The 121896-nt window shown below is 47.9% G+C and overlaps 1 protein-coding gene across 1 annotated transcript; it reads left to right on the forward strand.

Annotated features, from left to right (window-relative positions):
• Positions 1–21763: 21763 nt before the first annotated feature.
• Positions 21764–119039, forward strand: PGBD5 (piggyBac transposable element derived 5). The gene is made up of 7 exons (XM_052641459.1): positions 21764–22097; positions 76877–77304; positions 82370–82504; positions 102028–102208; positions 105084–105281; positions 117399–117504; positions 118844–119039. The coding sequence occupies exons 1-7, from the start codon at positions 21764–21766 to the stop codon at positions 119037–119039; spliced, it is 1578 nt and encodes a 525-aa protein (XP_052497419.1).
• Positions 119040–121896: the final 2857 nt, after the last annotated feature.

Here is a 121896-nt window from a genome sequence, read left to right on the forward strand (position 1 = left end):
TCATTGGGATTCTTCAGGCAAGAACACTGGAGTGGGTTGCCATTTACTTCTCCAATGCATGAAAGTGAAAGTGAAGTTGCTCAGTCATGTCCGACTCTGTGACCCCATGGACTGTAGTGTCCATGGGGTTTTCCAAGCAAGAATACTGGAGTGGGGTGCCACTGCCTTCTCCTTATTTTTTCCTAGATTTGGCTCTTGTAAGTGTTTGATAGTATGTTAACTTAGAGTTCATAAAACTTTAAAGCAATTCAGTTCAGTTCAGTTCAGTTCAGTCGCTCATTCATGTCAGACTTTTTGAGACCCCATGAATCGCAGCACGCCAAGCCTCCCTGTCCATCACCATCTCCCGGAGTTTACTCAAACTCATGTCCATCGAGTCAGTGATGCCATTCAGCCATCTCATCCTCTGTCGTCCCCTTCTCCTCCTGCCCCCAATCCCTCCCAGCATCAGTCTTTTTCAATGAGTCAACACTTCGCATGAGGTGGCCAAACTACTGGAGTTTCAGCTTCAGCATCATTCCTTCCAAAGAACACCCAGGACTGATCTCCTTTAGAATGGACTGGTTGGATCTCCTTGCACTACAAGGGACTCTCAGGAGTCTTCTCCAACACCACAGTGCAAAAGCATCAATTCTTTGGCGCTCAGCTTTCTTCACAGTTCAACTCTCACATCCATACATGACCACTGGAAAAATCATAGCCTTGACTAGACAGACTTTTGTTGGCAAAGTAATGTCTGCTTTTCAATATGCTCTCTAGGTTGGTCATAACTTACCTTCCAAGGAGTAAGCGTCTTTTAATTTCATGGCTGCAATCACAATCTGCAGTGATTTTGGAGCCCCAAAAAATAAAGTCTGACACTGTTTCCACTGTTTCCCCATCTATTTCCCATGAAGTGATGGGACCAGATGCCATGATCTTCGTTTTCTGAATGTTGAGCTTTAAGCCAACTTTTTCATTCTCCTCTTTCACTCTCATCAAGAGGCTTTTTAGTTCCTCTTCACTTTCTGCCATAAGGGTAGCATCATCTGCATATCTGAGGTTATTGAGATTTCTCCCGGCCATCTTGATTCCAGCTTGGGTTTCTTCCAGTCCAGCGTTTCTCATGATATACTCTGCATATAAGTTAAATAAGCAGGGTGACAATAGACAGCCTTGATGTACTCTTTTTCCTATTTGGAACCAGTCTGTTATTCCATGTCCAGTTCTAACTGTTGCTTCCTGACCTGCATATAGGTTTCTCAAGAGGCAGGTGAGGTGGTCTGGTATTCCCATCTCTTTCAGAATTTTCCACACTTTATTGTGATCCACACAGTCAAAGGCTTTGGCATAGTCAATAAAGCAGAAATAGATGTTTTTCTGGAATTCTCTTGCTTTTTTGATGATCCAGCAGTTGTTGGCAATTTGATCTCTGGTTCCTCTGCCTTTTCTAAAACCAGCTTGAACATCTGGAGGTTCACGGTTCATGTATTGCTGAAGCCTGGCTTGGAGAATTTTGAGCATTACTTTACTAGCATGTGAGATGAGTGCAATTGTGTGGTAGTTTGAGCATTCTTTGGCATTGCCTTTCTTTGGGACTGGAATGAAAACTGACCTTTTCCAGTCCTGTGGCCACAGTAACTGCTACAATACAATTAGTGGGCCAAATTATTACCAGATGGTCCACTAATTGTATTATAGCAGTTACTTTCAATGGTATGGAAATTTTGTTGGTCTATAAATTGCCTATTTTTTACATATATTATTACTTCAAATAAGTAATAATTATTACTTCAAATAAGTAATAATACATGTAAAAATAGGCAATTTATAGACCAACAAAATTTCCATACCATTGAGAGTAACTGCTATAATACAATTAGTGAACCATTTGGTAATAATTTCTTATTTTAAGCAATATTTGGGGGCTTATTAATTATAATGAATACTAGCTATTAAGTTATTTGTGTTACAACAAAAATACTTATAGATTTAAATTGGGAACTCAAAATACCATTCTGTTTTTTGCAAACCAATTCTGGAAGCTATGAACAACAAATCAACTTCAAAACATTAAATTTAGCTAGTATCTAATATTAACAGTGTTTTAATGTTACAAAGTAATGTAAAATGACTGAAGGTTGGTTTGTCAGTTTTATTTTGTTGCCAGGAGCCCAAAAACATTTACTTTGATATTGGAAGTACTTACGGCTAAAAGAATTTTGTGATGATATTGATTTTAAGTGAAATAGGTTTAAGCTTTGAGTCGGTGAGTCAGCGGGGAGAGGTCTGGTCAGAGAACTGCAGCTTTGAGACTCTGATGGATGCTGCATCACAGATGGCAGGCCGGGAACTGACTGGCTTCCCTCTACACTCAGCCAGTGTGTTTCTTTAAAAAGCAAGCTCTTTTCAGACTTTCAATATTAAGCCTGGGATTTTATGGTAAAAATGAAGGTGCCCTGTCTCTCTTTTAAAAAGTGTTCTCCAAAGTGAGGTTTGAAAGATAGTCTAGTACGGAGCAGGAAGAAAACATTAGAAGTTTTTTTTTTTTAATTTTGTGCTTCATTTTCATGTTATCCTTTTAAATGTTTATCTTTTATATATTATTTATAATACACATAGTAATTTAGTGCAGCAGTAGAATCCTGGCTCCCTATGTTCATTCTGGAGTCATTTGAGCCCCTTTGCCACCACATTTGTTTCCTGAGACACTCCTGATGCCACATCCAGACCTCATCCCTAACTCAGGCACTCACGGCCAGGGTGTGGGGAAAAGGGTGGCCCTGCTGGTTTGCTGTCCCCCCTTTACACAGGCTCTGGAATTAAAGTGAGTGCAGGTCCCTTGGTAGGGATGTGATTTAGGGAGAATCATGTGACTTCTCCCAGGATTTAGAGTTCATTCTTAGCCTGGAGATGAGAACACTGAAACCATCACTGGGCTGCCATGAAGATGCTGAGACTGTGTGGCTCTGGTGTACCGTATTGCTACTATAGTCATTATTGGGCTTCCCTGCTGGCTCAGCAGTAAAGAATCCACCTGCAATGCAAAAGACATGAGTTCCCTGGGTGGGGATGATCCACTGGAGAAGGAAATGACAACCCACTCCAGTATTCTTGCCTGAAAAATTCCATGGACAGAGGAGCCTGGAGGGCTATAGTCGAAGGAGTCGCAAAAGAGTTGGACATGACTGAGCAACTAAACAAAAACAACAATTACTCATGATAACAAAATATAATTTGAGATGACTTTAAAACAAAGTCTTACTGCCCAGATACCCGAGATGAATATGTTTTAGGATAAATTCAGCCAGTTGTCAGTGGGTTTTTTCCGAATCCTTTCTAAATTTTTCAGGATTTTCCCTGGGAAAAACGTTCTCAAGGAAGACAAAGTAGAGAAATGCTCTCTCTTTAAAAGAGTATGAGGTAGTATGAATCCTTCTATAGATTGAATGCTTGTGTTCCCCTAGAATTCCTAAGTTGAAACCTAACACCCAAGGTAATGGTGTTAGGAGGGGGGACTTTGGGGAGGTGCTTGTGTCATGAGGGTGTAGCCTGCCCACAAAGGATTAGTGTGTCCATAAAAGAGAATCTAGAAATATCCCTCACCTATTCCATCAGCTGAGGTTACAGCAAGGAGATGGCCACTATGAAACAGCCGCGAGCCTTCAGACAGACGTGGAATCTGCTGCTACCTTGATCTTGGACTTCCTGGTCTCCAAAACTACCAGCAGTATATGTGTGTTGTTTAACCTATCCAATCTGAGCTAAGATAAATCTTGTCTCTTATGTTTAAAAAAAACACAAATAGTAAAAAACCACATTGTGACCAATAACATGTCATCCCTCCTCTATGAAGCCAAGAACTTAATTAGGTTTGGACGGCTGAACAGATTTTTATTAAAAACAAACACCAGTGTTTGATTCCTCTTCCTGCTGATTTTCTGCTAGAACAAAAGAAAAGCCCCAGGTCTCTGTTGCCACTGAACAGAAAGAGGCCAAATCCCAAATTAGGAAGCCTCTGGGTCTGTTTCAACTGCAAATGTGTGGAATTACATCAAAGCTCTATTGTTCAATCCAAAGGATGAACCCTGAAAGGCTGCAAATACATCTCAGTCCATCAATCGAGGGGCACAAAAAATATGATTTTGCTTCTTTTTAAAAGTGTAAATTTCTGTTTTAAATCCAGTTTTTCCAGTTGTCATGGGCTCAGCTGTGTCACCCCACTTTCATATGTTTGAAGCCCTAACCCCCAGGAGCTCAGAATGTGACTGCATTTGGAGACAGGGTCTTTAAAGAGGTGATTAATATAAAATGGAGTCATTAGGGTGGGTTCTAATCCAATATGATAAGAAGATATTAGGACACAGACAATATAGTCCACAAGACACTCATCTGATAGCCCAGCGAGAGGATGGCCATGGAATAGCCAAGGAGAGCAACCTCAGAAGAAATCAATCCTACTCACACCTTCATCTTAGAATTCTGGCCTCCAGAACTATGAGAAAATAAATGTCTAAGCCTCCCAGTCTCTGGTCTTTGTTATGGGAGCCAGAGCAAACAAATACAGCTGTGTTTCAGAAATGGTCTCTTTCAGTTTGAGGATTCCCCCTTCCTACCCTAAAGCTTGGCTTCAGTTTTGGGGAGCTTGTGTCAGAGCAGGGGGTTCATGACATTTCCCCACTGTGCCTTTAAAGACACTACACAGTTGTTCCCAAGGCTGACTACATAATTTGCAGACACAGCGCATCATGAAAATATTGGCCCTTTCATTCAAAAGCATAAACCAAGCTTCGTTACAGGTTCAGTTCAGTTCAGTCACTCAGTCGTGTCCAACTCTTTGCGACCCCATGGACTGCAGCATGCCAGGCCTTCCAGCCCATCACCAACTCCCAGAGTCTGCTCAAACACATGTCCATCGAGTTGGTGATGCCATCCAGCCATCTCATCCTCTGTCATCCCCTTCTCCTCCTGCCTTCAGTCTTTCCCAGCATCAGGGTCTTTTCCAGTGAGTCAGTTCTTTGCATCAAGTGGACAAAGTATTGGAGCTTCAGTTTCAGTATCAGTCCTTTCAATGAATATTCAGGACTGATTTCCTTTAGGATGTAATGGTTTCATATCCTTGCAGTCCAAGGGACTCTCAAGAGTCTTCTCCAGCACCACAGTTCAAAAGCATAAATTCTTTGGTGCTCAGCTTTCTTTATGGTCCAACATTCACATCAGGACTACTGGAAAAACCATAGCTTTGACTAGACAGACCTTCGTTGACAAAGTAATGTCTCTTCTTTTTAATATGCTCTCTAGGTTGGTCATAACTTTTCTTCCAAGGAGCAAGCATCTTTTAATTTCATGGCTGCAGTCCCCATCCGAAGTGATTTTGGTTAAAGGTACTACTACTAAAATATAAAGCTCCAGTCCTTCATGGACTCTCCTTGACTTGTTGTGAATGGTGTTTCTTGCTATTTAATGTCATTCTAAATAAATAAAAATTTAATTATTAGCATGAGTTTTACTATTTTTCTTTCTATTGGGTAATACCAGTTTTAAATAATTTGCATGTGGATTTATGGTTCCTATCTCATACCTAGTAGGTGCACAAGTATCTTTTTCTTAGAACTGTAGAAATTCTGGACAAGACTAGCTCCGTTGTTTTCATCTGATACAGCCATCTGCTACCAACCCGCCTACCTTCAACTTGCTGATGAATAAGGAACAGCTAAATGGTCAGAAACAGGGGGTTGCTTTTCTTTTCTTTTCCTACCATGTCCCTGTTTTCAGCTTTAGTGGTTGGTTACCATAGTGGCTACCCACTCCAGTATTTTGGGGGCTTCCCTGCTGACTCAAACGGTAAAGAATATGCCTGCAACATGGGCATCACAGGTTCAAACCCTGGGTCAGAAAGATCCCCTGGAGAAGGGAACGGATACCCATTTCAGTACTCTTGCCTGGGGAACTCCATGGACAGAGGAGCCTAGCAGGCTTGTCCATGGGGTCTCAAAGAGTCTAACATGACTGTGCAGCTAACACAAACACCAGAGGAATATCACTAGTGAGAAGTGTGCTTGGTTGTTCGAAGAAGGCCTTTGTCTCCTTTCTGTGTTTAAAGTTCTGGTTTGCAGGGTAAGGGTAGGGAAAGCATGGGTGTTCATAGATATGACTCACTTTGAGTTTCACTGAGCATCGCATGTCCACTTCAATGCTGTGCTCATGGGCAGGGTGACCACTCTGCACTAATGAGGTAACTGCTGACAAGAACAAGGGCAGTGGCTCACGCATGTGCTCTGCTGTCCCATCCACTTCACTCACAAAATACAAGTTCAAAAATAAAATTACTAAGAACTCCAAGGGACAGCAGAGCACTGAGTCTAGTGTGGGCCCTTTCCAAGGGTGGGCCTTCCAAGGGTGGGGCCTTCTGGGGATAGAGTCTTTGGGAGGTGGGTCCATGTGCAGTTGCAACTATTGTCCACTGTGAATTCTAGGCTGCCTCCTCTCTGCTGCCCATCCCCAAGGGCCTTCAGGCTTTGGAGACTAGAGTCAGAACTAAAGAAATATGTTTTACTGCTTTACTGCTTTGGTGGGTTGGTATTTTTCTAATGTTTTCCTAACGCTTTACTGCTATGGTGGTGTTTTTCCAACACCTTGACTCTCTTCACTCAGCGTTTTCAGCACCCTCCCAACCCCCAGGCTTTCTCCTATAATGTGGTGTAAGTCTGGCTTTCTATTGAGTCGAACTGTTTGGTGAATGACCGCAAAAACCTGCCCCTCTTCCATTGCTCAAGAGGGTAGTGCTGCATCTCAAGGTAAACATAACTATATATATATAACATATTTACATGTTCATTTACATATACACACAGAACTATGGTGTGTGCACGCTCAGTTGTGTCTGACTCTTTGTGACCCCATGGACTGTAACTCACCAGGCTCCCCTGTCCTTGGGATTTTCCAGGTAAGAATACTGAAATGGGTTGCCATTTCCTCCTCCAGGGGATCTTCCCAACCCAGGGATGGAACCCATGCCTCTTGTGTCTCCTGCATTGGCAGACAGATTCTTTACCACTTATGCCACCTGGGAAGCCCCATACATATTTCAGCATTTACATATATAAATACAAAATATAAATATTATTTAAAATATGTGTGTGTTCAGTCATGTCTGACTATTTGTGACCCAATGGACTGTAACCTGCTAGGCTCCTCTCCTGAAGGGATTTTCCAGGCAAGAATACTGAAATGGGTTGCCATTTCCTCCTCCAGAGGATCTTTTCAAGCCAGGGATTGAACCCACATCTCCTGCATCTCCTGAATTGTAGACAGATTCTTTATCGCTTGAGTCATCAGGAAGCTCCATTTAAAATATGATTTTCCCCTCTATTTTGATAAGATGGAATGCACTGCATTCCAGAGATCTTTCTCAACTCCATGATAACAATTTGACATTGTCTTAATTAGTCCTTATACATCCCCACCTTTCAGATGTTACAGTCAAGGTTCAGTGAAGTCCAATCACTTGCCTAACATGATACACTCAGTGTATGGCCTCTTGCCTCAGTCTAGACGTGCAGATGGGTGCTTGGGGGGAGTCTCTGGCCAGGGAGACAAAGCCAGAAGATGAAGGGAGGGGAAGTCTTGACTGGTGTTTCTTCTTGGGCCAAACTTAGGGTCCTTAGAAAGAGTCCTGTTGGTCCCGGCTGGTCAGGAGTCTATGAGCAGAGGTCTCAGCCATGTAGGGTGCAGGCATTCCTGGGGAAAGCTCAAGTTGGTAGGGAGCACTGGGTTTTCCTTCCTGCCAGTGTCTTAGTTGCCCTCCCACCTGATACTGTAACTTGTCACATGTTTGCCCACTTGTCACTCTTACAACAGTATGTTCAGGAAAGGGCCTGAGAAATACATTCAAGCTGCAGAAACACAGCATATGGGCTACCATGTTGATCCATCTTGAGAGCTTTTATTGTGAGTGGCCAAGTGATCTTCAGGCAAATTAATATATTTAAAGAAGCAGCAAAATGACTCCAAGAATACCATAAGGGCTAGTGATCATTTACTTGTCCAGAAATGCTTCTGGGAGTGCTTCTATTAAAAACTAATTTATTTATTTGGCTGTGTAGGGTCTTAGTTGAGGCATGTGGGATCTAGTTTACCAATGAGGGATCGAACCAGGGCCCCCTGCATTGGGATCATGGGGTCTTAGTCACTGGACCACTAAGGTAGCCCCTCTAGTAGTCCTTCCTAACATTCCCCACCTCGCATCACTCCTCTTGTTGACAGTAAACACTATTCAAATTTTCTGAAAGAAATATGGATGACACAGTACACTGTGTGTGACCCTAAAGCTTAATTCATTTCTGAACAATGATACTGATGGTATGGAGGATGGATACTTTCCTAGGCAGAGAAAGGAGCTGAGCAGAACATATGAGGCAGCCCTGGATATAAATAATTGAAGCCAGCAGTCACCCGCTCATGCACAGCCACTGTGGTTTAGATACTTATCCCCAAATGGAAGTGGGGTTCAAGAAGGGGACAGTCAAAAAACTTAGTTTGGCCTGGAATTGGATGGTCTGAGTTCTAATTCTGATTCCATCATAGATAGACTACTTGATGGCTGTAGAATGTGGTCCACTTGAGAAGGGAATGGCAAACCACTTCGGTATTTTTGCCTCGAGAACCCCATGACCAGGATGAAAGGCAAAATGAAAGGATAATGAAAGAGGAACTCCCCAGGTCAGTAGGTGCCCAACACGCTACTGGAGATCAGTGGAGAAATAACTCCAAAGAGAAGGAAGGGATGGAGCCAAAGCAAGAACAATATCCAGTTGTGGATGTGACTGGTGATAGAAGCAAGGTCCAGCTCTAAAGAGCAATATTGCATAGGAACCTGGAACGCCAGGTCCATGAATCAAGGCAAATTGGAAGTGGTCAAACAAGAGATGGCAACAGTGAACATCAACATTCTAGGAATCAGTGAACTAAAATGGACTGGAATGGGTGAATTTAATTCAGATGACCATTATATCTACTACTGCGGGCAGGAATCCCTCAGAAGAAATGGAGTAGCCATCATGCTCAACAAAAGTTTGAAATACAGTACTTGGATGCAATCTCAAAAACAACAGAATGATTTCTGTTCATTTCCAAGGCAAACTATTCAATATCACACAATCCAAGTCTATGCCCCAACCAGTAACGCTGAAGAAGCTGAAGTTGAATGGTTCTATGAAGACCTACAAGACCTTTTAGAAGTAACACCCAAAAAAGATGTCCTTTTCATTATAGGAGACTGAAATGCAAAAGTAGGAAGTCAAGAAACACCTGGAGTAACAGGCAAACTTGGCCTTGGAATGTGGAAAGAAGCAGGGCAAAAACTAATAGAGTTTTGCCAAGAAAATGCACTGGTCATAGCAAACACCCTCTTCCAACAACACAAGAGAAGACTCTACACATGCATATCACCAGATGGTCAACATAGAAATCAGATTGATTATATTCTTTGCAGCCAAAGATGGAGAAGCTCTATAGAGTCAACAAAAACAAGACCAGGAGCTGACTGTGGCTCAGATCATGAACTCCTTATTGCCAAATTCAGACTTAAATTGAAGAAAGTAGGGAAAACCGCTAGACCATTCAGGTATAACCTAAATCAAATCCCTTATGATTACACAGTAGAAGTGAGAAATAGATTTAAGGGTCTACATCTGATAGATAGAGTGCCTGATGAACTATGGAATGAGGTTCCTGACATTGTACAGGAGACAGAGATCAAGACCATCCCCATGGAAAAGAAACGCAAAAATGCAAAATGGCTGTCTGAGGAGGCCTTACAAATAGCTGTGAAAAGAAGAGAGGCGAAAAACAAAGGAGAAAAGGAAAGATATAACCATCTGGATGCAGAGTTCCAAAGAATAGCAAGAAGAGATAAGAAAGCCTTCTTCAGCGATCAGTGCAAAGAAATAGAGGAAAAAAACAGAATGGGAAAGACTAGAGATCTCTTGAAGAATATTAGAGATAACAAGGGGACATTTCATGCAAAGATGGGCTCCACGAAGGACAGAAATGGTATGGACCTAACAGAAGCAGAAGATATTAAGAAGAGGTGGCAAGAATACACAGAAGAACTGTACAAAAAAGATCTTCACGACCCAGATAATCATGATGGTGTGATCACTCACCTAGAGCCAGACATCCTAGAATGTGAAGTCAAGTGGGCCTTAGAAAGCATCACTACGAACAAAGCTACTGGACGTGATGGAATTCCAGTTGAGCTATTTCCAATCCTGGAAGATGATGCTGTGAAAGTGCTGCATTCAATATGCCAACAAATTTGGAAAACTCAGCAGTGGCCACAGGACTGGAAAAGGTCAGTTTTCATTCCAGTCCCAAAGAAAGGCAATGCCAAAGAATGCTCAAACTACCGCACAATTGCACTCATCTTACATGCTAGTAAAGTAATGCTCAAAATTCTCCAAGCCAGACTTTAGCAGTACGTGAACCGTGAACTTCCTGATGTTCAAGGTGGTTTTAGAAAAGGCAGAGGAACCAGAGATCAAATTGCCAACAACTGCTGGATCATGGAAAAAGCAAGAGAGTTCCAGAAAAACATCTATTTCTGCTTTATTGACTATGCCAAAGCCTTTGACTGTGTGGATCACAAAAAACTGTGGAAAATTCTGAAAGAGATGGGAATACCAGACCACCTGATCTGCCTCTTGAGAAACCTATATGCAGGTCAGGAAGCAACAGTTAGAACTGGACATGGAATAACAGACTGGTTCCAAATAGGAAAAGGAGTACATCAAGGCTGTCTATTGTCACCCTGCTTATTTATCTTATATGCAGAGTACATCATGAGAAACGCTGGGCTGGAAGAAGCACAAGCTGGAATCAAGATTGCCGGGAGAAATCTCAATAACCTCAGATATGCAGATGACACCACCCTTATGGCAGAAAGTGAAGAGGAACTTAAAAAAGCCTCTTGATGAAAGTGGAAGTGGAGAGTGAAAAATTTGGCTTAAAGCTCAACATTCAGAAAACGAAGGTCATGGCATCCGGTCCCATCATTTCATGGGAAATGGGGAAACAGTGGAAACAGTGTCAGACTTTATTCTTTTGGGGGCTCCAAAATCACTGCAGACGGTGACTGCAGCCATGAAACTAAAAGTCGCTTACTCCTGGGATGGAAAGTTGTGACCAACCTAGACAGTATATCAAAAGCAGAGACATTACTTTGCCGACTAGGGTCTGTCTAGTCAAGGCTATGGTTTTTCCAGTAGTCAGGTATGGATGTGAGAGTTGGACTGTGAAGAAGGCTGAGCACTGAAGAACTGATGCTTTTGAACTGTAGTGTTGGAGAGGACTCTTGAGAGTCCCTTGGACTGCAAGGAGATCCACCCAGTCCATTCTGAAGGAGCTCAACCCTGGCATTTCTTTGGAAGGAATGATGCTAAGCTGAAACTCCAGTACTTTGGCCACCTCATGCAAAGAGTTGACTCATTGGAAAAGACTCTGATGCTGCGTGGGATTGGGGGCAGGAGGATAAGGGGATGACAGAGAATGAGATGGCTGGATGGCATCACTGACTTGATGGAAGTGAGTCTGAGTGAACTCTGGGAGTTGGTGATGGTTAGGGAGGCCTGGCATGCTGCAGTTCATGGGGTTGCAAACAGTCGGACACGACTGAGTGACTGAACTGAACTGACGGCTGTGGAAAATCATCTCAGCATCAGCTGTGTCTTCCATAGTTATAATATTTTTACTAGAAATTTTAAGAACTATTATCTTGGAAACTTTCAAATATACAATATAGTATTATTAACTATTGTCACCATGGTGTACATCACATCTCCAGAACTTATTTACTTTATAAATGGAAGTTTGCATCTTTTGACCACCTTCCATCTTTACCTGTTTCACCCACTGCCAACTCCGTGCCTCTGTTCTCTGTATCTATAAATTCAAGTGCTACTGTTTTTATTTTTTGCTTTTTTTGTTTGTTGCTTGTTTTTTAGGATTCCACATATAAGTGAGATCATACAGTATTTGTCTTTCTCAGTATGACTTATTTCAGTTAGGACTGTGCCTTCGGGATCCATTCACGTTGTTGCAAATGGGAAGATTTCCTTCTTTTTAAGGTTGAATAATATTCCATTGTATACATTCAATATGTCTTTTCTCTTATAGCAAAAATTATTTTGTGATTCAAAGAAACACTCTGTACTGATATTTTGTAAGAAAAATAGAAATATTGTGCTACTTTAAATATTTCTGAACACCTAAAGAATGTCTCATTTTGTGCTAATAAACTGGAATGTACATATAAATGTACATTAAATGTAGACTAAAGGGTAAACTATTGTTTTTTAATAAAAAATGAAATTAGTGATCTCACAGGGTTTGTCCTGAGGATTACATAAGATCCTCAGGCAAACCCCTTAGCACAGTTCCTGGCTTACAGAAGGCACACATCAGAGTTGATTATCATTTTTATGGACCTCCATTTTCCTTAGCCTTCTAAAAGAACCAAAAGTTATCTCTGAAAAATATCAACGGCTTTGGATGCTATGGGAAAGTGATATCTGTGTTGACCTAATTAGAATGAAGTGAAAAATCCTTTTTGTGTAAAACTTGTTGAAAGTCTAAATTCTGTTAGTTCTTCTGCTTTAGCAATTAGGAGAAATGTTAAAGTGTTTTTGATAATTGAATCATTCACTGTAACCAAGGGCATTACTAATTTCGACATTAATACTTACAAAAGATTACCGCAAATGTAGATAAAGAAGTAATGGGAAGTTGCAGAAAATTCAAAGGGGCCCCTGACAAGAGTGTTTCCCCTTTAATTCTCTTCTTTTTTCTTCTACAATTAGAATGCACCTGACATTCTACTTAGGTTCAGGTCTGCTGAGTGGGTTTCCAGGTGCCTGGCCTTTTACAGACAGCCTCGTAAGAACCATCCTCTGATCCTTCTCACTGTAAGAAGCCTGAGGGACAGAGGTGCTTTAACACCAAGTCTACGACAACATCAGTTCAGTTCAGTCACTCAGTCGTCTCCAACTCTTTGTGACCCCAAGGACTGCAGCATGCCAGGCCTCTTTGTCCATCATCAACTCCCGGAGTTTACTCAAACTCATCTCCATGGAGTCAGTGATGCCATCCAACCATCGCATCTTCTGTCGTCCCCTTCGCCCCCTGCCTTCAATCTTTCCCAGCATCAGGGTCTTTTCCAATGAGTCAGTTCTTCACATCAGGTGGCCAAAGTATTGGAGTTTCAGCTTCAACATCAGTCCTTCCAATGAACACTTAGGACTGATCTCCTTTAGGATGGACTGGTTTGATCTCCTTGCAGTCCAAGGGACTCTCAAGAGTCTTCTCCAACATCACAGTTCAGAAGCATTAATTCTTCAGTGCTCAGTTTTCTTTATAGTCCAACTCTCACATCCATACATGACTACTGGAAAAACCATAGCCTTGACTAGACAGACCTTTGTTGGCAAAGTAATATCTCTGCTTTTTAATATGCTATCTAGGTTGGTCATAGATTTTCTTCCAAGGAGCAAGTGCATCTTTTAATTTCATGGCTGCAGTCACCATCTTCAGAAATTTTGGAGCTCCCCAAAATAAAGTCTTCTACTGTCTCCCCATCTATTTGCCACAGAATGATGGGGCCAGATGCCATGATCTTAGTTTTCTGAATGTTGAGCTTTAAGTCAACTTTTTCACTATCCTCTTTCACTTTCATCAAGAGGCTCTTTAGTCCTTCTTCACTTTCTGCTGTAAGGGTGGTGTCATTTGCACATCTGAGGTTATTGATATTTCTCCCAGAAATCTTGATTCCAGGCACTGGAGCAGCAGAGTGGTGGCTGCCTGGCACTGGAGCGGCCAGCGGTGAACAGGAGATATGCCACGTCCAAGGTCAGAGAAACCCCAATAAGAAGGTAGGCGCTGAGAGAGGGTATCATAGGGCAGACAGCATGAAACCACAATCACAGAAAAGTAATCAATCTAATCACATGGACCACAGCCTTGTCTAACTCAATGAAACTATGAGCCATGCCGTGTAGGGCCACCCAAGACGGATGGGTCATGGTGGACAGTTCTGACAAAATGAGGTTCACTGGAGAAGGGAATGGCAAACCACTTCAGTATTCTTGCCTTGAGAACCCCATGAACAGTATGAAAAGGCAAAAAGATGGGACACTGAAAGATGAACTCCCCAGGTCAGTAGGTGCCCAACATGCTACTGGAGATCAGTGGAGAAATAACTCCAGAGAGAATGAAGAGATGGAGCCAAAGCAAAAACAACACCCAGTTGTGGATGTGACTGGTGATAGAAGCAAGATCCGATGCCATAAAGAGCAATATGGCATAGGAACCTGGAATGTTAGGTCCATGAATCAAGGCAAATTGGAAGTGGTCAAACAGGAGATGGCAAGAGTCAATGTCGACATTTTAGGAATCAGCAAACTAAAATGGACTGGAATGGGTGAATTTAACTCAGATGACCATTATATCTACTACTGTGGGCAAGAATCCATTAGGAGAAATGGAGTAGCCATCATAGTGAACAAAGAGTCCAAAATGCAGTACTTGGATGCAATCTCAAAAATTACAGAATGATCTCTGTTCATTTCCAAGGCAAATCATTCAATATCACAGTAATCCAAGTCTACAACAAAGTATCACTTCAATAATCCAGACAGAATCTGATCCCAAAATCCCAATTTACACTTTGAGTTGCGTCAGTGCCAGCTATAGATTTGTGAATTTAGCAACATTGAGAAGGTCTGCTCTCTTGCAAGGATCATCTTTCCCTCTTTCTCAGCATATCTGAGCTTCTACTGCTAAGTGATCTATTATCTTGTGTTAAACACCAACCTCTCACTAGTTTGTCCTCTAAAAGCAAATGAATTTTAGGCACAGTCTTCATATCAGAGCTCTTTCTTTGGTAGAACAGGTGTGTGTGTTTGGCGAGGTGGGGTGGAGTGTTGGATGTGCTAAGAGGGAAAATGTCACCAAGGGAGAAGGGAAAGGACACTAGACAATAGCACAAAACTGTGGAATGGGCTTCAGACTCAGCCCTGACTTCGTAACCGACACTGTTTTCTAAGAACATGAAAAGTTGATGAGAGAGTCAATTCCTAGGCAGATTGATAAGAAGTCCAGGGTCCCCAAGGAGGAAAAAGGGGTCTGGTGCTCTTGAAGTGGAGATAGGGGTCTGGAATTCTCAAGAAGGAGAAAAGGACAACTTTTTTTTTTTCCTCTGCATTCCTTAGTCTTAGTCAATTATACAACTCAGTTTAAACTCTGTACTAGGGATTATACTGCCTCTCTGGTGGCTCAGATGGTGAAGCGTCTGCCTGCAATGCAGGAGACCTGGGTTCGATTCCTGGGTCAGGAAGATCCCCTGGAGAAAGAAATGGCAATCCACTCCAACACTCTTGCCCTGAAAATCCCATGGATGGAGGAGCCTGATAGGCTACAGCCCATGGGGTCACAAATGGTCAGACAGGACTGAGCAACTTCACTTAAGGAGTTATATATACAACAACAGTGTATCCTGCTTGAGGACAGTTTCTCCTTCCTGAAAACCTGGCTAATCCTGTTATCTTAAAATGTAAATTATGGGAGTGGGTCTAGTAAGATCTTTACAACCTCCAGACATTCTTTTGATTCATTGTAATAACTAATTAAAAGGTATATAACTCCAATGCTAACACTAGCAGGAGGGTACTCTTTCTCCTCTCTTCTGATCTCTATGTCAGAAGCTTTCTCTATCCCTTTTATACTTTAATAAAACTCGATTACACAAAAGCTGTGAGAGATCAAGCCTCATCTCTGGCCCTAGATTGAATTCTTCTCCTCCGGAGGCCAAGAATCCCGGCGTCTTTCGTGGTTCAGCAACAACCTTTCATTAACTTGCAGTGTGTACTTCTTTTTTTCTTTATTCTAAATGTCTCATGTGTTCATTTGATGAAAAAATTTATTTCAAATAAAAGGGAGGTTGAAATACTAATCAGAGTTATTTGTGATGCTTTGCAGGGGTCTAGCTGCCTTGAATTATTTTGTGGAAATATTAATTATCTAAACCACTTAGAAGAGAAAAAATTCCTATAATTAAAAAGCCATTTAACTAACTCCTTTTTAACGTCCTTTAATCTTTCTCCAAATTCTCACTTGAAAGATTCCAGGTCTATCATTAAAATCATTCCCTTCTGCTGTCACCCTTCACTGTACACACCTTGCAAAATCCCACCTGGGTAAAACCCAGTAGTTGTTTGACCCCATGTCTCTCCTTGGCAGCTGAACACAGTTGGAGAAAAATACAACCATGCTGGCAGGTTTCATGTTAAATTCTCCACCACAAATCCAAGTGTATTTCTCTAGTTGGCTGAGTCCCCACTCTTCTAGAAAACTGTTTCACACCTGTTTCCTCAAACCCCTCATTCAGGGATCCTTACCTCTGGCCACACCTTTGAATCACCTGGGAGCCTATAAAATGCACCAGTAGCCATGCCCCACCTCCAGAGATTCTAACTGTGTAGAACAGGGGACCTGGATATGAACGTGCTTTTAAAAATCTCCAGGTGACTCTCACGTACAGTCAGGATTGAGGATCAACTGCTTCCTCAGACACAGCTACTCACCCTTCCGATGACTGCACTGAGAAAATCGAATCAGTAAAGAAAGAACAGCCACAGATTCCCACTGAATCTACCTGCATGGAGCCTTTCCTCCACTTCATTCTGAACTGAGACCAACCCCTCCGCTTCTTCATTCCAGCCCGTCACCATTCAAGCCAACTAGGGCCTTGTTTGTCATTGCCCCCTCTCTCACAAGCATCTCTCTTGGATTCTTTCTGCTGAATCATGCCCACCACTATTCAAACATCTCTTGATTTTAAGAAATCTCTTCTCCAGTCCCCAAAAGCCACCTCTGTCACTCCCCTTTTCTCTGCAGTAAAATTCCTCCTCAAAATTGGTCTTTACTCAATACACAAATTTCTTTCCCCATTTTCTAAAATCCACTCCAATCACAGTTTCACCCTCCCTCCCTCCACCCCATTGTCAAACCCAGTGGTTAATTCTCAGCCTTCATCTTACTAGATCTCTCAGCAGCATTTGGTCATTCTTTCTTCTTTGGAATACATGTTTAGCCTCTAAAGCTTGTCTGTGCCTCAGTTTTCTGAATTTTCAGTCTTTTTTGATGGTTTCTTCTCATTTCCTTCATGTTTAAGTATGAGTGTGCTCTCAGACTTTCTAATCCTTGGGTGATCTCGTCCATCTACCATCTACCCGCTGATGATGCCAACATTTACCTCCAATCCAGACCTGATCCTTGAACTCGATTCCTCTCTTAAACTCCCTGCTTTCCAGATCCACTTAGATATATTAAATCCAACATGTTCACAACCAAGTTCTTATTTTTTTTTTTTTTCCTCTCTAATCCTGGTGCTCTTGCAGTAGCTCAAGCAAAAAAACTATGGAATCATTCTTGACCCATCTTTTTCACTGTCCACTTTTGACTCTCTGTAAAAGCTGTGGGTTCTACCTCTAAAATATATTCTCAACCTGATCAGTTCTCATTACCTCCTTCACCACCATTCTGGTCCAAACACCCCTTTCTCCTGGTCTTTAGGATTCCATTTTTTCTCTGCTCCTTTATTTCCTACTCAGCAGCTAGAGTAATTATCTAAAAGACAAGTCAGATCTTGTTATTTCTTTGCTTTCAGCTCTCCAGTGGCTCCCCACTTCACTCAAAATAAAATCCAGTCTTATAAGATTTAACAGCCAACTTCCTCTCCGATTTCATCTCCTACACTCTGCCTCAGCTGCACCAGCCTCCTTAGTGTTAATTGAGTATAGCTAGTGTGCACCCACCTTGGGAGTTTGCACTTGTATCCTCTTCCTGAATGCACTGGGCTTGCTCTTAAGGATCTGCCCAATGTCTTATCAGAGCAATGTCCTCTGAGCATACACACACGCACCCCACCACACACATACACACACACACACACACACACACACACACACACACACACACACACACACACACCAGTTCCACTGCCATCATCACAATCACCATAATGACTGCCCATCTACTACCCTTTACAACAAGTGATATATTACATGTTTATTTGTTTCTCTTCTCCCCTTCTGTTTGAATGTACAAACTTTTTGGCCAGCCCAATGTGTGTGTGTTGTGTGTGGGTTAGTCTCCCAGTCATGTCTGAGTCTTTGAGACGCCATGGACTGTAGCCCACTAGGCTTCTCTGTTCATGGAATTTTCCAGGCAAGAATACTGGATTATGTGTGTTAGTTGCTCAGCTGTGTCTGACTCTGTAACCACATGGACTGTAGCCCATCAGGCTCCTCTGTCCATGGAATTCTCCAGGCCAGAATACTGGAGTGAGTAGCCTTTCCCTTCTCCAGGGGATCTTCCCAACCCAGGGACTGAACCCAGGTCTCCTGCATTGCAGGCAGACTCTTTACCAGCTGAGCTACAAGGGAAGTCCCTAGAAAGATGAAGTTTTAGGAAAATGCTAGTCAATTATTTTACCATATTTTCATGTGTTCATTAGAGTGATACATGATAGAAATCTGTATTTGTGTTTAGATTTGATAATCTAAACAGTTGTCAACTATTTTTTTCCCAATATGTTTAAATTTAAATTATTAGAGAAAAGGAAACATTGTATCATAGTTTAAAGTGGTAGTATTTTTTTTTTTTGTAGAGATACATACAACAAAAGTGTACTATGCCATGAAAGGAGAAATTATTAGCCCCAGGTACCTAAAAGTATAAACTCCTGGTTTAACAAATCAAATCCTAAGGAATCTATTACACAAATGAATTGCTTTTGCAATTTGGAGCTCATTGAGAAGACTATAAACCAAAAGCTCAGTATTAACCTAAAATTACTTATATTATGAAGCTATATTACTTGGAAGATGTTTTCAAATGACTTAAAATTAAAAGATCTTAGTGTAATATTGGTTTTGTAATTATCCTCACAAATACATTAATTATAAAAGTTAATGATGTGGAATCATCATGGTAGCATCAAGTAGGAAGTTGCCAGGTAGATGGGGAAGCTTTTTTGCCTTTTATTTTCCAGTTGTTTTCCTTCGTTTCCTCTCTTCCCTCCACAATGAGAAGCAGCCACCTGTCTTAAAAGGTTGGAATATTTTTACTTTTCTTGTTTTTTCCTTAACTGGGTTAAACAATGCAATATGCTTAGCAGTGATTCTAAACTGGAATAGTCCTTTAATTTTTATTTGACGAGCTTTGGGGTAGCAATTTGATTTCCCAGTCTTTTGCGACCATATAATCCTCTTCCATTGTTACGTGCTGTGTGAGCTACAGGCACTTTGAGCCTAGGAAGCACAAAGGCTCCCTGGGATTAGTGCCATACAAATGCAGACTAAGGACAGTAGAAGCCTGTGTCCATACTTGTAGCTGTCATTGCTCAGTTTTGTGCTTCCTACGGGCAGCAAAGCAATCTATTGTTTTAAAAACACACAAGTTACCTTAGCTGCTGACTTTTTCATTGTCTCACCTGAAGAAGAGAAGAAACTCTTTCCTATAGAATAAGCCTCTCTGGATCCCATTCAATTATTTTTAACTGTGCTGTGCTTAGTCGCTCAGTCATGTCTGACTGTTTGTGGCCCCATGGACTGTAGCCCACCAGGTTCCACTGTCCATAGGGATTCTCCAGGCAAGAACCCTGGAGTGGGTTGTCATGCCCTCCTTAAGGGGATCTTCTCAACCCAGGGATCGAACCCAGGTCTCCCACACTGCAGGCAGATTCTTAACTGTCTGAGCCATCAGAGAAGCCCTGAAGAAGAGAAGAAACTCTTCCCTTTAGAATCCAACTCTCTGGATCTCATTCTATTATTTTTAACAGATAACATGAAATCTTACAGGAGTCTTAGACAATTTCTAATTTCAGAATTTGCACTTAAGGTATGGAGTCTTATTTTGCTCCCTGTGCCTTCAGTCTATGTTTTACATGACCCTTTGTGGTAAGCATGAGAACCTGTACATATCTTCAAACTTTTTGGCTGGTTGGCACAGTATGTAGATATGCTGGAAATTACTTCTTTTCTGTGGCATAATTCTTCTAATGAAGTTGAAAGAATTAGTCAATCATGTAGCAAACAATGTGATGTGAATCCCCTCCTTTTTAATATATTGTCTTCTGGTGATTATCATGAATTTCTGCCTATACAGTGGCTCTGGCTTGGGAATAGGAATCTTGGGGACTGGGATGAGAGGTCAAAAATGGAATTACCTGCCTGTTGGTGGCAGAATGGTCCCCACATTTTCATTCTTTATGCATGCTTATAAATAGCAACATGCCTTTCCATTTTCGTATAATTATTTAGTTAATACCCAGTTGGATTTGTAAGCCCTCACATTGCCATGGGTTTATTTTATTTCAGAGCAATAGTGACTTTATGGCCCAATTACCATCAATGTGACTTATTGCGCTATTTGTGGGAGGGAGAGGGGAGCAAGAAGATAAGACAGAATGATCATATGTGCCACCATCAACAGGATGACAGCCACACACTCCTGCCAAACGAAAAGGGGCAGTTGGAACGTTTCTGTTCTACTTATCAAAGCATTTAAGTCCAGGTGATTGTGCTATATTTTAACAGATGACAGTGTTTCAAATGTGTGAGTGAAGGAGATACTGAAATACTGTTGTTAGGATAATCAATGTGTTGGTTATTTTGATTTAAAAGATGTCAAATGTGAAGAACGATGACGAATGACTGTCTACCTAACTCCAGATGCTGCCACTGTCAAATTACAGGGGTGTTAAAGGGAGACTGAGTGAGCATCTGATCTCAGAAATGGACCGGTGAGGCTGGCTCCTAATTGGAACAAGGTTCCCTGAAGCCAGAAAGCCCTGTATTTACAGGAGCAAGCGGCGCACCCCACCGTGACCCATGGGCAGCAGCCAGGGAACTGTGACCCTCCGCCTACCTGGAGCGTTTCCGTAGCGCCTGATTCAGAACCAATGGGATGGACAGCTCCCTGGCGCCCGGCTCAGGGCGCGGACTGCGGAAGGGAACAAGAGCGTGGAGGGTCCGCGCACCGTCAGCGGGATTGGGCGGCGGAAGAGCACACTGCGTCTCTCTCCCACCTATTTGGTTCCTCCCTTCCCCTCAGAGGGCAGCGAGAGGCCTGCGGTGGCTGTCCCGGGAGGCGAGTCCCTACAAGCGAGGGGACCGGCCGGAGCCGCAGCCGTCCTCCCCCCGCTCACCGCCTCTGCCCACTAGCAGTGCCAGATCGCAACGCCTCGCCCAGCCCCGCCGGGCGGACGGGTGGGCGTCCCTGGCGCAAGACCCGCCCAGCCCCTCCCGCCTCGCCAGAGCCTGGCCCCCGATTGGCCGGCAGGCTGGAAGTGCGAGGAGGCGGAGCCCGTCTCTGCCGGCTCGCGCCCGGAAAGGTCGGCAGGGGAGCGCGGGGTGCCGCTGGGGGGGCGCGCGGGTACGCGGCGGGCGCCTAGGAGACGCAGCGGCGGTTGGAGCGGCGGCGCTTGGTTCGGGTCGCAACCTCTGCCTCCCGCCGCGGCCCGCAGTCCGCGGCGCCCGAGCTCCGAGGCGTTTTCCCGGGCGCTGGGCCCGCGGCGGCCAAGACGGCGGGCCGGCCGGGCACGGGGCGGCGGGCACTGTGCTGCGGGCTGCGGTGGTGGGGGACGGCGGGCTGCGGCGCGGGCCCGGGGCCCGGCGCGTGCGGCTGGGAGGCGCTGTGGGGGGCTGGCGCGCGGGCGGCGGCCGGGGCCATGGCCGAGGGCGGCGGGGCCGCGCGGAGGAGGGCGCCGGCGCTGCTCGAGGCGGCTCGCGCGCGCTACGAGAGCCTGCACATCTCGGACGACGTGTTTGGCGAATCGGGCCCGGACAGCGGCGGGAATCCCTTCTACAGCACGTCGGCCGCCTCGCGCTCCTCCTCGGCCGCCTCCTCGGACGACGAACCCGAGCGCCTCGGCCCCGCGCGGGGCCCCGGCTCCCCGGCGCCTGGCGCCCCCACCGCGCAGGAGTCGGAGGAGGACGAGGCTGGCGCGGGCTGGAGCTCCACACTGCGGGACCGCCCGCCCCCGCGCTTCGAAGACACTGGCGGTAAGGCGCGGCCCGGGGGAGGCCAGGCTGCCCCGGCGCGAGAATTCCAGATGCTCCGCCCGCCTGCTTGCGGGTGGCAGCTGTGCGTTTCAGGAAACACACGAGGCTGCAGGAGCGGGGCTCTAAAGTGCAAGCGAGGCTGCGTGCGGGGCTCCGCCGACTCTTCGTGGGTGGACAGGAAGAGGCGAGGCCGCGGCAGCACTTTGCGGCTGGCGAGGACGGGGCAGGGGGGTGCTTCCCTCACTTGCTAGAAGTGTCCTCGCGTCCTGCAGCGGAAGCCAATCACACCTGTAGGGTCTCTCCTTAGGGGTGAGTTAGACTTTACTAGTTGAAGGAATACTGGAAACTTGACATGTCTTGGGACTGGGGGAGTCATTTTGTATTGCTGGCTCCAGAGCAAGCTTACCCAGATGCTAGGTGTGGGGCAGGTAGCCGATGGAGCGAGGCTGAAAGGTTATCAGTGGCATCTTCACTGGACTTTAGTTTTCTCCAGTTAATCAGAGAAACTTTCCGTGTCTTGCCATTCAGGATCTCTTGTGAAAAACAGGGAAGAGTGAAAGGATCAGTTTAGCAGCGTTAAGGCGCTTGCTTCAACAGAAGGCGCTTTCACGTGTTTCCTGCTTATTGCTATGGTCATAGACCAGCTGGAGAAGGTCGGAGAAAGGCTGGCAGCTCTGCTGTCTGAGATCCTCTTTGCTGCCTCCTTTTGGGGAGTTGGTTTGTAAATATCTCCACTTTCCCTTCAGAAGCTCAGCAGCCTCTGTCCTCTCTGGGAGGTGGAGGCCCACCGTTCCCACTTGTCCTCTGATGCTTTTGTTCCTTGCTCTGCGGCCTTCTTGGTCTTTTGTGGCAGTCCCTTGTTTCTGCACACTATTTTCATGGATGGACTTGCGTGCAGCTTGTAATGTTGACCTCCAGGGAGTGGCTGCAGTGGGCTTGATGCTGGACCTTATGCAACTTTTCCTACCGCTTTCCCTGATGATTGTTCAACCAATGGGGAACCTAGCACATAGGAGGACAGGCTCGAGGGACTCCTGGCTGGTCCTGGACTGGGATCAGGACATCATGCTGCAGCCTGCTGGTAGGGCTGGCTGGCTTCTCAGCAGGGAGTGGTCTGCAAACCTTAAGCAGGCTGGCTGCAGTGTGAATTTACTAAGCTACAGCTGGCCTTCCAGAGTCCAAGTTAGCTAGACAGTGTTTGGGGTGGATCAGTTTAAAAGCATCTTCTTATTTGGGCTTTGATTAAGAGTTTGGGAGTTTTCAGTCACATCACTCTGTATAATCCTTTTCCACCCCTATAATTTCCAAAATGTCATACGGTCTTCCAGCCCCAGACAATTGATTTCCTGTTGGCTCTTAAGAATTGTACCTGCCCAGAGCCCTGGTTTGGCAGGCCTTAGGCTGTAATGTCTGTGATCCAGTTTTTGATCCCGGAACACCTGAGGTGTATGTCTGCTTGGGCAGATTACAGCATTCTGTATTGGGGAAAATAGGGAAGTTGTGTTAGGTTAAGCCTGGTTATGAATCAGATTTGTGAGGGCTGGTTTGAGAAGGTTAACATTTTTAAAGCAATATTATGTTTCTTAGTAACCTATAAATGGGAGAAATTCTGCAGCAGAGCAGTTACCACTGCAGCAGTTAAATGGTCTTGAAGAGCAGTTGGTGTTAGGTTTAAATTCTGCTTCCTTCAGATGTCTACTGTGTTCACACCTAGATCTGAGAATCACAGTCAAGCACTTTAACCAGACATTAGTGGTTATTTGTGGAGAAGGCGATGGCACCCCACTCCAGTACTCTGGCCTGGAAAATCCCATGGACGGAGGAGCCTGGTAGGCTGCAGTCCATGGGGTCGCACAGAGTCGGACACGACTGAAGTGACTTAGCAGCAGCAGCAGCAGTGGTTATTTGATGCTATTTAGACCTAGTTTTGTTTTCCTATTTTGTGTAGGAGCGCAGCTCTGCTTAAGAATTTTCTTTCTCTTTGCAGCACTGCTCGCTGAGGGAAGTTTGGGTGGTGGTGGAGGGATGAGGTTGATGGTTTATTATGCAAGAATTCAGGTTCCCTATAACAATGGAAATGATTTATGGGGGCTGAAAATAGATGCAGAAATATGCTGCTGGTTAGAAAAAAATCCCTGTATCTTAGTGGTATGGAGACAGATGTGTGCTTAGAGGCTTGAGAGCTGCACCGAGGTCACCCTGAGAGCAAAGAGGGTCAACCTGTGAAGTTTCCCAAGTCCAGTAGATAAGACTCTCCAGCCAGAGTGGGTTCCCCAATTCTAGGAATGCAAGCTGCATTTCCCTGCATCTTTGTTTCCCAGTTTATTGATGGGTCTCACTGGGCTGATCTGGTGGGAAGAGGACCAAGCAAGAAGGTGACATTTTGATTTGTAATCAGTGCTTATCAGAGAAAACCCCTAACAGAAATTGCTGTTGTTGCTAGACTCAGATGAGGAAAGCAAAGGATTCTAGACTCATGGAACAGGTTTCCTGCTTGCCTCCTGCTATAAAAACAAACAAACAAAACAATACATGTATGGAAATAGCATATACGCATGTGATTGTCTTAATTGTAAATGTATATCGCTTGTGCTGAGTGTGGGTGGTTTCTTCTGTCAGAAGGAACTTATGACCGATGTCTCAGGACCCTCTTGATAACCTGGAACCCTTTTCAGAGAGTCCCTGTGTAGAGAGAGACACTGGGCACCATTGTGCTTTTCATCTGCATTCAGAGCTGCCTTTGGCCCCATGGGAGGAGAGCACACAGTAGGGAGACTGAGGTGGCAGAGTGAGGAGGGTTGAGACTCTGACTGCCCTTCAAGCTGTTCTGGTTCCTCAGCCTCCTCCTTCTGTTTTTTACCCAGTGTATTTAGCTTCCTGGATCAGGCTCTCTAGAAGTGCAGCTGGCACTTATAGGAGGGGAGGTCCTCTCCCTCACACCCCCTTCTCTTCTTTCCCCTCTTCCTGGATCCCCTGGGATGATTTAAATACAAGGACATCCATTTGCTGCGCTGGCTGGCTGACAGGCTTTTAACCCCTGTGTGGATGGAAGGTCAGCCTGGGAGCAGAAAGTGGTTACTGGGGGCTCAGGGCCCAGAACTCTATCCTTGCAGGCACCACCACCCGCAGCCCCCCACCAAGACAGTCCCTGTCAAGCTCTCAGCCTCATCTGCCTACTGTGGAAACAACCAACATAGCATGCAAACTCACTCTTTGGAAACAGCGTGAAATTCAGCTGCTTTGGGGCTCCTGCCCTTTCTGAGCAGTCTGGTGATTCATTCTCTTTGACGAGGCAGAGGAACGGGCAGATCCGCAGACACTCAGGACCCTTCTGTTCAGCTTTGTGAGTCCTGTGTTGTGGCAGGCTGGAGTATGAGCTTCCTCTTTCCATAAGAGGTTGGACTTCACAGGAGTCTTCTTCCCGTGTACCATGTCAGCCACCATCAGTCATCATTCAGTAGGGAGGTATGACCTTGAGAAGCTAGGGAGGAACATACTGCCTTGAAAATCAACACTGTGAAATGTCTTATCTCTTGAGTGTATTGTTGGTTTATTTGGTTTAGAATCTTTTTGACTAACAAGGAAGAGAAGCATCTTTTTCTTAAAACCAGAATTATACCAATACCTTCTACTGTAATGGAATTTGTGAGCTAAGATCCTGGACCCCTCTCTCCAATGTCAGGTAAGCAGCTGCTTCCACCTTGAGCTCTGTAGCTCCAGCACGAGCTCAGATCATGGTAAGCTGTGAGATAAATCGCATGCAGTCCTACCTGATACTGAAGTGTGTTCCCAGTCACAGAATTCAGAGAGAGGAGCTTTGTGGGAGAGATATTTTGCTCTTTTTCCAGGAGTCTTTTCCTGTGATGGGGAAGCTTGAGCTCATGATGAGGATAATAACACACAGTGTGCATCTGTAACTTGCTTTATCATGCATTATTGCACTGAATCTTCACAGGTACTTTGTGTGGGAGAAGTTCTCTTCTGCACTTTACATAGAAAGAGGTTGGTTTTTTCTGCCAGAGTCTTGGGGGTAATGAGATTACCTTGGCTAAGTTATCAGCACCATCTAAGTACTCAGACTTGATAATTCAGGAAAGGTAGTGAGTTGTTTTGTTTTTAATTTAGACTTTTTTCCAGTAAAAAATATTTATATTTATTTTAATGTTATGCATGGATGTACTATTTACTTTTTTGGAAGCATATATAGTTCTATGAGGCTTAATGCAGGTATGGATTTGTGTAACCAGTCCCACCATTGAGGAATGAAACAGAAGAGCTAGGATTTTATCTCACTTCTAGTTTAACCCCTGCGCCGCTGAGCACAAGGAGGTCAGAGCTCCTCTGCAGGGAGCAGGGCTTTGGACACACCAGCCCCTGGGAGTGCAGTGTGGTCTACTAAGTCTTAAAGTCTAAAACTCACCCTAATTTTTAAAGAGCTGTGATTGTGTATTTTTTTCTTATTATATGTAATATATGTTCATTTTAGGAAGAAATGAAAAAAAATGATAAAACTTAAAAATCCCATAATCTCCTATTACTCAGAGATAATCACAGTTATCACTTTGAATGTATCCTTCATATATCTTAAGTTATGTGTTATTGGGTGACCTACTTTTTAATTCTAAGTAATATATTGTAAACATTTTCCATTTAAATTATAAAATGTCTTTTTTAAAGAATCTGTTCCCTTTGGGTGGGTATTGGGCTCATTGCCCCCTCTCCCTTGTGCTTACAAATATTTATTTGTATTTTTTATGCTGTTATAAATATTTTTGAAGTTTAAGCTTGTGTGCACATTTTTAATATATTCCTCAGCATAAAATGATCAAAACTGAATTGAATGAGGATTTTGTACATTTTCACTTTTTCTTAATATCTGTGAAACAGCCTTCTGGAAATGCACCTATTTAGACTCTGGTCAGCAGTGTACCAGAAAGTCTGTTAGAAAGTCTGGCTTCTAAGGCAGCAAATCAGTGTGTAATTCCTACTAGCAGTGTGGTCCTGAGTGAGTGGTCCCTGTGATAAACTCAGAGGTGTGATACACACAGTGCTCGAGTCATGCACAGCACGACCGTAAGCCCCCCAGGCCCAGGTGAGGAGAATCCCTCCATGCCTTTCAAAGCAGCACCTCTCTGCCCCGAGGGGAGCCATGCTCTGATTTCTGTCACCATCAATTACTTTTGCCTGTTATTTTGGTCTCGGTCTTAGTTCATCATTACATCTGAGATGTATGTAACAATCTATTTTTATTTTGCTGTATAGCATTCCATTGTATAAATACTACAGTTAGTTATCCATTTTTCGGTATAAAGAGCAATACTGCATAGGAACCTGGAATGTCAGGTTCATGCATCAAGGCAAATTGGAAGTGGTCAAACAAGAGATGGCAAGAGTGAACGTCGACATTCTAGGAATCAGTGAACTAAAATGGACTGGAATGGGTGAATTTAACTCAGATGACCATTATATCTACTACTGCAGGCAGGAATCCCTCAGAAGAAATGGAGTAGCCGTCATGGTCAACAGAAGAGTCCAAAATGCAGTACTTGGATGCAGTCTCAAAAATGACAGAATGATCTCTCATTGTTTCCAAGGCAAACCATTCAGTATTATAGTAATCCAAGTCTATGCCCCAACAAGTAACACTGAAGAAGCTGAAGTTGAACGGTTCTATGAAGACGTACAAGACCTTTTAGAACTAACACCCAAAAAAGATGTCGTTTTCATTATAGGGGACTGGAATGCAAAAGTAGGAAGTCAAGAAACACCTGGAGTAACAGGCAAATTTAGCCTTGGAATGCGGAATGAAGCAGGGCAGAGACTAATAGAGTTTTGCCAAGAAAATGCACTGGTCATAGCAAACACCCTCTTCCAACAACACAAGAGAGGATTCTACACATGGACATCACCAGATGGTCAACACCGAAATCAGATTGATTATATTCTTTGCAGCCAAAGATGGAGAAGCTCTATACAGTCAACAAAAACAAGACCAGGAGCTGACTGTGGCTCAGATCATGAATTCCTTATTACCAAATTCAGACTTAAATTGAAGAAAGTAGGGAAAACGGCTAGACCATTCAGGTATGACCTAAATCAAATCCCTTATGATTATACAGTGGAAGTGAGAAATAGATTTAAGGGCCGAGATCTGAGAGATAGAGTGCCTGATGAACTATGGACTGAGATTCGTGACATTGTACAGGAGACAGGATCAAGACCATCCCCATGGAAAAGAAATGCAAAAAAGCAAAATGGCTGTCTGGGGAGGCCTTACAAATAGCTGTGAGAAGAAGAGAAGTGAAAAGTAAAGGAGAAAAGGAAAGATATAAGCATCTGAATGCAGAGTTCCAAAGACTAGCAAGGAGAGATAAGAAAGTCTTCCTACGTGATCAGTGCAAATAAATAGAGGAAAAGAACAGAATGGGAAAGACTAGAGATCTCTTCAAGAAAATTAGAGATAACAAGGGAACATTTCATGCAAAAATGGGCTCAACAAAGGACAGAAATTGTATGGAGCTAACAGAAGCAGAAGATATTAAGAAGAGGTGGCAAGAATACACAGAAGAACTGTACAAAAAAGAGCTTCACGACCCAGATAATCACGATGGTGTGATCACTCACCTAGAGCTAGACATCCTGGAATGTGAAGTCAAGTGGACCTTAGAAAGCATCACTATGAACAAAGCTAGTGGAGATGATGGAATTCCAGTTGAGCTATTTCCAATCCTGAAAGATGATGCTGAGAAAGTACTGCACTCACTATGCCAGCAAATTTGGAAAACTCAGCAGTGGCCACAGGACTGGAAAAGGTCAGTTTTCATTCCAGTCCCAAAGAAAGGCAATGCCAAAGAATGCTCAAACTACCTCACAGTTGCACTCATCTCACACACTAGTAAAGTAATGCTCAAAATTCTCCGAGCCAGGCTTCAGCAATACATGAACCATGAACTTCCAGATGTTCAAGCTGGTTTTAGAAAAGGTAGAGGAACCAGAGATCAAATTGCCAACATCCGCTGGACCATGGAAAAAGCAAGAGAGTTCCAGAAAATCATCTATTTCTGCTTTTTTAACTATGCCAAAGCCTTTGACTGTGTGGATCACAATAAACTGTGGAAAATTCTTCAAGAGTTGGGAATACCAGACCACCTAACCTGCCTCTTGAGAAATTTGTATGCAGGTCAGGAAGCAACAGTTAGAACTGGACATGGAACAACAGACTGGTTCCAAATAGGAAAAGGAGTACATCAAGGCTGTATATTGACACTTTGCTTATTTAACTTATCTGCAGAGTACATCATGAGAAACACTGGGCTGGAAGAAGCACAAGCTGGAATTAAGATTACCAGAAATATCAATAACCTCAGATATGCAGATGACACCACCCTTATGGCAGAAAGTGAAGAGGAACTAAAAAGCCTCTTGATGAAAGTGAAAGTGGAGAGTGAAAAATTTGGCTTAAAGCTCAACATTTAGAAAACAAAGATCATGGCATCTGGTCCCATCACTTCATGGGAGATAGATGGGGAAACAGTGTCAGACTTTATTTTGGGGGGCTCCAAAATCCCTCCAGATGGTGACTGCAGCCATGAAATTAAAAGACACTTACTTCTTGGGAAAAAAGTAATGACCAACCTAGATAGCATATTGAAAAGCAGAGACATTACTTTGCCATCAAAGGTCTGTCTAGTCAAGGCTATGGTTTTTCCAGTGGTCATGTATGGATGTGAGAGTTGGACTGTGAAGAAATCTGAGCACTGAAGAATTGATGCTTTTGAACTGTGATGTTGGAGAAAACTCTTGAGAGTTCCTTGGACTGCAAGGAGATCCAACCAGTCCATTCTGAAGGAGATCAGCCCTGAGATTTCTTTGGAAGGAATGATGCTAAAGCTGAAACTCCAGTACTTTGGCCACCTCATGCAAAGAGTTAACTCATTGGAAAAGACTCTGATACTGGGAGGGATTGGGGGCAGGAGGAAAAGGGGACAACAGAGGATGAGATGGCTGATGGCATCTCTGACTTGATGGACATGTGTCTGAGTGAACTCTGAGAGTTGGTGATGGACAGGGAGGCCTGGCGTGCTGCGATTCATGGGTTCACAAAGAGTTGGACACGACTGAGTGACTGAACTGAACTTGTTATCTATTATCCTATCTGTGGACTTTTGGACTGTTTTCAGTTTGGGACTTTTATGAATACAGCTGCCACCAGGGTTCTTGTGCTTGTTTTTGATGGACATGTACATGTTTCCCTGAGGTGTACATACCTAAGAGTAGGATTGCTGAGTCATAGAGTAGATGCATGTTTCAGCCTCAGCACTGTGGACACTGTGGGCTGGGGGTCCCTTTGTTGCAGAGGCTGTCTTGTGCATTGAAGTATGTCAGCAGTACTCCTAGCCTCTGCCCATCGAAGGGTAACAGCACACCTTCGTCTAGTCATGACAGATAAACATATCACTGTGCACTGTCAAGTGTCCGGTGGGGAACACAGTCTTCTGCAGTTGAGAACCGCTGCTGTAGTAGATACTGCCAGATGGTTTTCCAGTTTACACACCCACCAGCAGTGTATGAAGTGTGCCATGTATTAATTCAGCAGGCATATCGAACCCTGCTGGGATAAAAGGGTAAGTAAGGCATGTCTCCTGGGGTCCAGTAAGAGAGACAAAGTGAAGAAAATGAGATAAGAGTCTGTGATCAAGGTAAACACGGATTTAGATGGGATTCTAGAGGTGCCTCACCTAATCCAGCTGGGCTGGGGAAGAGGAGGTGCCTCTGGCAGAGGTGATCCCTGAGCTGCATCCTAAAGAATAAAAATGAATCAGGTGAAAAGGAAGGAAAAAGGCATCTTGAACAAGGGAACAACTTGGGCATAGGCTGGGTGGGGAGGGCCATCTTTGCCTAAGGGCAGCCCCATTCTCCCTTCAGCTGAGCAGCCTTCTGACAGTGTCTTGAAATTTAATGTTTGTAACTGTTACCACTGCAAGTAGCTGTAGCTAGAATCTGCATACTAAGCTCAGGCATAGATGCTGGATCCTGTAGGGAGTGGAATTTAGCAGGTTTGGCAAGCAATAAGTGCTCAGAGAGGGCGGAATCTGTGGAGAATCACTGGGGTCTTTTTAAGACAGGAAGAGGGAACATGACAACCAAAGTTACGGTCGTAAAACCTTTACTGGTAAGGGAAGCATAGCATTAGCTTCCAGTGAGGGGGAGATGTCATGCCACAAGAACAGTAGAGAACCTAACATTTCATGTCATATAAAGGCACATGCTGCCTAGATTGGCACATGGTGTAAAGAACTGTCTTCTACTTGTTTGTGAATTCCAAGAATTATTATTACAGAACTATGACTGGCCATGCTTTTTTCAGTTTATTAAATGCCTAGTAAGTATTCGTGTATATTTAATTAATTTATTAAAACAATTAGAAAAAAATCCTTTCACTTCTCATATCTTTGCCGTTGCTTCCAGCTTAGAACTGAGACATCCCACGTCGGTCTGGACGTTGGATCCTCTGTCAGCCGGGGTTCCCAGATTCCAGTCTTGTTGATGCCCTGCCCTCTGCCTCTCTCTCCCTCTCTTCCCATTGTCTGTGGAAGAAGAGTGATCTTTACAAACCTGAGCTTATCCACTCTCTTCTCTGCTTAAAACTTTTCAGTGGCTTCAACTTCAAGTCAAAGGTAATTCCCAAGTCCTGCACAGGGCCTCCTAGCCGCCTTCCTTTCCCACATGCCTTTGGACCCTTGTCCTGCAACACTCTCCAGCCACTCAATCTGCCCATCTTAGAGCCTTTGTGCCTGCCTGACTCTCACCTAGAATGTTCTTCCCCTCAATACTTGAATAGCAACCCTTGCTTGATGGTCTGGTCTTGGTTCAAATGTCACTGCCTCCAAAAATCTGAAATTACCTTCTTCCCTAAGGTGCCTTTTAGTATCCATTTAAGCTAATTTTTCTCCCAGGTCTGGGATGTTGGATGTTTTGGTCACGGTAGTTCCTCAAGTTTTGTTGGATGAACAAAAGAATAGATGGATGCAGAAGTAGATTTTTTTAAATGGCGTGGAAAGTGGTATCAGTGAATAAATGTTCACAAGGACCTGTGCATTTTTTAACATCCAAATTGTGGAAGTGTGGCTAGGTTGACTCACAGGGAGTGGGTTTCTTCCCAGAAAGGCACCAAAGCAAGTCTCGAGTGTGTTTTATAGGGATTTCCATCCAGGATGGAAGACTGGGGAACTCTCCAACCCTTGGGCTTCTACCCCCGGCCCACTTCCTAATTAACCTTCAAGCCAGGACTCTGTTAGGAATTTGTAGGGGAGCCAGCTGCTCGTGCTCCGTTAATTTTTTAACAAACACTTGTGCATCACTTCCTATCTGTCAGATAGTGTCCTGAGTGCTTTCTAGCCTATGTAATCCTCAAAACAACAATGTGAGGTTAGTACTATTATTTTTCCTATCTTTAACTTATGGAAACTGAGTCACAGAGAGGTTAAGTGACATAGGGTGGACTGGTCCTTTTGATTAGGGTATAAGCAAGCATCATATGCAGCATGATTTATGCCAGTCAGATCAACTAACTAAAAAGTCTCTTGTAGGGGGCTCTGAGTTGAAGGGCACTGTCATTCTCCAAATCTGTTTCACCTGTTGACTTTTATCCCAGGCATTGGCTGCACTTAATTTCCCAGCCCCACTGCAGTGAGAGGGGTGGCTGCCTGGGTTCTGGGCAATGGTAGATGAGGCAAAGTGTGGACCCCACTCTCAGGCCTGGTCAGGAGGGAGGCTCCTCTGGGCCTCCCTCTACCATCACCATCATCTTCATTATCATCGTCATCGCCTTCTTCATCACCACCATCATCACTGTACCCACAGAAAACTGTGATGATTTCTTTTGCCCTGCAGGATAGAACAAAGAGCGACTGTTCACCAACTTTGTGCAGGGAGCTAGAAATTGAAGACTAGGATTCTGGACCGGGAAGTGGGTTGGAAAGGGAAGCTGGAGAGTGACCTGTGATGTGTCAGAGATAACTGGGGCTACCAGGTGAAAGAACCTTGTGTCTGAATCACCATTTGGCGCAAAGCCACCCATGAATCAGCCATGTCTGCCATGGACTACATTTATGAAGAAATGAGCTTCTGTCTTGTTTGCTCCGTCATGCATTTGGCAGGGGCTAGGGGAGTGGGTGGTTACAGCAGCCAGCAGAATTCTATTTGCACAGATGCTTAAGGAAAGAGATAGATGGGGAAAAGCAAATTCAAATCAGTAGGGCTCTTATTGATTGTACAAGGATTCATAAGGAGAAATTATGAGAAAACTAGAGGAAAAAAAATGAGTTCTTTGCATTCTCTCAGTGAAGTTCCCATTGTAACTTTGGAACAGATGAAATGATGCAGGTAATCTGCCTGCACTGGACATTCTAGACTCAGTTATTAATTGCACGTTGGTGTTTTGAAGCAGTAGGGGATTGGAAAGAGGCTTGGTGGTCAGCTTCTGGTGGAGAGTGAGCACGCCCAGGGTTAAAGGCCCAGTCTCTGTTGAATGCTCACCCTGCGATCTTGGGCAGGGGGCCCAGTGAAGCCCAGCACTGAGAATCAGTAAAGACACACGGTTGAGCACAAAGCTGGTGCTTCATTCCAGGTAGCCGATTTTCATTCCTTCGAACTCCTTTTTTTCCTGTCCAAAATGGACATGATGAATATTATACTGCTTAGATTTTCAAAACTTTTTAGCAACCAGGAACCTCAGTACAAACCCAGGGGGGCTTCCTTTGAAGCTGGAGTGAGAGGCCCTCAGAACCTGTCCAGCTGGCCCTCCCTGGAAGCCCTGTGTGTGCAGCACCCTGTGAGTGCCCCAGGACCCCTCTATCAAGGGCTTTCAGCTGGGACCCAGGGTGAATGGAGGGAGACTCCCATAGGTGGGTGACAGACATCAGTGGAGAAGCAGTTACTGCTCTCGTATCTACTGGGCTCCATCCTCTCTGAGATGGTGGCTAGGAAGCCAGTAGGTGGAGGCAATATTGATGTTTCAAAAACTCCAAAAGGCTTCTGTGGCAAAGGCAATTAAAAATTTAATGACTTTAGAAGAACCAGAACAGGAGGAGACCTGTTTTCTCAAGTTTAGAAAATAGAATATAAGGGATCGGGATAAAGGATGATTTCCTGGAAGAAAAAAATATTAATAAGTGGAATCATTTCAAGAATGGTTAGTGAAGGGCTTGCTTATTTGAGCTTCTACATTTGGGGAACTGGAGAATCCACATCTTAAATCAGCATCCCTGGGACCCCTGCTGAGTTAGTGAGGTATGCTGAGTAATGGTTCTGAGGTTCTGTGGTGAGCACACCTTCACTTCAGAATTCACATTAAAAAAATCTACACCTTATTCATCTGTCGATAATGATGCCTACTTCCCTGGCCCCCAGCATTTGAGGTAAATAAAAATGGTTCTTTGGTTTGTTCTTAATACTCATGTATTTCAACAAAATCTCCAATCTGATTTCCTTGGCTAGCTGAGGAACTGGACCATAATTATGGCATCCGAGGGGACATGCATTCTGAATTCCCAGTGGACTCTGGAAAAGTATGAAAGTGAAAGTGTTAGTTGCTCAGTCGTGTCTGACTCTGCAACGCCATGTACTGTAGCCCGTCAGGCTCTTCTGTCCATGGAATTCTCCAGGCAAGAATACTGGAGTGGGTTGCCATTTCCCTCTCCAGGGGTTCTCCCCGACCCGGCATCGAACCTGGGTCTCCTGCATTGTAGGCAGGTTCTTCTTTTTTTTTAATTTATTTTATTTTATTTGTGTGTGTGTGTGTGTGCGCTGTTTATTTATTTTTATTTATTTTTTTACTTTACAATACGGTATTGGTTTTGCCATACATTGACATGAATCCGCCACGGGTGTACATGAGGCAGGTTCTTTACTGTCTGAGCCACCAGGGAAGCCCTGGAAAAGTATGCTTAATTGGAAATTGGAGATAACTACAGTGAGAAGTCTTTTAAGATTGAAAGAGGTGAATTTTAGGTAAATATCACCAAGTGTAAATCCACACTGTTACATTTACAGACACTTTTATCTTCAGGAACTTTGGCAGAGAAGAAATAGATTTTGAAAAGATGTAAGTACATTCAGGGAGATGGCAGATTACATGAGGAAAGTTGGAGTGGCTGCCAGGGTACAGCCCAGACTCCTGAGGGTGGTGTGTGGGACGCTTTGTTTTGTTGGGAGGGAGTGGGGACCTGTCCCAACTCGACATTCAAAGCGGTACCTTCCACAGGGCAGCTCCAGGCATCCAATTATGAGATCCTGTCTGGTCTTTGCACTCAGCAAAGTACTCTCCCTGTTATCTTGTTGGGCTCTTGAGAGCAGTTCCCATTGTCCCTGCTGCCAAAGGACCAACCAAAGCCACGTGCCCCTGAGGTGTGCTAACATCCTTTCACTCCAGCAGGTTATTGGCAGCAGGGCTGGAAAATGATTAAGTAAAATTGGCTGGGAATCTAAAGCAGAACAGCCTCCCAAAGAAAAGTTCTTGAGTTCAGATTTCATATCTTCTTTTGGATACAGTTAATTCACCTGGCCTGTGATGGGCCAGGCACTGTGTTAGCAACTGGGGCTTGAGAAGTGGATATAGGGAGCTTGGAGCCCAATGCTGAAAATGGGAGGTGCTCAAATACTTGGGGCCTGAGTAGTAGGTGCTGTTTTAAGAAGGGTGTCTGGTGCTGAGGGAGCAGCCAGGATCAGCACTTCTGCAGAGCTGTAGTAAACGTGACCAGGGAATGGCACCAAGGGAAGGCAGGGGTGCTTTGTTCAGATCCCTGCTCCACAGCGTCTCCCCCAGAGATAGGATCAGGAGCTGGGCAAGAAAGAGTCACTCTGGATAGAAGAGTCATGGCTGTGCCTACGTCCTGACCTGCAGCCAATACATATTTCCATTAAAGAGTCCAGTTGAAGGTGATATTGACAAGAGAGTATCTAAACTTGTTACTGGGAATAAAAAAGGCCAGTGATACTTGTGGAGTTAAAAACAAAAGGAACACTTTATTTTTCTTCTTTTTTCCTTTTTTTTTTTTTTTTAAACTTTACAGTATTGTATTGGTTTTGCCATACGTCAACATGAATCCGCCACGGGTGTACACGTGTTCCCAATCCTGAACCCCCCTCCCACCTCCCTCCCCATACCATCCCTCTGGGTCATCCCAGTGCACCAGCCCCAAGCATCCTGTATCCTGCATCGAACCTAGACTGGCAGTTCGTTTCTTATATGATAGTACACGTGTTTCAATGCCATTCTCCCCAATCATCCCACCCCCGCCCTCTCCCAGAGTCCACACAGGTTTAGAACTGTACAGTCTTTTAAAAACTGTACACGTGAGCTGTCTAATTTTGTTTTAACTGCAATCCTGGCTTACCCCCTTTTTAAAGGATTTTTTAGAAGTCTAAAGTTTTTTTAGAATTACTGCCTGCCTCCGTGCAGTCCATGTTGGCAACTTGTTGCTCATGTGTATGTGCGGATGTTCGGTTGCTTCAGTCGTGACTGTTTGTGACCCTATAGACTGTAGTCTGCCAGGCTCCCCTGTCCACGGGATTTTCCAGGCAAGAATTCTGGAGTGGGTTGCCGTGCAACCCAAGGGATGAGACCCACATCTCCTGCATTGTAGGGAGATTCTTTCCTCACTGAGCCGTCTGGGAAGCCCTTGTTGCTCATACACAAACACATTTGTGAATGTACATCATGTGTGGGAGCTTTAGGGGTCATTGCTTAACAAATACAGGGTCATTCTATATAGCTTTCTCTTAATGCTCTTCTCACTTAAGAATACTTTAATAACTTTCTTCTTTTTTGTGCTTGCTTAATTATAAAAGGAATAGCTGCTAAACTTTTATCCAGTGCCTTTATTTTTATCAAAAAGCATTTATTGGTGTGGTTCTGTTTTTTTTTTTCTTCATATTTAATTTATTGACGAGGTAGATTTCATTGATTTCCCGGTACTGAGAGTCCCTTACTTCCCTGGAATACATCCAGGTTGGTCTCTCTGATAGATGGCTGAATTCTGTTGTTTGCTGGCGTTAGTTCAGAGTTTCTGTAACTAACCAATCCTAAGCCAGATTTATTCATTGGTTCCCCTCTTACCTCTCTCAGGTCTGGGTATTAAAACTATCTGCAGCTTCATAAAATGAATTGGTTTATTGTTTAATTGCTTGCTGCCAGCGGTGTAAATATGTCAGACACAACTCAGCTGTGAACGTGTCTGGTCCTCCTACTTCTGAATTTACCACATCTTGAATCATTTTGATGATTTATGTTTTCCTAGGAAATCATCTATTGTTCCTAGTCTTAAATGCAAAATTCCATGCAGTTTTGCAAAATGGTTCTTTTTGATTTGCCTTTATAATCTGTACTTGCTTTTATGTGTCTGTTCTCAGTCTGGTCTTCTGGGTCTGCACATCCTCTCTCCCCCAGCTCCTCCTCTCCTCCTGCCCTTTCCTTCGGTTTCTCCACCTTTTCTCCCCCCATCACCCATCTTCTCTCTCTTACCCTTAATTGGGCATGTGAGGTGTCTTTCTATATTATTGGTCTTTTCAGAGAATTAGCTTTGAGGGAATTCCCTGGTGGTCCAGGGGTTAGGGCTCTTGTGCTTCCACTGCTTAGGGCCCAAGTTCTATCCTTGGTGGGGGAACTAAGATCCCAAATGCCGCACAGTGTGGAAAAAAAAAAATTAGCTTTTGAGTTGTCCCTGTTATTTTTTTAATTTAAAAATTTACCTTTGTTATAACTTCTTTCTTTTCATTTATTGAACTGTCTTTTTATAATTGGTTTAGGTGGTTTCTTCTCATTTAAACCTCATGGTTTCTTCTCATTTAAAAAAATCTCTAGTGTTGAAGGCATTTGTCACTAAAATCTCTTTAGAGTGTACCTTCTGGTGTATTCTGTAAGTTTTGATATGAAGTATTGTCTTTCTGTTGCTTTCAAGGTTTTTTTCAAGTTCTCCTTTTAATTTCTCTTTGATCTAAGTGTATATTGCTTAATTTATTAGTAGTCAAGATTTTTTGTTACTTGATCATTTAATTCCTTATTGGATTGTGGTCAAAGAACTGTCCTTTAAATCTTTAATTTGAAAGGTTTGTGAAGGTTTTCTTTCTTGCCAAATATCAAATTAATCTTTACAAATGTGGCATACAGAGGTAATAAAAAATGTATGCTTTTTATTTGAGGGAAATAAGGGTGTCTGTCTGTTTCCCTATCATCTGTGTGGTTTTTTTTTTTCCTTGTCAAGTAGATATTCCCATGTGAAGAGCTAAATTTTTACCAGGTGCCTGCATTTTTAAGTCTTCATCTGCCGTGTTATTTGGTGCATGTTTACTTAGCACCTTTCGTATCTCCCCACTAAGCTGTGCCTTTAATAACACCCCCTTCTCTCGCTTTGATTCTGAGTCCAGATCGTTTGCTGTTAGTTTTGTCTTTCCTGCTTTCTCCTCCTTGGCATATTGCCGGCTGTCTTCCTCGCCTGGTGTGTTCTTCCCAACCCCATCTGCCTGTGTTTCATGAACAGCATATAGGTGGACATATATTTTGACACAATATGATAGACTCTTTAGTTGGAGAAATCAGTGTGTACACACTTAAATCATGACACACAAGCATCACTTTCATTCTTTCAATATTATTCAGTCCACTTTTTTCTTTGTCTCTTCCTCGTGTTTGATGTTTTGATGAAGTTGTTTATTTTTTTATGCATTAGATATAGAAATTCTTTCCATTTGGGGGTAAAAGCTTTACTGAGGTAAATTCACAGGTCATACAATTTGCCTGTTTTTATGTGTACAGTTTAGTGGAGCTTCATATGTTCCCAGTTTGTATAAAGAGTCAGTTTTAGAACCTTTGAATCATCCCCAGAGGAAACCGGGCCTTAGGCAACTAGGAATCTGCTCTCTGTCTCTGGGATTTGCCCATTCTGGAAATGCGTGTGGAGGACACCGCACGGTGTGTGTGGCTTGTGACCAGTTCTGTCGATTGGTGCCATGTCCCCCGTGCTCGCTCACCCGCTGGTGGTCATGGGGCTGTCTCCTCTCTTCTGCTGTCAGTTGCTGTGCTGTTATGTTCAGCCGCTTGTTGTGTCTGACTCTCTGCGACCCCATGGTCTGCAGCACACCAGGCTCCCCTGCCTTTCACTGTCTCCTGCCGTACGCTCAGACTCATGTCCACTGAGTCAGTGATGTCATCCAGCCATCTCATCCTCTGTTGCCACCTTCTCCTCTTGCCCTCCATCTTTCCAAGCATCAGGATTTTTTCCAGTGAGCTTGCTGTTTGCATCAGGTGGACAAAGTATTGGAGTTTCAGCTTCAGCATCAGTCCTTTCAATGAATATTCAGGGTTGCTTTCTTTTAGGATTGACTGATTTGATTTCCTTGCTGTCCAAATGAAAGTGCCATGCTTCTCTGTCCATGGAATTCTTCAGGCAAAAGTACTGAAGGTGGGTAGCCATTCCCTTCTCCAGGATATCGTCTCAACCCAGGGCTCGAACCCAAGTCTCCCGCATTGCAGGTGGATTTTTTACCGTCTGAGCCACCACGGAAGCCCTGCTGTCCAAGGAATTCTCAAGAGTCTTCTCAAACACCACAGTTTGAAAGCCTCAGTTCTTCAGTGCTCAGCCTTCTTTATAGTCCAGCTCTCACAGCCCGCATACATACATGACTACTGGAAAAACCATAGCTTTGACTTTATGGACCTTTGTCAGCAAAGTGATGTCTGCTTTTTAATATGCTGTCTAGGTTTGTCATAGCTTTCCTTCCAAGGAGCAAGCGCCTTTTAATTTCATGGCTGCAGTCACCATCCACAGTGATTTTGGAGCCCAAGAAAATAAAGTCTATCACTGTTTCCATTGTTTCCCCATCTATTTGCCATGAAGTGATGGGACCAGATGCCATGGCCCTTGTTTTTGAATGTTGAGTTTTAAGCCAACTTTTTCACTCTCTTTCACATTTATCAAGAGGCTCTTTAGTTCCTCTTGGCTTTCTGCCATTAGGGTGGTGTCATCTGCATATCCCAGCAATCTTGATCCCAGCTTGTGCTTCATCTAGCCCAGCATTTCACATAATGTACTCTGATATAAGTTAAATAAGCAGAGTGACAATATATAGGCTTGACACACTCCTTTCCCAATTTTGAACCAATTCATTGTTCCATATCCAGTTCTGTTGCTTCTTGACTTGTATACAGGTTTCTCAGGAGGCAGATAAGGTGGTCCAGTATTCTCATCTCTTGAAGAATTTTCCACAGATTTTTTGATGCACACAGTCAAAGGCTTTAGTGTAGTCAGTGAAGCAGAAGTAGAAGTTTTTTGGAACTCTCTTGCTTTTTCTGTGATCCAACGGATGTTGGCAATTTTATCTCTGGTTCCTCTGCCTTTTCTAAATCCAGCTTGTACATCTGGAATTTCTCAGTTCACGGACTGTTGAAGCCTCGCTTGCAGGATTTTGAGCATTACCTTGCTAGCATGTGAAGTGAGATCACTTGTGGTAGTAAAGCCAAAACCTTCATGTACAAGTTGTAGTGTGGACATAGTTTTCATTTTTCTTGGGTATGTCTCTAGGAGTGGAATTGCTGGATCCACATGAAAACTCTCTGTTTAGCTTTCTGAGGAACTGACAACATGTTTTACAAGGTGGGTACCTGTTAACAACGTATGTGAGTTTCAATTTCTCCGCATTCTCATCAGCATTTGTTTTTCTGGTTTTTGGTAGTAGCCATGCTAATGAATGGGCAGTGGTGTTTCACTGTGGTTTTGATTTGCTTTTCCCTGATGATTGCTGATGCTGAGCATCTTTTCATGTGCTTACTGCTGTGTATGCATTTGTGTGTTGGAGAAACGTTTGTTCACATTTTTTGCCCATTTTGTCCAAATGGCTAAACATTTGCCTAAGGCAGGGTTGAAGCCAATTGTAGAATGAACTTCTAGGATAAAGATTCAGTCTGAAGTTTTGTTTTTTAAAACAATGCATTTATATTTTGTTTAAAAATTTAGGTGTCAAGATACTGGAGGTTGGCAGTGTAGTACAGGAATAGTAATTTTATATTCTGGGCAGCTCTCCTGTACCTGAAGCTGTGCCCCTGAACACTTGTGAAATGAAGAGATGTTTGCTTCCTGTTGAGCTGGGGAAGTGGCAGAGTGGTTGTGTCTCCAGCACGGGGACTTACGTCATGACAGTGCACCTCCCTTCCTTGTATAAATAGTAGCTCTTGAAGGGAAAGACATGCTACTTTCTTTTCCATCTCCTGGACTTAAGAACTTGGCCAGTCCATGAGACGATGCGATGTCACTGACAAAACCTCATGAGCTAGACCCTTGGTTTGCTGCTTACAGGTGTTCTCTTGAGTATTTTTTAGGAGTAAACTTCAGACTTTGCCTCTCATAATTTTCACTTCTATCATTTCTGACTGTAGTTGCCACTACTTCCAGTGGTCACTTGAGGAAAACTAGGAATGTGGCCGTGGACCAGTGAGGTTTTTTTCATGATAAAATCATTTCCTAATTTCTGTCTGCACTTCAGATTTTGGTGTGTGAGGATGGATGTGAACATGGATTTTGGCATCTTCCTGAAGAAATGATTTGTATCATGAAAGGAACACTTGCCACACATAAATACAGGGGGAAAAATCTCAAGTTTCATATTTTTCAGGAGGAACTTCACAACTGGGATTCATAGTTCTGGATTCAACAGTTCTTTATCTTCTGTTAATAACTACTCAAAATGATAGTTACCCTATAGTAATCATTTCACAGCCACTTTGAGTGTAGCATTAGTTTCCATAGACTTAAAACTGCAAGAAATTGTACTCTTAAATGCCGTTGTTATAAGGTAATTTTAAAACTTGGCTGATAGAAACAAAATTTTTCTGCATCACTTTCTTAATAACTGTATTATTTTTAGTAGATTGAAAGTGATTTATTGTGGATGTTGTCCTGAAAGATTGTGGAATTTTTAATTAAGGATTGTTCCTGAATTTTTAAGCTGGCAGAGTTCACTCTGTGATTTTAATACATCTTTCTTAGGTGAGAAATTCCCGAATAAGAGTTTTCTTGGAATATTCATAGCCTGAATGAAATTGAATGATTCTAAATTTACGTTAAATTCTTAAGGGCTGTTTGCTTTAGTCTTATGAAAGCTAATGCATGAAATAATTCTACAAAAGTTATAATCCAAACTTTTTCTGCCTTCCATCATTACTTCAACTTTATGAGTATTAGTTCTAAAGGATAAAAAATTTTTTCTAAGTTATCAAGACTACCTACTTGTAATATTTGTGTTAACTGTTATTGTGTTCCTTGATTTAAGTATTTAAAAGCTCTTAATCTCACTACATTTTAATTATAAAATAGTCAGCCATTCCGATCTTTAATTATTACAGCACTTTGAAGTGACGTCTCTCAATCGTGCCCGACTCTTTGCGACCCCGTGGACTGTAGTTTACAAGGTTCCTCCGTCCATGGAATTTTCCAGGCAAGAGTACTGGAGTGGGTTGCCATTTCCTTCTCCAGGGGATCTTCCCGACCCAGGGATCGAACCCAGGACTCCCGCATTGCGGGCAGACGCTTTACCGTCTGAGCCACCAGGGAAGCCCTTTACTCTTGTACTAATAATTACAGCACTTTACTCTTGTACTAATAATTTACATTTATACTTTAACTTACAGAATTTCACTGTAGAAAGCACATAAGTTTATATTTTCAATCTGAGTTACATCTAGAATGCTTAATTGTAGTAAAAGTGACTCAGACATTAATAACAAATCTGAATTGCACGTCCTGTGCATGTGACTGAGATGATTACACTGCTTAGACAAGATGAGACTCTACACAACTAAATGACATTGACCACTCATTGCTTCAGAGGCGTCAGAAGGGACACTGAAGCAGGCATCAGCCTTCAGCCTTGCCAAGGCCAAGACCGTTTAGCTCATTAGTCATCAGTTTCCTCTCTTTTTCACTTCATGGAATCTTGGTTCCAGTTGTTAGAACTTTTCCTTCCTTGTACTTCTCTTCTGTGGTATGTGGCACCTGGCAGTGTATGCTCTGAATTCTTGTTTTCAGAGGCCTTTCATTTCATCTCAGTAGCTGAGGAGCCTCTATCTTGATGCCTGGGAGACTGTCTTCAAGCCCTGCGGTGCCCAGACGTGATCCCACCGTCCAGGCTGCTCTGACGTCCACAGCCAGTCTGTGTCCATCTCCGTATTCTGTTTCCTTTTTAGGTACGAGTTTGTTCTGCCCAGAGAATAGTCTTTTTTCTTTTTCTTTATCCTTAGATTCAGAAACTTTGGTAGCATATGGCTCTTGTCTTACGACGTATGTCCAGAGCTGGGTGCCCTATACGGCCTGTCCTTCATCTGTCCTTTTCTCTCTCTCTCTGTCTTAGGATATAGCTTGGCAGTCTTACAGCTTGTCCCCTGTGCTCTTCATTTCTTCCTTCTTATGGTCTCTGCTTTATTTCTTGGACCTGATCTTCTGAATCAGTGACTTGAGAATGATTCAAGAATTATCTGTGATCACCTTCTCTTTGATGAGTTGTTTAGTTGGGAAATCTAGTTTTATAGGAAATCTTTTTTCTCCCCTGTGTGTGTTGCTGTTGCATCTCATTGAGGGCTGTTATTACCATTTTAATTAAAATTCAAGTTGGCGTCTGCACCTTCCAGCAGCCCTGTCTCCCCGGGTGAGTATTCTGTTTATTCTGAACCACTGTACTCCCTGTGCTGAGACCCTTGGAAGCGGGTTGTCTTCCTCTGTGGGCTTGTGGGCCTGGGTGTGTGGATTCCCTGAGGTGCTGGCAGGCCTGGGTGGTGGAGAGAAGGCAGCCCCACCATGTCCACAGCTGATAGCCGTAGTACCTCCTCCTTGTTCTCTCAGGCTCAGGGGCAGGCAGCGTCACCTGCTTTCCAGCTGTTTCTCTGCCTCTGGGGGCTGAGAATCTAGATGAGCACACAGGCAAGGCTGACCTTCCTCCTGCGTCCACAGATGTTCTTAGGCCTCCTGTGCCTGGGACTCTGGGGTGGTCTTTCCAGCTTAAGAAAGAAAAAGGAGGAGGCAGGCTCACCTCCACCAGGAGCCTGTGGTTCTCTGAGGGAGAGGCAGCGTGGGGACAGGTAGGGCAGAGTTGGAGTTACACCATCTCCTTTCAAAGAGAAGCATGGAAGACTATCTCCAGGAAAGGAATGAAAGTTCTCTGGGTAGCCTGTAAATTATTTTCTTACACGCTTGGATAAGTACTGTTATCCCCACTACACAGATGCAGCTGGCTTTGGGAGTTTAGGTTACTTACCCCAGAAGCAGCAGTGCTGGAAGCAGGGTTCCACTCGGCCACTGGGTCTCTTTCCTCGAGCACAGGCCTGGCCCGCGGTGAGCACGCACTGGAACACTGGCTCTTCCTGTCCTGCACTGCTCTGCATCCTCACAGTTATAAACCCGTGGGTGCTTTGGGGGAAACAGTGGAGAGGTGGGTGGTTTCCCATGAGATGCATGTTCAGAGCTTCCATTCCTCAAACTCTTAACAGGTGCTTGGTCTGGTAGTCGCCTGGATGAAGCTAGGAAACCATTATGGGGAGGAGTCTCCCTGAAGAACCTCATAAGTATTGTTCTTGCTGGCATAAAAGGCTTTTAGTTTTGGACTTTTGGGATAGCTTAAAATTATTTTGACCTATTTTCCATACTTTCTACGTGAAGGTTAAAAGATCAGCTCCTCAGAGTCAAGAGGAGGTAGCCACGGTTTTCTGGTCCTGGCTTGGTTGGGTTCAGTGACCTTCGGTCAGCCTGTGAGTCACCATCCGTCACGTGGCTTATCAGATGCCTAAGCAGTTTCTGGTTTAATGTTGGTTGAAGTTTGAAAGTGTAAAGAATTTTTGAGTCAAAATTCCCAAGTTTGCTTTTAGTCCAGCCAAATTTTTGAATTCTCAGACTTCCCACCTCCAGTAAATCACTTGGCAACCTAAATTAATCTGAGCCTCAGTTTTCTAATCTATGACATGGAGACAGAGTAGATCCTTAGGTCCTCCTGGGAAGGGATAACATGTTTGTAAAGAGTCTGTGCCTCACCCTTAGCAAGTCCTCTGGCACTGTTAGTCCCTCCTACCCTCAGCCTCTGTCCCCTGAACCCTTCCTGGGCCTTTCTTAAGGACAAAGAGGAGAGACGCTGGGCCACATGGGCAGCTTCTGTGGGCCCCCCAGGCTCACTTCCTTTGGTGCGACTACTCGTGTGTGCATGTGGATGTCAGTTTCACTTAGAATCAGTTCACCTGGACTGTATTGCTCACAAAAACTGTGATTGTAGAATATATTTAGGAAAATTTGGCACAACCATTTCTTTTTTCAGCAAAGACTGGGAATGTCTGAAGATTCAGAGGTTTTGGCTGAACCCAGAGGCAGACACCCCCACGTCCATTGCTCCTAACACGCGCTCTGGTGGCAGGGGTCCTGCTCTCTTACAGCTCCAGTTCTTGGTCCATTCTTTCCCAGCCCCCTCCGTATCATGCTGCTGTCCAGGTTGCCTCTCTTGCCTCAAGGTGTTAGGCCATTTGCTGCCTGGACACTGCTGCGTGAGCAGCGGGAGTGATGCAAGCACAGCTCTGTGGGTGCCACCCAGGAGCCCAGGCAGCTGGGGCACAGGCGGCGGCTGGAGGAAGGGAGCGCAGCCAGGCACCTCCAGGGCGGGAGACACCGGGCCAGCAGAAACCCGGGATCAGAGGATGCGGAAGCGCGGAACCTGGTTACTCACGCTGGCCTGTTTTCAGTGTTTCTTTAACCCTCAGGAAGTCAGGGAAGAGTGAAAACTTCATAAACGTTTCCTTCTGGGTCTGGCTGTTGTCTCCACATTTAGAAGGAAAATACCCAGTGCCGAATCCGGGCAGCTCCCTGGCATGGCTATGGCAGCCCCCAGCTCCGAGGAGCCTCTCCCACGCCCACGGCCTCTCTCTGCCTTTGATCTCAGCCTGTGGAAGGCCTGCTGCTCTGCCTTCTCTCCCCAGGTCGGGGGCACTGAGGTCCTGCACGTGACCAATCGGGAGTCCCCTGTGGCAAGAGCCACCTCAGTGCCGGCAAGCCATCACTCAGCTCCTACTGCGTTCTGAGGACCTGTGTGCTCTCATGCCCCGCAGGCTGTGAGCAGGGCCATGTCTCATGGGCTTGCCTGCACCCCGCAGTGGGGGAGGGCTAGAGCTGAGGGTGGCCTGTGACCCGGGGGCCTAGGCCAGCATCCCTTGCTCACACCACACAACCTCCCTGTAGGTGGACGTGGCTCATCCCTGCCCAGCAGTCTGAATGGGGCCGTCTGTGCTGGCAAATGTTAGTATCAGGTGGGAGGGCCAGAGTGAGTGCTGAAGGGGACAGTGTGCTTCCCAGGTGCCTGCAGCCAACACACATCTCAGGCGATGATGGAATCGCCTGGCTTCCATGTCTGCAGAACCCCAACCTTATCACTTGGTAGCCAAGTGACCCCTCCATGTATGCAGTGGAGGCCCCTCAGCCTGCCTGGCGTGTACAGCATTTGGAAGGCCCCTTCCATGGTGCCTTGTATGTACAGGGTACCGGGAAATGTTGGCCCTTTCTCTGCTCCTGGTCTCCTGTGGCCATGCAGTGGACGATGAAGTGTTTATTGAGCACATTTCTGCCTCAGTCACTGTTGTAGGCTCTTAGGAATTCTTCATCAGTGAACAAGACAGTTTCCTGTCTGTGTGAGATACACATTCTTGAGGGTACAGATAATTAGCAATAATCAGGACAGATATATAGCATGCTAGAATGAAGGCATTGGGAAAGATAGAGTGGACAGGATTAGGTGACTTGGGGGTGCTGGAGAGGGGCTGGGGTCTGCTGCACAGGGTGGAAAAGAAAGGCCCCACTGAGAAGTTGAGCTCTGAGCAGAGGTGAGGGAGAGGGATACCCTTCCCATGGAGGAGGGGAGTGGCCAGTGTAAGGCCCAAGGTTGAAGTGTGCCTGCAGGGGAGGAAGCCCAGGGGCTGAGAGCAAGTTGGGGGACAGTTCCAGCGGGAGGGAGTGGAGGTGGATCACAGGGGGACTCACTGGCCTTCATAGGGACATGGCTGTAACTGAGAGTGAGACCAGGAGCCTTTGGGGTGTTTTTAGCAGAGTAGCCTGGCCCGGCATTACTTTCAAAGAAATGCTTTGGCGTAGGTGTAGTATCTGGCCACGTGGGAACATGACAAGAAGTGGTAGAGGAGTGGAGGCCACGCGCTATTCAGATTCTGGATGTGTCTGGAAGTTAGAACCGGCTTTGTGCCTTGGTGGATTGAATGATCTGACCTTGGGGGCTGAGTGTTGGAGGAATCGCCGGCAGTGTTGACAGAAGAAAGATCATTCCCCCAAACTTGCCTTGGTGCTGGTGCAGCTGCCATGAGCAGGGTCTCCTGGCGCCCTTCAGTCGTGTCCCCTCTGCCTCCTGTGGGTCATCATTAACGTTGTCGTTACTGGCGACGGCGTTCATAGCAGCCATCTGAGGATCAGAGTACAAGGCCTGGTGTACGTTGGCTGTTATGGATGAGTTTCTAGGTGTCAAGGTGGTGGGCTTAACCGTTTCCTCTATTAGATGAGCCATATGTTCAGCATCGCTGGGCCTATGGGAGGGGCCGTGGGAGAGGGGCCAGAGTGAGGGATTCTCCCTGCTGGGGCCCCTCCTGGGAAGACCGGGCCTCCAGGCATCCCCCGCAGGACCTCCTGCTCTCTGAGTAGTTGGCACCTGAGAACATGCTGAGTGGGCATCAGCAAAGCTGGGAGGACTGTCCTCTTGGAGGAGGATTGCCAGACAGAACACAGGAGGCCAATTCAACTTGAATTTCAGATAAATCGTTGTTCATTTTTTAGTGGCAATTTGCTCCAACTATTGCATGGGCCATACTTGTATGAAAAAATTACTGTGTTTTATCTGAAATTAAAGTGAGCTAGGCATCCTGTATTTAAATTTGTTAAATCTGTCTACCCTGTCTTTGTGTGTCCTTGCTAATTAGTGATATGCACCTCTGTAACCTGTCAGGGTTGCCAAGTAACAGGATTGACTTTGGAAGAGTCATTTAATTTTGTGGGGAGAAGGTTCTGTGTGTTCCTGGGTCGGTCTTTCCCCATCGTCTAGCAGAGAATCAGGCCTCATCTCAAGCTTTCATCAGAGCCCTGTGCAGCCTGCCCTTCCTCTTCTGTTTCTGCAACAGACTGCTTCCCGGAAACTCCCTGGTGCCCCACTGCTGGGGGTTAAATCCTCCTGGATGAGGCTGTGCTCAGGCCTGAGGCATAAGGTCTTCAGCCCCAGGAAGTCCAGGACTGGGAGTCCTGGGAGTGGGATTGGGTGCTGGGGCGCAAAGGCCGTAGGCTGGCTTTGCCCTCTGAGGGCTTGTGGTCTGTTCTCCTGGGAGACATCTGATTCCAGTCCTGTCCTGAGCTCCTGCTCGGCTAGGTCCCACCTCCCTCTGTTATGGGCTGATTATGTTTCCTCTCAAAACTTCTAGTTGAAGTCCTAGTGCCTCAGAATGTGACTGTATTTGGAGACAGAGTCTTTTAAAAAGTGATTTCATTAAAGTGAGATCATTAGACTGGGCCCTCATCCAGTGTGACTGGCGCTTCTGTGAAGAGATCAGGACACAGAGGGAGGCTCCATGGGGACACAGGGGCAAGGCTGCCAGGGGCCAAGGAGAGAGGCCTCAGGAGAAACCACCCCTGCGGACACCTTGACCTTGGACTTTTAGCTCCTACAACTAAGAGACGGTAAATTCCTGTTGTGGAAGGCGCCTGGATGTGGTACTTTGTTTTGTTTGTGTGACCAGATCATCAGCAAGGAGGCGTGAAAGGCAGATGAGAAAGCAAGGCGGGGAGGCTGCGCTCCCAGGGCTGAGATGCAGTGTCTCACTGTGTCCACCCAGCTCTCTGCCAGCTGGGACTGTGCTCGGGGCCTGTGGGGGTCCCTGGGACCAGATGTGCCCTTTCCGGAGTGAAGGTGACTGTGGGAAACAGAGACTCCCTCTCCAGAGCAGCCCTGGCCTCGGGAGGGCTTCGGGGCAGGCACTGGTTTCTGAAGAGGAGCCTAGTCCCTGGGCTGCCCCCAGGACCAGCTCTGTGTTTTCACGTGCTCACAGCCTTAGAGCTGGACCCTTCCTGACAGTGTCTTGTGCTTTAGCTCTGCAGAGGACAGGTCACGTAAGGAAAGTATCACCCAGCTCTGAAGCTAGGAGCCTGTGGCTCTTCCTTGAGGACCCTGAGCTTCTCTGCGTGTCTTAGTTGTCACTCTGTAGCACATAATGGAAGAGCCACGGCTCCACCCAGTAGTTCTCAGTGTGCAGATACCCATGTGTTCTGGAGGAGGTTTTGAAAGAATATTCTCTTAGAGCTATTTTTATGGCAGTGACATCTCTGGGTAATTAAAATTATTTTTAAATCATTATTCTTAGGAGTGAATCTGGTAAATATTCTTTAATCCCCTGTTGCTTAGTTTGCCATTTGAGGATTCATCTTCTTTTGTAAAAATGTCACCTCCAATGTAAAAAACTAAGCCTGGATTAATTTGAGGGAGTAAGAGGAGAACTTCATTGTAAACGGTTGGTTTTGTTTTGCTTTAGAACTTCATGTTGCAAATTTTTAACTTTTTCTATGTAAATGCAGTTGGCAAGTTTTTGCTTAGATTCCACAGTTAGGAAAACAATGTGCTGACCTTAAATTGGAGAAGTTAGCCTGTGAGGTTAGCAACTTGAAAGCTGAGCTTCCCCTCCTTCTCTACAGTTTCCAGAGCTGGGATGGCAGCGGGGCTGAAGGTTTTGTGTGAGTGCACTGGCGTGTATGGGTAGCTGTAGATCTCAGGAGGGTATCTATTCCCAGCTCCTGGAGTTGGGCCACAGAGAGCTGACGATTTGGCCTGAACCAAATGGAGCTCCCTCTTTGTGGCAACAGTGTGCTTCTCAGGTGTCATCTTAGGAAGGACCCCGAGGTGTGACTCCAAACCTCCATGGCCCACAGGTGCGTGATGTTTCACGGCAGCCTTCTGATTTTAAAACTTGAATGATGGTTTTATACGTAGTACCTTATTAATGCTTACACTAACCCTCTGGTCGTCCCATAACCCCACAGGTGGGCTCTCTCCTGGTTTAAAAGGTGGAGGACCAGGTGCACCCAGGGCCTTCCTGTGATGCCCCTCAGCTGTGCTGACCTCAGCATCCATGGGGCTTCCTGGAGTCCGTGTGGAAGTTACCAGTCCAAGAGGAATGGGGCAACTGTGGGGTCTGTTTTCCTGGGGGTGCTCCAAACCTGCCCCTGCTGTGAAGTCATAGCAGCACCCTAAGGCAGACACAGGCCTGCAAGTCACTAGGATAGAGAGCCTGCCGTGAGGAGAGAGGGCCCACCGGGGGTGGGAGCTCAGGGAGCTGGGAGAAGTGAGGTGAGGGTGAGGAGAGCAGAGGTGCTTGGGGAGGGGCAGTGAATGGGAGGGAGGCCTCAGAGGCAGAGGCCCATGGGCAGAAGGCGGGGGAGAGCAGAAGGAATGGCGGGAAGGAGCGTCTCCCTCCCGCCCCCTTGCTAAGAAACACTGCTGCTGAATGCAGGAGCGGGCAGGGTTGGGCTTGGGCCTGTGGAAGTTTTAAGGACAACCACAGCGGAGCTGGTGAGGGCGATGACCTGCCCTGGTTTACAGACAGGAAGGGCACCTCACCTTTGCGCTTTAGGAATAGTCCTGATCAAAGGGTGAGTGGTCTCCAGGGAGATAAAACATAATAGCATGTTTTGTTGAAAACCTGGGTGAAGGATGTGGCCTGGTTCTTTTGGGAGCCATATGTAGGATCTGAATAAGAGAAGTCAGGGATTATGGAGGATCCACAGCCCAGCTGGGGAGACTGAATGAGTGAGAGAGAAAGGAGGCTAGAAGCCTGGGGCTCTGGGTGCCGGTCAGGGTGGGAGCCCACGGCTGGGGGCAGCACACCTGGGTCTCTAAGCAGAGCAGCCTGGGTGGGCCCCTAGAGGGTACCTCCTCTTTTCTGAACTCTGTTCCCAGTCTGTGGCGGATGCTGGGAGCAGACAGTCTGTGCCTATGACCAGACCCTCCTGTGTCCCCTAAGAACCCCGTGAGCATCCTCCTCCTCTGTGACGTTGCCCTTCAGGGCCCCTGTGAGTGCAAGTGACAGAACTCTGTGCTTTCTGACTGACTTTGGAGGGGGAAGGAGCTGCCTGGCATTAAACAACGCTTGAAGCTTTAAGTTGAAATAGGTTCAGATGGCACTGTGTCATCAGAGCCTCCTGCCTCATTGGCTGGGCCGCTCCCACCTTGAGGTCAGGGTGTGGGCGGAGGTGGGAGCCAGCAGGGCTTGCTCTTCAGGGCTGATCCCCGTGGACACCTGCCCTGCCCCCCAACCTGCCTCATGGCAGAGCCAGCGGAATGGGGGTTTGATCAGGGGCCTACGACCAAGTCCAGGGTTTACGTTCCTTTCTGAGTCCTCTCCTTTCTACATCTTGCAGCAGTCAGCAGACACCACAGGAATAGTTTTTCCTACTGATGTAGTTATTTCTAGTGATTCCTTGAGCCCTTTGGTGGGAGACCCTGGCAGTTATAAGTGGCACTTGCCTTCTCCCTGCTTTCAGGACCCAGGGCGGGTGAGGGGAAGCAGGATGTCATTGCAGAAACATCTTTGATGCTGCTGCAGATAGGATTCTCTTTGCTCAAAATTGTCCTCTGTTGATTGACTCTCCGGGGCCAGCTGGGGCCCCACCACATGTTCCCGGGTTCCTATGAAATACAGCTGACTTGGATACAGCCAATGGCAGAGGGGCTGTTGCCTGTGCTGGGCCCAGAGTTAGGTGTTGAGCATTTGTTGTATTAGAAATAAGTGGAAATCCCTCATTTTACAGATAAGAGCACAGAAGCTCAGGGAGGTTAAGCTTTGGGTGAAGAGCTGGGTTTGGCCATGCAGCTCCCTTCAGGACATGTGTGGGTGTGCCCTAACCACCTGGAAGGCTACTCGAGGTGGCAGGAAGCAGGGTCTGTTGCTGACACTGGGGACTCCCAAGTACCAGCTTGCAAACTACTGCTGGTCAGTGGGGAAGTTACCATTGGTCCACAGTGTATAGAGGAAGAATCTATAGGGTAATAATTTCTTGAAGCTAATGTGTCCTTGATTGAGAGTTTATTCTTTGTCCTTTTTCTTTAATGTTAGAATAGTAGAATTTTTTTCTTTTTTTTTTTAGGGGAGAGGGAGCTTATGGCAAAATAAACTTTCAGACTCTATAAGTACCCTCCTGTTTTTCAAATTGTTGCTGATGTGTATGAAATTGAAAAGCCTGTGGGCAGCTGTCCTAGAATCTGGACCAGATCGCCCACCTGGTCCCAGCGGCCAGCGCTTGCCTCCTGCCCCCACTTCTGCACTGAGGCCTGGGGAGGGCCAGCTGCTCCTATGTACTCAGCACCGTGGGAGCTCACCCAGGCACGTTAAAAGAGAAAATTCAAAGCAGGTCAGATTTTCGTTTGGGCTTGAGATCTGGGAATGAAGCTTCACAGTCCCAGGAAGCATCAATCCTGCATTTTCCTGTGAAAAGTTCATTTCATCTTCTGCTTCTTTCTAACCATATCATTAAATGAGCAAATGCCCAGCAGGACACCTGTGTCTAGGTCCCTGCGACCTCTTCCCTGAGGCTGCTGCGGAGCCTGGAAGAAAAAGGCCTGTCATTCGTGACTTCATTTTGTCTAATAGTGTAATGAGATCACTGCCAGGCATTTGGGGCTGCTTAATAATTGTAAAGCCTGTTCTATTTATTGTCTATTAGAAATGGTGTGGATGAGGTTTGTTTCTCTTGAAAATTGCCCCCACAGTCCTGCAGGAGCTGTGTTTTATGGATGACCAAATACTGTCCTTTATCCTCTGAGCATCACACATTTTGGTCCTGGTACAAGGCGAAAAGCATGTTGTGATTTAGCCTGTCAGGTGTTGATGATGGGGAGGAGTTAGTGTTACATTTGTGTAGCATGTTACACTTTTTGCTGATACCAGCATCATATGTCAGTTACTGCATAGTATGTACCATTTTATAATGCTGCCATCTGGGAAGTTCTCTATCTGTAAAATGTCTGTCACATGGGGGAAGGAGAGAGCAAACATATTTTTTCCTGGGGAAGAAATGAAGGGGCAAAATTGGAAAATTACTAAGCTGTAGTACCATGTGCAGTTTCTGAATCCTTCTTAAATGTTTCGATGACTAAATACGTGAGTCTGGATCCTGTCTTGGACCCTCACTTTGAGCTGTGGTAATGAACCGCTTTCTGCTTTGTTCCGGATGTCTCCTGTCAGTGGCTTTGGTAGGTTGGCAGCAGCCCCACCCTCGCCCCCAGTTACACTCTCGGGCAGACTCCATCCTCAGCGATGATGTGCCCCAGGCTTTCCTGATGGATGAGCCCAGTCACCGACCCATCAGTATGAAATGGGAGTGGAGAGACGGGTCCTGAGCCCTGCTACCAGGCACCGGTGAACAGGCCCCTGGTGACTGAGCCGTGAGCCAGCCCAACTTCCTGAACGCAGGGAGGGTGGACAGTGTAGGAACATGCCCACAGTTCTGATGCTGAGCCTCTCTGGGTGGGACACCCAGCCTCAGGCTAGATTGGGCCTCCCATGTCAGAGACCACTGGCAGAGACAGCCAGGAGTGCCATTCGCTAACAAATGTAGGTTGATATCGTTTGCTGCAGAGAGAGAGCTAAAGAGAGTGAGAGAAGGATGAGGCACTGGGAAGGCTCAGCATGGGGTCTGGGCTTCCGCTGGGTGACTCTAAGGCGGATTTAGGACACCAGCCCGTGGCCAGTTCTGAACTAGGGGATGTCCAAACGCATCAGTGATAGAGCATCTTGGTCACCTTTTTGTAGAAGGTGGAAGATTATCGTAGGCTGGGTTGGCAGCATAAAGCAACAGTGGCCTCCATGACGGACGGAGCCAGGGACATTCAGTTGTTTATGGTGCAGACGGTCCCTCTGCATGTCCCGCTTGTCTGTTCTGGGGCCTTGTTTATGTTCAATTGAAAATATCCCAGCCTGGCCATCATTGTGAACTCCAGGGCTGTGCTTGATTTTTTGCAGCAACACCTCCCCTGGAACCCACTATCCTTGTTTATAAAAGAGGTTGGTGATAGCTTCTTGCCCAGGTAAGCTCACTCTGGGACACAGTAGTATTCTCCACGTCACATCACCTGGGAATTCTAAGTGATTATAAGTCGAGTTGGTGTTAACGAATTGACACAAGACCACACTCTGTGGGTCTTAACTAACCATCATTAGTTGGGTTTTTCAGCCCTCCTTCTGTGTTACAGAGTCAGGAAAACCTTTTTCAGGGCTTGAGCATTTCCGCAGCCCTTCTGAAGGTGCTGTGTCTGCAGGGCCCAAGGAAGGAAGCGGCCCGCTTGTCTGCCTGCAGAGATGTGGGACACTGAGCCCACAGGTCCACAGATGGGGTATGGGGAGTCCTTGAACCCTGCACACTTTGTGGAGCATTTTAGGTATAAGTGTGCATGTGTGTATTTATGAGGAGAATCTTCACCACTCTTGTAGAGTCTGCGACGGATTCGCACTGCAGCAGAAAGCCTGGCTGAAGCCCTGGAGCTGTGGCGCTTTCAGTGCCGATGTGTGGGGAGGATCCCAGCTGGAGGACCAGGCCCACACGGTCGCGCTCCCTGCAGCTGTGCCCACACCTCGGGCCCGTGTCCTCCTGGTCTCCCTAGGCGGTGGGGTGCACAGGAGGCCTGGCCGGAGGCCCCCTGCTCGTCTGTCCCGTCTCCAGCTGGGACTCCTCTTGTTCCCGCTTGGGAACCTGACTCACTGACACCTGGGGGAAGCTGCAGCTCCTCCCCGCCGTCCCCTGGGTGGAGAAGGCTGCCACCCTGCACATAGGTGGCCCCGGGACTGCTTTCGAAGGAAAGTCAGCAGATCTCCATGTTGTTATAAATGACTTTGCCGTTCTCTTTTCAAGGACCTGTTCTCCACTGTGTGTCTCACTCCTGAGGTGCCTGCTGAGGGGTTGGCCTGGTGGCATGTGGGGACATATTGTCTGTCTTCATTTCTGCCTGTGGTCTGTCAGCTCCCACCTCGCAGATTCCTTAGGGGACATCTGTCAGCCCCAGAAAATGCCATGCACATCGTGCACACTGTGTTCCCTGAACCTGGTCACTGCAGCTTAAGTCACCTAAACCCCCAAACCTGAATCAGTTCTCCTTTGAATAGAATTGGGGACATGTTTGGTCATTTGCCATCGTTTTAGGCATCAGGTAGAGGTAATTCATGGGGCAGAAGAGCCCTGTTTCCTGTCTGCTCCCTAACCCATGGCCTGGCGCCTCCCAGGCTGGGCACCACCCGGGAGCTGGTTGAAATGCGGGTCCAGACCCCTGACCCGCAGAGTGGCATGTGCCTGAGGTGTCTAGCAGGTTCAAGCTTAGTGGCTGTTCTAAACACATTTCTGTACTCAGTGAAGTAAGGCCATCTGAGGAGCAGAGGAACTTGGGGAAATAGGCACTGCTGTCCGGAATGTCTCCTGGCACTGCTTCAAGATCAGAGAGCAGATATAAAGTAAATGAAGAGCATCTCTCATCTGCTCCACTTCAGGCTGCTGGTGAGGGAAACTGTAACGCTCTGAGATGCCCAGGATAAATTTAGGGGCCAGGTCCCATGTGACCTCAGCCTCTTATAAGCATTGCTTTCCCCTCCTCCTTTCTGCCTGTTAAAAGACATTTAAGAAAGATCTGGTAGGATCTTTATGTCTAATGTTATTGCTAATGACTTCTTTCCCTTCTTGAGCATTTTGAAGTATTAAACATTTTACTTTTTATCAAGACACAAAGGTGTGTCTTCAGCCAAAGCAGTGAAGTCTGAGTGATGGAATCTCAGGATTTTCTACAAGTGAGAGATTTTTCATTGTAATAAAGTAAAGAGAAGAGCTGTGAGTGCCAGGCCCACAGATTACCCGCTGTGAGTGCGTATTCTGCACTGAACAGGCTGTGCTGGTGATGGCTGGTGGAGCTGTGGCTGCTGGGATCTAGCATCCCAACCTCACGAGGTTGGTTCATTCATTTGCTGTCTTGAGGATCACAGGGTGACAAGCCATCCAAGTTTGCATGAGACTGAGGGATTTCCTGGGACCCAGGACTTTTTAACACTAACACTAGGATAATTCTGGGGAAACTGGATGGTTGGTCATCAGAGGAGATGAGCCAGTTTTGAAAGCACATGCAGGGTGGTAAGCGCTCTTTAAGTGCCAGGTGCTGACACTGCTTCACTGCAAGGATGCTGGCCCTTGTATTTAAACTTCCTCTGACTGGAATCTGGGGTGGGGGGTGGCTTTTGGGCCAGTTGTCCTGTGTCATCTGACCATCTCTTGAGAGACCCACATGGGTGAGTTTGAGGGCAACACAGAGCCACTATCCAGGACTGGTCTGCCTTTGAAGGGGCTTGAAGGTTTGCAAGCTCACTGCTCAGAGCCTGGCAGCGTGCACGCTCCTGGCCATTAGCTGGCTTTACCTGGCTTCTTCCTCCGTTTTTGGCTTCCCAGATGAAACACATTTCTGTGGGAGGCACTGGGCGTGCTCCTGCCTTGGGGATCAAAGGCCACGTGGGCTGCCTGGGTGAGCAGTGGTGGGAGCAGAAACCCAGGTGTGAGGACAGCAAGGTTATGATGGCAGGTGATGCTCAGTCCCTGTAATTTTAGGAACAAGCAACAGTGGTGATGTAACCTGGGAAATGCTGGCATCCTTGTCCATCCAGGCAAAAATACTTGCATGTCCAGTCAAGCTGTTGAAAAACTTCTCGACTTAGAAGAAACCAGTTTGCTGTGTGGACAGGAATGTTCCTGATTTTAGGCGGTAATGCTTTTTCGAAAGAGGATCTGGGAAATGCAAATGACAGTTGGAGAAACGTTGAATCATTCAACCATTTATATTCAGTTTGAGATTATTATTGAATATCAGTAATGAAACAAGAAAACAAAGTAATCAAAGAGGGAACGTGTGTTAGTACTTTTGATATTTGACTGAATTATTTGGTGAGATGTAGGTTTCACAAGAGGTGTGGGAGACTGGGAGGGAGAGGGGGTTTGAGGGATGTATATTTTGGAAACTAGGCTCAGTACAGTGAGACTGTGTGTAGGGATTCTGAGGAGAGAAGGACTGGGTTCATATCCGCCCTCTGGCATGTAGGGCTGGAGTCCTGGGCCAAGTGTAAACCCTCCTGCTAGCGCTTTCCATCTGCTGAGCACCCACCGTGTCCTGGGCACTCTGCTAGAAAATTGCCATATGTGCCCTCAATTCAGCTTCACAAAAATGGGAGGCAGTTTTATTATCCACATCTTACAAATAAAGAAGTAGAAAGGGAGAGGCCATAAGTGACTCATTCAGGGTTACCTAGGACCTTAGCGCAGGATCTCAGGTCCTCTGGACTCTCACATTGTGCCATGGAGCTGGTTCACCTCTGTTTCCTCATCACAAGAAATGGGCCTTCTTGTGGTTATAGGAGGTAGTGTTTCATGTCCTAACACATGCCTCTGTACCAGAAGTGCTTCCCTATCTTCCTTCCTCCTTTTAGTGCTTAGTGTTGCTCTGAAGAGCTGTTTGCAGAAATAGCAGTGCTGGTCCAGAGCCTGGCTGACTGTCTAGGCATCAGGGCTTACTCACTCTTCCCTATTCTGGTTAAAGGACTGTTGTTGAGGAAACATGATTTTAGTCACTGAACTCAGCTTTGCTCTTTGCAAAGTTGGCAGTTAAAATTGTGCCTTTTATTTTGCCCATCAGCCTAGTGTGCCAAGTGAAAGAGACCTGCTTTCTTTCATTCTTTCTCACCTGTTAGGCCCAGCCTCAGGTTTGAAGTTTTAGTCTTTAGCACGTGGTATTTCTGGATTCAGATGTAGATGCTCCCACATCTCCCTCCCTCCTCTTTGCTGAATCATAGTGTCTTCTGGCTATGGAGCCTTGACTTTGATTTGAGAGACAGATGCTGGGTAATTACAAGGTTTTCTTCCTACAGCAGGAGATTGTCAAGTAATCACCTTGTTTTTTAAGGGAGAATATTAAGCAGTATTTTAAAGAGCCAGACCCTCAGCTTTTACATGGCAGAAAAATGAAATGAATCCTTAAAATACTTCTACCTCCCTTCCTGATGCAAAATAGATTTTGGAAAAGGAAGCTTGACTTCCATTGAAGTGATGGCAGGATGAGAAAGGTTGGAGATGGTCCAGCGCATCTCCAATGGGCACCGTGTGCCAAGTCAGAGCCAATTTCTGACCCACCCCTTTTAGAATACACAAGTGGGGCTCAGTTGTTGTAAGGAAAGTTAAAAACTATAAATATGTGAAAGGACAAATACCCAGCCTTCCCACATTTTGGTAAGTATTTTTCCAAACCCCTGGATATGTGTGTGCATTTTTAATTTAAAGATGAGCTTATACTCTTTTTTTTTATAGCCTGATTTCCCACCATTTAACATGGATGGTAAACAAGCGTTTTTCAGTAATTATGTGTCTATATCCTCCCTCCTAAAACTGTGGTCCCTGGAGCAGCCTGGGAGCTTGTTGGAAATGCAGATTCTCACCAGAAGCAGCATTTTCACAAGATCCTCAGTGATTTTTTTAACATGTACTTTAGAGTTAAAGATATACTTAACTACCTACTGTTAAATGGTGCCTAATATTCCATTTCATGAATATGCTATAATTTACATATCTAGTCTCTCATTATCTGAATGTATAGGGTTTGTACAGATTTCCATTTTTATAACCAGCACCTGTATACGAAGTGTCTTTGTCTCCCTGTCTGATACCTGGGACACATTAGTGGAGGAGAAGGCCTGCCTTAAAATCTTTTATGAAAGTTGCCACATTTCACTCCCGTCAGAAGTATGCAGGCCCATTTTCCCATGCAGAATTGGACAGTTATCCTTTTTAAAAAAACCTTTGCTAGTTTGATAAAAATATAAAATAAGTGGTAAAAATAAAAAATAAAATAATAGAAATAAAAATTTTTTAATTTTTTTGAGGAAAAAACGGTACCTCATCACTAGTGGTCAGTTTGATTACTTGTATATTTAAACATGAATTCATTTACTTATTTTTGTAATGAGTAAATGATTATTTTATTTTGATTATGTAAATTGTTTGGTTCTTTGTGGGTCTTCCTTTGAGGTTGTCATTTTTCTTCCTGGTTTCATAAGAGCTCTTTATATGTTATCTCTCTGAAATATGTTACAAATGTAGTTCCGATTTCCGATATGGTGTTTTGTCTCATTATTGGATTATGTTGCAAATGCAGGAAGGAATCTTCAGAGAGGAATCCTGAGTTGGGAGAATATTCAGCACAACTCTAGAGCCTTTTGTCCTTAAACTCGCATAAAAATCATTGCTTTAGAAGAAGTTCAAAGTTATGACTGACCAACTCTAGGCCAAGACTATGTGTCCCTGCTACTTTTGGGGCCCAGAAGAACCTCACCAAACTTTGGAAACATGCATTTACTATTTTCTTCTATTTTCTGATGCTGGGTTTTTTTAGAACATGGAACTGGAAGAGCTTTTAATTTTTAAGTAAAACTTGTAGCCTAGCAGACAGGTAGCATATATATTTGTGTGTATATAGAGTGTCCTTTATATAATATTTTAAAATTTTTAAATGGAAAGTAGAGGCATGGACAAAAAAAGAGACAGTCATATTTTGAAATGACCTCACTTATAACCTCATTTCCAGGATTCATTATTTCTGAGCCAATAATAAACTCATCTTACTGAGAGTACCTTCCTCTCTTGACCTTGATTCAGTTACTTAGTAAGGAATTGGTATGGTTTAGATTCAGAGTTCTCGAGGCGGGCCATGAACAGGGGACTTCTGGCACCTTCTTGACCAGCAGAGGTGACTCTGCACTGAAACACCCAGGGCTGAGGAGCGTTCCTGGTGACGGGCCTGGGGCTCACGGGACACACCAGGCAGGGCCGAGGCTGACGCTGGCTCATCCGCAGCAGGAGGCCACAGCACAGAGCTGTGTGTGAGACAGATACAAAGTGCCTGAGAATTCAGAGGAGACAGTGATGTTTTTAGAGGTGGAGACAATAGGAAAAGTTGCGTGGGGGGTTTGTGACCTGCCCTCTGTAGGTAGTTGGTGTCGGGCTGTGGTGTGGGGTGGCTGCAGAGAGGAGGAGCTGGCAGGCTGATGCGTGGCCGTGGCCTCGGCCTGGGGGCTGCACAGGGCCCAGGGGCGCAGGCATTCATGGTGTGGAGCTGGGGAGAGCTAAGGGCCTGCCTGGGGAGAGGCGGGGCTGGATGGAGGGCTCAGGTGGCCGGAGTGACCCCGGGTGGGGGTGCTGCGCACAGGTGGAGTCCGTGGGCAGGAGCCGGGGTCAAGCAGGCTGGGCCTGAGGCACCGTGGAGGTGTCAGCCCCGAGCAGGGGCGGGGAGCTGGACTGAGTGTTGGAGGCTGTGGGGCCTGGGCTGCCCACTGAGTTCCTGCCCCCAGCTGGTCCTCGGGCAACCTGGCAGGCAGGGCTTTCCTATCTTTGAGGGGCTGTCACAGAGGAACTTGGGTGTCTCCTTGGGTTGACTCTCAGCCATAAAAGAGGATAAAATTGGCCCTAGCTCAAGATGACCAAGGAGAGGTGTGTGGGCCTCATGCCACGGACGCCACGGCCTTGAACCCGTTCCGGACAGTGGCCATGCGGAGATTTGGCGGCTGCAGGAAAGCCTTGTGCTCAGGGCAGGCCACAGCTCAGGTGTAGCCTTATGGGGACATTTGTCCCCCGGTGTTTGTGTAGAGCAGGTGAGGAGCAGGGGGTGTTGAAAGAGAGGGTAAGAGAGAAGCACCTTTCTACAGAGAACCACACACCATCAGGACATACCCCAGCTTTCCTGACTCCAAGTGGGGCCCCGGAGCCATTTCTTCCCAGACTCCCACGAAGCATGTTTCAGAGACGTAGGTGAGCAGATATGAACTAACCACGTGGCTCCCGGTGGCGGGGAGGGTCTTGAATGCCAAGAGAAAGGGGATGATAGGTGCGACCGTGAGGAACGGGGGTGGCAGTGTTTTACTCTTCTTTGCACGCAGCATCAACCTGACAGTAAATCTCGTCTGTGGCCAGTGAGAGAACCACCTGATGACCATTTTCTTACAGTCCTGGCACAGGAGGTGAAATGATTCCTTAGTGCTATATTAGACCCTGTCTCTACAGAGAGGCAGTGGGAGGTGGGAAGCAGTCAGATACCATTTCCCATGTGGTGCTTTAAAATCATAATCAGAAATCGATGTGCCCAAACAATGTGTCCCCAAAATAGCTTCTGTTGCTCTTGATCCCCCAAGTGAAAGGTTTGTAATCCTGTGATGTGCTCTCCTGATGCGTTCCTGGCCTTGGACTTGGGATGAACAGCCAGAATGAGGCCCTGATAAGGAGTCTACATTTTTATTTTTAGTCTCTGGATGTAGCTTCCCTCCTCCTCAGACTCTGGTCGAGTGGTGATGCATCCTCATTTGGCCTCACTGGTCTTTAGGAAAGAGCCTCGAGTCTCATCACCACATCTGTGTCAGGAGGCACGTGCCCTAGGGCAGCATTTGGCAGGCAGCATTGACAGCAGTAGCTGATGCTGTTTCCAAATTTAGTGTGTACCAGCTGCTGTGCTGTGCTTTCAGCAGTGTTTAATTTTATCCTCGTGGCTACTCTTGGAGGCAGATATTCTAATCATCCCCATTTTACAGATGGGGAGACTAAGGCTGTGAAGGGTTATGTACCCTGCCCAAGGCTCTGTTTGATGGTCAGATCTGCCTGACTGCAGCCCCTGTGTTCTGTTCCTACAGTGCATTCTTGGACACTTTGCAGGGCCAGGAGCAGAATTGGTCAACTCAGTGCCTGGCCAGGGTCTATGGTAGAGATCCACTCCCAGGTAGAGCTGCTCCCGTGAGGGCTTTACATCGGAAGCAGGTTATCCTCCTTGTGTCATTGGCATCATCAGCATCACAGCTGCTGCTCGTCATGTGCCTGGCATCACCAGTGGTAGCATTTCACACGAAATGCCGTTGCTTCTTCCTGTCTCTACTTCTGCAGTCACCACTTGCCTCTCTGATTCCACAAGCCCCAGCAGCACATAGCTTTAGAATCAAGACTGAGTCCTCTGCAGGACTTTTGTCCCTCTCTGCTGTTGGAGGCAAACTTCACCCTGTTTATCTCAAGAAATTTGCTTCATGGGGAACCAAGCCAACCCCTTGCATCCGTGCACTTAGACTCTCCTCCCACTGCAGGCGCCTGTGTGCACCTGCGGTTAGGAAAGGGCGGCCTGGCTGGGGGGGTACTGCCCTCATACTGGAGGCAGGGCAGCTCCTGCTCACTTCTAAGATTTCCACTGGGAGAACGGCCTTCCTTACTGGCTGCTGTTTGTTGAGTATATGGGTTGCACCAGGCACTGTCTGACAGTCCTGTGAGTGAGAGAGGATGTTCCCTTATTAAAGTGGGAGCAGTAACAATGAAATCAGGGCCTGCTTCTTTTTTTTCCTGGGGGATAACAGCTTTATTGAGATGTAATTTACTTACCATATGATTCAACCATTTCAAATGTACAATTCAATGGTTTTTAGGATATTCATAGATAGGTACAACCATCATCACAATCAATTTTAGAATATTTTCATCATCTCAGGAAGAAACACCTTATCTGTTAGCTGTCACTCCCCTAAGCCTGCATGCTCCTCACCCCCACACCCCAAGGAGCCAGCGATCAACCTGGTGTAGGTCTCGTAGGGCATGCTTCCTGACTGCGGACAACAGCTGTTTCTCAAAGAGACAGAAAGAACCTTAGATGGTCTTAGTCCAGCCCCTTTATTCTGCAGATGAATATTTGACCAGCATCCAGCTGCTCTCAGGTAGTGAAGCGAGCCAAAGGCTGTTCATCTCCAGGTGCAGCCCCCTCCTTCTGCTCTGCCCCCTGGTGTCAGAGATCCCCCCACCCCGGTGCCCACCCCAGCCAGCAGGCCCTGCCCTGCAGTGTGTGCTGAAAGTGATCCTTGGGGTTAAAATAAGAATTCTGAGTAACAGGAACGTGAACAGATCATTGAATGATGACAGTGACAGCCCTGGGGCAACTGCAGAACCCAGGGGATGCCGGAGCGGGGACCAGGGCCCACGCCCTCAGTCTGTCCACTTGTAAACGGAGCTGCTGGTTTGGGTGGTCATTATATTTTCTGAGTCACCCAGAACCTCAAAATGTAAAAATCATGTTGGGTGGATGGAGCTCAGTGCAGGAAGGTGCGGCCTCTCATAGACGTTCAGGACGACTCCAGGGCTTGGTGGGGGCAGGGAGCTGCCGGCCTCCCTGGTGGCATGGGAAGCTCTCTCTATCGAATTGTCCTCATGAAACTACATAAAGCTCCTCCTCTGTAAAGTGTTCCTGGGAACTGTACCTCCTTAGGAAGGAAGGAGTCTGCACATTCCATCTTGGACATTTCATGGCACTCTGCCTTCACTCTGCTCCCATTAATTCCACATCACACAAAGAGGCCATGGCTTGGCAATGAAAATAACAACAGCAGCAAGAGTAGGAATGACCCTTGGTTCCTGAGTGCATCCTGGTAAGTCGTGACTCCTTTAATCCTCAGTGAGGTAGGTAGCCTTAGGCGCACGGAGGAGGCATCTCATTCATGGTCGCACAGCTAACAGGTGTCAGATGCACACCCACGCTGCTGCTGCCAGAAGGGCACTGTCAGCCCTGGTGGTCACGGGGGATGAGAAACATCTCGTGTAGAAGCACCCACAGTTGCTTCTGACACTGGAGCATGTTTGGGAAGGGGAAGAGAGATGCTCTTAGGTCTCCCCACATCCTCCTGGATATTTCGCCATTTCACTGTGGGCTTCTTTGTCTATATTTTTTCAAAACAAACAGGATGGGAAAGCTCGGATGAAAACTAAAAGCTGCTTTCACATGTAAGTGGTTGGGAGGATGGAGAGTTTTCTCCTTGGTGCATCTATAGCACCCAGGGTAGAGATGTCAACCTTGCTTAAATGTCAAACCTGAGTTTGGGAGCAGCTCACAGCTGACTAGAAGATGAGAGCATGGGGTGGGAGAGCTCCCGCACCTCTCCCTTCATTGGAATAACCCCCTTCTGCTGGGGCTCTTGCTTGCATTTTGCCAGTATCTGCTCAGGCTGCCTTTTCTTCCCCAATCTTGACAAACAACACCCTTGGTTATAAAGAGGAATATTCATAACCAAAGGAAAACATAAGCAAATATTTGACTACCATGTTAGCAGTTGGGGGGGTTTCTTATATTTTTTCCAGCCTCATTAAAAATTTAACCCCCCACCCCCAAGGTCTGGACTGCATTCAGTTTCCATAAGTTGGGTGTTTTGGCTTATCTGCTCTCATTCTTTCTTAGAAACTTAGATCAGGGGAAGTGAAATCCCAAAGAGAAAGGGGCTGGAAGCCTTTGGAAACCTGAAAGGCTCTTACCCCAGTGCCCTCTGCCCACGCTGTCCTGTGAGGGTATTGTAAGGCAGCTAGCCATGGCATGGGAGCTGCAGGCTCCAGAAAGGGGGCTTGGGCCTCAGCCTCACTCCTAGGCAGACAGGCTGCGATGCACAGAATATCACTGTAGCAAGGATTCTAGGAAGCCCCCTAATCACACTCTGGTTCTGCGAATGAAACCAACCCGTTGCCTTGAAAGAAAAGTTGGAAGGACATCAGGACCTCAAGTACCTATTCTTTAAAATATCATTTGCTGTTCTTTTTCTAATTTTAAAGGCCATATATTTAATTATACCCACCAGCTCTAGAAATCACATTCAGAAAAGTATTAAAAATGGAGATCACTTATAATGGTGGCCCTGCATGTGGCCACCTGGACCCACAGCAAGCATTGCTCATGGGTTGGCAGCACCCTTTACCAGGAAAGAAATCTAAAGAACTCAGTGGCTCCAAAACTGCTGTGTGCACATGGTCAGGGCATCGTCTCACAGGGGCTGGTGGGAGAGGGTGTGACATGACAGGTGTGCTGAGCTGAGAGCTCTTCTGGGCTCCTCATTAGAGGGGCAGCTGCTGTGCGCCCTGAGCCCTTCTGCCTGGAAGCCCTGCTCACTTGTTAGGAGATGCTGAGGTGATGGAGGTCACCACCTTGGCTGGGGTGGCTGCCCTGCAGTGGAACCTTTTTACTGCCTCCCACCCCACCATCAGCATCCTCATCCTCAGGCCCCAGGAGCTGGTGCCCAGCCTTGATTGGCACGTGGGGCCCGGCAGCAGCATGCCTTTGTGACAGGGCAGCACCATGGGGTCAGGAGGCCACTTGGGCTCATTCCTGGGCTATGACTGAACAATTGGTCCTGGATCTATACTCCTCCAGTAGCTCAGATGATAAAGCGTCTGCCTACAATGCGGGAGACCTGGGTTTGATCCCTGTGTCGGGAAGATCCCCTGGAGAAGGAAATGGCACCCCACTCCAGTACTCTTGCCTGGAAAATCCCGTGGACCGAGGAGCCTTGTAGGCCACAGTCCATGGGGTCGCAAATAGTCGGACACGACTGAGCAACTTCACTTCGCTCTACTTCTCCTTCCTTACCCATGAAACTTCCTTAGAAACGTGGTGGTGACATGTGAGTCCCTGTGCCACTCCAGGCACATCACCAGCCCTGAATTAAGAGTAGTGTCCCCTCCCTGTACCGGACACCTCAAGCTTAGATACAGTGTGGAATTAACAGGTTGCTCTGGTTTCTTAAGTTCTGTGATGCATAGGCTAGGTGGCGGCACCTTTGTGCCTTCCTGTTCCCCAGGGAGTGAGTATTTTCTTGACTATCCCTGAACCATTTAGAATTCAGGCCCTAGATAGCTGTCTTTCCAGTGGCCAGAGACTGAGTCGGTGACGCCACCGGGCGAAGGTGCCCATGATGCCAGGCAGTGCGTTTCCAGAGTGGATCTCATCTGGGTACTTCTTCCTACCAATGACTGCATTTTGTTTAGAACTGAGCCTGAAACTACATGATTTAAAGCAGGAAAAAATAACATTGCCACAAGATGGCCGACAAGAATAGCATTTGTGTTAGAAAGCAAACTGCAGTTTGAAAAAGCAGACATCTGTCTGAGCTCGTGCTGCGGGGTCAGCGGGGCAGTGGTGCTGGAAAGTGGGTTTGCTCAGGGGATGGTGGAACTCTTGTGAAGTGGGTGGGCTCAGGCCCAGGTCAGGGTCTGCAGATGCCCGGCCCCATCTGGACACGAAGGGAAGGGAGGTCCTGGGGACCCAGTGGCCAGCCTTCACAAAGGTCACCCCTGTACCTCAACTGGGGTTCCACCAACATGCCTGTCATGGGGGCACCTTCGGGCACGCGCACACGCGCTCTCAGCTTTGCTGCGTGTGGAGCCCACCTCCTTCTCACACACAGAAACATCGGGCTCATGTGTCTTTGTTAAGTGGAATAAACATGATTTATTTCTATTTACTGATAAATGTTCCCCTGGGCAGCTTTTGTGTCGCTGAGCTCTTGACTATGGCCTGAGAGGCTGCTGGGAAGCTCAAGGCCAGAGTCATCCCTGGTCACTCACTGTGACAGGGACCTTCTCTGGTCCTTGTTCCCTCGCGGGAAAGTGAGATGGGTGTGCTCTCTGTCCTGGAGATGGGGTAAACAGCGGGAAGGGGTGACCAGTGAGTTGGGGTCAGCCTCTGCCCGAGGTGCCCTGGTGCCCTTGTCTGCCCTCCTGTGTCTGCGCTGTAGGACCTGGCCCATGCCCATCCAGCCTCCACACCAAGAAGCAGGAGCCCTGGCTGTGCTATTCACTCCCTGCCCAGGCTTTCTCCTTGTTCCCACCACCCTGGTGTCTGATTGCCCATCCCAGCTCCCCTTTCCTTATCTCTTCTCCCATCAGTGTGGACGAGGGTGCAGGGAACTGGGTGGGCCTCATCAGCATTCAGGACGAGGCAACTCCTTGGGCCTTTCTGTGTCCTAAGCCAGCTGGGCTGAGACCAGCCCCCGCCATCTGTCTTGTCTGTGTGTCTGGTGTGCCGTGGGGTCCCAGGGTAGTGGAAGCTATACCCCTGTGCTCTTGCTGCTCCCGACACTGCAGCACCCCGCCCTGTCCCCACAGCACACGGACACTCGAGGAAATCCGGAGCGGCTGCTGGTGGGAAAGGAAGAAGACGGCGGGGGGGGGGGGGCAGGGGGGGGGGGTCGCAGACCTGGGCTGTGGCCTTAGGTGGCCAGCAAGTCTCTAAAAGGAGGTAATGGCTGCACCTGTGATTCTAAGCCAGGAGAGCAGGGTGCGGAGGGAGGCAGGGTTTGTGCCTGAGAGAATCAGCGTGGGGGCTATCACCCATGTCCTGACATGGGGAGGGAGTCCAGTACCACCTACCTCCCCATCATTACATGCAAGGACCAGGCGGAGCCTGCTGCCTGCTGAAGGGGGAGCAGTCAGCAGAGTGCAGACCAGCAGTCCCGACACGCCCCTGCCCACAGGCCCAGTGTCGTTTCCATCACTGATATGTAATGACTGCCATGTCCACACACACCCTTGATATTGCTGCTCAGGTTGGGCTGGGCCTTGGAGCAGAAGTCCAGACCTGACCTTCCAAACCACCCTCTGGGGGCAGGCTGCCATGTGACCTTTATGAAATATGTGAATCCTGTAACAGTGTTTAATCTCATCTGAAGGTAAGCACAAAGGCCCACATCTAGGATCCTGAGAAATATGTGGTCTGGGCAGTGCGGTCACCCACCTCTTCAGACATACATGCACACACACACACACACAGGTGCCTGAAAGGGGTCCCTGGCTCCAAGACCTGCCCCTTTGTCTTCTGTCTCCCTCGTTAGGTTGTTGTTCAGTTGATCAGTCACATCTGATTCTTTGCAACCCCACAGACTGCAGCATGCCAGGCTTCCCTGTCTTCCACCACCTCCCAGAGTTTGTTCAAACTCATGTCCATTGAGTCAGTGATGCCACCCAACCATCTCATCCTCTATCGTCCACTTTTCCTCCTGCCTTCAATCTTTCCCAGCATCGGGTCTTTTCCAGTGAGTCGGCTCTTCACATCAGGTGGCCAAAGTATTGGAGTGTCAGCTTCAGCATCAGTCCCTCCAATGAATATTCAGGGTTGACTTCCTTTAGGATGGACTGGTTTGATCTCCTTGCTGGGTACCCTAACCCTAACCCTGGATGCTTTTGACCTCTGTTTACTGCCCTCAAATCCTAAAGATCCACTTTCATTCTCTCATTCATGGTGTCTGCTGAGCACTTCCTATGAACAGTGTTCTAGATGGTAAAGGTGCAACAGGGAACAGACAGAGATCCCTGCCTGCAGACTCTACATACACTCCTGTTAACTACTCCCCCAAGAGTCACTGTAAGTGGCTAAATCATCCTAACTTCCCTGACAATGTCCTAACAGCATCCATGATTTCCTCTGTGTACATCAGCAGCGACCTCTGGCCACGCTCCTTCAGGCCCCCACCACCTACACAGTTTTCATGGAAGGGTCATTTCACCTGAGCAGCACACTCGGTTCTAAGAATTTCCTTCAGCCGAAAGAAGACCTGCTAAGCCCACGGGATCTGTCAATCGCCAGCTTTCAGTTTTCTCTGCTTCCTCCTGCCTTGGCCCCGCCTCAAAGCCATCCTCATAGTCAGAACTTCATCGCGTACGTGGAGGGTCATGAGCAGCCACACAACTAGAGGAACCCGCCACCCAGGGAGTCTTAGTTCCATGTGTGGGGGCGGAGGGGCCGGGCACTGCCTCTTCCCCAGTCTGGGTGACCTTGAGCGGGTTCCTCCCCTAAGCCCAAGCTCCTGCAGCTGTGAGACGGGCGCTCCAGCACCTCCTTCGTTGGCTGTTGCAGGGTCCGTGTGACCGGTTGCACATTAGTTGTGGTACCTGCTGCCAACAAGACGCTCCAGCAACACGTCGGTTTTCTGTATTGTCAAGGGCGCACCTGAAGCCTGGGATGGTGACATTCTTCTCATTGCTTCTCCCCCAGCACCTGGCGGCATGGTCCCTCCCTGTCTCCTTTCATGGAGGAGGGACTGGAATGCTCCGGGGGTGGGGGTGCCACTGTAGCTGGAGCTGGCCAGGGCTGGTGGCAAGTTGGGGACCTCAGTGGGCTCAGCTGAGGCCTCATGAACAGGAGGAGGTAGGTCTGGGGAAGGAGCCTGAGGAGGAAACAGTGCCCCAGGTGGGTGGAGATTGAGCCCAAACCTGGTGTGATTGGAGATGAAGAGCTGTGGTAGGTGTGTTGGTGGCAGGGAAAGCTGGGGAGTGATGGAAGAAGTTGACACAGCCTCTGGGGGCCCATCCTCGCCAGCTGTCCTACATGAACTGGGACTAGAGGTGATGGGCCCTGGATGGCTCCTCCCCACCAGGTTCTCCCCAAGTGGGGAAAAACACTTCTGTCCTTTCTGTATCCAAGCAGAGCCTTAAAAATATAGCCTCCTATGAAAAACAGATGCAGCGTCTAGATGAAATACAGAATGCGGTCACCAAGGCTGCTGTTTGGTGACAGCTGTCGGTAACTGAACTCCAGGGAGAGGGACCGGAGCCAGGATGCAGGGCTCTGGGATGCTGTCCGCAGGTGATGGTGCACCATTTCTGGGTGTCAGCTGTGTGAGAGGCACCTGAGGCTCTTGACATACGTTGCCCCACTTCATCTTCCCTCCCAATGTGAATTTCACACTACTGTTATCTTCCCTTTGCCGACACAGAGACTGCAGCTCAGAGTGCTGTGGACTGAATGCTTGTGCCCCCAACTTCCTGTGCTGAAACCCGATCCCTGCCCTGTGATGCTGTGAGGAAGTGGGACTTGGGGAGGTGCTCAGGCCCGGGGGTCTCAGCAGGGAGACACCCGCTGTGAACCAGGAGGTGGCTCTCGCCAGACACTGAATCTGCCTGCGCATGATCTGACCCGCTCTTCTGGATTCCAGAACTGTGAGAAGTAAAGTGCTGTTGTCTGAGCCACCCAGCCGGTGGTCTTCTGTTCTAGAAGCCCAAACAGACCAAGACAAAGAGGTTAAGGAGTGGGCCCAAGGTCACTCGCCTGCCGAGTCATGGAGCTGGGACCAGTCCAGGGCCTCAACTTAGCTAGATGGCAGCTATTTCAGAATCACAATATGAGACTCACTAATACGATTATTTATATTCCTCAAAATTACTTACAACCAATACAATATTGTAAAGTAATTAGCCTCCAATTAAAATCAATTTAAATTTTAAAAAATTCCTTACACCATTGTCTTATTGTTGCATTAGTCTTGGAAGGGCGATGAGGCAAGTTACCAATGAAAAACTGCAAGCCAGAGAAACAGCAGTTTCCCGGAGGTTCAGGTAGACACAAAATCCAGAGCAGGACAGCTCCCCACCCCAGCCCCAGCTGTACACAAGCCCATCCTTAAGACACACCTCCCTCCTCAGCTCGAAGGAGAAGGGAAAGCTGTGGGTTTGGTGGAAGAAGATCTCAGTGGGCTGAGCCTGGTCCAGGCCCGGGGGGTTGAGAGTGAGCCTGGTATGGAGGGGCAGAGTGGGCCTGGTTGAGGGTGGGGAAGGGAGCCGGGGCCACGCTTTCTCAACAGTGTCTGTGGAAGGACTCACAGACACAGGAACCGTCACAGAACAGCCTTGTCATCTCCTGGCCTTTGGGTTACTGCCTGTAAGGGACTGCAGTTACAGTGACATCTGATTCATCTGACTGACATCTGAGTCTGCTGTGTGGCAACACTGTGCCAGGCACACAGTTTACAACCTTTCCTGACTTATTACCTCACTACTTATGTCGAGACCCAGATCTGATCAGAGGAGTCAGAGTTCCTTGTTCTGCCTGTACAAATAACGTCTGACTTGATTTCTTTTCACTGAGTCTGAAGAATGGTCTGTGCACCTGAGCTTGACTATAGAAAACCGCTGCTCCAGACAGAGAGGACACAGTAGGTCCTTGGACCGAGGGGAGCCTCAGGAGGGCACCCAGGGGAGGGTGGCTGCCATCCTTTCTTCCCCAGTGGCTACCTCAGCTCGGTGCACGTGGAGGTGATCACAGCACCTCTGCCCCGCAGTGAACACCCAGGAGATGCTTCAGAGCAGGTTGACTGCTCTGAAGTCAAGACACTGGTGTTGCCTATCACACATAAGCCTTGTTTTCTGTGGGACAGGTGATTTCTCACGTGTGTGTGTGTGTGTGTGTGCCTCATGCAGTGAACGTTTCTGAAGGTAGCATGTCATCCCTTCTCTTTGTACCAGTGCTTTGTCACGTGATTTCTTGATCCCTGCCTCCTGTATGATGTCACGAACTTCCATCCATAGTTCTTCAGCCACTCTGTCTATCAGATCTAATCCCTTGAATCTGTTTGTCACTTCTACTGTAAGGGATTTGATTTAGGTCATACCTGAACGGTCTATTGGTTTTCCCTACTTTCTTCAACTTAAGTCTGAATTTGGCAACAAGGAGTTCATGACCTGAGCCACAGTCCGCTCCTGATCTTGTTTTTGCTGGCATGTATAGAGCTTCTTTATCTTCAGCTGCAAAGAATATAATCAGTCTGATTTCAGTATTGACCATCTGGTGATGTTCATGTGTAGAGTCTTCTCTTGTGTTGTCGGAAGAAGGTGTTTGCTATGACTGGTGCATTTTCTTGGCCAAACTCTGTCAGCCTTTGCCCTGCTTTATTTTGTACTCCAGGCAAAACTTGCCTGTTTGGCAGTACCAGGCCTTGGTTGTGGCATATGGGATCCTAGTTCCCTGACCAGGGATGGAACCCAGGTCCCCTGCATTGGGCGCATGGAGTCTTAGCCACTGGACCACCAGGAAAGTCCCAAGCCTTAAGTTTCTTTTCATGTCTCAGACAAGAGGAATACTTTTGTGACAATGCAGGACATTCCAGTTATATTTTTACATCTGTTTGATTTGGCCTGGAGAGAAGTTATTTTATTATTTTTAAATCATTAATTAAAAATATTGTGTTTCTCATGTATGTTGCCACACTGCTGACTAGTTGTACCAAAAAGTACCAGTGTGTGCAAAATGCAAATCTCATCTCAAAATGAAAGTGTCAGTCTCTAAAAGGTTGTGCTTTCAAAAGCACACAAAGCCAGCCTTTTCTTCCAGATGGAGCAGAGGTGGGGGTCAGTGCCACATGAGGGGTGCCCACTGGCCTTGGGTCTGCTTGGTGTGGTGGGTGGAACGAGGGAGCAGCAGGAGCGGCTTCCTTGGCACTGGGACCTGCCTCAGTGGGCCTTAGGGCAGACTGGGCAAGACAGGCTCTTGTCTGACTTCTCCTCACTCTAGGGTGGTTCTTCAGTTCAAGACAGAGAGGTAGTCTGGCATGCCCAAGGTCACACAGCCAGCAGCTGTGACAGAGAGGAGGAAAAAAGACATCAGAAGATGCAGAAGGGCCAGGAGGAGTTCTCCAGCGGTTTCTTTCAGTTCAGGGAGAGAGTGAGGAAATCAAACCCAACAAGACCCCAAGCCAACTCATCCGAGCTGGGCACCTGGTGCGTGTCTGTCATGCACCCCCTCCCACATCATGCCCGTGACCAAGCGTCTCCCACCCAGGGCTCACCTGGCCACCTTGCCTTGGTATCCTCGAGGAGGTATGGCCAGTGGTGTGCCAGCCCCATGCCGACCTGACCTGTCCACCGGGCACATCAGCACAGGGGCTGTTGTCCTGACACCAGACCCTGCCCAGGGGGCTCAGCACTGAAGCTTCCCCTCCCTGGTGAGCGTGGCTCCTTCCTCCACCACTTCCTTTCCATCCACCCTCAGCAGGGATGTGTCGAACACACCATGTAGCGGGCTCCGAGGATGTAAGGTGACACGACAGCCTTGACCTCTGAGGGCGGGACAGCAGAGTAGACAAAGCAAGAGTGAGTTTCGACCAAAACACCCATAGGCTGATACACACAAGGAGGGAGACCCAGTGAGGGCTGAGATGAGAAGCCCTGTCTGATGGGCAGGAAAGCCAAAAGGAGGGGACGCGTAATGAATCTGGAGGCCAAGGGGATGCAGGCCCTGCAGTGGAAGGAGATGCCAGGACCCAGGCCTGGCACCAGCTCTGCTTGTGAGCTCTGTGCCTGCTCGGCATGGAGAGTGGTCCAGAATGAGTCTGGGGGTAGGGCACGCAGGGCCCCAGACCCTAAAGGCTTTGCAAGGAATGTGGACTTGCTTTTAGTGTAGTGAGAAAGCATGAGAGTATTTTCATTAAGCAGGAGAGTATTGTGGTTCAGTTTGTGTTTTTAAAATAATTTCCCTGTTTCCATCAATTTTGGGGGGAGGGGGCATGCCCTTGGGGGAGGCTGTTTTCATTGTTCAGGCCAGAGGCAGCAGCCACGTGCGTTGGGGCGCTGCAGGGGCTGGTTGGTTGCAGTGTGGAGGTGGGCCAGGACGTGCTGTGGGGGAGATAAGGGGTGCAGGAGACCAGGGGTTCATGGTGGTTCAGGTTTCTGACTGAGAGAACTGGGGGACTGGCAGGGAGGAGCAAAGGGGAGGGATAGTGGGAACCTGGGATTTCAGTCCAGGCACAATTTAAGGGATGAACCTTCGTTGCCTATCCTGTACAAATGAGAGTGAGAAGTGAATGTGGCTGCTGTTGGAAGGAGGCCTCCAACCCCAGGCTCAGGCCCCCCACAGCCTCACTCACCTGTAGTCCTTGGCTGTGCCCAGCACACCTGGAGGACACTGGGTGGGGAGTCAACAGAGGGGCGTGCCTGGGCCACCCACCTGCTCTGCCCGCTCCCTTCAGGAGTAGCCCCAGACCTCACCCCCTCCATGTGCAGCAAGGGGCCCCCTCAAGTGTGGGCCACGTGCTAACGGTGCCTCACTGGCCCAGCCCTGGGGCCAGCCTAAGCCCTGTGCCCCTTCACACCTCCAGCTGCTCGCCTTTTGCACAGTCCACCAAATGTGAGCCGTCGGCTCTGGGCACAGGGCCTCTGCACGAGATGGTCTCTCTGCCTGAAAGACTCTGACATCCCCACCCCCAGCCCTCTAGGCTGATGCCTCTACACCCATACAGCCTATCCCACATGGCCCCTTCAGGGAGCCTCGCAGACCTGTCCCCAGGATCTGGATTCAGGGTCGTCTTGTGGACACAGCCTCCCGCAGCCAGACATCACCTGGTCACTCTCCACTGCCTGCTTCCCTCACCACATCAAGAACTTCTGGGGACCAAATACTTCTCTTACTCCATTCTATTGCTGAGGGGACTGCGACACCCTAGTGTGATATTCCCTGCCACCCTCGAGTGACAGTCTCCTTTACAAATGGGGCGTCTGCTTTTCTAGTTGCTGCTGAGGTTGCTTTCCTCGCTGGGGGTGGACTGGGGTGTCTCTCTGGGGGTGGAGCTTTGCTGAGCGCCTGTCAGTGCCCCTGGTCTGTGGGCCTCTGGGGTCCTGGGTTTGATCCCCTGGAGGATGAGGAAACCAGGTTCGTGGTGGTGATGGGCCTTGAAGGAGTGGCATGGTGGCACCATGGAGGGGTGGAAGTGGTAGGGGGAGAGAACTGTGTGAGTATATTAGCTGGACACCAGGATCAACCTGGGCAGGCACTGCTCTTTGCCCCAACCCACAGCCTCCCTGCTCCCTCCCCCATCTCCATGCTACTTTTACCTTTTTGCAAGGTGGAGTCTCCTTTCCCTCCAGAGTTGCTCCTGGCTGTGCTCTGGGACCCTTCTTGGCCCACTGCAGAGGCGGTGGGAGGTCCTGTGGTGTGAGGACTAAGCATCTGGCTTGAGTTGTGCACTTGCTGTGTGCAGACAGCCACGTCCCCATTGGATGAGAGGATGATGGGGTTTTGTAACTACAGGCAGCACCAGGCTACTGGGCTGGCCCTGGGCTCTGTGGGTCAAAGGTCACCGCTGTAAGGACTTAGTGGTGGGTGGCCTTGGGCTTGTCCTCACACTCCTCAGCTCCTGTTTCCTCACCTGCAGAATGGGCTGATGGGAGGACTGCACAGTTAATCCCTGGAAAAACTCTTGGTCAGTGAATCAAAAGTGGGGGAGTCTCATCTTGGCTGGGGATCTGCCCACCTTCAGGACTCTGTTAGTAGATGGCAGGGACCCACTTTCCCTGCCCTCCTTCCCTCCCAGTGACTGCCCATAACAACACTTCACATGTGAAGAATCACAACTACTGAAGAAAGCCATAGAGGCTGCTTGTAAATCGAATTAAATAGTTAAGAGTGTATCTGCTACTTCCTAGTTTCCCATTAAGCAGCTGGCCAGGCCTGGATCTGTTGTGTGAATTCATTTTGAAGTAGCCTGGGAAACAAAATGACTTTAAACATAACTTTTGGAAGAGAAGATTTCATTCTGCTTACTCAGCATGATGTAGCAATTAAAATGCTGGTTTTCCTCCTTTTTGAGAGCTACCCCTGAATAATGTATGACTTCACCCACCAGCAGCTATAAGGTTCACTGAAATAAAATTATTTCAAGCAGGGTGGCTGTGGAGCAGAGGCCGTCTTCCCAGCCTCATTGTCCAGTCAGCCTGGGCCGATGCCTGCTGCACCAGGACTGTCCGGAGCCCTTCTAAGAAATGACTGAGGAAAGAAGATATGGTGGCCACTTTGCTCTCTGGGCCTTGCTCTCTTCTGTAAAACGAGGCCAACTAAAGCACTCTCTAGCCCTCAGCCCGCCATCTCTGGCTTCCTGTGGATACCGTCTCAGTAGAGGTCACATAGTCATAGGTACCTCTGTAGGGCCAGGCACTGTTGGGTGCTTTCCCTGCACCCTCCAGTCATCCTGCCCCACAGACAGCCCAGTGAGGCTGCTCTCACTGTGCCCATTTTACGAACAGGAGAGATGAAATCTGCCCAAGATTGTGCAGTCAGTGAGAAGTAAATTTAGGATTTCACCTCCCGAATCTTCCCATCTGAACTTATCAGTAAGACCTAGGATGTCTCCTGTACATTGTCAGTCTTAGTTTTGCTGTAGAAAAGGTGTTTTTCAGTAGAGAAAGGTTGGGGTGGGGCTGGGGTTACAGTTCTGAAGAATTTGCACAGCTTTGATTATAAATCATGAGGGCTTCCCTGGCGGCTCAGATGGTAAAGAATCTGCCTGCAACGTGGGAGACCTAGGTTCCATCCCCGGGTTGGGAGATCCCCTGGAGAATCCCCATGGACAGGGGAGCCTGGAGGGCTACAGTCCATGGGGTTGCAGAGTCAGACACAACTGAGTGACTAAGCACAGCACAGCAGGTACAGAAGCAACGCTTGTCTCCTGTAAGGCTCTACCTACTGCTAGCCTGCTTTACCTGGAGTTGAAAGTGATGTTTCTTAAGGATGTATGTATGTGTGTGTATTTTTAAAGACTGTCCCTGCATCTGTAAAAACTATTTTTATTGCATTGGTGAAATTATCTAAATAAGCCCCTTCAGATTTATTTACTAATAAATTTAGAGACACCAGGTAGAGAGTGCCTGATAAATTGCTGTCACCTGAATGGAATCTTTCAGGCCTCAAGTGGTAAAAACGTTCCAAAGTCACCTTAATTTACAGGGAAATGAGAGCCAGAAAGACCTGCCGAGCTCTTTGTTCAGAATTCAGTGTGCCTTTGGGTCTCCGCTGCCCTCCCCTGTGCGTCTCTCTCTTCTGATCATGTTTCTGGGTTTGCCGGGTCTGTGGGGGTGGACAGGGAGGCGTGTGCAGGATTCAGGGGAGACACGGGGTCCAGAGAACAGAAGCGGGGTGTCCTGTCTGGAGGGTGGGCAGGATGGCTTCCGGATGGGTATCTGGGTCCTCCCGGGAGGGCGTTGGGGGGGTGGGGGGCGGTTGGCGCTCGGGCGGAGGCCCAGTTCGGGGACGCGGTGGCTGCAGCAGTAGCGCTTGGCCTGCCTGTCCAGGTCCCACCCGGAAGATGCCCCCCAGCGCCAGCGCCATGGACTTCTTCCAGCTCTTCGTCCCTGACAACGTCCTCAAGAACATGGTGGTGCAGACCAACCTGTACGCCAAGAAGTTCCAGGAGCGGTTCGGGAGCGACGGCGCCTGGGTGGACGTGACGCTGCCGGAGATGAAGGCGTTCCTGGGCTACGTCATCTCCACCAGCACCTCCCACTGCGAGTCGGTCCTCAGCATCTGGAGCGGCGGCTTCTACAGCAACCGCAGCCTCGCGCTGGTCATGAGCCAGGCCCGCTTCGAGAAGATCCTCAAGTACTTCCACGTCGTGGCCTTCCGCTCCAGCCAGACCACACACGGCCTCTATAAGGTCCAGCCCTTCCTGGACTCCCTGCAGAGCGGCTTCGATTCTGCCTTCAGGCCTTCCCAAACCCAGGTGAGGCCGTGGGCCCCGGGCTGGGCCTCCCGGGGTGGCAGCGGGCAGGGAGGCGGTGGTGACCGTGGCTTCCCCCATCCCGCCTGTACCCCGAGGTCACTTCCGGGGAATCCCTGCGCGGCCACAACCCCCATCTGATCAGACGAAGGTGATGGAAGAACGGCCCCAAACCACATTTAGCATTCTGCTCCGAGAGCGTTTCCCTCCTCGTTTCTCCTCGTCCTCCCTCTCCATTAATTACCCTTTCTTTCTCAGCTGTGGTTTGCAGGGTAGTGTTCGTTTTCTTGTGTTCTCTGAGTACCGTGCTCACCTTCTGGTGATGAAGGAAAGCGAGCGGCCTTCTAGGGGTGCAGGGAAGGAGACTGGGGTCCAGCGTTCTCGGACCAGGGGAGTGGCTCAAGCGCTGGGTACCCGGCGTGCATGGAGAGTGAGTGTCTTTGAGGGAGTTGCAGCCAGCTGTCAGCCATGAGCTTGACTGTCACAGCCCCTCACCTTCCTCACTACCTAAATGGGGCTGTGTTTGCTCTCAGTTCCTGGCTCCCAGCCCTGGCCGCCGGTGGACTATGGCAGTCGCATTTGGCTGTGGTGACAAAGTTCCAGAAGTCATCCTCAAAGTTGCTCGGCTGGTCTGGTAAACTGACAAGGTGACTCTTCCCAGAGATTGCTCTACCAAATCATCAGGAGGTTCCTGGCCTAAGTGAGCCAGATTCCCTCTGACTTGTTCCATATGGAGATGAAAATCTTACTTCTCTTTCATTTGTACACTTAAACTTCTTTATGCTTTTCCTTAAGGGCCTTTGTAATAAGCCTCAAGCTCTTTTTGCGGTTCTCTTAGAGATACCCTCCAAATTCCCTATCCTATATTCACTGCACAGGGATTTAGCATGGGGTTTCTGTGGGGAAGATAAAGCATGGGGTTTCTGTGGGGAAGATAATGCCCTCTCTGCCTTTGCAGGCTTCCCAGCTCCAGGGCCCCCTGTGATTCCTGGTTTCCCAAATCCTGCCGCTATTTACAGGGCAGCAAATGCTGTTTGATCTTGGCCTTCACTTTCCTTCTTACCAAGACATGGGGTCTTAGGGGACACAACCTCTGCCTTATATAACCAGCCCTACAGGACCAAGTACAGGGCTGGGTGTGGTTGGTTGGTTTGTTTCATTGAATGTTTGCTTGGTTGAAAATGAGCCAAACCAGAGACACATTGGCTGGGACACAAGGGGAAAAAACAATATTCTGACCATACTGGAGTCAAACATTAGAAGAGCTGCTGGAGAGGTCTGAGTGCTTGCTAGGTCTAACTGTCTTTTGAGAGTTAACCAACCAACTCCTTAGGTAATTAGTATTTAACAGCCTGAAGATGAGGTTGCCGAAGGCCCTTCCAGCCCCTAGACAAGCTATACCTGTGATTATACCCATGTTTGTTGTGTGCCTGCCAGGTATCAACCCCATGCTGTCTGATCCTTCTGGAGCAGCAGCATCGGACACTGAGACCTACATCCCAGGTGATCCCCATGGCCACCTGCGTGTGTGGCCCTGGGGTCTGCTTGGCCAGTGGGCACCTGCAGCACCCACTAGCAAATTCTGAGCTGTGTGGACTCACCCCCTCCCAGCCCACACAGGGGTGCTGTGATGGGGCAGTGCTGCCCCCCGGATCTTGCCCTCCTGTGCCCGCAGACGGCTGTGAGGAGAGACCCTGAAGAGGTGGTCACTTTATTCTTGCTGCGCTCATCTTTCCTTTGGATCCAGTTGATGACACTGAAACAAGAGGGACTGACGTGAGCTTTAGATTGGGAAGTGGCTCTCTGGCCGTGTTAGGTTCTTTTGTTTTTCCCCTCCCTTTGCTTTTTTCTTTTATAAATTTTATTTAGTTTTTCGCCTTTGTACTTGCAAAGGTATTTGTTCTTGCTGCTACCATTTTCCATCCCATGCTCTGTGTGGTGGTCAGAATCCCAGCAGGAAACAAATGCTGTGTTCTAGAAGGGCAGTTACAGAGAACTGGAAGCAGGGACTATGGGCATTCAGGGTTTAGGCGGATCATCAAGGTGGCGATCCCTTGGGCTGGCAACAACAGGAAGCTGCAATGCTGAGGAGGGAGAGCAATGGCTTCAGCCTGAGGGGGCGGATGGCACAGGCAGGCAGGCCCCTAGTCTCTTGTTCATCCTTCTCTTGTAGCCACAAAAGGCAGGCCTTGGGGGCAGGGCCCCAGCATGTGGTTTATAAGAGGTTGCCCTCCAGGCCCCAGTGCAGGGTGAGAAGGTGGAAAGGGAGTCTGGGGGGCAAACAGTACCTAGTACAGACCACCCAACAGACAGAACTTGAGGCAGAGGGGAAATCAGAATCCCTGGGGTCAGCTTTCCAATGTGCTGATGACCACCTGGAATTTCCTCTTCCTCCCAACTCTGGGCCCCCATTGAGCCACCTCTGTCAGGAGGCTGTCAGATAAAGGGGATGAGACCAGTAAGTGTGCGTGTAGTGTGTGGAGCACCCTTGGGCCTTCCTACGAGCTGGGGTCCTACCAATGTGGGCTGTTGACGTGGTGGCTCTGGGCACACGCTCAGCCTCTGCCGTGAAGGCCTCCTCATCCTTACACACAGAAACATCAGCATCTCATATGTCTTTGTTAAGTGAAACAAAGGAAACTTTCAAGCTTTCCTGGCTTTCCAGTTGGCTCTGAAACATTCCATTCAAGGAGGTGTGTTTGCGAGTCGCCGCCCACCTCCCCTGAGGGCTCAGAGCTCTGTTGACGGGACTTCACTCTACCTGTGAGACCAGTGGGAACAGCCCCTGTTCCATCTCCACCAGACGTGTGGCTGCTGTGTTCCTGACTCCCAGGAGTGGCTCTGGGAGTACTGTACACACACCCCACCTCAGCACACAGCACCCTCACACACACCCTCTGCCCTGCAGTCTCCTTTTTATTCCAGCAAATGTGACCCTTTGGGTGAGTTTACATAGTCTTCAGAGGGTCCCCAGAATCGACCTGTAACCCAAGCTGTGGTATGTCCCCACGCATGAGTATTCATACACAGATACTGAATGGGGAGACTGAATGCATCTTCTCAAGCCTGGGGGCAGGTTAGTTAGTGGAGGATCTTGTGAAAGTACGCGACTGCCTTGTCTGCCTGCCCAATGCCTGCCCCTCACCCGAGCCGTCACACGAGGAGGGCCTGAGGACACAGCACTGGCTGAGGTGGCGCTGGTGCCCTGTGGCCTGGCGGGGAGGAGGCTGTGTTTGGAGTTCTGTAGAACGCCCTGCCCTGCACTGTGACTGCTCCACATTCCCGCAAGGAGAGTAGGAAAGAGGAGAAGCCACGGAGGCCGGGAGCTGCTGCTGACTCTCTTACTTTGGTGAAACACCTTATGAAATATAAATTTGAATGGATTCTGTGCTGTGGTGAGTGCAGATGGAATAGAGGACAGCAGCTTTCTGAAGAGCTGGGAGAGGGCCTCATCTTCCCCACTCTGCTCCATCCGCCGCTCCCCCAGCCCATGTGTGGGACTTTCGGCCATCCTTTTAGAGTGGATCCAAATGGGCTTTGAATATTTGATGAGCCACGTGGAGCTGGGCATGGGTCAGCTTCTCCAGTCTCCCCTTCATGAGTTCAAGGCAAGGCAGGCCTTGTTCAACAGCTCTTGCTTCCAACAATAGAAAACTGCAAGGGCTGGTGTGCATGCCTGAGACCCAACACTGCAAGGCAGTTATTTCTCAAGTGGAATTCAAGTTAATATTAATAGGAGAATGGAAGGCTACTGCCCATGTCACAGTTGGTGAGTATTAATCTCTGTTCTGCCATCATCAGGGCATGTTCTCACGTCACCTGGGAGCTTGTTGGAAATGCAGAAACTCAGGCTCTGCCCCAAACTTACTGGAACAGAAGCCACATTTCAGTAAGATTCCCAGGTGACTAGTTTGTTCATTCAAGTTGAAAAGCCCTGATGGAGAGTGGCGTTGGCTCACAGTGGCCAGGTATTTTAGACTTGGAGGACCATGTGGTCTGTGTTCGGAGCTTGTAGCCTGAAAGCAGCTACCGACAATACATCAGCGAAGGACATGGTGGGTTCCTGTAAAACTTGATTTACAGCGGGGAGTGGGCTGGGCTGCGGTTTGCCAGCCCCTGAACCAGAGAGTTGGGAAGAGTTCTTGGAATCATAGTGTTTCTAGCATTCTGTCAATACATTTCAGTGAACCACACATACGTACCAGTTTGTAAGTATGCTTGAAATTGGATTGGAAGGAAAGTGTAGCAGGTTCCTAAAATTTACCCGCAAGTCTCCCCCAACGCTTTAGCTTGCAAAAACAGAACTTGAAACACCTCTGGAACTTGTTTTTTTTTGTGCTGTTTCTTTTTGCTTCATTGTCTTATAACTGAAAAAAAAAGTCCTGTTATCATGCCATGAAAAAGCAGGAAGAGGTGCAGTGAGTTTAAAAATTGTCTGAGGAGTCCCATGTCAGAAAGGACATGATGACCTGGGGGAGAGCCAGAGGCTGGGTCATGGCAACGAGGGAACTGGGTCATTTCAGGAATGGTTTTTAAAAAGAGAATGTTTGACTTGGGAAAAAGAAGGTCAAGGGCTAGTGTGAGAGCTGTTCAGAAAACCTAAAGAAATCACGTGTTTGTCTCCATTTCTCACAGGGGAGAACTCAGGTCAGTAGGTTTAGGTCAGATGTAGATCAGCTTTCAGTCAGTGAGCGATTGGAACGTCCATCAGTGGAAAGGTCTTCCTTGAAAGGAAGTAGCTGCCCTCCGCGGGCATGTTTAGCTGGGAGGTCCCTCTCCCAAGTGAGAGTTTGGACTGAGGACCTTAACGTCAATAACTAAGTATCATGACGATTTCCGTTTACTAAGTACTGGCTAAGTGCTTTGCATACAGTTTCTTACTTAATCCTCCTCCAAACACTGGTGTAGACAACTGAGGAGACCCAGGGACACTCAGGATCAGAGAAATAAAGTAACTTAGCCAAGGCCACACAGCTGATCAAAGGCAAAGACTAGATCTGAGCCCAGATCTGTTGAGCCCCTGAGCTCATGCTGCCTTCCTGAGTCTCTGCTTCGCCTTTCCTGGCAGGTGCTACATGAACCCCTGATTGACGAGGACCCTGTGTTCATTGCCACATGCACGGAGAGGGAGCTGCGGAAGAGGAAAAAGCGGAAATTTAGCCTCTGGGTCCGGCAGTGCTCTTCCACCGGCTTCATCATCCAGGTGAGCCCTGGGCCGGCCCTGGAGGGCAGGGAGGATTTGGTAACCAGTGAACTTGCTCACTTACCCTGTTCACTGCGCTTGACTGGATGCTGCAGCTGAGGCTGGCTTGGGCTGCTCTCTTCCTTGCAGGGGAACGGGGGTAGCTGGCACTGTCCCCTGCATGTTCCTTCATGCCCGCCCCAGCCCCTCTGATTAAATAACAGCTGTAAACACAGATCAGGGCTCAGTACCTGCAGCGTAAGCCAGCGGCTTCACCAGAACAGTGGGCACAGAGGTGGCTGCCGTGACTCTTGAGAGTACCCCGTGTAATGTCCCAGAAAGGCCCCCACCCCCCACCGCATCCCTGTCCTCCCTTCCAGTCCCGAGGACACCTCCTTGGGGCTGCAGTGGCCTTAGGAGCTCGATTCTCTGAGCCAGCCATGCCATCTGTTCCCTGCTCTGCTCTTCTCTTCTGGAAGAGGTGGCCAAGCTCTGCTGTAGGAACAGCGTTAGACGTTGAGCTCCTGGAGCAGGCAGGGGGCAGAGCACACAGGAGGAAGGGGGGCTGGCAAAGCAGACCCCGCCTCACTGCCCTGCCAGGCTGTAGCACCAGGCCCAAGGCGTGAGGGTTGGCATACCTCCTGCCCCCACAGGAAAGGAGTCATAGGAAGGTTAAGCTGAGCATCTCCTCTGGATGTGCCCCCATGCATGTGCCCCGCAGCAGCCCACCTTTCCCTTGGGCTTCAGGGCCTCAGGTGAGGCTGGGCCTGGGGTCTCCAGCTGGCCTCACCTACAGGCTGCAGACTGTTATCACAGGGACCCACCCCAGAGTGGAAACCACTCTGGACGTACCGCCTGGGCTCTCCATTACCGCACAGTGCCTGCCAATTCTGTAGTATCCTTTGTGGTGACACTGCTCTGGGGATCGGGGAGTCCATTTCACTGTACGTATGACATTCAGTCCTTCTTTGAATAAATTCTTACTGAGTGCTGTTGCCTGCAGCATCGGGCCAGACAGTGACATCATGGCTCTGCCTTCTTAGGAGTCTGCCTGTGTGGCTCTTGATAGAATGTTCACAGGTGGGTCCTGTGTACCTCTGGTGCCATTTCCTTTTTACTGTAAATTTAATGAGTAGCGAGGAAGCAGGACCATTCCCTGCAAGGCCGCAGGTCTTCTTCTGACTGTGTGTGCAGTTTCCTTCCAGTTTCTATGAAATCTATAAAATCCTCATCTATAAAGTAAAGGGTTTGGATTGGTACCTTGAAGTTTCCTTTTATTTCTAAAACTCTCTGGTTCTAGGAGGCTTTGTGCAGCTTGAGGGTTTGAATTTAGAAGCCAGAATTGAAGCTGGCAGCTCCTGTCCTTGGTCTTGCCTCCACTGTGGCTGAAGCAACAGGAAGCCCCATTTGCACAGACGCCCTTGGTTTCACCCGTCTCACGGCAGGGGAGTGAGGACTTCCTTAGCCTCCCCACTTCTCTGATCCAGAGGAAGGTGCCTGTGGTGGCAGCAAAGTAGGGAGGGACACTTCTGCCTGCAGAGGACCCATGTGGCCTGGGGACAGTGGTCTTTTAGCATCCTGACCCTTGTCTTGGTTCCCCAGGTCCTAACTCTGGTTAGGCAGTAGCCTGGGAAGATCCAGCCGTGGTGCGAGGGGCAGGGGGTGCCTTCCACCCCCTGAGCCTTCATACTTGCATCTCCTCTGTTCTTACACCCCCTACATTTCCCAGATGAGGTGGTCAGTCCTGCTCTGTCCAGGGGCCCCTCCTAGGTCCTGAGGCCCAGCTCTGCTGCTTTCTGTGTGAACTGAGCTGACTCCCAGTTGCCCTGGATATCAGTGTCCTTATCTGTAGAGTGAAGGGATGGGGTAACTTAATCAGTGAGGCCCCTTCCACTGCAGAGTTCTATGATTCTTATCTTTTTTAGCATTATGTATGGGGTAATGTATGCAAGCATGTTTTCTTCATTTTAATTTGTTAAATAAATTATTCTAAATGATTTTATCCACTGGAGAATCCAAGCTGCTGAACCTAAAGAGACTGTGGCCAGCCTGCTGCCCAAATGGCCCTCTGCCCCCTGCTGTCCTCTCACTGGTAGCAGATCCGAGGCTGGCTGATGGCGTGCAGCAGACGTGGTACGTGAAGGGGCTAGAAAGAAGGTGCGCTGGTTCTCCTCTGGCCTTTCCACCCTGACCATGAGCAAATGTCCAGGCTGGATCACTGGAGTTGGGAAACCACATGGAACAATGTATCACATGCCCCTGAGCAATGTGGTTGTTTGTTACACAGTAACAGAACTACCCTCCAGCCTGCCAGTTAGGGTCTGCAAAGCTGACCACATAACTTTCTTATTTTTACCTGTCATGGACTCAGCTGATACCTGGAAGGGGCAGGGGTTTACAGGTGTATTTCTGGGGAGACCAAGGCCTGGCTTCGGCTTTATGGTGTCATTCAGCTGAGACTTAAAGGTGTGCTGGCTGGACTGCATGCTTTTGAGGTAAGTCCAGGTGATTAGCTCCACTTGAAAGATTCCAGACCAAGGGTTAAGTGAGAAAAGTATTACAGATTGGTCAGTGATTTCTCAACTGGTCCCAGTAAAGGTCAGCTCCAACCCTCAGATGAGTGAGTACATCCCCACAGGGCACCTGCATAAGGAGGGAAGCGAACAGCTAGCCAGACAGTGCAGTTGAAAGGGAGGGTGCCAAGAAGAACCCCAGTGTTTTTAATACCTATGTGTCCACTGCTCTTGAGTTCATTTAAAGGGGAATCATATGAAAGTGGTTAAAAGTCCTCTGTGATATACCTCCTGAAGAGACTGTAGGGAGGTATGTGGAAGAAGAGATGAAATTAACTATATTATCCTGAAAATTAACAAGTTAATATCTTTCACTCCTTGGAGTGCAAGAGGCAGGGAGTAAAAAGTTCCCAGGAGAAAGAAGGCATCAGAGAAGGTGTGGTCACTTCAGAGACACACTTAGACCCTCATGGAGCTGCCGTCCCAGTCGGTGAGGTGGTACCGCCTCGTCTGTCCTCAGACCTCCCCTCTAGCCCTCCTTCCAGAAGCCTTGTACGTGGGGTCTGACTCGTGATGGGCCTGCTCCCCCATCTGACATTTGTAGACTTGCGCTGAAGGCCTGCTCACTGTAAAGTGCTTGGCTCCAAGATGTCTATCTTGTTGTCACCGTGCACCAAACACTGGACAACAGATCAGCAAGTGACAGTGCCAGCCTGCAGTGCTCAGGGCTGAGGAGCAGCCACATGAGGCCCTCCACTTTTCCCTGTGAAGGAGACCGCTGCCTGTAGCAGTGGGCCCTTGGGCTTCTGATAATCTGGCAAGTTGTCATATATATGAGTGGGGAGGGTGAAATTTGTATGGTGTATGTGGGCCTATTCTGAAGGAGCATATCTTTTTTTTACTGGGATAAAATAAACATAACATAAAATTGACCATTAAGCGGCACTAAGTACACTCAGTGTGTTGTGCAGCCATCACTGCCATCCGTTTCCAGAACTTCGTCGTCACCCAGAACAGCTGGGAGCCCCTCTCTTAGTAGGGGAACGATACGCTGCCGCACAGACAGAGTGAACCCCCTGCAAGCAAAGCGCCTTTCAGATGCATGGTGGATGCTGCTGCAGCTCGGGGGAGGGGTCGCCTGGCACCACAGTCTGGTTGAACATTCAGCACTGGTCACTCTCCCCAAGTCAGGCTGCTCTGTCTGCTGTGCCTGTGGGACTCCTAGTAACGGGAGGTGAGTGGCCGGGACGGTGTATGTACTTGGCCCCTGGTCCCAGCACTGTCACCCTCATTCCATGCGCGAGGAGTGCTTTTGGTCACCTGTAGTGTTCCCAGGAACTCTGCGTCAGACTCAGACAGCGCTGGTGTCGCAGGATGCCCATGAGTGCCGGTTCCTCGTCTCCTCTTTCCCAAGCTGGCCTTTCTGGTTTTACCTTCTGGCATGAGCAGGGTTCAGAGGGTGTGATGGGTAATTTTATGCCAATTTGGCTGGGTCACAATACCCAGATAGTTGGTCAAACACTATTCTGGATGTCCCAGAATACCCAGTGGAGATATTTATAGATGAGATTAACATTTGGATCAGTAGACTTTGAGTAAAGCAGATTGCCCTCCATCATGTGGGTGGGCCTCATCAAATCAGCTGAAGACCTAAATAGAAAGGAGAGGAAATTTTGCCAGCAAGACAGCCTTGGATGTGAACTGCAACTCTAACCTGGGTCTCCAGCCTGCCAGGCTGTCCTGAGATTTTGGACTTAACAAACCTCCATAATCAAACAATCAGTTTCTTGAAATAAATACCTATATCTCTTGATAGATGGATAGGACTCTCTCAATATATCGTTGTCTCCATCCTATCATTTCCACTGCAGAGGGATTTCTGCTAGCCACTGACTCACACAGCCTGTGTGTGTCTCAGGTCTCCTGGATTCTGAACTCGTGGAGGGCAGGGACCATAATGGCTTCTTGAACCTTGCCTCTCTAGAGCCTAAGGGGTTTGCCAGCTTTTTTTTTTTTTTTTCCCTTCTAAAGTCAAAGACATTCCTGTTATCAAAAAGCTTACAATATAGACAAGAAAACAAGACCTCTATGAAGGAAAACCTAAGTGAAGATTGCTTTCTAAGGACACTTTATGGAATTAGTCTTGTGCTGGGCACTGAAGGCCTGGAGGTGAATGGAACCCTCATGGCCTCTCTCGCAGGAGAGGCAGAAGATGAAAAATATTCGTGAGGAATAAAGACAATGGAATACTACACAGCTAGAAAAAGGAATGAAATAATGCCTTGTGCAGCAACATGGATGGACCTAGAGATGGTCACACTAAGTGAAGTGAGCCGGACAGAGAAAGACAAATATCTGATATTGCTTACATGTGGAATCTAAAATATGATACAAATAAACTTATCTATGAAACGGAAATGGACTCCCAGCACAGAGACAGACTTGTGGTTGACAAGGGGGAGAAGGGTAAGGAAGGGCAAGATTGGGAGTTTGCAGTTATCTGGTGCAAACTGTTACAGGGTGGATAAACAACAAGGTCCTGCTGCATCACACAGGAAACTATATTCAGGATCCTGCGATAAACTGTAATGGAAAAGAATGTGTGTATGTATAACTGAGTGACTTTGCTCTACAGTAGAAATTAACACAACATTGTAATTCAGCTATACTTAAAATATCAGTTAAAAAAATATTCCTAAGTACAGTGTGAATGATGCAATCCTGGAGGGCTGTGAGGCTGTTGGAGGGCACCCGTGGGGCTAAGAAAGGCTTCTAGGGTGCAGAGACCAGGGCATGTGGCGCCCTAATGGGAGGGCGGACCACGAGGGCAGACACTGAAGGCACAGGCAGGAGCCAGGGTTACTCACTGCAGGCCAGCCCTGAGCATGGCCTCCGAGCAGGAACACCTAAGAGCCTGAGTCTTTTACCCCAAATCTGAAGGCTGATAGGTGGGGGCAGGAGTGTGAGCTCCGGTGCTGGCTGGCTCCCTGTGCTGTGGGCACTGTTCGCAGGAGCCCCTCAGAGCGGGAGGAGAAGGCACCCCGCAACCCCGCTGGGGGCCAGGGTGTGTGAACGTAGCATCTGAAACACGGCTGATGTCTCTGACACCCACAAAGAGGATTTCCATGCCTTCGAAGTGTCCATTTCAGGAAAATGAGATGACCCACAGCATGTTTCTGTCCACAGTGAATAATCCTCAAAGCTGGTGGAGGCCCTTCATCCTCTGGGGCGCCCACACCCTGGGGTACTCGTCACAGATCCCACGGAGGAGCTTTAGGCTGTGTGACTCCATGTTTTAACAGCAGTGGAATAAGCATGCGGAAAATCATTTGTGACATGAGGCTCTGACAATACTGAGATGGTCTTGCTCCCTAGGCACAAGTGTTCTGTGCTCTGAGACCGCAGCTGATGCCTTCTTTTTGCAAAACTGCTGCCATTTTCAGATCAAAGGCGTGTGGGGCACTGCAGAGAGTGTCTTTGTGTCACAGGCCTGCTGGGAGCTGCCTGGCCCAGCAGGCACCTGCATGTGCCTTCGTCTGCACTCCCAGTGAGCTGAGTGAGGGTGAAAGGAGAGGTTTATTCAGAAGGGTACATATCCAGTTCAGGGGAGTTGTGTCAACAGGTGGCTGGGGTCCTCAGTCTGGGGCACTGAGGTCACTTGTCTTGGAAGCCTTGTGTCCCTTCTGTGGGTGAAAAAGGAGACCATCTCCATGGAGACTATTGTTCTGTCTGTAGTGTCAAAAAGATTGAGAATACAGTGGGAAAAACCAACCCATCGTGTAGTTAATGCTGTGCTGACCTATGAGGATTTGTTTAGCCCTGAGACTCTTTGAGGGGAAAAGAAAAGTCTCCTAATTTAAAAAAAAAAAAAAAAAAAACTGATATGATCAAAAAGGCCGAGTTCTCCCATTTGAATGTGTTGAGCTAGGCCTCCTGCCAGGACAGTTGAGACCCAGGGTCCCTTTAGAGGGAGGCGGTGAGGGGAAGGGCACCTGGCAGAGGTGGGTGTGGCTGAGCATGGGGGCCCCACGTGGAGCTCTATTAGGGGCCAGTGCTGCACTTGCAGAGAACAGCCAGTCTCTGGAGGGTCAGGGGTGCGGGGTGCCGAGTCGGGTAGAACCATTCTGGACAAACATGGTCTCTCGCTCATTGAGTGCACCTGTCCTGGAGGAGTGAACTTCAGAAGGCAGAAATCAAAACGGAGACCTCAGGCCATTGGACCCTGCCGCCTGCCCCGGACACAGCACCAGGTGTGTCCAGGAGCCCCAGGAAGTATCCATGAGGGGCCCTACACTTTGTGTGGCTGGACCAGCAGCTCTGGAAGCCCCTCCTCCGTTCAGTCTAAGCCATGGTTTATGAGCTGCTTCTGCAGTTCAGAAAAGCACAGTTTGCATACCTGGAGTGTTCGCCTTCAGCCAGGTCCCACACTCAGGCACACTACATGCATCCCTCATTTTCATAACCACCTGCCCCTATTTCATGGTGAGAAACCAGGACCCAGAGAGATTTGCTGCCTCATCCGAAGTCTCAGCCTCAAGGGGCAGACCTGGAATTTAAACCCCGCTTCCCAACCCTGGAGCCCACCCTCCAGACCACTGAGCCATGATCTGTCCCCAGGGAGAGAACTCATCTTTTAGCCCAGGGGTTCCCAACCTTTTTGGTACCAAGGGACTGATTTCATGGAAGATAATTTTTCCAGGGACCAGGGGTGGGGGTGATGGTTTCCTGTTGATTCAAGTGTATTACGTTTATTATGCACTTTATTTCTGATCTAATGCCACCACTGATCTGACAGGAGGTACTGGTCTGTGACCCAGAGATTGGGGCATCAAATTTACACACAAGCTGTCTGGTTCTTACCCAGCTTTGTTGTTGTATTATTGATGTTCTAACACTAGTTATGACTGATCACCCTTGTTTTGAGACATACTTTTCCTGTTGAAAGAATTTGAGGAATTTGTGCTGAAGGTTTTTTTTATTATTATTATTATTTAACTTCTAATTTTTTTATGTACTGGTGAGTTGCTGCTGCTGCTAAGTCGCTTCAGTCGTGTCTGACTCCGCGACCCCATAGACGGCAGCCCACCAGGCTCCTCCGTCCCTGGGATTCTCCAGGCAAGAACACTGGCGTGGGTTGCCATTTCCTTCTCCAGTGCGTGAAAGTGAAAAGTGAAAGTGAAGTCGCTCAGTGTGTCCGACTCTTAGCAACCCCATGGACTGCAGCCCACCAGGCTCCTCTGTCCATGGGATTTTCCAGGCAAGAGTACTGGAGTGGGGTGCCATTGCCTTCTCCGACTAGTGAGTTACTCCTGAGGTAAAACTAACTTGGAAAATGAGGCTCAGAATGAAATTGATTAACTAAAGTGAAGTTTGCGTGTGGAGTCAGAAACTGGGCGGGATGTTTTCCCATCTGTTTAACTGTGCAGTGGCTGGGATGCCAGTTTCAATCTGGTGCAGGTCAGATGTGGTTATGTCCCAGGATGGGACTGGCTGTGGCACAGTACCTCTGTCACAGACCCCAACGTCCATGAGCACATGGCTTAGCACTAATATTTCCTCAGTCTGTTGAATGGGTTAGTTTGCTCAACCCTCCTTACCATATAGGAAAGCAGAGACAAGAAAGAAATTATTAAGTGCCATCTAAGTGAATCAGACGCTAACTGGATCAGATTACACCCCGGCCCTCTTCCCAAGGAACTGTATTCAGAAGGGTACAAAGAGCCCACCTGTCCCTCCTCCAGTCTATTGTTGTTTTACTGATATGGAGTTGATTTGCAAAGTTGTGTTAGTTTCAGGTAAACAACAGAGTGATTCATTTAAATATACGCATATATTCTTTTTCATGTTCTTTTCAGTTATGGTTTATTATATTGAGTGTAGTTCCATGTGCTATACAGTAGAACCTTGTTGTTTATCTATTTTATATATAGCAGTGTTTATTTGTTAATCCCAAATTCCTAATCTATCCTTCTCCCCACCTTTGGTGACCATAAGTTTATGTCTGTGTCTGTTTTGTAAATAAGTTCATTTGCGTCAAGCTTTTAGGCTCCACATAGAAGTGATACCTTTCTTTTTCTGACTGACTTCACTTAGTATGATAATCTCTAGGTCCATCCATGTTGCTGCAGATGAGCTTATTCCACTCTTTTTTGTGACTGAGCAATATCCCATTGCATATGTATACCACATTATCCATTCATCTGCCAGTGGGTAGTTAGGTTACTCCCATGTCTTGGCTGTTGTAAATAGTGCTGCTGTGAACACTGGGATGTGCATATCTTTTCAAACTAGAGTTTCTCTTCAATCCATCACTTTGAAAGTCAGAATCACCTATTAGCTGAGCTTTGGGATAAAACAAAAGCAAAGTTCTTGTAAGGGCGTGTAGTACTGCAGGTGTAGCCAGAGAAGACGGGCAGAGAACAGTCTCAGCACGTGAGCCCTTCCTGGCCGAGGCCATGGTGAGAGGTGGCATGAGAAAACACTGGTGGTGAAAACTGTCGGTGAAGTGATGTCATACAGATTTTGCTGGAAAACCAGGCTGATGAGCCAGAGAGGGTGTGAGTGAGCATGTCCAGTAGAACTTTCCATGATGATGAAACGCCCTGTATCTGTTGCTCCACCCTGGCAGCCCCTGTTTTCATGTAGACTGAGTGCTTGACTACTTGACTGAGGAATTGGATTCTTCATCTTTCTTAATTTTTAGTTAATTTAAATTAAAATAGCCATGGGTGTCTAGAGGTTACAGCACAGATATGAAGCTTTGCCATAAAAAAGATCCTTTCTGTGTATGCAGCTTGCACATGATGGAATAGCCTTGCAAGGTGCACAGAGCATTGTTATCTCATCAATGAGGAGACCAAGGCTCAGAGCAGCTAACTCTCCCCAAATCTCACAAGGCAGTAAATGGCAGAGCCTTTGCCCCTTGAGTCCAGGGCTGTGCCCTCACCAGTCTCCCGGACAGACTCCATTCCTCTTGTGAGTGAGCACCTTTAAACTTGACGGTTCTCATGCATGGCCATCCCTCCACAGATGGCAGCCTTACCCATCTCCGTGTGGCCATCCTGCGTGGTTTCCAGGTGTGCTAATGCGGCATTCTTGCTCTGTTTCCTCATTTCTGGGGTTACACCCTCCACCTGCTCTGCGTCATTAATGAATACAAAGTTTAAGCAAAGGGTTACAGTCCCTAACGCTTGACTTCCCCATCCCCAGATATGCCCCCACCAGCAGTGGAAAAGCCCAATGCTCTTCTGTTCTGCAGAAGTAGGATCAGTGGTCAAGACCATCAAGGCCCAGTGACAGCTTAGTGGAATTTTCAGCTGGTGCATCCTCATGACCCTTGAGACCATCCGTGATCACAGCTTTAACCAGTGTCTTTTTGGGAAAAGTGGTGATGGACCAGGTCCTGTCTCACGAGGTCTCGGGGCGTTTCAGAAGTAGGGCTAAGATAGCCAGACAGGTGGTGCAGGCATCTCCCAAGGTATTACCACTGTAATCCATGTTTCCTGAGATTCTTTCTGTTATGATGTCAATAAAAAATACACAGTATCAGTGATAATATCATGGGGCAAAGTGTAATACCATGTATTAATAATTTTCTTCCCTCTTTCTAAATGTGTATATGAAAGAGTTAACAATCATAGGAGCCAGAAAAAAAATTTTTTTTTTTTTAGGAAAAGTGAAAAGCTTGGCAACTGAAAAATACATTTTTCTGTTCTAAAGACACTTGCCAAACAAGCTGTAGCTCAGACAGTAAAAGTCTCTACTGCAGATTCCATTTTGCACGATGATGGAAGCTGTCCTGTGCCTCTCCATGCAGGAGGAAAGCTCTAGTGTAATGACGCTCTCCGCATATGTGGATGGAGAGCGAGAACTCTATGAAAAGCTGGAGAGGCAGCAGTTAGGCGTCTAAATGAGCGCTGTGTCCCGGGCGCTGTCTTCTGGGAGCCCCCCGCGCAGTGTATGGAGGCGTGTGGTGCCCAGTGCTGCCCTCCTCGGGGTCTGACGAGATTGTTTAAGGGAGGCCCTCAGGTTTGCACACAATCAGTTGCCTCTCTTCCCCAGTCAGAGCAATGGTGCGTGGTAGATACAAGAATCCATAGAAGGTTATGATTTTTTTCATTCATCCCACTCAGGGATACAGGTTCACATCTTAGACCAGCTAAGAGCAAACTCAGCCAGAGCAAACTCAGGCCAGCGGGAGCTGGACCAAGCTGACCCGATGGCACCTGTCAGGCAGGTTGAGTCCTTTTGTGGTGTTTTGACTGCCCAGTTGACAGTTCATTGAAAACCCTGCCCCTCAGCTGAGACTTTTGACATTACTATTTTTGTTACTTATTTAAATATAGATCCTGTTTTATGTTCACTTCAAACTCATTATCTTCTAGTACTGAGTGCCACAGGTCAAGACCCTCCTTGGGTTCCCTGGCTCATGGCAGTTTCAGTCTCAATAGGAACAGGAGGATGTCTGACCCCGCACCTCCCCGCTTCTCCTGATGGAGCAGCTTAATACTCCTTGGAAGGAGGCTGCCTGGAATCTGGGAAATTGCGTGTTCGGACTTGCCTGTGGGGACAAGCAAAGCTAAGTCATCTGAGATGGCCCTGTGACACCACCGTGCGTCATGGCTTCTGAAGTGTGTTATTTGCAGGGGAGGTGGGGGCTGTCGTCACCTCCAGGCGTGGTCTCAATGCACAGCATGTTAATAAGCACTGACTGAGGGGGGGCTCTCAGCAACAGACGAGCTCCACATGGGCCTGCGCTTGGGTAGTTCTGACTGGGGGGCTTCTTCTGTGATTATGTTTAGTTTGTCTTTTTTGATTAAATTGGATTATGTGTTTAACATCAAAAACATAAAAATCTCAAAATATCTATAATTCCAACATATAAAAAGAGCCATTTAAGAATATAGTCAGCATATCTACACGCGCACACACACACACACACAGAGAGAAAGACTATACCACGGCAGAGTTCCCAGCAGGAGTAAACACTCCCAAGCCCTCACAGTGTGGGGTCTTTCGGTAAGGAGAGTCTCTGCTGGCTTATGTGCATCCTTGTACATTGAAATCAGTCTATTTGCCAGAGAATAAAAGTTGATGTCACCACCACTCTGCTGCTTTTATTAATAATAATGAGGTGGGGGAGCGTGCCCTTCTTAAGCCATGGTGTTTGGTCCCGTGGTCATAGGCATGCAGCTGTTGAGCAGCGAGCCCCATGGGTGGAGGCGGACCCTGAAGGTGCCCACAGATCCTGCTCCCATGTGGGGTGCCTCACCCGGTGCTTCACTCAGACGCTGACCTGGGTGTTGCTGTGGGAGGAATATGATTCTGTGGATATAACTGTGGCCCTAAGTCCGTTGATTTTAGAAAGGAAATGATCCCAGGTGGACCTGACCTAATGAGGCGAGCCTTTAAAGGAGCAACCTCTTCCTGGCAAAGAGCTTGGAAGCACAGGAGGGATTCAACTCAAGGCAGAGTCTCCACTGCCAGCTTTGAAGCTGGAAGGGGCCCAGGGGGGGAGGGCAGTGACCTCTAGGGACTGAGAGGCCCCTCTGCCAGTTCATACCAGCAGAGAACCATGCACACATAGCCAGCAATGCTGACTGTGGTATCCTGAACAGAGTCTCACCCATGCCCTGCAGAACCAGGTTTAAGTGGGTGCTGTGTGAACCACTTGGCTTGTGATGACTCAGTACACAGTGAAAAAGCAGCAAGAGTATAATGTATCTAAATTTGAGTGTGTATATCTGTCCAGAAACATCAAATAAGTTGTGTGAGGAGAGGATAGCTGTGTGTGTGTGAAAGTAGAAATCATCTATTAGGCTGGATTTATATAAATAATTATATATTTATATATATAAACAGTAATTTATATAATCTACATATATATGTATATATAATATTTATATATTTATATATATATATAAGTAATATGTAGTTAGAAACCAACTTCTGTTCTGGTTCTGCCTTGAGCTCCATGACCTTGGAGGAGTCAGCAGTGTCCACCAGCTATACTCACCCCACTACCGCCACTGCTTTCCAGCCAGGCTGTTGGACTTTCTTGATCCTTCCCATGCTGGGCAGTTTCCTTGCCCTCCTTCCCCTGCAGGTCTCTGTGAGCGTCTCCTCCATGGGAGGCCCCCAAGTGCTGGTGACCTCAGGAGCCTGGCTCAGCTCTGCGCACCCACACGTGCTAACCCTCCCTGACCTCCAGTTTACACCTTCCTCTTCCTGTGGCTTCTGTTGGGAGGGCCCTCCGCACCTCAGACTCAGCACCGTCACAGCTGGGCTCAGGCATCCCTCATCTGTTCCTTGCCTCCCCCCACCGCCTGGGCCGATGGCTCCACAGTACTGCAGAACCAGTGCTGAGGGCCATAACATTTTAGGGGCTGACAATGCTTTTGCTTCTCTCAAAACCAGAAGGGGAAAAAAATAAAAATTGTAAGTTGAAGAAAGTGCTTTAATATATGATATTAATATATTTATGCCACTGCAATTGTAAAATATAATTTTAAATACTTTTTCACAGAGGACAAGGCCCATGGGAGCAAAAAGGCCCATGAAAGTCACAACACAGCCCTGCCCCCGCCTTGTTTGCAGGATGGTGGCGTTTGCCCTGACGGTGCCATGTGTTGCTGTGCCTATGGCAAAGGAAGCAGGGCGGTACTTTGTGACCTGACCTCAGTGACATCACGCAGCTCTGAGTACTGGCAAGGGCCCTCTTCTGCCCTGATGGGCGAGTCTGAGTGAGGAATCCTCCTTACCTTCAGTTCCTTGCTGACAGGCCTTGGTGCTTGCGATGAGCAGAAGTGGCCAGCCCCTCGGGCTGGCGGGATCCTCTGTTCCCTGGCCAGACACTCGGTTCCCTTCCCAGCATTGTCCCCACAGGGACTGGGGCCTCTGTGTGCCAACAGCCTCTGCGTGCCAACCCTTTCCCACCCCCAACCCCGAGCACATCCACGCTTCCAAAGAGGGCAGAGAGTGTGTTGGGGTGGAAGGGAGGACACTAGTCTGTGCAGCTGAGTCTGGTCTGGAAATCAGAGGGTGACGTTGGCAGGTATCTCACATCTGAGAACCTGGATAACCTGCCTTCCAAAACACTGACTTTTATTTCTGAAGACAAGTTTGTAGGGCTCTGGCTCACCCAGTACCCCAGCTGGGAAAGCTGCTGGTGAGAAAGATGTGATTCTTTCCAGGGTATTGTTAGCTTCAGGAGAGAAGCAATGTTCCCTTTGCTGTTAGGACGTAAGCAGGGTCAGTTTATTCTGCTGGTGTTGGTCACCCTGATGGCCACGTTTAGCCCTGCCCACTCCAGGCATCCTCTCATGAATCAAGGCTTGTGGGTTCATCAGGAGGGGTGACGTCTTATGTCTACTTTACTGGGGCCTCTGAACTTGGCCTCTGTGTGGTTCTGAACCATCCTTTGGCATTGGCATACACCTCCTGCATGAGAAGCTCAGACCTTCCAAGCAGCTGCTGACTTGTCCTGGAGCATATCTGAGGCCATCCATTCAGTGCTTGAATAGCTCTGAGTGTTAGTAAGAGCTCTGATTCAAGCAGATCTGTTTTCCACCTGTTTGTTTACATTCAACTTGGTTCTGCCCTAGAAAGATTGTAATCATCATTCCGCAGCACAGCTCTGCAGCCAAAGAGGAGCTCTTGGAGTCCTCTGTGCTCCTCCCTGTGGCTCTTTATTATGGCAGCCCTAGAAAACTAATATGCCGACCACCACCCTTCTCTTTACACCTTGGGAAGTGTGGCATCCCAGAGAACCGACCGTGATGTGACCAGGGAAGAATGAGATGGTCACCACCTTGGTTTTTAATGGAAGTCAAGATACGTATCTGAGGCCTGCAGTCATCCATCTCCAAGTGTTTAGTATTTTGCTTGTTTTAATATTCTTGCTGAGTCATATTTCTTGCATCCCATACTAGATGCAGTTAAGTTTTTTAGCTTGGTTATAGGATTTTGCATTTAATCCTATTAAATGTTGCCTGCCTCAGGCAGAGTGTGCCAGGGACTGCCCTATCTCTCCAGGGAACTTCGGAAAACAGGTGGGGTGTCATCAGGGTTGGGCCTGAGGGATTCCAGCACTGCACCTTCCATACTCTGCTGAGAATCCTGGGTGTGTGTGGATGGAAGGTTTCCTTTCAGGGAACATGTGGGACAAAACTACTGTCCTGAGGCAGAATGCTCAAACTACTGCACAGTTGCATTCATCTCACAGACTATCAAAGTGATGCTCAAAATTCTCCAAGCCAGGCTTCAACAGTACGTGAACTGTGAACTTCCAGATGTTCAAGCTGGATTTGGAAAAGGCAGAGGAACCAGAGATCAAATTGCCAACATCCACTGGATGATCGAAAAAGCAAGAGAGTTCCAGAAAAACATCTATCTCTGCTTTATTAACTATGCCAAAGCCTTTGACTGTGTGGATCACAAGAAACTGTGGAAAATTCTGAAAGAGATGGGAATACCAGACCACCTCACCTGCCTCTTGAGAAACCTGTATGCAGGTCGGGAAGCAACAGTTAGAACTGGACATGGAACAACAGACTGGTTCCAAATAGGAAAAGGAGTACATCAAGGCTGTATATTATCACCCTGTTTTTTTAACCTGTATGCAGAGTACATCATGAGAAACGCTGAGCTGGAGGAAGCACAAGCTGGAATCAAGATTGCCAGGAGAAATATAAAAAACCTCAGATATGCAGATGACACTACCCTTATGGCAGAAAGTGAAGAACTAAAGAGCCTCTTGATGAAAGTGAAAGAGCAGAGTGAAAAAGTGGCTTAAAAATCAGCATTCAGAAAACTAAGATCATGGCACCTGGTCCCATCACTTCATGGCAAGTAGATGAGGAAACAATGGAAATAGTGACAGACTTTATTTTGGGGGGGCTCCAGAATCACTGTAGATGGTGACTGTAGCCATGAAATTAAAAGATGCTTACTCTTTGGAAGAAAAGTTATGACCAACCTAGACAGCATATTAAAAAGCAGAGACAATACTTTGCCAGCAAAGTCAAAGCTATGGTTTTTCCAGTGGTCATGTATGGATGTGAGAGTTGGACTATAAAGAAAGCTGAGTGCTGAAGAACTGATGCTTTTGAACTGTGGTGTTGGAGAAGACTCTTGAGAGTCTCTTGGACAGCAAGGAGACCCAGCCAGTCCATCCTAAAGGAAAGCAGTCCTGAATATTCACTGGAAGTAGTGATACTGAAGCTGAAACTCCAGTGCTTTGGCCGACCGATGCAAAAAGCTGACTCCTTTGGAAAGACCCTGATGCTGGGAAAGATTGAAGGTGGGAGGAGAAGGGGATGATGTAGGATGAGATGGTTGGATGGCATCACTGACTCAATGGACATGAGTTTGGGTAGGCTCCGGGAGTTGGTAATGGACAGGGAGGCCTGGCGTGCTGTAGTCCATGGAGTCACAAAGAGTCGGACATGACTGAGTGACTGAACTGAGGTGGGTTTGGGGACAGAGTGCCCAGCGTGGTTGTGTCAGGATATCCTGTGAGTCAGAACTGGTGCAGAAACCTATGGCATGGCTGTAGCATTGGGCTTTGCTGAAGGAGAGAAGACAGGTTCTGAGGAAATGTGCTTGCTTGGCCACAGCCACACATGATGCTTGGCAGAGATGACTAGCTTCTTCACCTCAGTGTCTTACTGTCTGTCAGGGGTTCCTTCTGGGGATCTAGGTGGGAAAGGCATAAAGACCCCAAAATGAAGTATTAAGTCCTGCCACATGAACCCCCAAGGCTGAGGGGAAGCCAAGTCCTCCCTGATGATTCCTCAAGGATGAGCGGCTTTTAAAGGCAGACCCACACCACCTGCTCTTCCTTTACCTCAGGAACATCAGATGCCGTATTTTGCAAGAGATTGTCTGTGGTCACTTGGCCAAGGGCAGCACTGGGGACCTGCCAGTCCTCCCTGTGCCCCATCTCGGCTGTTCTCAGTCTGCATGACCAGGCCTGCATTCAGCAGTTCTGTGCCTCAGGGTAGTCAGAGTGAGGCTCCCTGCCCGTCAGCTGCTGGCTGTGGTCCCTGGGCTGTGTGACAGGCACGGTGAGCACCATGAGCACTCAGAAAGGGGGGGGCAGTAGTTAATACCCATGTGGTGATTCTTCACGGTTCAGTCAAATGTGGGGAGGACCACTCACTTCTTAACTCCCTTCCCACTTCCTGCATCTGTGTCTTAGATGATGTCTTCAGAAGATGGTCATGGGACATGGTTTAAAATTATTGTGTAGTAATTCAGCAGTAATTATTGTGTAGTAATTTGCAGCCAAAGATGGAAAAGCTCTATACAGTCAGCAAAAATAAGACTGGGAGTGGGCTGTGGCTCATGAATTCCTTATTGCCAAATTCAGACTTAAATTGAAGAAACTGGTGAACACCACTAGACCATTCAGGTATGACCTAAATCAAATCCCTTATGACAATACAGTGGAAGTGAAAAATAGACTTAAGGGACTAGATCTGATAGACAGAGTGCCTGATGAACCATGGATGGAGGCTCGTGACAGGAGACAGGCAGCAAGACCATCCCCAAGAAAAAGAAATGGAAAAAAGTAAAATGGCTGTCTGAGGAGGCCTTACAAATACCTCTGAAAAGAGGAGAAGTGAAAAGCAAGGGAGAAAAGGAAAGATATACCGATTTGAATGCAGAGTTCCAAAGAATAGCAAGGAGAGATAAGAAAGCCTTCGTCAGCGATCAGTGCAAAGAAATAGAGGAAAACAATAAAATGGGAAAGACTAGAGAGCTCTTCAAGAAAATTAGAGATACCAAGGGAACATTTCATGCAAAGATGGGCTCAATAAAGAACAGAGATAGTATGGACCTCATAGAAGTAGAAGATATTAAGAAGAGCTGGCAAGAATACACAGAAGAACTGTACAAAAAAGACCTTCAGAAGCCAGATAATCACCAAAGTGTGATCACTCACACTCACCTGAAGCCAGACATCCTGGAATGTGAAATGAAGTGGGCTTAGGAAGCATCACTACGAACAAAGCTAGTGGAGGTGATAGAATTCCAGTTGAGCTATTTTAAATCTTAAAAGATGATGCTGTGAAAGTGCTTCACTCAATATGCCAGCACATTTGGAAGACTCAGCAGTGGCCACAGGACTGGAAAAGGTCAGTTTTCATTCCAATCCCAAAGAAAGGCAATGACAAAGAATGCTCAAACTACCGCACAATTGCACTCATCTCACACGCTAGTAAAGTAATGCTCAAAATTCTCCAAGGCAGGCTTCAGCAATACTTGCACCGTGAACTTCCAGATGTTCAAGCTGGATTTAGAAAAGGCAGAGGAACCAGAGATCAAATTGCCAACATCTGCTGGATCATCAAAAAAGCAAGAGGGTTCCAAAAAACATCTATTTCTGCTTTATTGACTATGCCAAAGCCTTTGCCTCTGTGGATCACAATAAACTGTGGAAAATTCTGAAAGAGATGGGAATACCAGACCACCTGACCTGCTTCTTGAGATACCTGTGTACAGGTCAGGAAGCGACGGTTAGAACTGGACATGGAATAACAGACTGATTCCAAATAGAAGAGGGAATACGTCAAGGCTGTCTATTGTCACCTTGCTTATTTAACTTATATGCAGAGTACATCATGAGAAATGCTGGGCTGGAGGAAGCACAAGCTGGAATCAAGATTGCCGGGCGAAATATCAATAAGCTCAGATATGCAGATGACACTACCCTTATGGCAGAAAGTGAAGAACTAAAGAGCCTCTTGATGATGAAAGTGAAAGAGGAGAGTGAAAAAGTTGGCTTAAAGCTCAACATTCAGAAAACGAAGATCTTGGCACCCAGTCCCATTATTTCATGGCAAATAGATGGGGAAACAGTGGAAACAGTATCAGACTTTATTTTTCTGGGCTCCAAAGTCACTGCAGATGGTGATTGCCACCATGAAATTAAAAGTCACTTACTCCTAGGACAGAAAGTTGTGACCAACCTAGACAGCATATTAAAATGCAGAGACATTACTTTGCCAACAAAGGTCTGTCTAGTCAAGGCTGTGGTTTTTCTGGTAGTCACATATGGACATGAGAGTTGGACTATAAAGAAAGCTGAGCACTGAAGAATTGATGCTTTTGAACTGTGGTGTTAGAGAAGACTCTTGAGAGTCCCTTGGACTGCAAAGAGATCCAACCAGTCCATCCTAAAGGAGATCAGTCCTGGATGTTCATTGGAGGGACTGATGTTGAAGCTGCAACTCCAATACTTTGGCTACCTGATGCAATGGGCTGACTCATTTGCAAAGACTCTGATGCTGGGAGAGATTGGGGGCAGGAGGAGAAGGGGATGACAGAGGATGTTATGGCTGGATGGCATCACTGACTCAATGGACGTGAGTCTGAGTGAACTCCGGGAGTTGGTGATGGACAGGGAGGCCTGGCGTGCTGCAGTTCATGAGGTCACAAAGAGTCGGACATGACTGAACGACTGAACAACTGAACTGAACTGAATTTCAGCACATCCTCTTTGCTGGTCCTGGGATGTCACATGGGTTTTAAATCCTGTCTCTCCCTCTGCAGTATGAAGTGAAGGCTGCCCCTTCTGCCCACTTGTTGGTTACTGTAACTGTGGACATGCTTTGTAAATGAAAAAGCGGTATGCGAACAGAAAGTACACGGATCCGTTCTTATAGGGGAAGTAGCCTTTATTTCTGTTTACTGTGAACATGACTTCTGTGCTTCAGAACAGGCAAATGTCTTTGCATGTGATCTCAGCGGCCAGATGCATTACTTGTAACTATTAGACCTTTTCCCTTCTCTACTCTGGCAGGTCCGAACTGCAGTCTTGGGCTGCGGCACTGGGCTGCAGGGCAGCCAGGAAGTGACCAGTCTCTGTGGACCACAGAGATTGTGGGGGCTGTGGAACAGATGGCCTGAAACGGGGTGACTTTCCCACATTCCTGGCCTGGTGGCAAAAGCCTGTGATTCCCAAATGATGGGACCCCAGCCTGGTCGTGCTGTGAGCTCACTGACCCCTGTGTGTTTCTGATGCAGATTTATGTCCACCTGAAGGAAGGCGGTGGCCCTGATGGGCTGGATGCACTGAAGAACAAGCCCCAGCTACACAGCATGGTGGCCAGGAGCCTGTGCCGGAACGCGGCCGGGAAGAACTACATCATCTTCACTGGGCCCAGCATCACCAGCCTGACCCTGTTTGAAGAGTTTGAAAAGCAAGGTTTGCCAAGTGGGGACCGGATTGAATGAGGCCCCTCCCCCTTGAGAAGTGTGGAGATGGGGCTGGGGGTTCGGGTGGGTAGCATGGCCCCCAGAATGCCTGATGAGAAAGCCTGAGCCTGAGGGCCTTGCTGCCTGTCTGCCCTGCTTGGCCCCAGAGATGTAGACAGAGACCTGTCTCAAGCTTATGGTCTAGGGGACAGGTCAGTACAGGTTTTCTGGGTGCACTCCTTTGTGTCCTTTGTGATGAGGCCAGGCCATCCAAGGAGTTTTGCTAGCGTTTAATGGGCTGCCATAACAGAGTGCTACAGAGTGGGTGGCTCATACACAGCAGGGATTTATTGCTCCCAGTTGCAGAGGCTGGACGTCCAGGACGGGGTGCCAGCATGTCTAGATGAGGCTGCAGGTTTCTCCCTGTGTCCTCACGTGGGGAAAGGGATGAGGGAATCTGTGGGGCCTCTTTTCTAAGGGCACCAATCCCATTCATGAGGGCTCCACCTTTCCGACCTAATCACCTCCTGAAGGCCCACTTCCAGATACCATCACCTCATCTGAGGTGTTAGGTTTTCGACGTAGGAATTGAGAATGGGGCACAAATATTAAATCCACAGCATCAAGGCACAGCTTCTCCTAAGGCTCTTAGGGAGTCTGAACTCCCCAGTCTGTGAGCTGTCATGTCACCCCTTCCAGTTGGACAGAGAATTGTGTGGATTAATACAGGCAACTGCACAGTGGGCCTCAGAGAGGTGTTAGCTCCCCTCAGTGCTAAGATCCCTGGTTCATTTGTTGAAAAGATTGAGCAAAAGAATTAGGGCTATAGAAGCAGACCCCGGCTGAGTCAGGGAGCCCCGTGGCAGGCTGCATCTATTCTTACTTGGTCCTGCATTTGGGATTTGTATTCTGTTCACTCAGGAAAAACCTAGAACACCCCCACTCAGCTCCTCCAGACACTGAAATTGCAGACCTGTTGCTTAGCAACAGATCTGAAGTCTGGCCTTAAAAACAAACCCTCTCAAGTAATAGGGAGCCCATAGCTGCTGACCTGTGGCCTCAGCAGCTGTGATGAGGCACCCCCTGGGCTGCTGACCTGGGCTGCACCTCACTACTCTGGTTCCAGCAGGGCTCAGGGTTTAATTGTTGAGAGAATTCATTGTGGACAGATCAGACATTGTGAAGCAGGGCCGTGGAAGTCAAGTTGGAGAAAACTGGCCCCAGTGCTCATGAACCCAGCGCCATGTGTCCCCGTGTAAGAGCATGTGGTGAGCACTGGGGCTGCCATGTCCCCTGGCCTGCTTGGCTCCCAGTAGGAGTGTCACGGGCATGGCACGAAACCCCGAGGGTTCCCAGAACTGCGCGAACAGTTTCTGTGGACCCTGCAGGCCCGATGCTGCCTCATCCCACCTCGCCACCTGGACCAAGGGTCCCACTCTCATAGCGTGGGCCTGGTGGGAGTGGTAGGTACAGAGGGCACCAAAGGCTTCCCTGAGACCTGGGCCGCTGGCCTGTGTTCTGGGAAGAAGAGGGCCCTCCCTGCTCAGGGAACTAGAGGATAGAGGAGAATCTTTTAGTGGAAAACAGTAATTAGACATGGAATTTGAGTCTTTCCCTCTCATATGACTCCCTGGGCTCCCCTTGCAGTGCCTGACGGGCGGGGAGGTGGTCTCCATGTTGCCCATGGATGGCTGCCCCCACCCCCAGGGACTCTGCGTTCTCTGCTCTGGTGACCCCAGGAAATGCCGACGGGCAGCCCGGGTTGAAGTCATAGCTGAGAGCCTGGCTGTGCCTCCTGGGCGCATGGAGACTGCTTTGTAACGATAGTCACATGAGAATCGCTATTTTCATAAATAAACTTGTGCACTGCTAGATTCTCTTCTTCTGTTAGAAAAATGCAGCTGCTCTTTGGGTGGTTGTGTTCATCAAGCCTGGTGGGCAATTTTAAACATTATCCTCATTCGTCTGAATTCTCTTCTTGTTTTGAAGACAGATTCTCGTTTGTAAATCTCGGAGTGTGGGTATTTGGATCATAGTGGTGGGAGCCGTGGGGAGCCCCCCTCTTTTGGGCGAGACTGGGCGTGCCCCCCAAGGGTCTGACCGAGGCAGTGGAAGGACAGGAGATCGTGAGAGTCCTTCCACCACAAAAGGTGACAGGAAATTCATCCCCATGACATCGGGGAGACCATTCCCCAGTCTCTAGTCAGAAGGCCCCTTCACGTCTCCTCTGGGCATGGGGAGAAGCGGGCTTCCCTGTGGCTCCCCAGGGGAGCCCATGAGCAGTGAGGACTGGGAAAGACCTTGAGTCCTGGAAGAATTTGGAGAAGCCTCCTTATTTCAGTTGGTCCCTGCTTGCAGGGCTTCTGCTGCAGGCAACATTCTAGAGTTCAGAGGCCCTGCTCAAGCTCTTCCCCCAGAAAACTCCACCACTCACCACCCCCACAAAGCACGTGTCATGTGATGACTCCCCCCTCTGCCTTTCACAGGCTGCACACAGGCGGAGCTTCCCGAAGTGCCCTGTAGATGGCGAGTCTTGGTGAGAGGGGTAGGGTACATAGCTGGTTTGGGCTTAATGATGCCCGTCTCTGCCCGCCCAACCAAGAGCCTGAAGTTCATGTGCATCACGTGAGCTCAGAAGTTCTAGAAGCAGATGGGAGAATGGGTCCACAGGTTCAGCCCTGCACTGGCAGGTCGCAAGCCCCCTGGCCATGAGAACTGCCATCTTACTGCTGATGCTCTGCTTGCCTTAGGTCTTCTGTGTGATCTTAGATGCATACAGAAGTGAGGGGGAGGCAGCACGTCTGGGATGAAAGCTCCCAAATTTCCCATCTCTCCTGGGGAAGCGGGGGAGCCGCCCTGAGGCTGTGCGGTCCCTGTACCCGCAGGGATCTACTGCTGTGGCCTGCTCAGCTCCAGGAAGAGTGACTGCACCGGCCTGCCGCCCTCCATGCTAAGCAGCCCAGCCACACCACCTGCCCGGGGCCAGCACAGCATCCGGATGAAGGGGAGCATGTCCCTGATCTGCTGGTACAACAAGGGGCACTTCCGCTTCCTGACCAATGCCTACTCGCCCGTGCAGCAAGGTGGGCATACTGGGGGCCCCGGGTGGGGCTCTGGAGGCTGGGCTTGACCCCTGCCCCTCTTTAGCTCTAGGCCGTGGAGTGGGTGATGCCTGCTGCTTCTTGCATGGAGGCTGGCCCTCCTGCGCCCACAGGCTGTCAGCGCCCTGGGACTTGTTATATCAGGAGAAGCCGTGAGGCTGGCATTTGCAGATGACCCGAGCAGTTCCCCACATAGGTCCCTAGGTCATACATAGTGTGATAATTGGTTCTGTTGAACAGCATTTACATAATCGCTTCATCACTTAGGATTCTGTGAAAAATCTAGTCTCATGGGAGGAGGGAAAAAGTCAACCATTCTTTTTTTTTTTTTCTGCTTTTTATTTTTTTATTTTTTTTACTTTACAATACTGGATTAGTTTTGTCATACATTGACATGAATCCACACAGGTGTATATGAGTTCCCAACGTTGAACCCCACTCCCGCCTCCCTCCCCATATCATCTCTCTGGGTCATCCCAGTGCACCATTCTTATCTTTTCAATGTTTGTATTTAAGGGAACCCACAGCTCAAACATTATTAAATAGCAGAAAAGAAAATTGCAATGACAAAGGGACCCTTTACAAAAGTACTTACAGCTTCCCTGGTGGCTCAGAATCCACCTGCATTGCAGGAGACCTGGGTTCGGAAAATCCCCTGGAGAAGAGAGCAGCTACACACTCCAGTATTCTGGCCTGGAGAATTCCATAAACAGAGGAGCAGGCCATGGGTTTGCAAAGAGTGAGACATAACTGAGTGCCTTTCACTTTCAGTGTACTTGAAAAGTCCCTTGGGTTCCTTTACATTAAGACATCTTTGTCTTTACTATTGGGCTTCCCAGGTGGTGCTAGTGGTAAAGAACCCGCCTGCCAATGCAGGTTAAGAGATGCCTTAACCTGAGGCGTTAAGAGACGCCAGTTGGATCAGTGGGTCAGAAAGAACCCCTGGAGAAGGGAATGGCAACCCACTCCAGTATTCTTGCCTGGAGAATCCCATGGACAGAGGAGCCTGGTGGGCTACAGTCCGTAGGGTTGCACAGATTCGGACACAACTGAAGCGACTTAGCACGGCAGTCCTTACTATTAAAGAAACACTGCCAAGGAACTCGGGTGTGTATGTAGTGTGTGTATTGCTATGCGTGTATGCATGTGTGTGGTATGTGTGTATATATGTTGTGTGTGGTATTTAGCATCTCTTTTCACTTTTCCCCATCCCTCACCTCCACACACACCTCGTGTAACATTTCAGTGTAGGTTACAGTCAAGGCACATGGATGTTGTTACCCCACTCAGGGGTGTGGGGGTGGGGGTGGCGAAAGCCGACCCATCAGGTTCTGTATCAAGGGCACCTAGAGGAGAGTTTTGGAATTGCCCTGCCAGCTGAAGGATCCGCTTAGGCCTCGGGGCAGGACCAGAGGATCGAAGTATCTTGGAAGGTGTGGGTCTTGGGTATTGGAGTTGCTTCCCACCAAATTATTTTAAGTGATGGCCTCTGAAACGATGTCCCAAAGCAGGAGATTCCCCATGTCCGAACTGGTGCAATGAGGTGGCAGAGAAAAGACTGCATCTGGGAACGGTAGGGAAAAGCCTGCAATAGGGTCGAAAACCCTAGTCTCAAGGACTAGAGCCCTTTAATCAGACACCAAGGGAAGGAGGAAAGAGACTGTTAAGGGGCAAAGACAATAAAATTTTGGGAGGGTTGGTTTTTAAATAAGCTGAAACGAGTATTCGTGTTCATTTCAGTGATACTTTCCTTTTCTAAAGTGTGCGCTCTGTTATTAATCATGAAGTTCCAAATCCTAGACACCCTTAAAAATCTCAAGGTGTGTGTCCACAGCCTGGCCACAGACCGCCCCCCATCTCCAAGCCCCTGAGCCCTCCCTGCCCCGTTAAGGCTTGTGGACACTGTGAGCCCATCTGGGAGAGAGGAGACCCTGGGTATGGCCGAGGGGCTTGCAGAGTAGAGGCTATGATGTTGGCATGCTCCCCACTTGGAGTCCTTTTCCTGGTTTCATCTAAGGGCCTTGCTGCTTAATGGAGATAGTTCTGGTGTGATTGTCCTTCTGCTGTGCTTCAAAAACATGATTTTTTAAACTACCTAGTATTTCATCCTTAGATTGTGTCATAATTCTTTATCTTGTTCCCTATTAATGATCATTTTTTTTTCACAATATGAAGAGTGATATAGTGAAAATTTTCATAGATAAGTCTTCAGGTTCATCTTTGGTCGCTTCCTTAGGATAAATCTAAAAGTTAAACGGTTGTGCTGAAGGGTCTGAATGGTTTTAAGACTCTGATGCTGTGCTGCCAAAAGGCTGTACTTACTACCACTGCAGTGGTCACAAGAGACTGAGATTTCTCCTGCTATACCAACACTGTATTTGTTTTCTTTCCTAAATTTGTCAATAAGATGGCTGAAAATGCTATAAAATTTTAACTATAAATTGCCATGACTGCTGGTGAGGCTGAACATCTCTTCATGTGTTTATCAGCTGATTTTTGATGATTTTGTCATGTTCTTTTAAATTTTTCATTTGAAGTACTTGTCTTAGGAACTTGAAATTTTATGAAAGATTTTATGCCTATAGCAGGTATTTTTATGCACTTGTCTTCCTGTTGCTTTCATTTATGGTCAGTATTTTTAACGTACAAAGGGTTTTCATTTCCACATAGGCACAGCTGTTGAGGGCCTTCCTAGGTGGCACTAGTGGTAAAGAACCTGCTTGCAATATGGGAGACATAAGAGACTGGAGTTCGATCCCTGAGTTGGGAAGACCCACGGAGGAGGGCATGGCAAGCCACTCCAGTTTTTGCCAGGAAAATCCCATGGACAGAAGAGCCTGGTGGGCTACAGTCCATAGGGTCGCACAGAATCAGACTTAACAGGCACGCATTGCTGTTAATCATGCTATTTGTTCTCATGCTTAAAAAAAAACCCTGCTCTGTCCCAAGGCCGGGTAAGTAAATAGTCCACCTGGTTGTTTTATAATGTGATGTTGTGCTCTTTGCACTTGGAATTTATTTTGGTATGTGGCATCAGTCAGGGTGCTACTATTTTTTTTGATAAGTGGCAAAGATTGGTTGACCAAGCAGCCCCACCTGTGTTCCCGAACCATTGATCAAATAATTATTTTTTCCCTACTTATTTTAAATATCACCCAGATGACGGAGTCTCCTATGTTCTAAAGACTGCTTGCCAGCTTTATACTGTCTTCTCTTATGAACATATATGCTCTTGTAAAAGGTGAGCAGAATTTCCCATTTCAGAAAACATGTAACTACTTATGAACATTCTGTTGTTTAGTCACTCAGTCGAGTTTTAATCTTTGTGACCCCATCGACTGCAGCATGCCAGGCTTCTCTGTCCTTCACCATCTCCCTGAGCTTGCTCAAACTCAAGTCCATTGAGTCAGCGTTACCATCCAACCATCACATCCTCTGTCATCACCTTCTCCTCCTGCCTTCAATCCTTCCCAACATCATGGTCTTTTCCAGTGAGTCAGCTGTTTGTATCAAGTGGCCAAAGTATTAGAGTTTCAGCTTCAGCATCAATCCTTCCAATGAATATTCAGGGTTGATTTCCTTTAGGACAGATTGATTGGATCTCCACGCAGTCAAGGGACTCTCACGAGTCTTCTCCAACACCTCAGTTCAAAAGCACCAATTCTTCAGAGCTCAGCCTTGTTTGTAGTCCGGCTCTCACATCCATACATGACTACTGGAAAAACCATAGCTTTGACCTTTGTCGGCAAAGTGATGTCTCTGCTTTTTAATACACTGTCTAGGTTAGTCATAGGTTTTCTTCCAAGGAGCAAGAGTCTTAATTTCATGGCTGCAGTCACCATCTGCAGTGATTTTGGAGCCCTAAAAGATAAACTCTGTCATTGTTTCCATCGTTTCCCCATCTATTTGTGATGAAGTGGTGGGACCAGATGCCATGATCATCTTTTTTTTGAATGTTGAGTTTTGAATGTTAAGTCAGCTTTTTCACTCTCCTCTTTCGCCTTCATCAAGAGGCTCTTTTGTTCCTTTTCGCTTTTTGCCATAAGAGTGGTGTCATCTGCATAACTGAAGTGAAAGAAGAGAGTGAAGTCAGTAAGTCGTGTCATCTCTTTGCCACCCCATGGACTGTAACCTACCAGGCTCCTCCATCCATGGAATTTTCCAAGCAAGAGTACGGGAGTGGGTGGCCATTTCCTTCTCCAGAGGACCTTCCCAACCCAGCAATTGAAGCCGAGTCTCCCATATTGCAGGCAGACACTTTACCACCTGAGCCACCAGGGAATCTGAGGTTATTGACATTTCCCCTGGCAATCTTGATTCCAGCTTGTGCTTCATCCAGCTCGGCATTCTGCATGTTGTACTCTGTATATGAGTTAAATAAGCAGGGTGACAGTGTACAGCCTTGACTTACTCCTTTCTTGATTTGGAACCAGTCTGTTGTACATGTCCCATTCTAACTGTTGCTTCTTGACCTGCATACAGGTTTCACAGCAGGCAGGTAAGGTAATCTGGTATTCCCATCTCATGAAGAATTTTCCAGTTTGTTGTGATCCATACAATCAAAGCCTTTAGCATAGTCAGTGAAGCAGAAGTAGATTTTTTTTTGAAATTCTGTTGCTTTTTCTATGATCCAGCAGATGTTGGCAGTTTGATCTCTGGTTCCTCTACCTTTTCTAAATCCAGCTTAAACATCTGGAAGTTCTTGGCTCATGTACTCTTGAAGCCTAGGTTGGAGAACTTTGAGCAGTACTTTGCTGCTGTGTGAAATGAGTGCAATTGTGCAGTAGTTTGAGCATTCTTTGGCATTACTTTTCTTTGGGATTGGAATGAAAATTGACCTTTTCCAGTCCTGTGACCACTGCTGAGTTTTCCAAATTTGCTGGCATATTGAGTGAAGCACTTTCACAGCATCATCTTTTACGATTTGAAATAGCTCCACTGGAATTCCATCACCTCCACGAGCTTTGTTTGTAATGATGATTCCTAAGGCCCACTTGATTTCACACTCCAGAATGTCTGGCTCCAGGTTAGTGATCACACCACCATGGTTATCTGGGTCGTTATGATCTTTTTCGTGTAGTTCTTCTGTGTTTTCTTGCCACCTCTTCCTAATATCTTCTGCTTCTGTTAGGTCCATACCATTTCTGTCCTTTATTGTGCCCATCCTGGCATGAAGTGTTCCCTTGGTATCTCTAATTTTCTTGAAGAGATCTCTAGTCTTTCCCATTCTATTGTTTACCTTTATTTTGCATTGATCACTGAGGAAAGCTTTCTTCTCTCTCCTTGCTATTCTTTGGAACTCTGCATTCAAATGGGTATATCTTTCCTTTTCTCCTTTGCTTTTTACTTCTCTTCTTTTCACAGCTATTTGCAAGGCCTCCTCAGACAGCCATTTTGCCTTTTTGCGTTTCTTTTTCTTGGGGATGATCTTGATCCCTGCCTCCTGTATGATGTCACGAACTTCCATCCATAGTTCTTCAGCCACCCTGTCTATCAGATCTAATCCCTTGAATCTGTTTGTCACTTCTACTGTAAGGGATTTGATTTAAGTCATACTTGAATGATCTATTGGTTTTCTACTTTCTTCCATTTAAGTCTTAATTTGGCAATAAGGAGTTCATGATCTGAGCCACAATCAGCTCCCAGTCTTATTTTTGCTGACTATATAGAGCTTCTCCACCTTTGGCTACATAGAATATAATCAGTTTGATTTTGGTATTGACCATCTGGTGATGTCCATGTGTAGAGTCTTCTCTTGTGTTGTTGGAAGAGGGTGTTTGCTATTACCAGTGCATTCTCTTGGCAAAACTCTGTTAGCCTTTGCCCTGCTTCATTTTGTACTCCAAGGCCAAACTTGCCTGTTACTGAAGGTGTCTCTTGACTTCCTACTTTTTCATTCCAGTCCCCTGTGATGAAAAGGACATCTTTTTTTTGGTGTTTGTTCTAGAAGTTCTTGTATGTCTTCATAGAACTGTTCAGCTTCTTCAGTGTTAATGGTTGGAACATAGACTTGGATTAATGTGATATTGAATGATTTGCCTTGGAAATGAACAGAGGTCATTCTGTCACTTTTGAGATTGCACCCAAGTACTGCATTTCAGACTCTTGTTGCCTATAATGGCTACTCCATTTCTTCTAAGGGATTCTTGCCCACAGTAGTAGATATAATGGTCCTCTGAATTAAATTCACCCATTTGGGTCCATTTTAGTTCTCTGATTCCTAAAATGTGGGTGTTCACTCTTGCCATCTCCAGTTTGACCACTTCCAATTTACCTTTTTCATGGACCTGACATCCCAGGTTCCTACGCAATATTGCTCTTCACAGCATCGGACTTTACTGTCATTGCCAGACACATCCACAGCTGGGCATTGTTTCCACTGTGGCTCAGCCTCCTCTTTCCTTCTGGAACTGTTTTTCTGCTCTTCTCCAGCAGCATATTGGCCACCTACCAACCTGGGCAGTTCATCTTTCAGTGTCACATCTTTTTGCCTTTTCATACTGAACATTTTAGGGATTGATTTGTTATTCTTTACTCCGGATTCTAAGGGAGAATGAGCGCTCTTTCAGAAAGTGTGAGCCCTGTCATTGTTCAGTTACTCAATTGTGTCCAGTTCATTGCAACCCCATGGACCGCGGCATGCCAGACTTCCCTGTCCTTCACCCTCTCAATGAGCTTGCGCAGACTCAAGACCATTGAGTCAGTCATGCCGTCCAACCCTCTCGTCCTCTGTCATCCCCTTCTCCTCCTGCCTTCAGCCTTTCCCAGCATCGGGGTCTTTTCTAATGATTTGGCTCTTCATATCAGGTGGCCAAAGTTTTGGAGCTTCAGCATCAGTCCTTCCAGTGAATATTCAGGATTGATCTCCTTTAGGATGGACTGGTTGGATCTCCTTGCAGTCCAAGGGACTCTCAAGAGTCTTCTCCAACACCACAGTTCAAAAGCATCAATTCTTCAGCACTCAGTCTTCAGTGTGAGGGTATGCAGGCTCTTTGAGTTACATGCTGTCATTTACCCAGAGTCATCCCCATGAAGAACCAAATCCTTTTTGAGTCTTCCATCTCCCTCTTTGCCCATAGAGTTCACAGTCCATGAGGCTCGTGTGGGTGTGGAATGTTTGCATATCAGATATCAGGTCTGTGTGTTAGGTCTTGACTCATTCATTCAGACTTAGAGAAGGGCAGAAAGGACATCAGCCCAGCCACAAAAAACCTGGAGGAGGCGGAGAGACAGACCCCTGCAACAGGAAGACAGGTAGTTCTGTCATAGGCCCATGTGAACCTACAGTGTCACAGAGGTTTACTCTTAGAATATAGATGTGCAGAGGGTCACACCCAGCCACAGACATACAAGGGTGCACCCAGAGACAACACATTATCCCTGGTTATGACATCAGCAGAGACAATAAATATCACATAACCTCTTGTCAATATTCCAATGTCTAAAACTTTCCAGTCCTCAGAAAACAATATTAATAGGACAGCAATCTCACCCTTTTCATCTTGAGTAGTATCTGAAATCTAAGGTATCACTAGGGAGGAGGCTGGACTGGTAATAACCTTGGAGAAATGCTCAAAGAGACTGACAGAAACCTGGATTTTGAAGCCAGTCTTCTATTTCCAGCTGTAATCCTCATTTAATTTCAAAAGTGTGAAGGAATAGGGAGGAAACTTCTTCTTCCGAGAGGAGGGGAGCAGGCCTCTCACACCTGGGTGAGCAGCCCTGAAGCTACTGCCCTGCCGGTGCTGAGGGCAGCCGGTGGGAACCGCAGGGCCCCAGCCAGCACCATGCCCTCATCCCTGGAGAGTGGACCCGACCCGCTGGGACCCTGCTGCCTCAGAGCGAGGCGTCCCCTGCCTCTGGGAAGAGAGAAGGGAGGGGATTTTATCAGACAGTCTGACCTGCTCATACCCACATGGATCTGGGAAGCCCTAAGGGGGCCTCTTTAGCCCCAGAGGAGGCTGTAGTTGAAAGTCAGGCAAATTAAAATAGAGCCGGCGATGGGAAGCCTCCCTGGGCCATGCACCCAGGCCAGGTGTGAGGTGGGGGTGTTTGCTCACTTGTGTTTGGGGTTGGGTGGTCAGCAGAGGCCCCAGGGCAGGTCCCCGCAGGAAGGGTGCTGTAGAGAGACCGCCCTCCGTGGAGGCGGAGAGCCCAGCCTTGGAGGACCTGCATGTGGCTGCGGCATCCGACAGTAGAGTGTCTCTGTGGAGAGAGGCTCTCAGGATCCGGGCCCCAGGAGCCTCTGACTGGGAGGAGGCCCTGGACGGGCACCATGGTTCTTTGAGGTCTTGAGGCTTTAGAAAGCGTGTTACCTGGGTGCTGCCCAAGCGTCCCCACACCTCCAGAGCTAGCTTCTCAGCCTCTCATAAGATCTCCAGGCACTTCATCAGTGCAGAAAGTCAGTATTTGGGGAGCAGGATTGGGAGACAAAAAACTGTCCTGGTTTAGGGCTGAGTCTGAGCAGATGGACCTGTGTGACTCTTGTCTCCCTCCCCCTCAGTGGGGAGGGGGTGACGAGCCATTTTTACTTCAACTACTGGAGAAGGGAAGGCTACCCAATCTAGTATTCTGACCTGGAGAATTCCATGGACTGTATAGTCCATGGGGTCACAAAGAGTTGGACAGGACTGAGTGACTTTCACTACTCACACATATTTCAGTTCAGTCAGTTCAATCGCTCAGCCGTGTCCGACTCTTTGTGACCCCATGAATCGCAGCACACCAGGCCTCCCTGTCCATCACCAACTCCCGGAGTTCACTCAGACTCACGTCCATCGAGTCCGTGATGCCATCCAGCCATCTCATCCTCTGTCGTCCCCTTCTCCTCCTGCCCCCAACCCCTCCCAGCATCAGAGTCTTTTCCAATGAGTCAACTCTTCACATGAGGTGGCCAAAGTACTGGAGTTTCAGCTTTAGCGTCATTCCTTCCAAAGAAATCCCAGGGCTGATCTCCTTCAGAATGGACTGATTGGATCTCCTTGCAGTCCAAGGGACTCTCGAGAGTCTTCTCCAACACCCCAGTTCAAAAGCATCAGTTCTTCAGCACTTAGCTTTCTTCACAGTCCAACTCTCACATCCATACATGACCACAGGAAAAACCACAGCCTTGACTAGACGGACCTTTGTTAGCAAAGTAATGTCTCTGCTTTTGAATATGCTATTTAGGTTGGTCATAACTTTTCCTCCAAGGAGTAAGCGTCTTTTAATTTCATGGCTGCAGTCACCATCTACAGTGATTTTGGAGCCCCCAAAAATAAAGTCTGCCACTGTTTCCACTGTTTCCCCATCTATTTCCCATGAAGTGATGGGACCAGATGCCATGATCTTCGTTTTCTAAATGTTGAGCTTTAAACCAACTTTTTTACTCTCCACTTTCACTTTCATCAAGAGGCTTTTTAGCTCCTCTTCACTTTCTGCCATAGGGTGGTGTCATCTGCATATCTGAGATTATTGATATTTCTCCTGGCAATCTTGATTCCAGCTTGTGCTTCTTCCAGCCCAGCGTTTTTCATGATGTACTCTGCAGATAAGTTAAATAAGCAAGGTGACAATATATAGCCTTGACGTACTCCTTTTCTATTTGGAACCAGTCTGTTGTTCCATGTCCAGTTCTAACTGTTGCTTCCTGACCTGCATATAGGTTTCTCAAGAGGCAGGTGAGGTGGTCTGGTATTCCCATCTCTTTCAGAATTTTCCACAGTTTCTTGTGATCCACACAGTCAAAGGCTTTGGCATAGTCAATAAAGCAGAAATAGATGTATTTCTGGAACTCTCTTGCTTTTTCCATGATCCAGCAGATGTTGGCAATTTGATATCTGGTTCCTCTGCCTTTTCTAAACCCAGCTTGAACATCTGGAAGTTCACGGTTCACGTACTGCTGAAGTCTGGCTTGGAGAATTTTGAGCATTACTTTACTAGTGTGTGAGATGAGTGCAATTGTGCGGTAGTTTGAGCATTCTTTGGCATTGCCTTTCTTTGGGATTGGAATGAAAACTGACCTTTTCCAGTCCTGTGGCCACGACCGAGTTTTCCAAATTTGCTGGCAAATTGAGTGCAGCATTTTCACAGCATCACCTTTCAGGATTGGAAATAGCTCAATTGGAATTCCATCACCTCCACTAGCTTTGTTCGTAGTGATGCTTTCTAAGGCCCACTTGATTTCACATTCCAGGATGTCTGGCTCTAGGTGAGTGATCACACCATTGTGATTATCTTGGTCATGAAGATCTTTTTCGTACAGTTTTTCTGTGTTTTCTTGCCACCTCTTCTTAATATCTTCTGCTTCTGTTAGGTCCATACCATTTCTGTCCTTCATGGAGCCCATCTTTGCATGAAATGTTCCCTTGGTATCTCTAATTTTCTTGAAGAGATCTCTAGTCTTTCCCATTCTGTTGTTTCCTCTATTTCTTTGCCTTGATCGTGGAGGAAGGCTTTCTTATCTCTCCTTGCTATTCTTTGGAACTCTACATTCAGATGCTTATATCTTTCCTTTTCTCCTTTGCTTTTCCCTTCTCTTCTTTTCACAGCTATTTGTAAGGCCTCCCAAGACAGCCATTTTGCTTTTTTGCATTTCTTTTCCATGGGGGTGGTCTTGATCCCTGTCTCCTGTACAATGTCATGAACCTCATTCCATAGTTCATCAGGCACTCTATCTATCAGATCTAGGCCCTTAAATCTATTTCTCTCTTCCACTGTATAATCATAAGGGATTTGATTTAGGTCATACCTGAATTGTCTAGCAGTTTTCCCTACCTTCTTCAATTTCAGTCTGAATTTGGCAATAAGGAGTTCATGATCTGAGCCAGTCTGCTCCTGGTCTTGTTTTTGTTGACTGTATAGAGCTTCTCCATTTTTGGCTGCAAAGAATATAATCAGTTTGATTTCGGTGTTGACCATCTGGTGATGTCCATGTGTAGTCTTCTCTTGTGTTGTTGGAAGAGGGTGTTTGCTGTGACCTGTGCATTTTCTTGGCACTGAAAGGTCGCAGGTGGCTGCGACCAGCGCACAAAGTGCGACCGAGAAGAGCTACCACACGTCCAAGGTCAGGGGCAGAAGCTGGGAGGACCCCATGCCCAAGATGTGGCGGCCAAGAGGAGTTACCCCACGTCCAAGGTCAGGGGCGGCGGCCGGGAGGAGCTATCCCACACATATTTAAGCAGTGCTAAAATTTCACAGCCCTGCGAACTAATCCCTGAAAACAGTGGCATTCTTCTGCCTCACATGGTGCTGCTGCTGGGGAGGCTGCTCAGAGGAAATGCTGTGTAACCCCCACCACACTTGACCATCTTTCCAGCCCGCACATCACCTCTGGGGGTGCAGTGGACGGCCCCCCCATTCAGGGCAGGTCTCGGAAGACAGGTTATTGGGCACCAGCCTGGAGAGGGCTGACTGATCTCTCTCTGCTTCTCACTCCTGGTCGGTGGAATGTTTCACTCTTGCCGTGACTTTGGTCGTGGCCCTGGGACTCAGTTCCATTTGTGTTAAGGAGGATACGGTGTTTGAAGGCATGTGAGAGAGTACATTTGAGGATCAGTAAAGGGTAAAGGGTTCTGTCCACCGTGGAGGCGTGGCGGAGCCTGGGGTCAGGCGGCTCCTGGTTCTTCTGAACCCTGCCTTGAGCAGAGCAGGTGGGCCGGATCCCTGGCCCCCTGACAGTGGTGGCCACCTCCTTGCACCACTCTCAGACCTGGCGGAAGGAGAGGGAGCCTGGGGAAGGGAGCGGGGGCCTGGGGAAGGGAGCGGGGGCCTGGGGAAGGGAGCGGGAGCCTGGGGAAGGGAAGCGGGGGCCGGTGAGCCCTGGCCTCCGCTCTGCTCTCAGGGCCCCGTCGGATGCTCCAGCCCTGCTCCACTCACACCCGCCTTTGCCATTATCTGCCGCGGGCCCTCCCCTGGTCTGTGCTGCGGATCCATGTTCTTTGCTCACCTGCCCTTGCTTTCCTCAGCTCCCCTGAAGCTTCAGTGATGTTGTTGATAGTGGTTTTTTTCCATCTCCTCCCCTGCTGTCTGTTTTGACAAGCAGACAGGATGGAGAAGAACGTGATCTGAATGGGGGTCTGCAGGGGAGGCTCAGAGGGGGTGTCCCGCCTGTCTCTGCAGGAGTGATCATTAAGAGGAGGAGCGGGGAGATCCCCTGCCCGCTGGCCGTGGAGGCCTTCGCGGCCCACCTCAGCTACATTTGCAAGTACGACGACAAGTACAGCAAGTAAGTGAGCCGGCGCCGGTGAGCGTCGCGGGGGCCTCACTGCCGAGAGCAGGGGCTACCGGGCGATCAGCTGCCCCATCAGCTGACAGATGAAGACCCTGAGAGAGAAAACCCTGAGCCCTCAGCCCGGCGTCCCCCAGGGCCCAGCCACGCGGCCACCCCCACCTCCCACCGCCTGGCTGCCCACACTGTGGCCCTGCCTGTTCCCCTTCCTCCACGTCCGCCGTCAGGCCCGACCCTGCCCGCTATCGTCCCTGAGGCCCTTGCCCAGTGTCCCCTCCGCAGACGGGGCGCGGTCCCTCACGTCAGTGGGTGAACCGTGGTTACTTAGTCGTTTCACGTGTGAGTGTGGGCTCAGGTGCAGTATCACCATGAGTGCACACGTGTGGACCACACGCATGTGCATGTACGTATGCATGCCCCAGTGCTGTCTCCAGGCAGCTCTCATGCCCACATCGGGAGCGGTTGAACCTTGGCCTGTTAACTACTGGGCCTGAACCTCACAATCTAAAACAGGGTGAGACTAACCCAGAGGGCGGTGGGCGTTTTTCTCAGCCCTCCTTGAGGGTCATTGACGTCTCCCAGGCTGCTTGGTGGGGAGGGCAGTGCAGGAACCTGGGCCTCCTGGAAAAGCCCAGAGGTAGAGGGCGCCCCACTCCCTCAGAGTCACTGCAGTGTCTTCCTGGAGCCCTGGCCTGCCTGGCAGCTCACGGGCCTGGGTGGTGCTCACAGGGCAGTCTGTGTGATGGAGCAGACATCGCAGGCTGCCCTGGCTGGGCGCCTCAGTGGTGCTGAGGTTGCTGACCCTCCAACACCCGGCATTTGGGGTGCAGAGACACACATGCCTGCAGAGGGCAGCGGCACAGGGATGGGTCCTGAGGCGGGGCTCTCCAGCAGAGAAGGCTCTCCTGAGGTGACAGCTGTCCTCCGTCTGGGGGAAGGTGGGGTGGTGAAGAGAAGAGCAAGGAGCTGCGGGTGGTCGTGGCAGGAGGGGCTCAGGATGCGCCGCGCTTGTGCAGGGAAGCCCGCAGCCCTGTGTCCTCCTGAGCCCCAGCCACACCACACAGGCCTGGCTCCTGGTTCAGTGGCCCCTGCGGTGACCCACCTCCTCCACCTGATCCTTTCCTAGGGACTATTTTCATCTTAAGTAAAGTTCACGTGCCTGAGCCTCAGTGAGAGCTGTCCTCCCCCCTCCCTGTTCCCCCCTCCCCAGCCTGATTCCCACCCCCACACTCCCGACAGCACCCTGTTGAGCCTGACGAGGCCTTTGGGAATCTCTCCTGCACGGGGCACCTGGGCACCATCTGAGTCAGCCCTTTTTACCCTTCTGTCCTCTTAGGTATTTCATTTCTCATAAACCGAACAAGACCTGGCAACAGGTATTCTGGTTTGCCGTCAGCATAGCGGTCAATAACGCCTACATTCTGTACAAGATGTCAGACGCCTACCACGTGAAGAGGTACAGCCGGGCCCAGTTCGGTGAGAGACTCGTGCAAGAGCTGCTGGGCCTGGAGGATACCTCTCCAAGCCTCTGATGTCCTGGGCGTGGCCCGGGCTAGGTAAGGACCAGGTCCAGGGAGGGGCGGGGGAGCCTGATGTCTGCCCTGCCGGTCAGAGACCCGTGGACGCCCTGTGTGTGGCTGCAGTCCAGGCAGGGTGCTCAGGGCCTCTGGAGGCGCCAGGATGGACCTGGTCAGAGGGGAGCACCATCCGGTCTCCACACAGAGAAGAGCACGGCTTCCCTCCGGAGAGTGGCCACCACCTTGGAGTGAGCACCCTGCAGGTGTGGCCCTGAGCCAGACCTTCCATGCCACCAGCGCAGAGCAGGGCACCCTTGCAGTCCCCCTGGAGGCCACTGGGAGCCCGTTCAGCACAGGGAACCCGGGAGGGCTGCTGCCATCATGGGCTCCAGGGATGGAACGAGCTGGTGAAGATGAAAGATGTCCACGCCATGGTTCAGGTCACGCAGTGTCTGAGGGTGATGGGAAGGGAGCCAGCTGGGCCGTGTGCAGCTGGGATTGTCTGGGGGTATGTAGGAGGGTTTGCCAGTGTTTGCCTCGAGTGGGCAGCTCAGAACAGGGCTCATAGCAGAAGAAACAGCCTGGCATCGCTGAAAGGCAGTGTTGGTATGGAGAGTGGGGCCACTCTGGTGTGTGCACAAGGCACTCCTGCCTGTCCCGGAGTGGCTGGTGTATGGGGAGAAAGACGGTGACAGGATGGCGGTGAAGTGTGATGCTGTTTTTATTTTTAGATATATCTTCAGGTTATTTTCTTACTGTTGCTCAAGATCTTCTGTAAAAGGAAATGTCCCTCTTCTGTCCTCACCCTCTCACCCCACCCTGTTGTGGCTCCTTGCATGATCACGGGCCTGGGCCTGAACCTGGGCCAGAAAGGGTACTTTGCGTCCATCAGACCGTGGGGGCCTGTGGACCTTGAGCTTTGCACAGACGCCGTCACTGGCAGAATTACTTGTTTTGGAAAATACACAGCACGGCTGAGACAAGATTGTCTCTGTGGGTGACCACGCTCTCTCTCTCGTGTGGTCCCTGGGCAGTGCTGGCCAGCCTCACTGCCTGCCTCGTGATGGTGTGACGGGCATTGGCAGACCCCCTGTATAGCTTGGCTGGGTGTGACTCCCAGAGCCTGGGGTCTGCTCATCACCAGCCTGAAAGGCCTCCATGATGAGCAGCTGGCAGCAAGGGCTCTACTTACTTCTCAGAACACCTGGGCCTTCTCTGAACCAAGGTTCACACATCTCCCTGGGAGACCTCCGCTAGGGTGGTCGGCTGGTCTGGCTGTCCCCACAGATAAGAAACGAGTAATTTCTGAAGTTACGTGATCTCCCTTCAACCCAATCTATGTCACCCCCTTATTTTTACAAATGCACACCTCCTCTACTCAGGCTTTGGGATGTTCTTCCTTGTTGTCACTCAGTTAATCACAAGTGTTGCTGGCGGCATGCTCCAGATCACATCGTATCTGTACCCAGTTCACGATGGCCACCTCGCCCTGTGGCTTTAACTCAATGCCACGGATTGTAGGCCAAATTTTAAATTGTGTTTCAAAACACCTTTGCCGTGTCCTTTAATTGGATTGAAAGAACTTTTACCACATGGAGAAATCTATTTTTAATTTGTGATGCTTTTCTACAAGGTCCTCTATTTCTGAGTTTAATGCATTTCCAACACTTAGGGAGACTAATGGAAGCTGATGAATTTTCTTTTCTGTCCAAGTAAGTAAAAGAAAAAATAAAAGTCTATTTAGATGTTGACTCTTTGTTAATACGTGAGTTTGTTTAAAAGGTCAAAGACAAACTCCAGGCTGCTCTTGTGAGTCTTGATTTCGTGTATAATCTTGTCTGTATGATCTTGCCACTCTAGTATCATGAACCAACGAGCAGTTTAGAAGAAAAATCCAGTTGACTGTTGATGGGTAGAAATGCGCATGATGCCCTGTCCTGTGACTGCTTAGTTGTGCTGATAGATGCCTCTGCCATTAGACGCGTCATGCCTGCCTCCACCCGGGTCTGTTCTCTGCTAGGCCGTGTGTCATTCTTAGTCAACTCCAGAGGTGCTGCTGTGACCCATAGTGGGTGACTTCACGTTACCAGGTAATTATAGAGTAATTATGCCCTGTTAGTGCTCTGGTTTTAAGATGGTGGCCCCCTGGTTTCTGATAAATGATTGAGGACCAGCAGGTTAGCTGGGTTTCTGGTGGAACCTGTTGTGAGAGCCTCAGCTCTTGGGTTCAAAGGGACTTCTCTTCTCTTTCTAGGAGGACAAAATGCCAGGCGGCACTGACTAGGAAAGCCTGCAGGGACCTGGACTGCACCCATGGATGGGGTGTGGGGTGACTGGTCAAAAGTCACCAGACTCCCTACCTCCCTGGGTCTGAAGGCTGGCAGGTCCACACTGGACAGGCCCACTGGGAAGCTGGTCATTGTTCTCGACCAGGAAGGGGCCCAGCTAGAGGTTCTCAGGGGAGAGGCTGCCAGCAGGGCCCTGGCAGAGGCTGGGAGGTAGGTGGCCCCCTTCATTCTGTGGCAAACCAGACCTGTGGGAGGTCTTTGCTGCAGGGTCTAGAACGAAAGGGTGGACAGTGAGCTCCCAGCCCTGTCGGGAAAGCACCAGCAGGACTTCCAAGCTTCTCCAGAGAACATCCAATAGCTGAATGCAAGGTAAACTGTTGGGCTCCATGCAGTTTCTGCTGTGTCACATGGCCTCAGCTGTCTTTGGAAGTAGGTAAGGTAATTCTTGGGCTTCCCTGGTGGCTCAGAGGTAAAAAATCCGCTTGCAATGCAGGAGACTGCCTGCAGTGCAGGAGACTCAGGTTTTATCCCTGAATTGGGAAGATCCCCTGGAGGAGGCAATGGCAACCCACTGCAGTATTCTC

This window comes from Budorcas taxicolor, chromosome 5 (assembly GCF_023091745.1).
Source record: "Budorcas taxicolor isolate Tak-1 chromosome 5, Takin1.1, whole genome shotgun sequence".
Classification (NCBI taxonomy): Eukaryota; Metazoa; Chordata; class Mammalia; order Artiodactyla; family Bovidae; genus Budorcas; species Budorcas taxicolor.

Excerpts from the sequence above, each read along its gene's own strand:
- PGBD5 (XM_052641459.1), top strand. The coding sequence starts at position 21,764 with ATGGCCGAGGGCGGCGGGGCCGCGCGGAGGAGGGCGCCGGCGCTGCTC. Across the intron at positions 22,098-76,876 it reads GCGCTTCGAAGACACTGGCG|GTCCCACCCGGAAGATGCCC; the intron begins GTAAGGCGCGGC and ends CTGCCTGTCCAG. Across the intron at positions 102,209-105,083 it reads TGAAGAGTTTGAAAAGCAAG|GGATCTACTGCTGTGGCCTG; the intron begins GTTTGCCAAGTG and ends CTGTACCCGCAG.